The sequence below is a fragment of the Perognathus longimembris genome, chromosome 6, assembly GCF_023159225.1.
Source record: "Perognathus longimembris pacificus isolate PPM17 chromosome 6, ASM2315922v1, whole genome shotgun sequence".
Classification (NCBI taxonomy): domain Eukaryota; kingdom Metazoa; phylum Chordata; class Mammalia; order Rodentia; family Heteromyidae; genus Perognathus; species Perognathus longimembris.
The window spans coordinates 14931798-15073826 of record NC_063166.1 but is presented as its reverse complement, the minus strand read 5'-3'; the positions used below and the strand labels follow the sequence as shown (position 1 = coordinate 15073826).

The following is a 142029-nucleotide window of genomic DNA, read 5'->3' as shown; positions in this document are numbered from 1 at the left end:
TTGGGAAGAGTTGACCCGTAGGGTCCCGTGGTTCGCTGGAGCCAATCCACTCTCGTGGGAAACTTGGGACCAGCTAGGGAGGGAATTGGAGGCAAGGAAGCAGAGTTGGGAGAGGAACTCCCTCTTGTGGCCTTCCAAGCTATTAAGACCCTTAAAGCCTGCTTTCCTTCGGACCCAGGGGAGAATCTCTGGGTTCGGGAGAGGGCAGCAGGGGGGAATTTTGATCTGGAGGGGGGCCCGATGCCCCGCTCCGATGGGCCAAGGGACGAGCTTTAGCCTGATCTCCGGGACCCTGGACTAGGTGCCGCGGTCCCAAGGCACGTGGCGGGAGAGCAATGCGCACTCCGTCTCACTACCCTCCCCCACCAGATGCTCGGCTCAGCTCTATGCAGACCTGAGGAGTCCCACTGAGCGGCCACTTCACAGCGACTGCAGCAGCGCGCATTCACCGAGCGCAGACGAATCAGCAAATCTCAACTTGGTAGCCATCTCAGGCTCATGGCTGCCCCAGGAGGTGAAGGACTTCAGAGAATTTAGACAGATAGTCCTCAAAGGGGGGGGGGGGGGGACCGAATACTCGCTGAGAGGAGAGCCTCCTCCAGGGCGTGGCCCATCCGTTTTCTACCTCTCAGGAGTAGAGAAGCCTGGCCCAGTCATTGCTTGATAGAACAATATATGAGGAGTGGTGTTCCCTTTTCAGACATGAGTGCTATGCTCAGGCAGAGAGAAATCAGGCTGCCGATCCGCCAATCCCCATAACCTTTGGCATGCTGTTTGGATCCACCCGCCCCCAACGGGCTGCCTTCCCTGCCCCCTACCGGGAGCAGATACAGGCTGTGGGACTGGCCACATGGCGTGGCTTGGGAGAGGGGTCCTAGAGTCCCCAGCAGTAAAAGCTACCCAAGGGACCAATGAGAGTCTTGCTGCCTTCGTTGGCCGAGTGAGGGACAATCTCCACCGACAGTTTCCTGGGCCCCAGGCAAATCAATTTCTAAGAACCCTGGTGTGGGAAGGGATGACATCAGAATGCAGATTGGCTTGTGCAGGAGTAAAGGAGAGATCTGTGGACAGCTGGATATACGCTTGTCGGGGCATCAGCGCTGGAGCCTGTCGGGCGCAGCTGCTGGCCGTCCTGATCACTGAGGAGCCGGCCCCTACCCCTACCGGTGAGGTAAGCAAGGAGCGCTGTTACAACTGTGGTGGCCTGGGCCACTTTAAGAGGGAGTGTCCTTCCAGTCTTGTAAGACCTGGCACCTAGAGAGGACAGCCCTCAGGCCGGACCAAGGAGCTACCCACAAAACCTTGCCCCCGCTGCAAAAAGGGATTTCATTGGTGAAAGGATTGTAAGTCCAAATTTGATGCTAAGGGGAAGCCTTTAAACTATTAGTGGGGTGCCCTCCAGCCCTGTCACCCAAAGGAGGTGATCAGTCCAGTGATCAGTCCAGTGACAGGCCTAATGACCAGCCTGAGGCCCACTGGGCAGTCCCAATAGTCCCGGGAATGAGGCCAAAGACAGAAATTATTGTATCTGGAAAGAGGTTCTGATTCTTAATTGATACCGGAGCAGATCGGACTATATTTAAAAAGGAGGAGGTTCCCCCATGGTGGAACTTGATCCCCAGGCCCCAGACCTCAGAGGTGGGGGGTAAAGCTGAGAATGAGACAACCAGGGACTGGCTTACCTGGGATGATATGAGCGATGGTAAGGGAATAGTGCATCCCATGATAATGACAGGCTTACCAGATAATCTGCTAGGATGGGATATCTTGGGAAAAGCTGAGGCCTCGATCATCACAGGCCATGGCCTGTCAGGTGGCCCTAGTGGCTATCAGGGAATGCCTCCTTCCGAGGCCTTGGGGCAAGAGGCTCCCATTTCTTCTATAGGGCCTCACCCCCAATTCTAAGGGCCACTGTTCCTACCGTCCCTGCCATTCGATGGCTCCTGGGTCCCCCGATGTGGGTGGAACAGTGGCCACTCCCCTCAAACAAATTAGAAAGATTAAAGGAAATAATATCAGAACAACTGTCCCTAGGGCATATTAGACCTTCACTGAGCCCTTGGAACAGCCCTGTATTTGTTATACAAAAGGCCTCAGGTAAATGGAGGATGGTACAGGACCTAAGAAAAATTGATGAGCGGATAATCCCCGCCAGCACCCCTTTACAGGGGCTGCCATGGATCCCCTCCATTCCTCGGGATCAGAATTTCATTATAATTGACATCAAGGACTGTTTCTTTTCCATTCCCCTTGACCCCCAGGACTGTGAAAAGTTTGCTTTCTCTGTGCCCTCAGTTAACTACCAGGGGCCAGACCAGAGGTATGAGTGGGTAGTCTTACCTCAGGGCATGGCTAATAGTCCAGCCTTCTGCCAACATTATGTGTCACAAGTTCTTCAACCTCTTCAGAGCCAGTAGGATATTATTTTATATGTCTATATGGATGACATCATTATTGGGGCAGCAGATGCCCAAGTGCTGGACGCTGCCTATGGAAAGCTACGAACACTCCTACAAAGAGGAGGACTGCATATAGCCAGTGACAAGATTCAGAAGGTATACCCCTTTAAGATCTTAGGGGCAGAACTTAAACTAGACTCTGTGTGCCCCCTTAAACCCCAGTAATCCTTCCAGTCATCTTATACTTTGGTGGAGATGCAAAGACTGTTGGGTGAGATTAACTGGTTAAGACCCTGGCTTCACCTGCCTACAGAGGAGCTGCTTCCGCTCCATGACTCTTTAAAGAGCAAAGCACCCACTAATGTTATTGCAATAACTCCATCACTTCAAGCAACATTCCAGAAAATCCAAATGGCCCTAAATATGGCACAGTTGGTGCGCTACAAGCCTGAGTGTCCCCTTTGCCTTTGGATCCTCCCCGGGTCTGAGCTTTCCTCAGCCGTTATTACCCAGTCAGGCGAGCCTCTTCAATGGGTGCACGCATCAGTGGGAGGAGCTCACAGCGTTTATTCCCAGCTAGACCAGCTGTCTGACTTGGTAATTAAGGGCAGGAATACCTCCCTGAGGCATTATGGGCGAGATCCCGATGTGCTAACCATTCCCTACCGGCTGTCAGATTTTGAATGGGTTAGAAGGAATAATGAACAGGTGTCCAGTGCCCTGGAGGGGTTTATGGGGAAGTTAGATTGCCATTATGGCACTTCGAGGTGGGTGACCTCATTTTCCAGACTGCAGTGGACCCCTCCTGTGCTTTTCTCCACCAGGCCCCTTACCAGGGCTGTAAATGTTTTTACAGATTGGGGAAGGGCGGGGTCTGCCGTGGTGATATGCTCCAACTCCCCCCCTGCCAGTGGGAAAGGAAACGCCCATTATTTTGAGGTAGTTACCGGGTCTGAGCAGTTTAAGGAGCTATACGCAGTCGCCCTGGCACTGGACCCATGTCAAACAGCTGATGAACGTGTTTTCTGACAGTTTGTATGTGGTTAATTTGCTACCAAACCTGGTGTCCTCATATATTAAATTAGATGAGAACCCAATCACCCCTCTGATGATCCAAGTCAGGTCTCTGTTAAAAGAGCGGGCTGAGCCTATATTCTTACAGCACCTTCGCGGACACCAAGGACTACCTGGGAACCTGGCACAAGGTAATCATATGGCCTATCAGCTGGCCACTAATGGGACTACTAATAGCTATGGTTATTTTACAACCTCAAAACCTTTAAATGGCCCAATGACTCCATGAGCATACGCATTTAAATTGAAGAGGGCTACATCAGAGATTACCTTCAGTTCCTATAAAGGATTTTAAAAAGATCATTAGAACGTGTAGGTCATGTATGCCGTTTCTGCAGGTCCCACCTCTACAGTCTCCTGGGATCAACCCCAGATGTCTCAAGCCTAATGTTATCTGGCAAACTGATGTAACCCACTACTCTCCTTTTGGAAGGTTGAAATATATATTTATGTCCATAGACACTCACTCACAAGCGTGCTGGGCAACTGCCCATTTGGGTGAAAGGGCCCGGCATGCTGAGAGCCACTTCCTACAATGTTTTGCTATCCTCGGGCTCCCCCTACAGGTGAAGACAGATAATGGACCTTGTTTCACCAGCAAGCCTTTACAGGCCTTTTTCCAAATGTCGAATATTAAACACACCACTGGAATACCATACAACCCAAGGGGTCAGGCCATAATTGAGAGGCATAATAAGACCCTGAAGAACCAATTATTAAAACAAAAAGGGGGGTAAACCCCCATAACCAGTTGAGAACAGCTATGTTCACATTGAATATTTTAAATCTTTCCAAGGACCAACCTCTGTCAGCTTTCCAGAGACATTGGTCAAGCCAAACACCTTACTTAAAGGTGGAAGTCCGTTGGAAGGACACCCGTACAGGAGCATGGCGAGGCCCGGACCCACTTATCAGTGTGGGAAGGGGCTTCACATGTGTTTTCCCAACTGGGGAACCGAATCCAATCTGGATACCAGCTAGAGAATTAAAATATTGTTCATCTGAATGACCACCCAAGGGTACCTGCCCTTGAGGGATGTTTCTCCTTGTTCTCTCTCCAGGAAAACAAAGACCATGGTGGATTTTTTCCATGGAAAAACGGGAAAGCCTGCCTGTACTAGCGATGGACCCAGTGTTGGCCCTGTTTCCTCCCTGGACCTTGCCTGGCACCTTTTGGTGTAATTTTTGCTGTGGCAGCGTTGCCCGCAGCGTTGCACAAGAACTAAAGGGAAATTTTGCACACTGTTATTCCTCCCTTTGCTCTCCCCCTGCTGTTTATCTTAGGGGGCCCCATTGGAGGGAAATAGGAGCTAAAGGATTTGACACCTTAATGTTTCATGATAAATGTTTACAGTAAGCAAGGGATTGGCACCTTGATGCAATGTTTACTATAAAGTGTTTACTAACTTCAATCGTTAAGTTACCAGCACCCTGGCTGCCAAATTGCCAGGACCTGAACCTGCCTCTACCTCACCATCGAGGAAAGGGAGAGCCATCTGCACTACCTTGAGTGACACCGAAATGGACCAGGACTCCTCTATTTCCTCTGGACTGAGCCAGATAAGAGACCCTCCATTGCTTTGTTCCTGTGTTACAATTGCTCATGTGTTATAATTGCTCATGTGTTATAATTGCTCATGTTTGCATCTTCCCTGTGTTACGATTGCTTATGCTCATGTCTGCTTTATGCTCCCATTTGCGTTATATTTACATTGCCCTGAGCTAGACAAAATGGTCTCTTATATTGTAAGCAATGAGCCAGAGCTGTCCAGACAACAAGTGGACTTTGGTCTTTAGCCATTTAGGAACCCCATGAGGTTGGTCACATGCCCATTAGGACCCGCTGCTCACTGAGGTCTGCTGGCATGAGAGAAAAATTAACAGGGCTTTCTTTCAAGTGCCAATCCCACTCTCCCCAAGTCCTCTCATCGGGCTGGCCAGCCCAGCAGGCAGGTTAGCCTGAAGTGCTAGTGTGTTAGCCCAGGACGGGTAAGACCTCCCATGGGGCGGGGGGGGGGGGGGCGGGCAACCTAAGACATGGCGCTCCCTAAAAGGAAAAATAAAAATAAAATGGGCAGATGTTGGGGATTCAGCTTGGCATTGAGGGGGGAAGGGCAATGAGAGCGGTCCCCAGATACTGCCCTTCCCCCTGCCCTGGGGCAGTGTGGAAGTTAGCCACACCTTTCTCCTTCCTGGTCTGGAACCAGAGGGAGTAGCTCTGAAACCAGCCCCCCACATCTCACCAGCGAGCATGTGTGCCACCTTGGCGTGGGCAGTACCCAGAGGGCGGTACTATGGGAAGTGACGTTAGCCCATGAGGGAGGTCCTAGGAAACTACTCTTGGATGGACAAGCTCTCCAGCCTATCGTTAGTTCCTGGTCAATCCCCCCTTTCCTCATCTTCATTGCTATATGACTGTTAGCCCCTCCCCTGAATAAACAGATTGCCCTCTGAGGCTTCTCTGAGACCCGTACGTGCCTGGCTTCCTTGGTGGGTATAGGAGGGAAGAAGGGGTCTCAGATCTCAGATCTCAGTCTCCTGAGTTGTTAAGATTACAGGCATGAGCCACTAGTGCCCAACAAAAGGTCAATTTGGGGGAAGTACTGTAACATTAAAGCTGGATATGGCTCTACCTTTCAGATCATTGGCAGTTTTACCTTGATTTGCTAACCATGAAAAAACAAAGTCTGACTTGAGACATTCCTACTGAAAACATAAATGAAACCACATGGAGCAACTGGAGAAAGACACAAAGACTGCTAGCTAGTCTATGTCCACTTATTGAAATGATCACTGGCCAGTTCTCAGACATTGTGGAGCAAACTCAACACTTCTCTGTAGTGCCTTTCTGACATACTTACCCACAGAAAAAAGCAATATAAGCAGGAGTTTTACTAAATTATCAGGTCCTAGTGAGTTGTGCAGCACTAGATCATATATTCTTTTGAATTTACCGGAAGAAATAAACCAGAGACTGAGAAGTCTTTCAACTGTCAGTCTGATAATCATTCTCCTAAATTAAAAAATTGCAAGATATGAAGCAACGTAGTTTTATTGATCCCGTTATAGCATGTAAACTTAAAGAGACAGACTGATACAATTATACATTTTTTCAACATATGGGTTATATAGGCATAGTTCATAAAAGAATGTATAACAAATTTTATCAACTAACACTCCCCAAGAAAGTTTATCCTTACGAATCTATGGCAGTACCTACCTCATCTTCTCAATTTCCCTTATGTTACCTAAAATGTATTCTTAGTATCATTAGAATACATTTTCCCACATGTTTTCCTTTATTGTGTTCCTGTGTTATATACTCTGAACAATAATAGATGCAAAATAATTTCACAACTCAGACTTATACTTACTTGCCTGCTGTAATATTACTCATTCAAAAGAGTTTTCTAGGGGCTGGGATTACGACCTAGTGGCAAGAGTGCTTGCCTCATATACATGAAGCCCTGGGTTTGATTCCCCAGCACCACACATATAGAAAACAGCCAGAAGTGGTGCTGTGGCACAAGTGGCAGAGTGCTAGCCTCGAACAAAAAGAAGCAAGGGACAGTGCTCAGGCCCTGAAACCAAGGCCCAGGACTGGCAAAAAAAAAAAGTGTTTTCTAGATTTCTACATGTCAAAGCTTCCTTTCGATCAATCTAGTCAAGGCACCTTTCACCTCCTTACTCCTCAAAGTATTTATCAGTGGATTGAGTGCAGGAGTCACCACACTGTACATGATGGCAATGACCCGCTCCTGGTCCAGGGAGCTCCCTGAGGCAGGCCGGAGGTAAATGAAGAAAACAGGAGCATAGAAAAGAAAAACTACTGTGAAATGGGAGGCACACGTGGACAATGCTTTTTGAAGCATGCTGCAAGAGTGGGTCATCAGGAAGAGATGGGCAATGATGTAGAAGTAGGAAAGCAGTGTGAGAAAGAAGGGACCCATAGCTATAGTCCCAGAGACAGTATTGAGCAGCCACTGGTTGAGCTCAATGTTCCCACAGGCCAGCTCCAGCAATGGCTTCACATCACAGAAGAAGTGGTGGATATGGTTGGAACCACAGAAGTTCAAGTGAGATGTCATTAAGGAGTGCATCAGGGCATGGAAAAAGCCAATGGTCCATATAGTGATGGCCATGAGGGCACAGAGCCGAGGATTCATGATGACAGAATAATGAAGGGGTTTGCAGATAGCCACAAAGCGGTCAAATGCCATCACAGCCAGCAACATGGCCTCTGTGCTCCCAAAGAAATGGAAGAAATGGAGCTGGCTTATGCATCCCAAGAAAGAAATGGCTTTGTCTGTAGAGATTAAGTTCTCCAGCATCTTTGGCAGTGTCACTGTGGAGTAGCAGATATCTAGACATGACAGATTTCCCAGGAAGAAATACATAGGTAAGTGAAGTCTTGAATCAGAAATGACGACTGTCAGGATGGCTCCATTCCCAGCCACATTGACAAAGTAGATGGTGAGGAAAATTACAAAGAGAAAAGGCTGTGATTGATGTACATCTGTTACTCCAAGGAGGATAAATTCAGTCACGAAGGTTAGATTCACCATCACTTAAAAATAAAAATAAAAAGACTAACTTAACAGTCTCTAGTGAGGAAAAATTGGCTTTTCTGCATCACAATTTTCAAGATAAACATATTGAGGTTTAATATTTTCTGTTCAATTCCCACCCAAGGTCTTGTATCGTATTTGATCCTTAAACTGTTAAATAGTGAAGGAGAAAACAAGAGAGGGGGTAACAATGTTCAATAAAAATTGTACTCATTTCCTCACTTCTGTAACTAACCCCTCTGTATATCACCTTTACAATTAAAAAATGTTAAATATTAAGGTTACATGTTTTTTGTGCTGTGACTCAATTGTGTGTGTGTGTTTGTGTGTCTGTGTGTGTGTGTGCCAGTACTGGGCCTTGAACTCAGGCCCTGAGCACTGTCCCTTAGCTTTTGTGCTCAAGATTGGCACTCCCCTTAAGACACAGCTCCACTTCCAGCTTTTTCAGTGGTTAATTGGTGATGAAAGCCTTATTTTTCCTGCCTGGGCTTACTTCAAAGTAGGACTCTCAGGTCTTCAACCTCTTAAGTAGCTAGATAACAAGCATGAGCAACCAGTGCCTGACTATAATCATTGTTACATTTTATTATAGATTCCATTAATAATTTAATTTCCCTTAGTGATTCACAATAGATCTTCATCCTTCTCTGAAAATACATGAAAGCCTTCTTCTCTGAAAGACACTTTCAGATAGATAGATAGGTAGATAGATAGATAGATAGATAGATAGATAGATAGATAGATAGATAGATAGATAGATAGATGATAGATAGATAGATAGATAGATAGATAGATAGATAGAATTTTCCTTTTTCCTCTTAAAGTCACCTGTCCCATGGAGTAATCTTCAAATATTCCACATGGCTAATATCTCTGGTATAATTAGAAAGCACTTGAAAGTTTTTAAGAAAAGAGACAGGGGCATACTCATATTTATAATGTCTTGATGAAGAAAATACACTAGTTAGCAAAGAAATAATTGAACTTTCCCATTACAATGGGCACATGAGAATAAAGACTTCATTTGCTAATCTCATTGTAGCAATATCCTTGAGCCTTAATGAAGAAAGAACTACAACTACATACAATGTCACATATGAAACTGACCAGAGTTACACATCAAACTTGGGCAATGGTAGATCAGCTGTCTCTTAAAACACTTGAATTCTACCGGCTTCGTGTCACCTTTCTCTCAAAATTGTGAATTTTCAGTTTTTCTCATTCTCTATCTGCTCTTTTTTCCTACCAATTAAAGTACTGTTCTTTCCTAGAGGAACATACCTTTTTTTCTTTTTACTAGTACTACTGAAATAATAAGGGTGTTGTTTTTTTCAATTTATGCTAAAACTTTTGAGGTATTGTGAATGAATTAATTGCTTTAAGGTTTAATATTTTCCACATGTGGTGGGACATGCTATAATCTCACCACTCAGGTAGCTGAGAGGATGGCAAATCTGAGAAGAACCTGGACAACATTGGTACTTCAAAGCTAACCTGCGTTATAAGATGCTGATTTAAAAAAAAGGGGGGGGTTACCATTGTAATACATATGTGCTACTTACTGAAATATAGAAAAATTGAATTATTTTTCTGCATTCCTGCAAAGGAGTTGAATAATTTTCTAGAAGCACATTGGTCAAAGCACATAGAATTATGTGAATTAGCTTTGTCCCCCCCTGTCCTTGCCATTTAAAGGTACAGAGGATGAGCACCTATGGATCAGAAGCCCATATGGGAAACAGAGAACTAGAAGGCATTGAGAGACCAGTGAGAAGTGTCCGGAAGTTGAACAGAAACGCTGATGTTGAGCCAGGCTCTGGTGGATCATGCCTGTAATCCTAGCTATTTAGGAGGCTGAGATCTGAGGATCACTGTTGAAAGCCAGCCCGGGCAATAAAACCTGTGAGACTCATCTCCAACTAACCACCAGAAAGCCAAGAGTGGAACTGTGGCTCTAGTGGTAGAGGGCTAGCCTTGCACACAAAAGCTCAGAGACAGTGCCCAGACCCTGAGTTCAAGCCCCAGAACTGGCAACAAAAATAATAATAAAGAAATAATGGTGTTGGAGTGTCCCAACAAAAAGTAAACCACTCAAAGTTTGAGGAATCACTAAGGAGAGAAGAGAATAATTTTCTATGACTACAGCAAAACAATGAATGAGCCAGGGGAGACCATCAAGAGACCCCATGGCATTCTGAGCTATGGAGATGGAAGTAATTCTGAGCAGTGATTGAACTCCTACTCTACTTCTAAGTCCTGCCCTCACTACAGAGAGATTCTCTTTGTTAGCCATATATAATGTGAATTTTAATATTAATGTGAATTTTTACAAAGAATATTATGTGCCAAAGCTTATTTAATTCTAAGAAAAAAAAACATTTATCAAAAGTTCATATGGAAAAAATAAGTCTTCCTAGCATTGAAGGAAATCTGATTGGCCTGCACTGACTGTTCACTGAAATCTCAACACTTAGAGATTTCAAATTTGATTCACAGAGTACTCAGAAAAACAGCAACAAGAAGATGAGATTTGGAAAACAATTTTTAAAAGATTATAGTGCCTCCATAGTCCTTAAATACAATGAGTTGTTCATCAGAAGACAGGAAAAGAGCTGTAAGTGCTGAACATTGGAGTTTGATTTAATTGTGGACAAAGCAGTAGGCTATTCACAACAGAAAAAAGGAACTATATGAGCCTTCCCAGTGTGTTTCCCATTCCATTCTCTTATCTTATTAGGTATTCAGTTCAGAATCACAAGAACGCTTTTTAGGTTTGTATTGCCAGTAATTATAAAATATGGAAAACATTTGAAGTCACAGTTTTTGTTGCAATTGCAGGTTAAGGTGTTCCTCTTCACAAACGTCTCCCGGCCTTTCTGAAATTCTGCCGCAGCTTTAATAAGACAAAGATCTCTAGACATAAAAATCCCAAGATAGAATATCCTTTAGGACTGAGCAGAACTGCTAGAAGAATAAATGGGTGATTTTCCTACATCTACAATATGCAGCAGTTACCTTACGCAATTTATATGTGAAGTTTCTTTTTACTTCAGTCTTCCTCTTCTCTTTCCTTGTTTTGCTTACCTCTTTGTTTCAGAGCCATGTACAACATGACTCTTAATGAATGGACTAGTATGATTTCTTTTTTATTAGCATGTATTAATTTTGCAAAGTAATTAGGTTCATTATGACTACATATATGTGTGTGTGTGTATATATATATTACTTTGGTCATATTAATCTCTATTACCTTTCTGATCTACTTTCCTTCTCTTTCTCCACCTTTCCCATGAGCCTTATTGTGTGTGTGTGTGTGTGTGTGTGTGTGTGTGTGTGTGTGTGTGTGTGTGTCTGTGTGTGTATGCAGGCACTGGGGCTTGAACTCAGGGCCTGGAGTACTGTCCTTGAACTCTTTGCTGAATACTAGCTCTCTTTCTGCCACTTGAGCCACAGTTCCAATTCTTGGTTTTGTTTTTGTGGGGATTTTTTTGTTTTGTTATTGTTTTGGGTGTTTAATTGGAGGTAAAGTCTCAAAGATTTTCCAGCTCAGGCTGGCTTTGAATCATGATCCTCAGGTATCATCCTTCTGAGTAGCTAGGATTACAGGTGTGAGCCATCAGTGCCCACACCTCATTACTGTTATTGCCTCCTTTTCTCCACCTGGATTTCACAATGAGAAAAGACATGTTACTTGTCTTTGTGTGACTGACTTATTTCACTTGACATGATGAACTCCAATCCATCCGCTATCCTCCACATATTGTCATTTCATTCTTTTTAGGACAAATAACACTCCACTGAACATATGTGCCACGTATTTTTATCCACTTATGTATTGATGGGTATCTAAGATAGTACTAGCACCTGTTGTCAATAATGCTGCAATAAATATTTTATCCGGTTGATAAAATAAGGAATTATAATTTAGACCACAACAGACATTTGCAACATGTTTGTTAGAATTTCTGCATTCACTAAAATGTTTTAAGGCAAAAAAAAGAATTATAAATTACTACATAGGCATATTCTTCATCCATCGCCACTGTATCTTCTGGTTGTAACTGGCCTCCTCTTCCTAGTAAAAGACTATAGCTCATAAGCAAAATGTCTGTTCTCTTCTACCGCACTAACCACACTAAACCCTACCTGTGCCAACTGTTCTGAGTCCCCACCAACCCTCCAAGTGGTGTCTCACTTGGGGAGTGGGGACAGAGCGGCCTTTGAGCCTGGAGATATAAAAATAGAGAGGATTCTCTTCTCCCTGGGTGAAAAGTGTGACTGTAGGAACTCCTTCAGGATGGCTCACCATGGCACCAGTGCGCAACTAGAGAACTCAGCAGGTCTCTTCTCTACCATCTTCTTACTGTTCAGACTGCAGATTGTCTTGTTTGTTTGTTTTTATTGTCAAATTGATGTACAGAGAGGTTATAGTTTCATACGTTAGGCATTAGATGCATTTCTTGTACTGTTTGTTACCTCCTCCCTCATTCCCTCCTCCCCCTCCACCTTTCCCTTTCCCCCCATGAGTTGTTCAGTTCATTTACACCAAACAGTTTTGCAAGTATTGCTTTTGTAGTCGTTTGTCTTTTTACCCTGTCTCTCTCGATTTTGGTATTCCCTTTCAGTTTCCTAGTTCTAATACCAGTATACACGGTTTCCATTGTACTCAGATAAGATACAGAGGTAGTGCAGGTACAAACAGGAAGAGGATACAAGAGAATCATCAATAATAGAAGCTACAGTTTCACATCACATGTTGAAAGTAATTACAGCAGTGATAAAACAGTTGTTTCCATAACATGGAGTTCATTTCACTTAGCATCATCTTATGTGTTCATAAGGGTATAGCTATTGGGCTCTTGTGATCCTCTGCTGTGACCAGCCTAAACCTGTGCTAAGTATTCCCTATGAAGGAGACCATAGAGTCCATGTTTCTTTGGGTCTGGCTCACTTCACTTAGTATAATTTTTTCCAAGTCCTTCCATATCCTTACAAATGGAGCAATGTCATTCTTTCTGATAGAGGCATAAAATTCCATTGTGTATAAGTACCACATTTTCCTGATCCATTCGACTACTGAGGGGCATCTGGGAATTCTCGTTATGACAAATTGTGCTGTGATGAGCATTGTTGTGCTGGTGGCTTCAGTGTGTTCTTGTTTGTGGTCTTTTGGGTAGATGCCCAAAAGTGGGGCTGTTGGGTCATAGAGGAGTTCTATGTTTAGCCTTCTGAGGAATCTCCATACTGCTTGCCAGAGTGGCTGAACCAGTTTACCACCAACAATGAAGTAGGGTTTCCTTTTGGCCACATCCCCTCCGACATTTGTTATTGTTAGTTTTCTTGATATATGACATTCTTACTGGGGTGAGATGGAATCTCAATGTTGTTTTGATTTGCATTTCTTTTATGGCCAGTGATGTGGAGCACTTTTTCATATTTCTCTTGACCATTCCCATTTCCTCATCAGAGAAGTTCTTTTTAAGTCTTTAGCCCACTTGTTGAGAGGGCTATTGGTTCTTTGCAGTTTTGTTTTGGAGGAATGTAATTTTTTTAGTTCTGCATGTATTTTAGATATGAGGCCTTTGTCCGTTGTATGGCCATGCAGATTGTCTTAAACTGTATTTTGGCAGAATGCTATATTGTGCACCTGTCAAGCTCACTGAGGCTTTCCTTTTGTTTTTTATTTAAATACTCACTGGGGGAAGTGTTCCCCCCAACCCCATGCCTACTGCCTTTAAGTTGGAGCCCATCATTTTTCTAAGACATACAATTCACTATCTCTGGATTTTACCTCATCTAGACCTAGTATGTATTCCAATGCCTTTCCACACTGCTCATCACTCCTTATAACTTCAGACTTGTCAAGATTTAAGAACGTTTAGCATCTCTAATCTGCCACCTTGTCCTTTCATTTGTTGCTTAATTTATTGGCTTTCCTATTTGAAAATAGAACATACTTCATCGTTTTTCATGATTCGTGTTAGAAATTGCTTTCCCAATTAAATGTTCAAAAACCTAATTTAAAGTCATCAAAACATAAATGCATCGTAATGATGGTTTCTATTATAGCGCATTAGCATAGAAGGATCTATGTAAAAAAAAAAACCTAGATACTATCAATTTACTTGATTCTCTTGCCAACATAGGTAATTTGTATAATTGATTTCATACACAAACACATAAGAATGGACACAAGGTAAATTATGCCACTTGACACTCCACAAATTCAGAATCAGTGTTGTATTGCTGCTATCCCATTCATTCCTTAATCCCTTTCATTGGTTAGAACACATGGTTGAATAACACTGGAACATAATTTCCCATTATCTAATCTGCAATACATATATGTTCTAAGCAAATTAATGAGCAATATAATTTCATATCTCAATGTTCCCATTCAATTATTATTCCCATAAATTAACTAAATTTATTAAGTCGGAGGCTTTTTCTGCTTATCCGTTTCAATGCACCTTTCACCTCCTTATTCCTCAAAGTATATATCAGTGGGTTGAGTGCAGGAGTCACCACACTGTACATGATGGCAATGACCCGCTCCTGGTCCAGGGAGCTCCCTGAGGCAGGCCGGAGGTAAATGAAGAAAACAGGAGCATAGAAAAGAAAAACTACTGTGAAATGGGAGGCACATGTGGACAATGCTTTTTGAAGCATGCTGCAAGAGTGAGTCTTCAGGAAGAGATGGGCAATGATGTAGAAGTAGGAAAGCAGTATGAGAAAGAAGGGACCCATAGCTATAGTCCCAGAGACAGTATTGAGCAGCCACTGATTGAGCTCAGTGTTCCCACAGGCCAGCTCCAGCAATGGCTTCACATCACAGAAGAAGTGGTGGATATGGTTGGAACCACAGAAGTTCAAGTGAGATGTCATTAAGGAGTGCATCAGGGCATGGAAAAAGCCAATGGTCCATATAGTGAGGGCCATGAGGGCACAGAGCCGAGGATTCATGATGACAGAATAATGAAGGGGTTTGCAGATAGCCACGAAGCGGTCAAATGCCATCACAGCCAGCAACATGGCCTCTGTGCTCCCAAAGAAATGGAAGAAATGGAGCTGGCTTATGCATCCCAAGAAAGAAATGGCTTTGTCTGTAGAGATTAAGTTCTCCAGCATTTTTGGCAGTGTCACTGTGGAGTAGCAGATATCTAGACATGACAGATTTCCCAGGAAGAAATACATAGGTAAGTGAAGTCTTGAATCAGAAATGACGACTGTCAGGATGGCTCCATTCCCAGCCACATTGACAAAGTAGATGGTGAGGAAAATTACAAAGAGAAAAGGCTGTGATTGATGTACATCTGTTACTCCAAGGAGGATAAATTCTGTCACTGAGGTTAGATTCGCCATCACTTAAAATTTAAAAAAAAAAAAGACTAAGTAACTTTACAGTCTCTAGTGAGGAAAAATTAGTTTTTCTGTATCACAATTTTCTTTTCAAGATAACCATATTAAGGTTTAATATTTTCTGTTCAATTCCCACCCAAGGTCTTGTATCATATTTGATCCTTAAACTGTTAAATAGTGAAGGAGAAAACAAGAGAGGGGGTAACAATGTTCAATAAGAATTGTACTCATTTCCTCACTTCTGTAACTAACCCCTCTGTACATCACCTTTACAATTTAAAAAAAAAGTTAAGTATTAAGGTTACATGTTTTTTGTGCTGTGACTCAATAATTGTGTATGTGTGTGTATGTGTGTGTGTGCCAGTACTGGGCCTTGAACTCAGGCCCTGAGCACTGTCCCTTAGCTTTTGTGCTCAAGATTGGCACTCCCCTTAAGACACAGCTCCACTTCCAGCTTTTTCAGTGGTTAATTGGTGATGAAAGCCTTATTTTTCCTGCCTGGGCTTACTTCAAAGTTGGACTCTCAGACCTTCAACCTCTTGAGTAGCTAGATAACAAGCATGAGCAACCAGTGCCTGACTATAATCATTGTTACATTTTATTATAGTTTCCATTAATAATTTAATTTCCCTTAGTGATTCACAATAGATCTTCATCCTTCTCTGAAAATACATAAAAGCCTTCTTCTCTGAAAGACACCTTCCTTGGTGATAAATAGGTAGGTAGGTAGATAGATAGATAGATAGATAGATAGATAGAATTTTCCTTTTTCCTCTTAAAGTCACCTGTCCCATGGAGTAATCTTCAAATATTCCACATGGCTAATATCTCTGGTATAATTAAGAAAAGAGACAGGGGCATACTCATATTTATAATGTTTTGATGAAGAAAATACACTAGTTAGCAAGGAAGTAATTGAACTTTCCCATTACAAAGGGCACATGAGAATAAAGACTTCATTTGCTAATCTCATTCTAGCAATATCCTTGAGCCTTAATGAGGTAAGAATTACAACTACATACAATATGTCACATATGAAACTGACCAGAGTTACACATCAAACTTGGGCAATGGTAGAGCAGCTGTCTCTTAAAACACTTGAATTCTACCTGCTTCGTGTCACTTTTCTCTCAAAATTGTGAACATTTTCAGTTTTTCTCATTCTCTATCTGCTCTTTTTTCCCACCAATTAAAGTACTGTTCTTTTCTAGAGGAACATGCCTCTTTTTTTCTTTTTACTAGCACTGTTGTAATAAGGGGTTTTTTCAATTAGGGCTCAAACTTTTGAGGTATTGTGAATAAACTAATTGCTTTAAGGTTTAATATTTTCCACATGTGGTGGGACATGATGTAATCCCACCACTCAGTTATCTGAGAGAGAGGATGGCAAATCTGAGAAGAACCTGGACAACATTGGTACTTCAAAGCTAACCTGTGTTATGATAAGATGCTGACTTAAAAATTAAAAAAGAGGTTTACCATTGGAATATATATGTGCTACTTACTGAAATATAGACAAAAATTGAATTATTTTTCTGCATTCCTGCAAAGGAGTTGAATAATTTTCTAGAGGCACATTGGTCAAAGCACACAGAATTATGTGAATTAGCTTTGTCCCCCTCTGTCGTTGCCATTTAAAGGTACAGAGGATGAGCACCTATGGATCAGAAGCCCATATGGGAAACAGAGAACTAGAAGGCATTGAGAGACCAGTGAGAAGTGTCCGGAAGTTGAACAGAAACGCTGATGTTGAGCCAGGTTCTGGTGGATCATGCCTGTAATCCTAGCTACTTAGGAGGCTGAGATCTGAGGATTACTGTTGAAGGCCAGCCCGGGCAATAAAAGTCTGTGAGACTCTTATCTCTAACTAACCACCAAAAAGCCAAAAGTGGAACTGTGGCTCTAGTGGTAGAGTGCTAGCCTTGCACACAAAAGCTCAGAAACAGTGCCCAGACCCTGAGTTCAAGCCCCAGAACTGGCAACAAAAATAATAATAATAATAATAAAGAAATAATGGTGTTGGAGTGTTCCAACGAAAAGTAAGCCACTCAAGGTTTGAGGAATCACTAAGGAGAGAAGAAAATAATTTCCATGACTAGAGCAAAACAATTAATGAATCAGGGGAGATCATCAAGAGACCCCATGGGATTCTGAGCTATAGAGATGGAAGTAATTCTGAGCAGTGATTGAACCCCTACTCTACTTCTAAGTACTGCCCTCACTACAGAGAGGTTCTCTTTGATAGCCATATATAATGTGATTTTAATGTGAATGTGAACTTTTACAAAAGATATTATGTGCCAAAGCTTATTTATGTATTTTTTTCTAAGAAAAAAACATTTATCTAGGAGATAACAGTACAAGAAATGTATCCAATGCCTAACGTATGAAACTGTAACCTCTCTGTACATCAGTTTGACAATAGAAAAAAATTTTTAATAAAATAAAAACATTTATCAAAAGTTCATATGGAAACAATATGTCTTCCTAGCTTCTAAGGAAATCTGATTCGCCTGCACTGACTGTTCACTGAAATCTCAACACTTAGAGATTTCAAATTTGATTCACAGAGCACTCAGAAAAACAGCAACAAGAAGATGAGATTTGGAAAACAATTTTTAAAAGATTATAGTGCCTCCATAGTCCTTAAATACAATGAGTTGTTCATCAGAAGACAGGAAAAGAGCTATAAATGCTGAACATTGGAGTTTGATTTAATTGTGGACAAAGCAGTAGGCTATTCACAACAGAAAAAAAGGAACTGTATGCGCCTTCCCAGTGTGTTTCCCATTCCATTCTCTTACCTCATTAGGTATTCAGTTCAGAATCACAAGAACGCTTTTTAGGTTTGTATTGCCAGTAATTATAAAATATGGAAAACATTTGAAGTCACAGCTTTTGTTGCAATTGCAGGTTAAGGTGTTCCTCTTCACAAACGTCTCCCTGCCTTTCTGAAATTCTGCCGCAGCTTTAATAAGACAAAGATCTCTAGACATAAAAATCCCAAGATAGAATATCCTTTAGGACTGAGCAGAACTGCTAGAAGAATAATTGGGTGATTTTCCTACATCTACAATATGCAGCAGTTACCTTACGCAATTTATATGTGAAGTTTCTTTTTCTTCAGTCTTCCTCTTCTCTTTCCTTGTTTTGCTTACCTCTTTGTTGCAGAACCATGTACAACATGACTCTTAATGAATGGACTAGTATGATTTCTTTTTTATTAGCATGTATTAATTTTGCAAAGTAATTAGGTTCATTATGACTACATATATATGTTTGTGTGTGTATATATATATTACTTTGGTCATATTCAACTCCTCTATTACCTTCCTGATCTACTTTCCTTCCTTCTTCTTTCTCTCTCCACCTTTATGATGAGCCTTATTGTGTGTGTGTGTGTGTGTCTGTGTGTCTGTGTGTGTGTGTGTGTGTGTGTGTGTGTGTGTGTGTGTGTGTGTGTGTATGCAGGCACTGCGGCTTGAACTCAGGGCCTGGAGTACTGTCCTTGAACTCTTTGCTGAATACTAGCTCTCTTTCTGCCACTTGAGCCACAGTTCCAATTCTTGGTTTTGTTTTTGTGGGGATTTTTTTGTTTTGTTGTTGTTTTGGGTGTTTAATTGGAGGTAAAGTCTCAAAGATTTTCCTGCTCAGGCTGGCTTTGAACCATGATCCTCAGATATCATCCTTCTGAGTAGCTAGGATTACAGGTGTGAGCCATCAGTGTCCGAACCTCATTACTGTTATTGCCCCCTTTTCTCCACCTGGATTTCACAATGAGAAAAGACATGTTACTTGTCTTTGTGTGACTGACTTATTTCACTTGACATGATGAACTCCAATCTGTTCGTGATCCTCTATATGTTGTCATTTCATTCTTTTTAATACAAATAACATTCCATTTAAACATACGTGCCAAGTTTTTATCCGCTTATATGTTGATGAATATCTAAATTAGTTCTATCACGTGTTTCAATAATGCTGCAATAAATATTTTATCCCGTGGGTAAAATGATTATAAATTACTACATAGGCAAATTCTTCATCCATCGTCACAGTATCTTCTGGTTGTAACTGGCCTCCTCTTCCTAGTAAAAGACTATAGCTCCTAAGTGGAATGTCTGTTCTCGTCTACCACACTAGCCACACTTAACCCTACCTGTGCCAACTGTTCTCTTTTGAGTCCCCACTGACCCTCCAAGTGGTGTCTCACTTAGGGAGTGGGGACAGAGCGGCCTTTGGGCCTTGGAGATATAAAAATAGAGAGGATTAGGGCTGGGGATTTGGCCTAGTGGTAAGAGTGCTTGCCTCCTATACATGAAGCCCTGGGTTCAATTCCCCAGCTCCACATATACAGAAAATGGCCAGAAGTGGCGCTGTGGCTCAAGTGGCAGAGTGCTAGCCTTGAGCAAAAAAAGGAAGCCAGGGACAGTGCTCAGGCCCTGAGTTCAAGCCCCAGAACTGGCAAAAAAAAAAAAAAACAAAAAACAGAGAATTCTCTTCTCCCTGGGTGAAAAGTGTTTGTAGGAACTCCTTCAGGATGGCTCACCATGGCACCAGTGCGCAACTAGAGAACTAAGCAGGTCCCTTCTCTACCATCTTCTTACTGTTCAGACTGCAGATTGCCTTAAACTGTATTTTGGCAGAATGCTATATTGTGCACCTGTCAAGCTCACTGAGGCTTTCCTTTTATTTTTTACTTAAAGCCTAACTGGGGGAAGGATCCCATCCCCTCCCCAACCCCCCCACCACACCCCACCACACCCCCATATCTACTGCCTTTAAGTTGGAGCCCATCATTTTTCTAAGACATACAATTCACTATTTCTGGATTTTACCTCATCTAGACCTAATATGTATTCCAATGCCTTTCCACACTGCTCATCACTCCTTATAATTTCAGATTTGTCAAGATTTAAGAAGGTTTAGCATCTCTAATCTGCCACCTTGACCTTTCCTTTGTTGCTTTCCTTAATTTATTGGCTTTCCTATTTGAAAAGAAAATAGAACATACTTCATCATTTTTCATGACTCATGTCAGTTAGAAATTACTTTCCCATTGTTGATGATCCTCTTGTATCCCCTTCCTGTGGTTGTACCTGCACTATCACTGTATCTCATCTGAGTACATTGGCAACTGTATATACTGGTATTAGAACTAGGGAAGTGAAAGGGAATATCAAAATCAAGAGATAAAGGATAAAAAGAGAAATGACTCCAAAAGCAACACTTGCAAAACTATTTGGTGTAAACCAACTGAACAACTCATGGGGGAGAGGGAAAAGGGGAGGGGGGAATGAGGGAGGAGGTAACAAAGAGTACAAGAAATGTACCCAAGGCCTAAAATATGAAACTGTAACCTCTCTGTACATCACTTTGACAATAAATAAGAAAAAAAATTTAAAGAACCCATGGTTGAATAACACTGGAAAATAATTTCCCATTATCTAATCTGCAATACATATATGTTCTAAGCAAATTAATGAGCAATATAATTTCATATCTCAATGTTCCCATTCAATTATTATTCCCATGAATTAACTAAATTTATTAAGTCAAAGACTTTTTCTGCTTATCCGTTTCAAGGCACCTTTCACCTCCTTATTCCTCAAAGTGTATATCAGAGGGTTGAGTGCAGGAGTCACCACACTGTACATGATGGCAATGACCCGCTCCTGGTCCAGGGAGCTCCCTGAGGCAGGCCGGAGGTAAATGAAGAAAACAGGAGCATAGAAAAGAAAAACTACTGTGAAATGGGAGGCACATGTGGACAATGCTTTTTGAAGCATGCTGCAAGAGTGGGTCTTCAGGAAGAGATGGGCAATGATGTAGAAGTAGGAAAGCAGTGTGAGAAAGAAGGGACCCATAGCTATAGTCCCAGTGACAGTATTGAGCAGCCACTGATTGAGCTCAGTGTTCCCACAGGCCAGCTCCAGCAATGGCTTCACATCACAGAAGAAGTGGTGGATATGGTTGGAACCACAGAAGTTCAAGTGAGATGTCATTATGGAGTGCATCAGGGCATGGAAAAAGCCAATGGTCCATATAGTGATGGCCATGAGGGCACAGAGCCGAGGATTCATGATGACAGAATAATGAAGGGGTTTGCAGATAGCCACGAAGCGGTCAAATGCCATCACAGCCAGCAACATGGCCTCTGTGCTCCCAAAGAAATGGAAGAAATGGAGCTGGCTTATGCATCCCAAGAAAGAAATGGCTTTGTCTGTAGAGATTAAGTTCTCCAGCATCTTTGGCATTGTTACTGTAGAGAAGGAGATATCTAGACATGACAGATTTCCCAGGAAGAAATACATAGGTAAGTGGAGTCTTGAATCCGAGATGACAACTGTCAAGATGGCTCCATTCCCGGCTACATTAACAAAGTAGATGGCAAGGAAAACAGGAAATAGAAAAGACTCCAATTCTTTGATGTCTGTCACTCCCAAGAGGATAAATTCCATGACTGAGGTTTGATTCACCATCACTGAAAAGACAAGGCAATTTGTGAAATACTATTCCAAGAGTGGGAAGCTTTTCAAGGCAAGTAATTTTGGGCAAGGACAAATACACATTGAGAGTATTGTTTTTGTCATAATCCTACTTCAACCCTGTATAGTATGTGACTGTTGTGTTAGATTACATGTCCTTTATGAATTGTGACTCATACATTTTTTTCTTAAATATCACATGCATCATTAGTATTTTCTTTAATTTAGGAATTTGTAGCAAGGCTCTTCTGTGGTTGTTAGTACTTCCATATAATCCAGCCTTCCTTTTATCTGTTAAGTCAACATTTAGATAATCAGACTGATAGATCTTAACTAGTAAAAGAACAGTTGAAAATGTTAATCTGAGGTGGGGGAAATGGTCAGGTATTAATTCATTACAATAACAGCATCCTTAAATAGGTTTTTAATGTAGTCATACCTACACTGCCTTGTCTTAGAATATAAATGAACTAAAAGTAGCCGCTTACTCATCTCTTTCTTACTCATAACCCTGGAAACATGAAACCCTATCAGGGAGAGAAACATAAACACATTAATCCCATAAAGTGATTAATACTAGATATAATTTTTTTTTTTTTTTTTTTGGCCAGTCCTGGGCCTTGGACTCAGGGCCTGAGCACTGTCCCTGGCTTCTTCCCGCTCAAGGCTAGCACTCTGCCACTTGAGCCACAGCGCCGCTTCTGGCCGTTTTCTGTATATGTGGTGCTGGGGAATCGAACCTAGGGCCTCGTGTATCTGAGGCAGGCACTCTTGCCACTAGGCTATATCCCCAGCCCATAGATATAATTTTTGTCAGTACCAGATGTGATGGTGAGCTTGTTTTACCATAAATTTAGGCATTATATATAAATATGTAATATATATGTGTGTATATATATATATATATATATAGCACATTGTGATTTATTGTGCTTCTATTCTACAGTTTCCCTGAGATATTATTTAAGTCCTTTTCTGGATCCACAAATCCCTGGGTAAGAAATTTACTCCTCGGATTGACTCATCACTCTCCCTTGTTTCACTGTAACTGACCTCTCCTCTAAGATTCTATTTACTTGATGCCTTTGAAATCACATCTCCCCTTTGTGATTTAGCTTCCTATGTCTTACCTTTATTTTCGCTGAAATGAATTCATGTCTTTAATATTAAGAAAGTCTACCTTCCTCTCATTCTGGCTCCATTAAAAAGATACTGCTTGTTGTAATATATATATATTTGGGGGGGGGGGGGTGGGCAGTCCTGGGGCTTGGACTCGGCGCCTAAGCACTGTCCCTGGCTTCTTTTTGCTCAAGGCTAGTGCTCTATCACTGAGCCACAGCGCCACTTCTGGCTTTTTCTATATATATGTGGTGCTGAGGAATCGAACCCAGGGCTTCATGTATACAAGGCGAGCACTTTACCACTAGGCCATATTCCCAGCTTTTTGTATTATAATTGTAGTTACATAATTGTTGTATTATAATTATTATAATTACTATAATTATAATTGTATATTTTATAATTATAAAATTGTCTGCCATTTTCTTTACTCCATTATTTGCGGAGTACCTGAAGTATCTCTTAAAGGTGTGGTGGATTTGCTCCTGTGTATCATAGGGGGAAGAGGCAAGTCTTTGTGGAAAATATAGAACTGGTAGACTCTGACGGAACTGTCAGGAAATTAAGCACAGAATATGACATTGGGGTGTTTTCTACAAAAGAGAATGATTCAGGGTTTAACAAAGTCATTGAGAGAAGAAGAAAATAATTTGTTGTGACTACAGCAAAAATTATGATGATGGTAGTGGTGGTGATGATGTTGATGATGATGATAAACTAGGGGAAAGTTCTAGAGATCTTACAGGATTTAACTGTAGAGCTAGAAGAAATTTTGAAAACATATCAAACCGGTACTCCATGTTTTTGAAGAATTGTCTTCAAATAATTCAGAGTGGTTTTCTTTGATAGCCATGTACGTTTTGTGTATTTTCACACTAGTTGACAGTCCTGTTTAAAATAGAAATCATGTCCCAAATATTATTTAGAATTCATTACCCAGAATGCAGGTATCTTGAAAAATGAAGTGGGAAATAATATTTTTCACTGTAAGGAAAAATAACACGTTAGTCTTTATTCATGATTTTATTCACTGAAATGTTCATGTTTAAAATTTTCAGATTTGAGTTATATTTACGGAGCCAAGCATTTTTTGTTGTGATCACACATAGTATTAAAACATAGAAATGATGTTCTTATGGACTCTATGGTCTCCCTCATAGGGAATAATTAGCACAGGTTTAGACTAGTTTCGGCAGAGGATCACAAAAGCCCAATAGCTATGCCCCTATGAATGCATAAGATAATGCTAAGTGAAATGAACTCCATGTTACGGAAACGAGTGATATATCACTCTTGTAATTACTTTCAACATGCCATGTGAAACTGTCGCTTCTATTGTTGATGATCCTTTTGTATTCCCTGCCTGTGGTTGTACCTGCACTATCACTGTATCTTATCTGAGTACATTGGAAACTGTATATACTGGTATTAGAACTAGGAAAGTGAAAGGGAATACCAAAATCAAGAGACACAGGATAAAAAGACAAATGACTATACAAGCAATACTTGCAAAACTATTTGGTGTAAACCAACTGAACAACTCATGGGGGGAGAAGGAAAGGAGGTGGGGGAGGGAGGAGGTAACAAACAGTACAAGAAATATATCCCATGCTTAACGTATGAAACTGTAACCTCTCTGTACATCACTTTGACAATAAATAAGAAAAAAAAGAATTGATGTTCTTTCATATCTTCAATCTCAATCAGGAGTTCATCATTACACAGTAAAAACAGCCCTAAATCTTGTTGAAATTTAATGATTGTAAACAGACAGATCAGTCACGAGCAAACAAAACTCAATTTCCCAGCCTACTCCTCATTCATTTTCTTACCTGATCGTGTGTTCATCAACAACAGCAATAACGCTTTGTTTATATTCCCAGGAATTATAAACATCATCACTTGAATTGATACTTTATGTTGCCATTGCTGCTGAATTCCATCTTCAGAAATATCACCTTGTTATTATGCAGTTCTTTGTCATCTAATTAGAAACAGATCCCTAGACATAGAAAACCAGAGGGAGATTGCCCCTTGATAATGATTAGGATTTATGTAAAAACAAACAAGATACTTTTTCACACCTGCAATATAAGAAAGAAGACTTGGGAAATTCCTATGTTGTGTTCCTTTTTTTCTTCTTCCTCTTTTATGCATTATGCTGTTTCTTAATGTTAGCTCTGTAGTCAACACAGGTCTCAGAGGACTAATATTAAAATTTCATTTCCTCAGAAGTATTCATCCACTTACCTCTAAGACTTACCTGTAAACAGTGTGTTGTATAAAATGAAAAGAAGGATGTGAATAATAGTTAAGAAATTGTTGGCAGTGACATCCTTTGGGTCAGTTCAGAAATATGATTATATTTCATATGATATTCCTTTACTTCTATAGTTTTGAGAACATTGAAGAAAGTAGAGAAAAGTAATTTGCTTTTGTTTCTTCTCACTGTTTGTGATTAGTAACTACACAAATTAAGTTTCTTAAATTTTATTGTTAAAAAGCCCAGATTTCTCTGGGTAAATAATCTGGTCTTTCAATTGTGTGTGCTCATATCTAATGATCACTCTCAAGTGAAAAATAGTAACAAATGTGTGATTTATTCCAGAAATTTCTGCTGTGATTTGTCATGTCTCCCAGCCATTGTATTAACAGTTATTCATACAATGAAGTTTCTCTTTGGTTTGGGGGGTGGTTTTGTTTTCTGTTGTTGTTTGTTTGGGGGGGGAGATGTCATGGAGCTTGAGCTCAGGATCTGAATATTGAATACTGTACCTGAGCTCTTTTGCTCTTTTTCTAGCTCTCTACCACTTTGAGCCACTGCTCCACATGCAATTTTCTGGTGATTAATTGGAGATGAGAGTCTCACAGAGTTTTCTGCCCAGGCAGACTTTGAACTGTGATTCTCTAATCTCAGCTCCCTGAGTAGCTAGGATTGTACAAGTGAATCACCAGTGCCCAGATTTGAAGTTTATCTTTTTGTTGAGCCCTCATTCTTATTGCTCTGGGGAGTTCAGAGTTCTAAGTCCAAACTCTGTCCATCAATTTTCACATCCTGTCCTTTCCACCTGCTAGGTGGGACCTGGAGATGTTGAAACTAGCAGGCAGATTGCTGGATTTCCTTGCATCTCTGCTTCTAATGAGGAAATTTGTGCTATATTTTCTTCTCTCAACTACGGATATATCCAGAGAAACACTTTTTTGGTTGTGTATTTGCTGTCCCTTTCGGGCACAAACCTGAGGCCTATGGAATAAGTGACAATTGTCTGGGCCACAGGCTACAAAGCTCTCTGAAGCCAGCAGTCTCCCAAATACACAAAAGTGAAACCTCTGAAATGAGTTCATTCCTGAAGTTCATTCCTGATCCTTGATTAGCCCAGCCCTCAGCCTGCATATTGCAATGACCTGAGTTATAGGCACAAGAGATTCTAGCTAGTTTTTTTCTCTTTCTGAATGGTACTTAGTTCAGCCCTGATTCCTCAAATATGTAAGAAAATGTTTGGCAACCAAGCTGTGCCCCACTTCAGTGGGAAGAATTTTGTCATCACCAGCCACTACTCTGTCCTGTCTAAGTACTGAGAATAATTCAAATGAAGGAACATAGGTTGACTGAAACTTCCACCATATGGTATGAGTCCAGATGCATAAATCCAAACATAGAAACAAAATAAAAAAGAAGGTAAAGTAGCATGATGGGTGCTTCAAGTGTTATCAAGCCCACAATAATGGACTCAACAATGAACAGTCAGACAATGTAGTAAAAAGAAAAGTGTACAAACAACAAATGAGATCTTTGGGACACCATTAGAAGAGCAAATATGGAACTCATGGGCATAGCAGAGGGAAAGGAAGTCCTGCCAAAAGACACGGAAATTATAGTCAATAAAATAATGGCACAAAAACAAAAGTCTTCAGAAAGTAGTCCTTCAAGTATAACAAACTATTAGAACACCAATGAAACAAGATCAGAAAAGAAGCTCTCTACAACATTTTATAGCATCAAATAGACAAAAAAGGAAAAGATATGGAAAGAGGTGAAATACAACTTGCAAGTCACATCTTAAGACAAAACATCAGAATAACAGCAAATTTCATGTCAAAAAACCTAAAAGCAAGGAGAACATGGATGAAGTATTTCAAGCCCTGAAAGAAAATAACTGCCAGCCTGAATTGCTAGACCCAACAAAGCTTTCCTTCATAATTCAACAGACATAACATTCAAAGATACATGTTTTTAAAAAAATAGAATGGAATTCATGACCATTGCGCCAGCATGGTAAGTCTTAAGGAATAGTCTTAAGGAATTGTAAAATAAAATTAGCCAGAAAAATATGGGAAAGAAAAATCTGACTACAAGAGTAGGTAAAATAAGGATGAGGAAAGGAGCAAACATTAAAAACCAACAAAATGACAGTCATTATTCCATACCTTTCAATAATAATGAATGTTAGTTGTCCCAATTCTTTTTTTTTGTCATTCATTTCTTTTTTTAATTCTTTATTGTCAAAGTGATATACAGAGGGGTTACAGTTTCATACATAAGGCAGTGCATACATTTCTTAGCCAAGTTGTTACCTCCTCTCTCATTTTCCCCCACCTTCCCCCTCCCCCCCATGAGTTGTACAGTTGGTTTACAGCACATAGTTTGATAAATATTGCTGTTACATTGGTTTGTCCTTTATCCTTTGTCTCTCAAATTCTTTAATCAAAAACATAGAACTGATGATTGGGTTTATAAAAAAAAAAAAGACCCAACTGTTGCCTACAGGAAACGCAACTTATTAGAAAAGAAAAACACAGACTTATACAGAAAGGGTAGGATAAATAATTCCAAGCAAATGGGATGCAAGAATAATGATATTCATATTTCACCAGGCAGAGTTCACACCCAAATTAGTCAGAAAACAAAAAGGTCATTTCGTATTGACAAAGGAAAAACTCAATCAAGAAGATGCAAGAATTGTAAACACACTCACATTGAATATAATAAACACACTCACTATAAAATGAACACCACTAGGCATGAAAGGATAGACAGACACACAATAACAGTGGGGGAATCTCAGTCAACACTCTCACCAACAGACAGGTGTTATAGACCACAAAAAAGTCAAGAAACAATAGAATGAAAGGAGACTGTAAATCAAGTATACATAACAAATATTCACAGAATAATCTACCCAGCAATGAGAAAACAGCCTCTTCCACAAATAATGCTGGAAAACTGAATATCCATATGCTAGAGACTGAATGATACCCATTACTTCACCCTGTACAAAACATCATAGAAAGACTGCTGAACACCCTTAGCTATAATGGAAATGCAAATGAAAGCTACACTAGATTCCATCTCATCCCAAGAGAATAACAGGCATCAAGAAAACAAACAACAAGCACTCGTGAAGATATTTGATAGTGAAATCAGAATGATTACTTAAGATGCACAACCTATATCTAGTCATTGCTTTGCTTCTTTAAGCCAGAAAAGTGTGGATGGTAGACATATGACAATAACATTTCACAAGATTCAATGATGTATATTAATGTATATTAACATTAATGTAATTAATGTATATTTGTGGTTGTGATCTTCTAAACAAATACAAATTTAGGGTGCCCATTTGCAATCTACCCATAGATACATTACGGGATATTTGATTTTGGTGGGGTGGTGGGGGAAGGAGGTATCAGGTTCCAGGCTTGTTTAACACTAGTGCTCTACCACTTGGAGCCACAACTCTATTTCTGGTTTTCTGGTGGTTAATTGGAGATAAGAGTCTCAAATCTTAGAGCTTCTTCTTTATGAGGGAAAAATAAAATTTTAAATATGTAGTACTTTTATCTATCTGACTTCATAAACAATAGTGTATAGAAACTTTCATTAAAATTGACTATTAGAAGAGAAATAAAGTGAATGAAAGGGATTGGAACAATTGCTCATCTGTATAGAATTAAGTTATCTAATCTAGGCACCAGTAGCTCACACCTATAATCCTAACTACTCAGGAGGCTGAGATCTGAGGATTGCAGTTCAAAGAGAATCCTGGCAGTCCTTGAGACTCTTATCTCCAATTAACCACCAGAAAACCAAAAATAGAGCTGTGGCTCAAAATGGTAGAGCCCTCGTCTTGAGCAAGCCCCAAAACTGACCTCCCCCCAAAAAATCAAATTATCTATCCTGTAATGTATCTATGGGTAGATTGCAAATGAGCAGCCTAAATCTGTATTTGTTTAGAAGAACACAACCCAAAATACATCTATATACATTAATTACATTAATATTAATATACATCAATCTTGTGAAATGTTATGACCATATTTCCACCATTCTCACTTTTCTGGCTTAAAGAAGCAAAGCGATGGTGTGTGTGTGTGTGTGTGTGTGTGTGTGTGTGTGTGTGTGTGTGTGTGTGTGTGTGTGTGTGTGTGTGAGATCTTGGTGACCTCAAATAAAAGATGACTACAGCAGCCAGGCCAACCTCTGAACCTGCAAGAGGTGGAAGAGGAAAAGGAGAAGGTGACTTGAGCCAACTTTCAAAGCAGTATTCAAGCAGAGACCTTCCCTCTCACACAAAGATAAAATACATACAAACTACTCAGGATGTTCCTGAAGAGGTTCGCAACCATGACTTCAGGAGAGAGTTGGAAGTGAGAGAGAGAGCTGCTGCCAGAGAAAAAAACAGGGATCATCCAAACTGAGAACATATAACTTCAGTGTCGAAGAAGCCTCCATTAAACCAGATTCCTGCTCCCAACTTTGACGCGGATGATCCTCTAACAGATGAGGAAGAGGAAGATTTTGAAGAGGAGAGTGATGATGATGAGACTGCAGCACTTCTAGCTGAACTGGAAACGATTATAAAAGAAAGAGCTGAGGAGCAGGCCAGAAAGGAACAAGAGCAAAAAGCCGAAGAAGAGAGGATTCGTATGGAAAACATTTGGAGTGGAAACCCTCTTCTTAATCTCACTGGCCCATCTCAGCCTCAGGCCAATTTCAAAGTTAAAAGAAGATGGGATGATGGTGTTGTCTTCAAGAATTGTGCAAAAGGTATAGATGATCAGAAGAAAGACAAACGATTTGTAAATGATACTCTGTGATCTGAATTTCATAAAATGTTCATGGAGAAATACATTAAATGGTACAGTTTTATGTGCTTAAACACTAGAATGTTGCAGATCAGTTTGAATTTTTTGTAGTTTATTTTCTTTCCCCCTGTATAAGTGGTATATAAGCTCCCTAGTTATAACTTCCAAAATATATCTTCCTTTAATGATAGCAAATTTGATGATGGACTTGAAAATTGTTTAGCAGTTCCCATTCTCTGAATGTTTCCAGTCATGTTTTTTTTTTTAATGTAGGGAAAACAAATCTGCTTGTAATAAATATTTTAATCTTAACTTGTATCCTTTTTGTTGTGACTTAGGCTAAAAAATGTGTACTTTCATTTCAAAGGAAAAAAAAGAAGCAAAGCAATGATTGGATATAGGTTGTATACTTTAAGTAATCATTCTGATTTCACTTCCAAATAATTATTAATATTTGTACTTCTGTTTTAGTGATTTCATTCCATAAACACCATTTGCAAGCAATTTTCTCAATGGAAAATTCTTTCCAGTTTGCTTCTAATGAGTAACCCTGGGAACTAGGTCTCAAAGGCCAAGACAGCTTTCTTCTACAGCCAAACTCTTTTCATCTCAAGAGAGATTAAAAAGGATAATGCTCAGATCCAAACGATACCATCTCTACCTTCAGACTGTGTTTCAACTATGTAGGCAGGCAAAAGACCTGGATTCTCCACTCTCTCCTTGTCCGTTGTCTACTAAGAGTATTGGAGAAAGTAGCTATTTCTCTAGTCATCAGTCATGAAGTAGGAATTAAAGAAGGTAATAGGTAAGTGTGGACTTTGGCAGTTGATAAAGTATTGGGTTCAGAACATATTTCAGAACATATAAAAGGAAACAGAGTTCGTACTCTAAAATAACAACATTCAACTGAAAAGAGAAACGGTGTATGTCAGAGAAGGTTGAAACTCCTTCAGACAGTATCTAATTAAGGGTTATGTTATCCTATGTATACTTAAGAAGAGATAAGAAAATAAAGACTAGAACATTCAAAGTCAGTTTAATTGTGAAGAAGAAGGTAAAAATGTAACTGTGACCGGAGGGCTTGGTAATATTTGAGTGAATAAGGAACTTCCTCAGGAGAGAAGAGGACAGTGGATTAAAGTAAACAAGAGTGTGCTGTCAGGAGTTTACATGGAACTAGAAGTGACGAGACAGAGAGGCGAAGCCTGCTGAGGAGGAAATCCTCTCTCCTAGGTGGGTGGATCCACATGTGGAAGTTGGTAATAAGCAGGCACAGGTGACTACCTGTGATCAATAGGAAATAGGACATGTTACAGATACACAAACAGAGGCAAGTCAAGCCAAGAACAGAGAGTTGTATAGTTCTGTGAAATACTTGCAACATGACTCAAATTACATGGAGCCATCTGGGAAGGAAAATAAAGGTGAGAAAGAGACCAAAGTGAAGAAGCCTTATGTAGAATGCTGTAATGCTTACTTAGGACATGAGGAAAATAAAAGAAATCAATGAACCAATATTTCTAACCAATGTTATTAGGACAACACCTGGAAGAAGATTTTGATTGAAATGTTGAAACAGAAGGTAACTATTTCAATGGGACAAACTTTTCCTTCAGTAGATTCTTCAGTCTCAGTTATTTATTCGTTTGGTGGCTGTCTTTTGTACATCAGGCACTAGGGATACAAAAAGCAAGAAAATCTAGGTCCAGTCTTTTTTTTTTTCCAGTCCTGGGCCTTGGACTCTGGGCCTGAGCACTGTCCCTGGCTTCTCTTTGCTCAAGGCTAGCACTCTGCCACTTGAGCCACAGAGCCACTTCTGGCCGTTTTCTATATATGTGGTGCTGGGGAATTGAACCCAGGGCTTCATGTATACAAGGTAAGCACTCTTGCCACTAGGCCATATTCCCAGCCCTAGGTCCAGTCTTGGCTATATTGCCTTAAGAAAGAGACAAATATTAACTTAGAAACCTTAATAAATATTCAAGTTATATATAAGTAATGGCATCATATATACTTATATTACAACTGTGACAATCTATGAAGGCACAGAAACAGGATATAAAAGGTAGATCTAATAACCAAAAGAAGGAACTGAGTTTCCTAAGCCATAGTAGGGACTGTAAATTTTTCATAAAAGAAATGGTTACACAGATACTTGTGTATGTGTGTGTATGAACATGCACAGAGGTGTGTGTGTGTGTGTGTGTGTGTGTGTGTGTGTGTGTGTGTGAATACTGGGGCTTAAACTCAAGGCCTCAAGCTCTTTTTACTTATGGCTGACATTCTACCACTTCAGCTAAGCCTCCATTCCAACTTTTTGCTGGTTAATTAATTGGAGAAGAGAGTCACTAAGATTATTTTTCTTCCTGGCTGGCTTTCTAAGTAGCTAAGATTATAGGCATGAGCCACCAGAATCCAGCTCAGGTATCTACTTCTAAGTAAACAAGGAAAATGGTTATATTTTCTTTTTAGAAAAGATGATTCTGACTACATATTGGGCAATCTATGAGATGGGACAACAGTGACGATGATAAACCACCTAGACTGCTACCAGTAGTCTATGTATAACTTCAACTACAGTAGTTGATACATAGATAAGCAGGAACATTTCTTAAGCTCCTCCTATGTGCTAAGCACTAAAGTAAGTACTAATACATGGCCTCTGTTTCAAAGGAATCCTAAAATCCTAGCAACTCAGAAGGCTGAGATCTGAAGATTCCAGTTCAAAGCCAGCCCAGGCAGGAAAATCCATGAGATTTTTATCTCCAATTAACCACAAAAAAAAAATCCAAATTGGAGCTGTGGCTCAGGTGGTAGAGCACTAACTATCCTTGAGCACAAAAGCTCAGGGACAACACCAGACCCCTGAGTACAAGCCCCAGGACTGGCCACAAAAAAAAAGAGGATCTTGGTCAAAAAGAGATTGCCAAACAAGTTCATATCCCATCTCATAATACATAGACTGACACACACAGATTCTTCACACTTCAAGGGATTCCAGGAAGCCTCTGTTCTTTCACTGTACTGTCTCCTGTCTCCTCGATGAACCATCCTTCGTGAAGTCCAACTCTTATACCTCGCATTGATATTTTAACTTCTTAGCTGATGATATGAAGGACTCTATCACAAAGAAACAGAATCTAGGCTGCTGCCCACCTCAGTGTCCATACTGAGTGAATCCTCTTCACACTAATTGTCTTGAAACCCAGCAAGGGCCACAATGAACTGCAGCCAGACTCCTGACTTTGTCCTCTCAGGGTTTTTCAGCTATCCAGACAAGTGGCAATTGCTCTTTAGTGTCTTCCTGGCTCTCTATGTGCTCGGCCTCCTAGGGAACCTATTGCTTTTGCTGGTTATTGGTGCTGACATCCGCCTCCATACTCCTATGTACTTCTTCCTCAGCCAGCTCTCCCTGGTAGACCTCTGCTTCATCACTAGCACAGTCCCTAAAATGCTAGAGGATTTATGGACCCACAATGGAGCGATCTCATTCTCTGGGTGTCTGACCCAACTGTATTTCTTTGCTGTTTTTGCTGACATGGACAACCTGCTTTTGGCCATCATGGCTATGGACCGCTACGCTGCCATTTGCCACCCACTGCACTATCCACTCCTCATGACTCCTTATAGATGTGGGGTGCTGGTTGGTGGGTCCTGGGGAGTGGCCCACTGCATCTCGCTAGTCCATACCTTGTTGCTATCCCAGCTATCTTTTCATACGAGTCAAGAGATTTCTCACTTTTTCTGTGATTTGGGGCCACTCTTCTTGCTTTCCTGCTCGGATACCCGTCTCAACGAGGACTTGACAATGGCTCTGGCTGGACTTTTAGGCATCGGTGCTCTCCTCTGCATTGTAAGTTCCTACGTCCATATTTTCCGTGCTGTGGCTAGGGTTCCGTCAGCGCAGGGGAAAAGGAAAGCCCTGGCAACCTGCAGCTCCCACCTCTCCATGGTCATCCTCTTCTACACCACAGTCTTTGCCACCTACCTGAAGCCCCCCTCAACTTCACACTCCTCTGGGGAGATGGTGGCTGCTATCATGTACACCATGGTAACTCCCACTCTGAACCCTTTCGTTTACAGTCTGAGAAATAAGGATGTGAAGAATGCATTGAAAAGGACCCTGGCCATGGAAAACTCCTTGGATTAGGAGTCATTCCCAAAACAAGAGCACTGGGAAGGGTGGCTGCACAGTGCTACAGTTACAAAGGAGTCAGTTAGCACCACAGTCTTCACCAAACATTATATGGTCTGATGGGAAGAATGCCGGGCTGGCAATGGTGGTTCGTGCCTGTAACTCAGCTACTCAGGAGGCTAAGGTCTGAAGATCATAGTTCAAAGCCAGCCCAGATAGGAACGTCTAAGAGAGTCTTACCTTCAATTAAGCACCAAAAAGCCAGAAGTGGAGCTGTGTTTCAAGTGGTAGAGTGTTAGCCTTGAGTGAAATAGCTCAGGGGCAGTGCCCAAGCCCTGAGTTCAAGCCCCATGAAGGACAATTTTTTTTTAAGATAGATCCTCATTATTATCTTTATGCCATCTCTGATGTCATGAAAGGAAGTCCCCACCTTCCATACAATCCCAACAGCTTCACTGTGACATAAGAAGAGAAAGAAAACTGGGCCAATGCAATTTCCCACTTTAAATCCTTCACTTTTCAGAGTGTTTTATATGTGTACACTTGTGCTATGAGTTTGATTCTATGGCTAAGAATTGAACAATGGAAAAAGCTAGGATTTTTGGAAAAATATTCTTTCTTTGGTAACAGGATTTTAAAATATTTCTTTCATATGTCTGTGTGTGTTAAGTTTGTTTCAAAGACCTAAAGTGGCTAACTCATCACTCAAAGGATGAATTCTTCTTTCAAATAGACTGGCAAAAGGTGAAACAGACATACTTGTCGCATTGCATTTTAAAGAGAATGTACACTAACTAGTTCAGGAACTATAACATATTCCAACTTGTCTTCGAACATATTTTATGTATTATACCAAAGCACAGACCACATGTTGTAGTACTAACCCTTATATTCCACTTATGTTGTGAATTACAAGATCTGATTACTTGATGATTAATATAACTCAGAAATATAACTTGATGCATACGTTAGATAAACCCAGCCCTACGAAGACTATTCCTCACCTCTTATACTGGATTCTCTTTTCAATTGCTCCATTTAAAAGTTGATTTCTCTTCTTCACTTTTTCCCCTGGTCGTGGAGCTTAAACCCAGCACCTGGGCACTGTCCCCTGAGCTTTTCACTCAAGGCTAGCACTCTACCACTTTAAGCCACAGCTCCACTTCCAGTTTTCTGGTGGTTAATTGGAGATGAGTCTCAAGGACTTTCCTTCCCTGGGCTAGATTTGAACCACAATCTTCAGATCTCAACCTCCTTGGTAGCTAGGATTACAGGTGTGAGCCACCAGTGCCTGGCTAGAAGCTGGTTTCCTTTTAATTCTAACTTCACACTTTTTCACACTATATAGTCAGAAGCTGTCTTATTTAGAACTTCTTAAACAAGATTTTACAAAAGCAACTTTGAAATATATACCACACATTAAGCCAAAATACACTTTAAAAATCTAGGCATCTATCATTACCTTTTATCAACAGGTGATAAAAAAAAATTAGGTTCAATAATATTGGGTTGTAAAAGTTAATTGGAAGATGAGAATAAATAGATCCAGCTAATCTCACCTCACCTCACTGACCAGCAATGTAAATTAAGTCATTAGAACTATAGCAACCAAGAACTCTGTGTTTTATGATGTCATTCAATTCTTTAAAAAAAATCTAACCAAGCATATCTTTGCTTCAAAAAATATTCAATTTTGATTCTGTCTCTATTTCAATAGATGATAGATACATAGAAAGATAGATAGACAGACAGATAGACAGACAGATGACAGATAATAGGTCCCCATTTAAAATGAGGATTCATCCAACTTTCAGGAAACCAAGGCAGAAAAATTGAGGCTGAGGTGGACTGCATAGTGAGTTCCAGGCCAGCCTGGACTACATAGTAAGACCTTGTCTCAAATAAATAAGATTAATTCATTAATGGGAATCTGCTATGCTATTCTCTCTACTTTTGTTTGCATTCGGATTTTTCTGCAATAAAAACTAAAAACAAAATATTCACTTCACATTTTCTACAATAAATTTTTTTAAAATACCTAAGTAAAGTGAATTTACTTCTAAACTTGTTTAAAATGTACCTATCCTTATGCCTAGCAATTTATATCCTAAAAATGTGTTATAGGAAAACATGGATGTACACAATGTTGAAGTTGTTCATAGTCAATCATCAATGGCTTCTGCCTGTAATCCTAGCTACTAAGGAGGCTAATCTGAGGACAGTGGTTTGGACCCAACCCTTGAAGACAAATCCTAATTATCTCCAATTAACCAGCAAAAATCCAGACTGGGTAAAGTGTTAGAGTGTCACCCATGAACAAAAACAAAAGCTAGGCAAGAGTATAAGGCCAAGTTCAAGCCCTGGCACCAGCATACACACACATACACACACACACACACACACACACACACACACACACACACAGAGCTTTGGCAAGGTAGATGAGAGATAGATATATAGATAGGTAGATAGATAGATAGACAGATAGATAGATAATGAAATGTCATACAACAATAAAATAAGCAACACTTGTAGATTTGTTTCAGTATTACTGTTTCATTTATTTTATTATTACTGCATATATTATGGAGCACAGTATAATAATTAAATACATCTATGTAGTATATGATTGTTTCAGGGTAACATTTATAAAATACAGAATATACAATACAGAAATAAAAGAAGTTTAAATAACTTTTTTAACTAGCACTTTAAAATTATCCTGCTTTTCTCAACTTTTCTTGCAATGGCAGAATAGCTCACCTATAGACCAATGGAACAAAGCAAAATAAGACTGGCACCAGAGGCTCATGCCTGTGATCCTCACTACTTAGGAAGCTGAGATCTGAGGATCACAGTTCAAAGCCAGCCCTGGAAGGAAAGTCTATGAGACTGTTATATCCATTCAACCAACAAAAAAGCCATACATGTAGCTCGGATGGTAGAGCACTAGCCATGAGCATAAAAATTTAGTGACAGTGCCCAGGGCTACAGTCCAAGCTGTAGGACTGTCGTGTGTGCACACGTGCACACGCGCACACACGCACACACACACAAAAGAAGTTATTCCTTTTCACCGAATCCCAGGAGACTTCCTAATCAAAATGTCCCAAGTCCACACTAAAATCTTCATGCCCTACCTTTCATCACATTTCAATTGTTTTTAAGGTAGAGGAGTTTCTGTAGAGCTTGATGAACCTCTTTGTTCCTTAACGTGTAGATCACAGGATTAAAGATGGGGGTGACCACTGTGTAGAGCAGAGCAAAGACCTTGGAGAGGAGCTGGGAGTGGACAGCAGAGGGTGCGATGTATAAGACCATGAGGGTTCCATAGAATGTGGTCACTACAGCAAGGTGAGAGGAGCACGTAGAGAAAGCCTTCCTCCTGCTGGCCCCGGTGGGAATTCTCAGCACAGTCACCACAATCTGACCATAAGATGTCAGGATTAGCCCAAAGGGAACTGTGAGGAAGACGACAGAAAGGACAAATGTTGTCACCTGAGCCACTCTGGGATCTGAACAAGCCAGGCCTACCAAAGGCATGAAGTCACAGTAAAAGTGGTCAATGTAGTTGGGGCCACAGAACCTCAGCTGGGTCATCAGAGCCACAATCAGTCCATCTACCATAAAGCCAGACAGCCAGGATGTGATCACCAGCCCCAAGCACCACTTAGGCGCCATCAGAAATGGGTAGCGGAGTGGATAACATATTGCCAGGTAGCGATCATAGGCCATCACAGCCAACAGAAAGCATTCTGCAGTAGCTAGAGAGCCAAAGATAAAGAACTGGAGCAAGCAACCAGCCAAAGAAATAGCTGCCTCCCGCAGGAAGCCCTCCAGCATCTTTGGCACCACGGTGGAGGTGTACAAGATCTCCAGGAAAGACAGATTAACCAGAAAGAAATACATGGGTGTGTGGAGTCTTGAGGAGCTGACCACTACCACAATAATCAGCATATTTCCAATGATGATGGAAGCATAGACACCAGTGAACACAATAAAGAAAAGGAGGTGAAGCTCAGGAATGTTGTGGAAGCCAAGGAGGATAAATCTGGTAATGGTCCGGTTTCCTGTGAAGACACTTTCCATATGAGTCATCCAAGTTTTACTTGCCGGTCATTGAAGAATTTTAACGTGCCTCTATAGCAAGCCTAAAATCAATAGGGATAAAGTGAAGCAGATCAAAGTGAGTCTACAAAATGAGAGTTGCTTATGCAAGTTCTCGTCTGTCTGTCCCCTCTAGGGACTGCCACCCCTGCCCCAGATCTCTCATCCTACTCCTCTATTATGTATATTCTTCTACCCTCAGAAGAGTTTAACCAAATGCACAATTTTCACCTTGGGAATCCTTTAGCCTATTAATCCCATCTACCACTTCTATCATATAATGAATTCTAGCATCCTAAATCCCCATTTTCAACTCCTCTGCCCACTGCTGCTATAAAATCATCAAGAACCGAGTGTATGTTCCACTTCTCCCATGAAGCCTCCTTGACTAATGGAGGCCCTTAGCTCTTGAGCAACCATGTACTGTGTCTCGTATAAAGATGGTATTACATTAATTACAGCTGCTATCAGGTCATAGAGAACCAGGCCATCATTTTAAGAAGCCTATACTATAGTCTTTCATAAGGGATGTGTACACCAATGAGCTGAATGCTGGTTAATTTGATCTGGAGAAAATAATTCATGGAGGAAGCAATGCTAGGATAACAACATTGCTATGGAGAAACGAAAAATCAAAAAGGAGGGGAAGGTATTTCAGATAATTTTTTTAAAAAACATGAGTAGATACTAAGGCAAGAAATAAGAAAATGTAAGAAGGAAAAAGAGGGAGAGAAGAGGGTAAATAGTCTGGGGTAATTTTTTTAACTCCATCTCTGAAGAGGGATTCAAATGTAGGTGAATAATGAGGGAAAGGAAAGTTAGAGAGGTAGCTAGTACGAGCACCTGAGGCCTATTCGTGTCATAAGCAGGCTCTGGGGCTTTATCATGTGCACGCACCTGATGGTTAAACAGTACAGTGGCAGGGTCCACACTGGATCTGATAGCATTGTGGAAGATTGATGCAGATAGCAAGAATAAAATAACGGATGGTCCCACCCAGCTGCTACTGGTATGCACATGCGTGCTCCCTTCAGTGCTTAGCCGTGATTTTATTCTAAGCAGCTTCTCTTGCCCATGAGATTACAAGTTCATTTAGCATGGAAACTAAATTTTTATGACTACAAAACTTAAAGAAAGATGAAGTCTCATGTCAACCTTGAGTGAAAAAGGAAAAACAACAACAAACCAAGACAGCAAGGCCCTGAATTCAAGTTCCAGTACCAGAATGGGGGGAGATAAAGTCACAAATAAATACCAATAACTTCATGTGTAAGACTTTCTCTCCTCTAACTTGAACCCGTGTGAATTGATCAAAGAGAGGTTCTCTACTTTAGAGACCACAAAGTCCAACAGATTCAGTAACCACCGTCCTCTAGAAACTTTTTATTCCCTTACCCTCTTCTCCCATCTACATCTTTTTGTGATGTGAATTTAGTGGTCCTTCTGTAGACTTCCTTTAACACTTATGTAGTTCAAACTCTTTCTATGGTTTTGGACTCTTTCTATAGCACTCATGCCCAGGACGGAGGTGTGTATTGAATCCAGGCTTAATGAGTTCCAGCACTGGACCACTCACTACCACCTCCACTGCGATTCAGTACATCATTAGATCACACTGATCCTGGGGAATTTATTCCTACAGGAAGCCAGGATTGGCCTTCTCATAGCTTCCACTCATTCAGGTTCTGGTTCATAGATTAAAGAAAAGTACTTCTTGTGACAGACCTTTATCTCATTGAAAATGGAGCAAGTGGGAGACAGGATAGGGTCATAAGGGCAAATATAAATGCCATGATTTTGCTGTGCAACTGACATGTTTTCATTCTGGTCATGATCCACTGCATGGATTTATTCAAAGAAATATTTATCATCCTTCTCTTTTCAACCATTCTGGGAAATCACTTTCAAGGAATACAGAATTAATTCAAGCACTAGTCAAGGGAGCAAAAGAAGTTTCATCAACTTCTAAATGTATAAACAAACAAGGACTGCCTCTCTTCTCCCGAATAACAATCTTTAGGACATCAAAAGAGGGCAGTGTTTGCAAATCCCATCTCTCTCCCACAATCAAGAAGAGAAAGAAAGGAGCCAATTACAAATCCCCAGGTACTTACCTTTGGTGTGCTAAACAATGCCAATTTGTCCAGAGAAACTGGAAATATAACTAATAGCTTAGACAGGAACCAAAGCAAAGACTGAAATATAAATATTATGGTAGGCTTAGGATATAAAGCTATTTTTTCAAGTGAGACCAAAGTGGTATAATCTATGTGTCCATGTGTTACTTATAGGGCCTCAAACAAAAGAAAACTTCCTCTCACCAAAATTAGATTTCTGATTTGTGTATATGTTGTGTGGGTGTTCACAGAGGAGTAGAAATATGATTATGTTCATTTCATAATCAGATTCTTTTTGAAGTACTTAAAAGTTCTCCCATGTTCTAGACCTGACTTCCATGTAAGAGAAAATATATATAGGGTTATATGCATACATACACAAACATGTTAATGAAAGTATAATATATGTAAGGGAGGATTCCTATAGTGTAACTCCTTTGAACAACTAACTTAACAGTTTAACAAAATGAATGCCAGGAATCTGGAACATGATCTGTCAGGGGAGGATTAGAAGTCCATGAGAGGGGACAGGCAAATGAAGAGAGGAAGGCTGGGTGAATGTAGTCATGATACTCCATGTAGAAATGTGAAAATGGAGCTCAGTAAAGAGGAAGATTGGATTTGGGAGAGAGGTGGGGGAATGATGAAAGGAGTAACACTGATCAAGATGCACTGTACTCACCAACTGACATGTTGAATTGAAACCCTTTTGTACAACTACTTAAGGATACTAAAAATATAATATAATAATAATAAATATTTTTAAAGTCCTCCTGTCTACACTTAAGAAAGAAAAGTCATCATGAATTTTCAGAACGTCACATTCCCAAATCTATTGTTCAATGAGTGGAGGAAAGAGGAAGTAAAAGAGAATGAGATATAAAGACTATTTTTTAAATAGGGAGCCAGATGCCTGTGGTTCATGCCTGCAATCCTAGCTACCCAGGACTCTGAGATCTGAGGATCATGGTTCAAAGCTAGCCCAGGTAGGAAAGTCTATGAGACTTTGTCTCCAATTAACCAACAGAAACCCGGAAGTGGCACTGTGGCTAAAAGTGGTAGAGCTCTAACCTTGAGCAAAAACAGCTCAGGGAATTCAAGCCCCAGGATTGGCACCAAAAAAGGGGGTGGGAAGGAGGAGAGACACTGTAACTGCAGGTGGATAAGAGAGATTCCTCTCCTAAGAAGAAAGAGGCATCTTGTAACCGTGGAAGTTGCTAAATTTGAAGTTACAAAACTCCAAAGTGATAAGCTGATTTTGAAGTAGGAAAACTAAAGGAAAAAAAGAAGGAAGATTTTGAAAACCAGATGAATTTTGCCATACCAACCTACTATCTGAAGACCACCTAATCATAGGCAATACTAAGTAAAAGCTGCAAATCTTATTCAGCTCAGACTCTTGAAGAGGTATACATCAAACATGTGTCTTTATAAAACACATTATAAAAACAAACAGTAAATAAATTTTAACTTAGCATGATTTTTAATCTGTTAACTCTTAAAAGCTCTGACAATTACAACATAATAAAGCAGCAGATTTATGAAAAACAAAAAGAAATATGAAAAAGTATGATTTTTAAGCATATCCCGACTTTTCTAAGCCATAAGAAAAAAGTACAGAAGTGAAGATGTAAAAGCTTGATACCAGGGGCCGGGGAAGGTGGCTTAGTGGTACAGTGCTTGCCTAGCATGCATGAAGCCCTGGGTTCAATTCCTCAGCACCACATACACAGAAAAATCCAGAAGTGGTGCTGTGGCTCAAGTGGTAGAGTGCTAGCTTTGAGCAAAAGGAAGCCAGGGACAGTGCTCAGGCCCTGACTTCAAGCCCCTGGAAAGGCAAAAAAAAAAAATTTTTTTAATTAAAAGCTGATGTCAGAATGACTTCCTTCTACTTAGGGGTCTAGCTCAGTGGTTAGTGAGTTTGCCCACCATGCACAAGGCCCTGGGTTCATTCCCCAACATCAAAGACATAATCACCAGTCCTGAGAGTATCCATCACATACAACTAAGACTTAGAGAACATGATTATCTATTTCCCCCACCCCCATCTCTAAGAAAGAGAAAGGAAAGGAGATAATCCAGTCTACAGCAAGGATGATTGGAAAGTATCTTTTAAATGCCCAAGTTGAAGGAAATAGAAATGCTATAATTTTTTTTAAGGAAAAAAAAAGTCTTTCTTTAAAAGAGACATTTGGAGTCTCTACATCTACTGAAATCTGTTACTCAGTAGTCAGAGAAGGAATGGCTGTAAAGTTTTAGTTCTTTTGTAAGGCTCTATGAACAATGCTGTTACTATTTATACAAAAGAATCCCGCATACCTAACATCGCAGCCCTGTTCTCTAATGTGTTAAGATTTGCTGCAAGTTCGGAATGGTGGAATTTCCTACCTTCTTCTCTGTCCTTCTTGAGATTCAATCTGAAATAATACAGGATATTAACTAGAAATACTACCCCTCCCACCCTCTGGTCCTGAGCCATTCTGTCCTCCAGCCTCCAACCTCCCCTTTTTTCTAGCTCTCAAACTATTCTATCATTTCATTCTAAGTCCTTCCTTTTATTTCAAGGAACGCCTGACAGTTCCCAAGAAGGAAGAGGCCCTTGAGAACCAATTATGGCTTTACCGTAAAACAGTCTTAAGTGAGCAAGACACAGCTGCACCCTAAGACAGTTGCCTCTATTTTTTGAAGGTTCCTGAACAGTTGGCTTGACCAAAAAGGGAACAGAAACAAAGAGCCTATGAAGGCCGTCCTTTCCATTCCCCCAGAAAACAAATGCTCTCTTCTTCATCTAACATCTCATCCCCCAATTCCAGCTCTATGTTATAGCATAGGAAGAATGAGGAAAGGCCCAAGGATATCCCTCCACAATACATAATGCTCCACCAAAGGCAACTGTGATGCTGCGACATCGAAATCCTACACCACCAGTAGTGGTCCTCGCATAAGCCTGCTCTCCATGCTTATTTCCCCCATCTACAGCCTCCATGCCCTCTCAGGACCTCAGGCACCTGCTTCCATAGGTGTAGCTTTCCATGGGAGTGCTTCATCTGGATCACCAAAGCTGGCCAGGGTGGAGCCTGTTTTAAGAAGGAAACTGGCATAATGGCACAGTCACAAAGTAGATTCAAACCACTATGTGGTGTCTCAACACACACACACACACACACACACACACACACACACACACACGTCCCACTATCTCCTAACTTTATCTCTAATTGCTTCTTTGAATCTTCCACAAAATAAATGGGCTCATCTATTTTCCTGTTATCACCTGAAGAAGTATATTCAAAGCATTTCAGTGTCATCTATCAAACTCAGGCCTTCACTCAGTCCCACTCCTAACCAACAGACCAACAAAACAAAAAAAAAAAACCAAAAATACAATTATTGGGGCTGGGAATATGGCTTAGCGGCAGAGTGCTTGCCTAGCATGCAGAAAGCCCTGGGTTCCATTCCTCAGCATCACATAAACAGAAAAAACACAATTACTGGGAATAATGTAGGTCTACTATCTATATCCCATGATGAATACCTCCCAGCTATATTTTCACCTCCTCTTAGGTCATTTATTTCTTCAATTACAGCATATGATTAAAGGTTGCATAAAACGACATGTGTTTTGAAAACAGAAGTTATGGAAATGATGGTTATTTTTAACTATCTTGGGCAATTATTTCACTGGCAAATAAAAAGTCGTGGGTGTTTGTAGTGCATAACGTAATGTTTGGTATATGTGCACAGTGTGGAATGAGTAGATCAAGCTAATAAAGATATATGTTACGTCACAGGATTCTCCCTGCCACTACCCTGTATGTCATTTTTGGAGAATGCTTAAAATCCACTCATAACAATTTTCAAACACATAATACATTGTTATCAATGATGGTCAACCAGTTCTTCAATAGAGCTCAAGTCTCCTGTCTAACCAAACTTTTATATCCTCCTACCAATATCTCTCCAAACTCACCTTACTCCTTGTCCCTGGATCTGGTGTGTGTTCAAGTTCCTTGTCCCTTTTCCTTGCTACTAATTTATTTTCTTATATTTATTTCTATTATATTTATTTTCTTGCTATTAATTTCAGTTCCTTTTATATTTTGTGTATTAACTTCTCATCATGTGTGGACTTTACAAGTATTTTCCCTCAGTTGTTATTATATATTCACTGTATGAATTAATTCTTTTTTTTTTTGCAAGTCCTGGGGCTTGAACTCAGGGCCTGAGAACTGTCCCTGAGCCTCTTTGTGCTCAAGGCAAGGGCTCTACCATTTGAGCCACAACACCACTTCCAGCTTTGAGTAGTTTATTGGAAATAAGTCTCCCGGAATTTCCTGCCCAGGTTGTCTTCAAACCACCAACAAGCATGAGCCACTGGTGCCTGGCTATTAATTGTTTCTTTTACTCTACTGAAGCTCTTTTAATTTGATTCAGTCACATTTGCTTATGTCTTTTCATCAAAATAGATTCACAATATATGTATATATGTGTGTGGGCATAAATATGATACCATCAAATTTCTTCTTGCATTAAAGATAGATGACAGATAGATTCTTTCTTTGTCTTTTTTTTTTTTTTTTTTTTTTTTGCCAGTCCTGGGCTTGGATTCAGGGCCTGAGCACTGTCCCTGGCTTCCTTTTGCTCAAGGCTAGCACTCTGCCACTTGAGCCACAGTGCCACTGCTGGCCATTTTCTACATATGTGGTGCTGGGGAATCGAACTCAGGGCTTCATATATATGAGGCAAGCACTCTTGCCTCTAGGCCATATTCCCAGCCCCTCTTTGTATGTCTTTTCCTCCCATACATAATTCCTAATCAAGCAGGTTCCCTCCCCTGGCTCCACTACCTCCACTTGGAATCCCAAAGGTGAACGCATGTCCAAGCCTGAGCACGACTGCTGAAGGCATCACAGACACAAACGGTTGCTTGTGATTTCATTCGGAAAACAGAAAAATTAAATTGTTTTGCTCAGATTCTGAATTGTAAAGGTATAAAAGTTTGCTTTGTTATGAGATCTACATGCATGATTTTATTATTTTATTTCATTTTATTATCTCCCAATAGTTGTACAAAAGTTTTTCAAGTTAACACATCCATTGATGTGTAAAATTTATCTTTACCTACCTTTGTTTTTGTCTTTGAGAGTAATCTTTTTGAAGAACCTGTATCAGTTAGTTCACTTTAAAATAGACCATCAACTTGGCTTGTGATTGTTTCCTTATAGTTATACTCAGTTTATATCAAGTTAGATATATTTGACAAGAATACTATATAGCTGACCTGGGGATGTAGCTCAGTGGTAAAGCCTGGAATGTTCAAGACCCTAGGTTTAATCCCTGGAACTAAAGAAAAAAGAAAATGCTGTATAACTTACACTAGTAGCACCTTTACCTGAACATATAATGATACAGAGTATGTTCTCTATAGAACAGAACATGTTCTCTATAGAAGAGATGCCCCCCTATCTTAAGCCACAAGAAGACCACACTGCAGGAACAAGAACTGATAAGTAAATAGGGAGCAAGACTCCTGCGGATTTCTTGGATCATAGCAGCCATAGATGCCTAAGCTCCAGAAGTTCACATGGTGAAATGATAAATTTGCATCCTTTTTGAGCTACAGGCATTCTCATTACTTTCAGCCAAACCTAATAAAAGGGACAGAGACAAAGGAACTCATAGGAAACTATGGGAGATCTTATATAGTTAACACATGAACTTCAACGTACATGAACCAATAAATGAAATGATTGTTCAAACCAGTCTGAGTTTGGAGCTTGTCACTGTAATAATTGTTACATGTATTGAAAACTCCTGTCTAACATGCTTAATTTTCCATTTTATGAAAATAAGTAAGAACACAGACAAAATATAAATCAAATAAATTCAATGCTGAGAGTGTAAATAAAACCCTTCTATAACAAAATTTTAAGTCAAAATAAGAAAAATTAGGAACAATTTCCCAAGAAAATATTATTTTAAACTCACTAGGTCAAAAGTGTTTCTCTCATATTCTTAATTCTCTGTAGAATGACTAAAATACAGAAGAGGCTCTCTGAATGGCAAGAAAGTAAATTGATCGCCAGGTGGCAATGGCTCACACCTGTAATCCTAGCTTCTCAGGAGGCTGAGATCTGAAGATCATGGTTCAAAGCCATCCCAGGCAGGAAAGCCCATGAGACTCTTTTCTCCAGTTAACCATAAAAAGCTGGAATCTGTAGAGCTATAGCTCAAGTGGCAGAGTGCTAGCCTTGAGCACAAAAGGTCAATGACAGTGCCTAGATGCAGAGTTCAAGCCCTAGGACCAAGAAAAAAATAAAAAAGGTAAATTGATTATTGAGTATATCATTAAGGTAGGTAAAATGAATTGTTACATTGTGTAGACATACTAGAATGTATACAGTGATAGAAAAAAATCATAAGAAAGAAAAAATATAGTTGACCAGAGATATTAAGAGAGAGCTAAGAGAAACCAATAGATGAAATAAATGTTCTTGATAGTTCATCCTAAAATTCTTATGATCGAGGGAACAGACCCCAAAATAACAGATTAATTAGATCTGTGAAAAGTTCTCCCTATTGGAAAGTCAAATAGGCTTGGAGATTCAGGTCCTCAGAGACTTGAAGAGACGCCAAATCTACTCTTCTCATGAGGGATCCCTTATGTAGAAAGAAGAGAAAATAAGCGAGTCATCAAATGCTTTATCAGGAGTTCTCTCTCCAAATAAAACAAGTACTGTTCACTTCACATCCCAGAAAACACTGAAAGAAAACCCAAGGTGGAACGAACCAACGACTCTCAACTGAAAAAGTATACATGTGTTGGCTTACATTTCTGATGTATGGTTGTATCTTTGCACAGAATTTGGATTTGTGTGTCTACTTAATCCTGTCTTTTGGTGTTTATATTTTTGTGCTGACTATGTTTTGACATCCATTGTTATTTGCTATGATGTTTGCGTATACAGAAAACGTGATTCATGTTTGGTTATAGATGAACTTAACATCCAAGGATGTTGTTACTCTCCTGTGCTTAGATGTGTAAATGCAGTATGTCCGTGGGTGAGATTGGTGGAGTTTAGGTGTGTAGTTCTGGGGTTTGAGTATACATTATGATACAAAGGGATGACGTTTCTGAAACTGTAAGATGCAAAAGCAAACAATTGAGGAAGGGTCGTGTCCTCTCCCAGAGCATTTCTTTTTAAGAATCTCACTCCTCTGAATAATTGAACTGCTTAGCCACCGACAAGAGAATGAAAGAGACCATCTATTAAATATTTTCCCAACAAATGAAAATTGTAAAATTCTCATCTGGCAGCAACATGATATAAAATGAAGAGAGACTGGTAATTGAAGTAAAAGCCAAAAGGAAGAAAGACAAAGCCAGAGGTAAACACTGAGTCACAAAAGATACCAGAGAGGAAAATAACATCAGAAAAAGAAAAAGAAAAAAAAGGAGGGGGGGGGGAGTTCAAGATTGACAGGGACAAGAACAGAAAAGGAAATCTTGATTTGCAGCAGGGTCTCTCATGCCCTCCACACGGACCCGATGATGGCTTGAAGCAGAAAAACTCCGCTGGGAGGACACATTCAGTCCTTGGTCGGGTGGCAAGGACGGGAAAGGGAGAAAGGCATGAAGGAGGGGCTGGAATGATCCATCTCTCCCTCCACGGAGCACTGCAAAGGATGCAATGCGTCCTGAGAAGCAGGCACATGGAAGAAAGATCCAACGCGTGAGCTGGAGACCCAGGAGTCTCCAGGCCGAGCTGCCTGTGTGCCAGGCCCCTGATGGTCTCCACGAAGGAAGTCCCAATGCTTTGATCGGAGCCACTGCACCAGCCCCGGTGGCGACCCTTCCTCGCACCTCCTTGTCCTCCAGGCCAAAGGGGATGGGCGTAAGATGAGCGCCAACGCCTCCACGGTGACGGAGTTCATCCTGGTGGGCTTCTCCCGCCTGGTCCACCTGCAGGGCTTGCTCTTCTCGCTCTTCCTCGCCGTCTACCTGCTCACGGTGGCCGGCAACCTCCTCATCGTCCTGCTGGTCTCCACCGACGCCGCCCTCCAGGCTCCCATGTACTTCTTCCTGCGGATCCTCTCGGCCCTGGAGGTGGGCTACACCTCCGTCACCGTCCCGCTGCTGCTGCGGCACCTGCTCACGGGGCAGCGGCGCATCCCGCGCGCGGGCTGCGCGCTCCAGATGTTCTTCTTTCTCTTCTTCGGCGCCACCGAATGCTGCCTGCTCGCCGCCATGGCCTACGACCGCTACGCGGCCATCTGCGCGCCCCTGCGCTACCCGCTGCTGCTGAGCCGCCCCGTGTGCCTGCGGCTGGCCGCGGCCGCCTGGGCCTGCGGGGCCATGGTGGGCCTGGGCCACACCACCTTCATCTTCTCCCTGCCCTTCTGCGGCCCCAACGCCATCCCTCACTTCTTCTGTGAGATCCAGCCCGTGCTGCAGCTGGTGTGCGGGGACACGACGCTGAACGAGCTGCAGATCATCCTGGCCGCCGCCCTCATCATCCTCTGCCCCTTTGGCCTCATCCTGAGCTCCTACGGGAGGATCCTGGCCACCATCTTTCGGATCCCATCGGCCGCGGGCCGCCGCAAGGCCTTCTCCACCTGCTCCTCCCACCTGATCGTCGTCTCCCTCTTCTACGGCACCGCCATCTTCATCTACATCCGTCCTAAGGCCAGCTACGACCCAGCCACTGACCCCTTGCTGTCCCTCTTCTACGCGGTGGTCACGCCCATCCTCAACCCCATCATCTACAGCCTGCGCAACGCCGACGTCAAGGCTGCCCTCAAGAGAACCATCCGGAAAATGGGGCCTGCAGAGATCTGATGTGGTAACAGTACGACCCCCGCCCCCCCCCACCCCCCGGTGTGGCGACTGTCTCACCGAACTCGCTTTCAGTCCCCAAGGATCAGAGAGAGAGGAGGCTTGGATCCTCAGGAAAAGTGTTCATTTCCTGGGTAGCACTCCTGATTGATGGGGTAGCACGTTTAATTATACCTAACAAAGTTCTATCATGGCAAAAAAAAAAAATATATATATATATATATATATCTTTAGAAATGAGGTAGGATCCGAAACCTTTCGATGAAGGTAAGTTCTTATGGAAATCAGTGTGACAGAGGTTATGAGAATAGACTTTGGTATCAGACTTACATTCAAACTAATTCTTGCAAACTAATTGTATCATCACAGGCAGATGGTGTAATCTCTGAGTCTTAATCTCCTTATCCAAAAAATAGGGATAACAATAGAGTCCTTTCATTTTTTTGTTCTTTGTGATGCTTCATTAACTCACAAAACTCATGAGGTTTATTACATGGGCAAAAAGATGTCTCAGTATATGTTTTCATTAATGAATCAGATTAGCACAGAAGATAATGTCTAGTTCACACGGTGTGCCTTTGCTGAGGGCAAAGAAGGAAGTTCACAGAATGCCATGGGCATTTGGGAGGCAAGAGACCCGAAGGAAGGTAGAGGAAGATACTGCCACAAAAACAAAGCTATGGGAAACTGCCAACAAGCAGAGGTAAGCCAAAACAACCAGGATCTCAAAGTAAAATAGCAGTAACATTCAAGGGGTAAACAAATACGTGAAATAAGCTAAAGGGGTTCATGATTCTTTTTCAAAAAAGATGTCATAAGAGATATTAAAATGCATATTCATTAATTGACTAAAATATGATCTATAAATTGTTTATTAAGCCTGACACTTCATTTCATTTTACCACCATTTATTCAGTATTTTTTGTGAGTCCATTGCTTGGCTTGCTACTGCAGGGAAAACCAAGTAAATATCAGGTGCAGTTTTTATTTGCCCAGACAACCCTTTCTACTTGGTTGGAGAGAGCACAATGATTTCTAGGAAACTCAGAGAACAAAGTAAAGGAAGGAAATATCCTGGCCTCAAAATATTAAAGTGGCTGGGAATGTGGCTTAGTGGTAGAGAGCTTGCCTAGCATGCATGAAGCACTGGGTTTGATTCCTCAGCACCACATAAACAGAAAAAGCCAGAAGTGGCGCTGTGGCTCAAGTGGTAGAGTGCGAGCCTTGAGCAAAAGCAGCTCAGGGACAGTGCTCAGGCCCTGCGTTCAAGCCCCAGGATGGGAAAAAAAACTAAAGTGAAGAAACATAAAGATGGTTATTCCTTCTGGGTGCAAATGGTTCACGCCTGTAATCTTAGCTGTGCAGGAGACTGAGATCTGAGAATCACTGTTCAAAAGTCAATCCCCCAGAAAGATCCATAAGACTTTTATCTCCAATTATGTAGCCAAAAAAAGCCAGAAATGGATCTGTGGCTCAAGTGATATAGTGCTAGCCTTGTGGGAGAAAAAGCTCAGGCAGGGACAACATCCAGTCTCTGAGTTCAAGCCCCAGGACCAGCACAAAAATCAATCAATTAATTAATTAATAATAAAAATTTAGGTGGTTACTCATTAACTTCCCTCAGGGGCAGCATGGCCTTCTCCACATTCATTTTATCAATGAATTTAAATCTCAACACTATTGCTCCTTAGTAGAGATGAACAGAATGTGGAAAGCACTGTCTAAAAGCTACTCAAAACACTTTGCCTCTAACCACTGAAAATCTTAAAGTTAAATATATTGTCATATGCCTGGAATACCAGCCTTCAAGAGACTAAGACAAGACAGTTGCGGGATTTGAAGCCAGCCTGGAATACATAGGAAAGAAAAGAAGAGGAGGAAAAATAAAAGCAAGAAAATTTATTCCCACGCTAAAGCAAACCAGCACAGCATTGAACATTTAAAATATATTGTTTTCTAACTCTTAATTATCTCTACTTACTCATTCTTCATAGACTTCTGCTCACTAACAAGGCAATTTGGCATTCTTCCATTATTCTCCAGTAGGGAGAGTACAAGAAGAAGCAACGTTATGGAACTTCTTGAGAGAAAAAAATGTAATCAACATCTCCATCGTAGAAATAACTGTATTTTTCCTATCATATAAACAACAACTTTTCCTCTCCATTTTATGGAAATATATATATGCAGACAGAAATTGCATATATGTAGACACGTGTGCACCATGAAACCATCAGCATAACTATGAAAACATTTCTGACCCACTCAAAGCTTTCCTCATGTCCCATTGTAAAAGCTCCCTTCCACATCTCCCTTCATTCCTCATTCTCAGGCACCCTTCAATCTGCTTGCCATCACTTAATTTGCTTTCTCTAGAATTTTATATAAACAACACAATTAAAAATATGTCTTGGAATCTGACTTCTTTTATTCAACATAATTAAGATTCATCGATGCGCTTTTTACTTTCTAAGAGATACCCTTATTGTATAGCTATGCCAAAAGAAAAACCTTCTAGGAATGGAGTTGTAGCTCAAATGGTAGAACATTTGCCCAGCAGGCTGCGGCATTAAGTTCAAAATCCCAGTATCACCAGAAGGAGAGGCCTAGGAATACCACAAGCCACCCATCCACCTGCTAATGAATATTTAGAGTGTTTCCAATTTGGGGTTGTCTATTTAAAGTGCTACACACATTTGTGTTTGCATTTTGGAATGTTTTTGTTTGTCTTGTGTGAATACATAGATGTAAAATGTCTATATTACATGAAAACAAAACTAATCACTTTTTCCTCTTTGCCTGACAACCAAGGAACTTGTTCTTATGTACAGGAAATAGGCAACTCCTTACCATATAGTTTTGAAATGCTCACCTAGTTACTGGCTCCACCTCATTTTAGCTAGTCTGTTTTTTTTTCCTTTGTCCAGTATCCTTCATCCTTATTTTCTGTGCATTTATGTATTTTGGAGTAAAGGTTAGGTCCATCAATAGGCAAAATAAATAGGGCTGGGGATATGGCCTAGTGGCTAGAGTGCCTGCCTCGTATTCATGAGGCCCTGGGTTCAATTCCCCAGCACCACATATACAGAAAATGGCCAGAAGTGGCGCTGTGGCTCAAGTGGCAGAGTGCTAGCCTTGAGCGGGAAGAAGCCAGGGACAGTGCTCAGGCCCTGAGTCCAAGCCCCAGGACTGGCCAAAAAATAAATAAATAAATAAATAAAAGGCACATGAGCAAAGAAACTTGCCCTGGGCTTGTGGGTGGACAGATGGCCCTCTCCTCTTCTTATTCTCCCGGTTTCCTAAACTTTCTCAGGAAGGAGAGACAATTTGAGAGGTTGCCCCCTGGTGGCCACAGAGTTGTAACAGCCTGAGCACTCTGATCTACACACACACTCCAACACTTTTTATCTAGCGTGAAATACCCTGTGGTGATGGTGGAACTGGGAACTTGAAACTATTGAACTGTGATGCCTGACCAGCCGCAACCTATCACCCCAGAGGGTCTGGAAACGCACATTTTCAGACACTACTCTAGACAAGTGAATCAGGAATTCTGTGGATAAGATTCAGTTTAAAAATTTGACAGTGACTTCCTAAGCATAATATTGCTACATTTCAACACTATGGAAGATGCAGTTTCCTTGTATAACCACATGGTGGCACCATGACTCTAATATCCTGACATTGAGCAGTAAGGAGTTTTATGAGAGGAAAGGGCCTTTTCCCAGAAACTGGTACTCTTGTCGGTGTATTTGAAAGGCAAGGTAAAAGTTTTTGTAAACAAAAAAAAAGCTTTAAACCCAGTCTGAGATAGCACAGAAAACTAGACATGATCCAAATAATTCATATAGACGGAGAAATGCTGGCTTCCATCAACCATAAGTCTGATAACAGCCGTCTTCCAGTATAAAGCAAATCACGGCAGGAAATTGGTGGTGCACAAGAAAACAGTGGGGCGGCCCTACACGCTAGAAGGTAAAGCCAGCAGACTATGGGGATACCTTCACTGCAGGAAGTCCAGTTCCGAAGTTAGGGATTGGGCAAAAGATGGCTGGCCAGGCCCTGGGATGATCTCCCTTCTTTCCTGCTCCCCTATTGCTGCATCCTCTCTTCCTGCACATTGTTCCTCTAGCCTATGCTGCTTCCAGTGCAATGATGATAGTTTTCTTCTGGAGGAAGCTCTTGACACGCACTCAGCCACTTTAGGATTCGCAGAGCCCTTGTAGCAGAAACTACAATGGAAGGGTGCCCACCCTTGAGCCTTCTCTACTGGAAAGATCAGATGCAAACTCTGGCTGACACGCTTCCTGTCACTGGAAGCCTCTCACCAGTTGTGGGTGTGGCCAGTGGCTGACAGGGAAGTACTAGAGAGGAAAGCACTTGCTGCCCTCACCGCACCTGTAGGGCAACTCCTAGCATGAAGGAGCTGAAGGCTGAAGGCCTTGCCACACTGCAAGCACAGGTTGAGGCTTAGGAAGAACATGGCAACTGGCAAGGGTTAAGTCCATGGCAGCACAGAAAATGAGCCCTCTGCTCAACTAATTAAAAAAAAAAACTGGCTAGGTGGTTCGTGCCTATCATCCCTGCTATGCAGGAAGCATATACAGGCTCATCCAGGCCACCAAGGCAAAACTGATCCTATCCCAAAAATCAGCCTGGAGCCAGTGGCTCAAGCCTGTAATATTAGCTACTTAGGAGGCTCAGATCTGAGGGTTAAGGTTCAAAGCTAGCCCAGGCAGTTTGCTGAGACTCTCATCTCCAATTAACACCCCCAAAAGCCAGAAATAGAGCTGTGGCTCAAATGATAAGAGTGCAAGCCTTGAGCGAAAAAAGCTCAGAGACAGCACATAGGCCCTGAGTTCGAACACAGGATCTAACATAAAAAGAAAAAAAAAGGAGGACAAGAGCCAAGCAGTGGTGGCTCATGCCTGTATTCCTAGCTACTCAGTCGGCTCAGATCTGAGGATCATGGTTCAAAGCACAATAACTCAGCAGTGGGAGGGGGAGAAGGGGGGGCAGGGAAGAGCTCCAGTGGTAGAGTGCTTAAAGCAGGGCCCTGAGTTCAAACCCCAGTAACTCCTACACTTAGAATATTTCATAAACCTCAGCAAGAATAACAAGATGCTGTAGCATTTTAATCTAGAGATATTCCCATCATCCATCAACTCTGGCCTCCACATTCTTCTAGCAAAGGACAAGCCATGAAGATAAGTAAGGAAAGTAGTGAGAAACAGAAGAGGAAAAAAGTTCCGAGCACAAGCCTAGGGATTATCAAAAGATAATAGTGGGAACCCTGAATCAGTGCACACACTCAAATTGCACTTAGAACATTCCTTTTAAAACGAGTTCACTTCCTATAAATTTTATGTGTGAAGGTCAAGACCAACAAGAAATAATTCTTAGGGAAAGAAGAGGAAAAAAATTTTTTTTGATTATTTGGCTTGGAGGTTAAAAAAAAAATCTTAGCCTGGATTTAAGAGGTTCAGACAAAACATGTGATAAGAAGTTGCAGAAGGGGCTGGGGATATAGCCTAGTGGCAAGAGTGCCTGCCTCGGATACACGAGGCCCTAGGTTCGATTCCCCAGCACCACATATACAGAAAATGGCCAGAAGCGGCGCTGTGGCTCAAGTGGCAGAGTGCTAGCCTTGAGCGGGAAGAAGCCAGGGACAGTACTCAGGCCCTGAGTCCAAGGCCCAGGACTGGCCAAAAAAAAAAAAAAAAAAGAAGTTGCAGAAAAAAAATTGGCATATCTGCAGCAATACTCCCAAATGGAAAATTTGGTAAGCTGCTTTTCTTTTGTTTTTTTAATCAAGAACAAATTTGAGGCCAGGTAGGTACAGTGGCTCCTGCCACTGACCCAGCTACAAAGATTGGTCAATAGAGTCCACTTAGGGAAATCCACAATGCCTTGCTTAACCAAAGCAGCTGGGCACTGGTAAGTCATACCAGTGATCCTGGCTATCAAGAGGCTGAGATCTGAAGACCACGGTTTAAAGCCAGCCCAGGCAGAAAAGTCTGTGAGACTCTTATCTTCATTTCACCAGTGAAAAGCCAAAAGTGGAACTGTGGCTCAAATGATAGTCATTAGCAAAAAAAAAAAAAAAAAGCCAAGTGAGAGTGAAAGGCCCTAAGGCCAAGCCCTACTATTGGCACCAAAATAGTGATAGTCATCGTTGTGGTCGTAATAGCTAAAGCAAAGAAGGTCTGAGATGCAGCTGAAGTGGTAAGCACCTAAGGTTGTACATATCTGGTAATATACATACATGATCTTATACCTTTCATGTGTATAAATGAAAAACCTGAATACATAGTCTTTTTCAGATGAGAATAGCACCTTTTTGCACCTGAAGTCTATTCTTTTTGTTTTGTTTTTGGTGCTGGTCCTGGGGCTTGAACTCAGGGCCTTGAGTTCCTTTGAACTCCTTGCCCTTGAGTTTCCTTTGCTCAAGGTTAGCACTCTGCCACTTGAGCCGCAGCACCACTTCTGGCCTTTTTTGTTGGGTGTTCAGTAAAGATAAGAGTCTCAAACTTTCCTACCAGGACTGGCTTTGCGCCTCAGTCCTCAAATCTCAGCTTCCTGAGTAGCTAGGCTTAGAGGTCAGAGCCATCAGGGCCCAGCTCTTAAGTGAGTTTTTATCACAACAATCTCTCATCAGATAGCACAGGGCCAGGCCCCAGAACTCACTCTCCTCCTTTATACTTCCTTTAAGCATAATATTCCTTTCTCTGGGTCTGTACATAAAGGCATATAAGGTTATTTACAGCAAGACAAAACAATGACCCTCCTGGTTCTATTTGTCTTAGTAAACACCATTTCAGACCTACAGGAGTTTTTAGTGACTTTATTTTTTGACAACTCTGTCCTACCTATATGTTTTCTTTCACCATTCCACTTCTTTAAAACAAAAACAGAAACAGAAACAAAGATGAAGACTCCTGCTACAGGTTTGGAGTTGGCCATTCGACTTTTAAGAAGTTCAAGGCCTCCAGGAGCTGGTGGGCGCTGGGCCTCCGCTGCACCCCAGCCGCCCAGCAACCCCGAATGAGGTTCTCGAGTTCCCGCCCCGCCAGCGAGCTGGTGAAAACGGCCTTGGCCAGGCAGGGGCGCAGATTGGAGGCCACCACCGAGTAGAGCACGTACTGCCGATCACCACCGGAGTAAGGCACGTCCCTGGTGACCATTTGCCAGAGCGTGATGCCAAAAGAATAGATGTCAGCTTTCGGGGTGATGGGGTCTCCGATCAGTAACTCGGGGGCGCGGTGGGTGTAGGTGCCTCCAAGGGGCAAAGGCTGGGCCCGGGACCCGTGCAGTTCTTCCAGCTTCTCAGAACACCCAAAGTCGCCAATTTTGCAGACATCCTGCTCGCTGATTAAAATGTTGGCCGGTTTCAGGTCCAAATGCACGATGCCCTGGGAGTGCAGGAAAAGCAGGCCTTTGGCCACGTCGAGGGAGTACTTGAAACACTTTTGCACGCTCAGCTGCTCTCCCGGGCAGGACACAGGCTCCAGGGCCTTTTCCTCCGTGTGGCTGGGGGCACCATAGATGACTTGGTGTAAAGTGACAGGGCCCCCAAACTCCATGATGATGGTGCCTAGACTGTTGGAATCCGCAGGCGTGCGGGTGCTGGCGGCCACCACCCGCACGATGTTGTCATGGCGCAGCCTGGCCACGTTGAGCTCAGCCCAGAAACTCCGCTGGGAGGCTCGGAGATCCTTGGTGGACTTGCTCACTTGCTTTACGGCCACCGGGACGCCATGGTAAGTCGCCTTGTACACTGAGCCAAACCCTCCAGCTCCTAATTTATGGAGCAAGCGCACCTGTTCCCAGTCGATGAGACACCAGGCCAGCCGGCGAGGCAGCCGGGGAGCGCGCCAAGGGGCACTGCCCGCCAAGAGCTTTCCCGGGAGCACCGAGGGGCTACTGCAGGGCCTGGAGTCCAGCGAGGGAGGCAGCTCGCCTGGGAGGCAGTGGCGGGGAGCCAGCGGGGAAGGCATCGCCCTGAGAAGGGATACACCCCAAGGTTCAAATCTGGGCATCCGAAAAAGAGACCCGGGAAGGCAGTGGGAGTCTCGGAGCCTGGCACTGCCTACCTTCTTTTTCTACTCTTCCTGGCCTTTGCTTTTCTTTCCTTTCCAAATGAGCCCCATCTGTGCTGCTATTCAGCAGGGCGTTAATCAGATGGGAGAAAACCTGAATAAGTCACACCAAACGCTTTCAGGTAAATTCTTATCCAATAATAATAATAATAACTTTTCACGACACAGCTGCCCAGAGACTCGGCCCTCTGCTACAATTTCTTCGGTCATAATGAAATGGGCTTTCTTCTAAGTCCCTTCTGATGAATGTCCTCAGTCCTTCGACTCCAGAGGCCACACAAGGACGATGAAATGGCCACCCTTGGCAAGCATGGTGGGCTACGAGTGTTATTCTCCAAGCTGAATCAAATCATTTCCCCCCAGTGACTGGCAGCAAGAGCTGAAATGCAAAACGTGCAACCTTCAACTAATTGATCTACACAGAATCACTGGTGCAGCTTCAAATAGGCGCAGCCTAAGTCTGTGGGGGGAGGCCCACTCTGACACTATTTAGTTTAGGCAGCAAATTAGTAAGACTTTTTATCAATACAGTGACTTTCTAACCTTTCCTTTTCTTTTCGTGTGTGTGTGTGCACACGCACACGCGCACACCCATATGGAGACTTCAACTAAGGGTTGTATTGACTATTGACATTTTCATACAAGTATTTCTCTACCATTTGAGCCACAGCTCCACTTCTGGCTTTTTGGTGGGTAATTGGAGTTAGTCTCATGGACTGTCCTGCCTGGACTGGCTTTGAACCTCTACCCTCAGATCCTGAGTGGCTAGGATAACAGACGGGGGCACCTGCACCTGTCTCAACAACCTTTCCTTTTCAAGTCAATGCAAACCACTTGATTGCAATTCAAACTCTCCTGCAAATGAGTCACAGAAAATGTGAAACCATTGAGGGAGAGCTAAAGGACAGCAATCATGAAGCGTGCTGATTAGAACTTCAGATAATGAGAAATGTGAGAGAATTGTAGAAAAGGAAAAATCTGAAGAAACAAAAGTGGCAGCGGCACTGGTACCCTATATATATAATCTAGAAAATCAGATGCTGGAATCCAATTAAATGTTGAAATATTCAAATCATAAGCCCCTCCTTTATGATTTTCTATCTGCAATAATTTGTGTGTCATATTTTTGAAATTAAGACCAATAATATTACCTTGCTCATCTTTTTTAAAGCTGTTAAAATCTATACTGTTAGTCAAATGGTAGTTTCCTTCTTGTTCTTTGGTTAACCACATTTTTTCCATTTTGTTTTCATCTTTAAGCAGTTGTATAAAGGAGTTGCCTTTTAACAAAGCAGTTTATGAATACAATGATCTTGATCAGTGTCACTCCTTTCAACATTCTCACCACCACCCCCCGCCCTCACCATCCTTTCCCTCAGTCTTCTTAATTTTGTAGGATATACAAGGATAATGACTGCATTATCCCGCTCTTCTCCCCTTCATTCATCCACCTCTTCCCCCATGTTTGTGTGCTTCTAAAGTATACAAGTTAATAAACCTGAGCCATTTATATAAGCAACTTGAAGTCCGTGTAACCTTAGAAGAGGATTTCTAGTCTATGCTGCCTGGCTTAGTGTATCATCCAGTGTATAATGTTTAACTTGACTGAGCCTTAACCTTTTCATATAAGAAATTAGGATAATAACTGTTACATGTTTTTTGGAATAAAAGTTGTTAACCTATCCAGATTGATAACAATAATAAAAACCTTTTAAAAATATGAAATATTCAACTAAAAATAGAGTTCTAGGCAATGATACCAAACCCCCAACATAAGGGAATGACAAGGAATAAAGTAATAAAAATTACATTGCAAAATTTGCTCAATACGAAACACTCGTTATATTCAATGTATATTATATAAAAACTAACATACATAATTTGAGGGGAGGAATGGGGAAAACAAGAGAAGGGGTATCATTGATCAAGTTGCATTGTACTCATTACCTAACTTATGGAATCATGACTTCCTGGTACAACTACTTAAAACTATTTTTTAATCTGCTCAATAGCTATCACATAGTTATTATTCAAGACTCTGAAATTATTACACCTAAGGAGTGCTATATTGGCCAAATAATAACAATCTGTCCCTAGGTTTTATGTATATTGCATTAGAATGTGTCCCCCACTGAGGGAATATCTCACCTCATGACAATATGACTTATTTTATAATCTTTCAGATTATATTATAAAAAAATTCATGAAGTTGCAATTTTATACCTAGCAAAACAATATAGACTCTACTCCTGTCAGTAAAGTCCATAAAATGCTGCTTAGTTTTTCTGTGGTCAATATACCATGTGAGGGGCAACTCCAGCTGTATTTGAGAGATGGTGCATTGAATGACACATGCTCCTAAATATAATATATGCACAGTACCTGCTTGTCTATTCACACACACCGATTGCATATATCTAGGCTGATTACTTTGGTTTGTAATTTTTACTCTTAAGATACATAAATATATGTTCTTAACTTCTCTAAATACCTTTTAGCTTGTAGGAAGGATATTTAAGTCAAGCTGGTATGGTACCTAGAGAAAAGTAGGATCAAGGAAAGTTGTATTTTTTTAATGAGAGAAATAAAAGCATGTTTATATGTGGTGGAGAGGAACCACGAGATAGAGTGGGAGAAAAGGAGATATATCAGAATACAGTCCTTGGTTGTAAAACGGGACAAGAAGTAATCAACTCGTGGAAGAAATAATGCCTGGCAAAATCACAGGGAAAGATGAGAGTAAAAAGAGCAGAGGTGGGGGCAGGTGGGTTGAGGAGAGGTTGTAAAAGTTCTCTTCTAATGGCTTAAACGTTTTCAGTAAATTATGGAGTAAAAAATCTGTCTGAGGGCTGGGGATATAGCCTAGTGGCAAGAGCGCTTGCCTCGTATACATGAAGCCCTGGGTTCAATTCCCCAGCACCACATATACAGAAAATGGCCAGAAGCGGCGCTGTGGCTCAAGTGGCAGAGTGCTAGCCTTGAGCAAAAAACAAGCCAGGGACAGTGCTCAGGCCCTGAGTCCAAGGCCCAGGACTGGCAAAAAAAAAAAAAAAATCTATCTGAAAAAGAATATATATGAGAAAGAGAGTTAAAGAGACAGAAAGAATTGGGAATTTGAAGACCAAAAAGTATGCAGTACTGGTTATATGGGAACTGGGCAAGTGAATGAGTTAGGGATATATGTGTGATTATGGAAGGCCTTAGTCTTGACATGTCAAGTTAGAGATCATGAATGTAAAGGGAAATCTCTGAACCTGGCTGTGAGCCAGAATCAACAGGAAAAAAAATAGATAAAATTGAAGTCACATTTTTTAAAGCTATTGATTTAACCAAGGAAGTATATATAGCAAAGTGAAAATAGTGTTGGGAAGATGCAAGTAGGTAATTTATGGTTGAAGGGAATCTAAGCTTCATAAAAAGGGGTGAAGGTATAAAGGAGTTGAGCGACAGACCAAAATTTCCAGACCTCGAAGAAAGGCGATAGTATGAAAGTATAATCTATGTGGACAATGAGCTCACTCTCTCAGGAGTGGAGAGCGAGCCAGAAACAAAATATTCAGTATAAGGATGAGAGCGACAGGGATGAGGTTGGGGGTGACAGCCACAAGGAATGGTGGTGGGCATGACTGAGAAATCCACACCCTCTCCAACAGACCAAGGTGGTCTTCCTGGTTTTACAGATGATGGCATTGAAACTGGACCCTGTTCAAGGGTGGCTAGCTTAAGGTCACTTGATCAGAACACAAAACTCTAAGGCAGTTAAGAGGAGAAATGACAATGAGAAGTTCTGCTGCCTCTGGTCTCCTGCATCCTGGTCTAGACACAGTACCCTGAAGGGAATGTCTCTCCAGAATTTCCCCCTTCCTTCCCTTGGGGGGCTCCTCTCTGGACACCTCCATGCAAAATACCAATTATGAGAATGGAATACAGCCTCCCCAGGGCCCCGTCCCCTCGTCCCACGTCCTCTCCAGTGAGAGGACTCATAAACAGCTTTTTTTCTCTCTCCAACTTCTTTCCTTCCTGTGTTCCTTAGACACCAGCAGTCTATTTTTGCACTTCCACCACCTACTACTGATTGGGTGCCATTATAAGGCTCAAGTCCTTACTTTATCTCTACCCCAATATAGGGTTCTCTGGGAGTAGACAACACCATCTTGGCCTTTGTCCCCATGTTGCACAGATTTATTAGACACCTTCTCTCCACACCTCCTGTTCATTCTTCTGCAGACAAGCAAAATGGTACCCACCCTCTGCCTGCTTCCTGTGCCTGCCTCTAATCTCAGGCACCCATTTCAGAAATCAACAGTTAGACAATTGGGCCTTAATCTCTCCACCCTTACTTAGAGCACACAGAATTCAGAGGGGAACAGACCAACCTATCACCTGAAAACTCGAAGCCCCAAATACTGAGACCAGAGGTTAACCATGAAGGTGAGTCTTTACTTTTTTTTGATTTAGCTAAAATTAAAAAATGGTTGTGCAGCTGACAGTCACATTCCAGAATATCACATGACATATTATATTATACAATGTATTACAACAGATTTGCCTTCTGGGTACACAAGGGAAATAATGATGTTGAGGAAATAGAGAAAACGTGTGTGTGTGTGTGTGTGTGTGTGTGTGTGTTGGAGCTGTGCATGTGAGGACTATACATGCATGTGATAAGGATGTTATCTGTGCAATTTTATTGATGTGTGCATGTTTGAAGTGGAATATTGTAGGATTTGAGGGGCTGAACAGGTGTGTGGCTATGTGAAAACAGTACCCCCCCCCCCCAAAAAATAGACATTTTGTCAGGCACTGGTGGCTCACCTGTAATCATAGCTGCTTAGGAGGCTGAGATCTGAAGATCACGGTTCAAAACCAGCCAAGGCAGGAAAGTCTGTGAAACTCTTATCTACCACTAACCACCAGAAAACCAGAAGTGGTGCTGTAGCTCCAAGTGGTAGCGCACTGGTTTTGAGCACAAAAGCTCAGGGACAAGCCCAAGCCCTGAGTTTAAGCCCCATGACCAACAAAAAAATAACATTTTATAATTCAATAGCTATGGTCACCATTGGCCCATAAACCTGAAAGCTATTTCTTGCATTTTATCCATGCCCAGGATGCATTGCTGCAAATTATCTATAAATAAAGGATTTCCATGTCCTTTCTATCCTCTACAATCTCTAGCATAACAAGCCAAGTTTATTTTTTAAGTCAAAGACCTTATAAAATAAAGATGACAGTGTGTGACATTCAGTAAACACCTACTGTCTCTGAAGCTGTTTCAATTGAATTCTCTTCACCTGCTTCTGCTTTCATATGAGAAAACTGTGGCACAGAGAGGTTAAGGTATGTAGTTCAACCTTGCTCAGCTACAAAAGAGCAATGTCATGGCTTAAATACTGATCACCTGGCTCCTGAATCCTTATTCTTATGCCCAACAATAATACTTATTCTGCATAATGAGAATAAAGTGAGAGAAACATATAAGCAGGATATCTCATTGGGGAAAAAGATGGAGCTTTCTTTGGAAAATAATTTTAAGAGGATTATAGTGTTGTTGTTGTTGTTGTTGTTTTCCATTAAAACAATGGATGTGTTATTTAAAACAGGTCATCTATACCTGTCAGGAAACATGCAGTGGAAAGATTTCTATGTAAATATTATCAAACACATCAACTCTGTAGATTCCTGCAACCTCTCTCTCAAGGGTCAAAAGGCCTTTGCAAATTAAGTTCCCTGGGTAGTAAAGCTGGAGGTGGTGGGGATAGGCAGGAATTTAAGAGATTATCCAAACTCTTCAACTTCCACATGAGACAAAACTAAAGCAGAAAAACATGAAGTGACTTCGCCATATCAAACAACCAGGTAGAGGCTGTTAGGCTACCTACAGCCAAGTTCTTCTCATTTCTGGTCTATTTGCATGTAACAGTTCTTAAAAAAATAAATAAATAGGGGCTAGTGGCATGGGTTAAACAGCAGAATGCCTGCTTAGCAAGTAGAAGGCCCTGAGTGCAAATCTTAGTATTGGGGCAGGAAAAGAAAGTCACATAAATAAAGTGAGTATTCCAGCCTGTTGGATGCTAGGTACCAAGCTTGGTTTACTCCCCTAATTGTTAAGTACTGCATGCTGTCAGAAGAGGAGGGATGGAAAAGTAGGACTCAGGGAAGCATCTGTCATTGGATATCTAAAGAGCTGGCATGTGGTAACATTAGGTTTCACCTTTTACCCCTAGGAGTCCAAAAAGAACCCTAAAGACAGCACTCATTGGGAAATCAGATAGGGTTGTCTGTCTTGCGTGGCCACTGACTAGCTATGACCTTATAACAATTTAATGAGCCTTTAACATTCTATCTCCCTCGTGGCTTCTTTTTCTTTTCTTTTGTCCATTGTGGGGCTTGAATCCAGGCCCTGGGCTCTGTCCCTGAGCTCTTTTGCTCAAGGCGAGCAAAAGCGCTCTACCACTTTGAGCCACAGCAGCGCCACTTCTGAAAAGGGAGGGAGGGAGGGAGGGAAGGAAGGGAACCTGTGCTTTTTTCCCCCAATTGTTTATTATTAACTTTTTAAGCACTTTTATTGTTACTATAAAGGTGACCCAAGTCAGGTGGAGGGTAAGTACCCTTCCTTGTGAATGCTGTCGCCCTTCCCTTTTCCCTCCCATCCCCACCCACAAGTTGTGAAGTTCTGGTTTTATTTCCCCCTCATCTACACCCACATCCCTAGGGTTTTCTTGCTTGCAAGAGTAGCGTCTTTCATCGCCTTTTCTTTTTTTAACTCCCACCCTTGGGGCTTTCAACCCTCCTTTAGGCCAACCGCAGCAGCAGCTCCGAGGAGCGCTTCCTCCTGCTGGGCTTCTCCGACTGGCCGGCCCTGCAGCCGGTGCTCTTCGCCTTCGTCCTCCTCTGCTACCTCCTGACCCTGACGGGCAACTCGGCCCTGGTGCTGCTGGCGGCGCGCGACCCGCGCCTGCGCACGCCCATGTACTACTTCCTCAGCCACCTGGCGCTGGTGGACGCCGGCTTCACCACCAGCGTGGCGCCGCCGCTGCTGGCCAGCCTGCGCGGGCCGGCGCTCCGGCTGCCCCGCGGCGGCTGCGTGGCCCAGCTGTGCGCCTCGCTGGCCCTGGGCTCCACCGAGTGCGTCCTCCTGGCGGTGATGGCGCTGGATCGCGCGGCCGCCGTGTGCCGCCCGCTGCGCTACGCCGGCCTGGCCTCGCCGCGCCGCTGCCGCGCGCTGGCCGCCTCCTCCTGGCTCGGCGGCTTCACCAACTCCGCGGCGCAAACGGCGCTGCTGGCCGCGCAGCCGCTGTGCGCGCCCCTCCGGCTGGACCACTTCATCTGCGAGCTGCCCGCGCTGCTGCAGCTGGCCTGCGGCCGCGGCGGCCGCGCCGTCGAGCGCCAGATGTTCGCCGCCCGCGTGGTCATCCTGCTCGTGCCGTCCACCGTCATCCTGGCCTCGTACGGCGCCGTGGGCCGCGCGATCTGGGCCATGCGCTCCGGCGGAGGCCGGAGGAAAGCCGTGGGCACGTGTGGGTCCCACCTGACCGCCGTCTGCCTTTTCTACGGTTCCGCCATCTACACCTACCTGCAACCCACGCACAGCTACCACCAGGGCCGGGGCAAGTTTGTCTCGCTCTTCTACACGGTGGTCACTCCTGCCCTCAACCCGCTCATCTACACCCTCAGGAACAAGGAGGTGAAGGGGGCGGCGAGGAGGCTCCTGGGCTGTGTGAGGAGAGGCCAGGCGGGATAGTGAGAGGGTTGGGAACAGGGGGGGAAAGAGGTTAGAGACCCCACGTGGAGAATCAGTCAGCTTAGTCTTCAAGGCTAGTCGTGGTTGTATAAAATCGGCAACATTTGTGCTCAGGGAATGATGGGGTCCAAAGAGGGAGACCCTTCCCCCTCAGGAAGGGCTCGGATTCTTGAGGGCAAATCACACACACACACACACACACACACACACACACACACACACACACTTATGGAGGAAGAAAAAGGAACTCCCACTTTCTTCTAAGATAATAAGGAAAGGAACCACAATGGAGAGGGGGCTTCCTCCTCCTCAGGAGATATTATAACCATCTCCTCCAAGCCCGGCATTCTGGTAAGGTGATGTGCAACACAAGCTTTCCTCGGTCTGATGGAAGTCCATGGAAAATTCTATAGTCTCTGTCATCAGAGCTCCCTCAAATTAATAAGGAAACCATGGGCCTTACCCTGCACAAGACCCCATCCAAAAAAAAAGGAGTCATGGCCTCTCTTCCCCAAAATCCAGCCCAACCTCAAAGAGATCTAGTCAGGTGACCAGCACCCACCACAGAGCACTTGACCCATGTACTGTTCTGGATAGGGCTAAGAACCTGTAGGAGATGGCTCTTGAACAAGTTTTAAAAAACACAGAAGGAAGGTGCTGGTGTCTCATGCCTGTGATCCTAGCTACTCAGGAGGCTGAGATCTGAGGATCACAGTACGAAGCCAGCCAGGGCAGGAAAGTCTGTGAGACTCTTAGCTCCAATTAACCACCAGAAAACTGGAATGGAGCTGTGGCTCAAAGTATGAGAGAGCTAGCTTTGAGCAAAAGAGCTCAGAGCAACCAGGCTCAGAGTTCAAGCCTCAAGACTGACCAAAAAAAGAGGAGAAGGGGGGAGAGGAAGGAGGAGGAGGAAGACAAAGAAGAAAGTGGTGGGAAGGAAGGTGGATAGATGGGTCCCAGGCTCTGAGAAAGCCCTCCATGTTAACAGTGGTGAGAACTGAGGGACCAGGCACAAAGGAGTCAATGGAGGGAGGAAGTCAAGTCCCTAAGGGATTTCTCAGGATGAAGGAGTCCACCCGAAAGCCAACTCCTTACGGTCTTCACTCAGAGAAATACCAGAAACCTGGAGACAATGCACTAGATGCAAAGGCAGGGCAGAAATGGGTCCATCATAATCCATCTTCCAGAAAGTCTATGTTCTCCTAAAGCACGTCTGTCCCAAAGGAGCCCCCAGGAAACACACAGTACCTCTAGATCCCCATGGAAAATATCCTCCCATGCCAAACCCAAAAAGAATGACCATCTTTGGTGGGTGTGGGACATAGAGACTAGGAGCATGGTGCCAGATTTCATTTCCTACCAGCTTTAAATAAAGGCAGAGGAAATCATTTAGATGAATTTTTTAAATTATTTATTATTTAGACTATGATCCTGGAGTAAAAAAGTTCATAATAAATCATTTCACTATTCTCTATAAGTAGAAATTTGATTTGGTTCAGTAATAATTGAATGGCCTAGATGTAGCCCTGAGCTTAATATAGAAATTAGTAGAACAAAATTAGTAGAACAGGATCCTGAGCCTAAAACTTACTGTCTTAAGTGAAATAAGAAGGGTTTTATTTTTATCCAAAAGTATAAGGAAATGGTTACATTTCAAGCCAATTTTTAATGTGCCTCGATTTTTTATTTTCTGCCAGGAAGGGTGGAACATGTCTATAATCTTAGCACTGGGGAGACTGAGACAAAAAGATCTTATTTTATTGTGTGTGTACCAGTCCTGCAGCTTCAACTCAGGGTCTGGGCACTATCCTTGAGCTTTTGGGATCAAGACTCATGGTCTAACACTTTGATCCACAGTGCCACTTCCAGCTTTTTTTTTTTTTTGGTGATTTAATTGAAGATAAGAGTCTCATCGACTTTCCTGCCTGAGCTAGCTTTGAACTGGGATCCTCAGAATCTCAGCCTGCTAAGTAGCTAGGATTACAGATGTGAGCCACCAGTGCCTGATGAAAGATCTTGATTTGAGGCCAGTCTGGTCTAAACTATGAGTCGAGATTACATTGGTCTCAAACCTCAAGGTTTGTTTGTGTTGGGAATGGAGAAGAGGGTGTTTGTTTTTTCAGTAATATAAACAATCCTGTGACTTTGTCAACTATGTTGGAAACAAGGGCTGGGCACCACAGATGGTTCACATCTGTAATCCTAGCTTCTCAGGAAGCTAAGATCTGAGTGAGGATCATAGTTCAAAGCAAGCCTGGACAGAAAGCCGGTGAGACTCTGATCTACAATTAACCAGCAAAATTCTGGAAGAGGAGGTGTGGCTCAAGTGGTAGAACATTAGCCTTGAGGGGGAAAAAAAATCTAAGAGAAAGTGTGAGGCTCTGAGTTCAAACCCAGTAACCTCAGGAGGGAGGGAAGGAGGGAAAAAGGCTGCAGAATTGAAATTCTTCATGATACCCATACCAAATTTTACCCTATTTCATTCTTATTAATTTTGGTCAGAGCTAAAAGGAAATTAGACCACTCCATCCCCAGGGAAGTCAACCCTCCATGCAATACCTTGCCAGAAAGAGCAATCTGCTGTAGTCTGATGCCAGTCTACCATGATCTTCCCATCTTCCAGCCTCTTTGCATTAAAAGTCACAATCGGGGTGTCAGGGTTCATGCTAATCACAGCTTGCATCATCTTTTCCACTCGGGTTGTACTGGATCTTCACACCCAGAAATGCTCCCTTATCACTAAATTCCACCAGAAACAAGGGCATCTCCTCCCCACTGGGCTTTACCACCTTCAGGGTGAGGTGAACGCCAGTCTCCTTGTCAAAGCCCTGAGATGATGGACTTTTCTAAGACTGCAGGATCTGGGCTTCCAGCCAAAGAATCTGCTCCTGTACCGTAACCCTGTTCTTATTATGACCTTCACACTAACATCTGGACTGGCATCAAAGAGTGTTACTACTTCTCAGAATATACACCCACCTGGGCAAAGGAAGCCAAGACAATTTCCTAGAATGCCTGCCAGCCATGCTTTACCCCTTCTGCCACCACCTCCCCCACCGTCATCATCCCAACTCGCCCTCTGCCTCTGGTTCCCCAGCTCTTCTCCAATAATATGTCCCTCCCTCTCTTGGAAGTTCTTGTTTTTGGAATTCCCAAGTTATAACACAGACAAAACTATTAGTCATTTCTTTGGACCTATCCTCATCCATTTCAAATACAATTGAAAACTTTCCACCTTTCCCTCCCAGGTAAGTTGTGTCAAAAGCAAAGCCATTGACAAACCATCAAAAGATTCAGGCTAGATTCTGAAAATGATGATTAGAGTGAATTTCCACGACCTGGCAGCCATGAAGGATATTCCCATGTCCTCTAAGGCATCGTGGTTCATCCCTGCCCCTCATTACTTGACTACCAGAAACAAGTCTATCTCCTTATTTCTAGCTACTTATTTCTAGCTTCTTGGGAGGCAGAGATAGGAGAATCATGACTCAAGGCAAGCCTGGGTATAAAGCTCCTAAGACCCCATCTCAACAGAAAACAAAACAACAACAAAAAAAAGGTGTCTTCCTAGTGACTCACTTATGGGACTAACTACTCAGGAGGCTGAAATCTGAGGATCACGGTTGAAAGCCATCCCAGACAGAAAGCTCATGAGACACTTATCTCCAGTTTACTACCCCAAAAGCTGGAAGTGGAGCTGTGGCCCATGTAACAGAGCACTAGCCTTGAGCAAAAAGGACAGTGCCCAGACCCTGAGTTCAAGCCTCAGGACTGGCACCAAAAAAGGGGGGGGGGTGGATAAGTGTGTTAGTACACCCTTATTATTACTGCTATGGCAGGAAAGGCAAAGATAAGGATCATAATCTGAGCTACCCAGGGAAGAATACAAGACTTTATCTCAAAAACGAGTAAAGCAAAAAATGTTAGATGAGCCTGGCTCAAGTGTTAGACTGCTCCCCTCACAGGCCCAGGCTTTGAGTGCAAACCCTAGTATCGCTTCCAAAAGTAATATAAATCAAATGCCCTCTGTGAGTAGGCTAGGAGGAAAACCTGGTTAAGACACATAACTTCTGTGCTTTAATTTCCTTTTTTATTATCCCACTGTCTTATACGTTACATGGTAGAGTGATGCTGTGTACCTGCTGCTTTTAGGAGCATTCCCTTGATGACAGGCCTTCCCAAGAGCAGGGGCCCTAGGAGGGTCAGCCAGCATTGCTGTGGAGTGATGTGGTTATGTGCCGCCTGTTCACGCTGTTTGAACAGAATGCATGAAACCCACCTGGAGAAGGCAGCGTGTGGGAGAGACCGCAATGGAAGGGGTGGCATGTACCAACGTGTATTGTCCTCATGAGCTGATATGTCAAACTGAAACCACTTTAGGGAGCTACCTAAAGAGAATATAAAGCAAAATCACCAGCAGAAGATTCTCCTTGGGAATACATGCAGACTAGAAGGACAATTTGGACACATACAAAGAACAAAGAAGTTTCAAGTCTTTGGGGGAGGGGAAAAAAGTATGTAAGTTGTTTTGAAAGAAAGTTCATTACTACCATGGCATTATGTGGGTGATGATAATGGGGAAATTGATCTTAAAGTCACAGAAGCTTCCATAGTGTCCAGGACAGTTCTTGGAGCAGGCATTGGTGGCCGGAGTGTTTTCCCCATGTCATATGAATATGACAAGAAGCACTCTACTTTGCATATTTATTTTTACACTAGCATTAAAGAATACAAAATTGAAATAAAGCAACTCAACTCACAATAGTATAAAATATATAACAATAAATATAGTTTTTAAAAACCTGTGAGATGGTTAATCTGGAGTGTTAAAATGACAGTTGTTTAGACATTATCCAGGAAAATCACAATTTTAAGGCCCTACCCTGGGCTGCATAAGAAGATCTTGCTCTCTAAACATTTTTAAATATTTAATCAATGAAGATTTGAAGACATGTCACTAAAGATTTATAAGTGATTAAGCTCATGAAAAGATATTATTTTGGATATAGAGAATATGCCAACCCAACACAATGTTTAAAATTCCACTAGAGTGGCTATAAAGAAAACAGCTGATGGTAGAAGAGGCTGACAAGAATGTAGAATGCTAGGAAAGGCATTGCCAAGGATTTCTCCGAATTGCTAAAACAAAAAACAACAACAAAAAACCTTAGAGAACAATTTAGTAGAATTTCTTTAAAGTTCCAAATTTACTGCTGGGAGCCAGTGGTTCAAGCCTGTAATCCTAGCTACACAGAAGGCTAAGATCTGAAGCTGAAACCCAGCTCTAGCAGGAAAGTCCATGAGATTCTTATCTCCATTTCTACAATGAGACAGTAAAAAAAAAAAAAAAAAAAAAAAAGCCAGAAGTGGAGCTGTGACTCATTGGTAGAGCACAAGCCTTGAATCTAAAAGCTAAGACATAGCATCTGGGGTCTTAATTCAAGTATCAATCCCAACATGGGCATACACACACACACACACACACACACACACACACACACACACACACTGAGAAGCATATTTTAAAACTAGTGAAACACCCATAAACAGATGAATGGGTGAACAAATGATAATATTTACTCAAACAACAAAATAACCCTCCAATATTAAAAAAAAAAGAACTATGTCATTGCTACACAAAACAACACAAATTCATCTCAGAAATTTGTAGTACATAGCATAAGAAATCAAATGCAGGAGTACTTGTGTACTGGAACAATCTTTACATCGTGTAAGAACAGTAAAACAACCTAAAGTGACAGAAATCAAGTCAGTACCTCCATAGAACAAACATGGAGAGAATCATAGATTGCCATGGAGAACTTTCTGGATAAATGGGAAAGCTCTGGATTTTCACTAGACAGGTGAGGGCCTCACAGTATGCATTTGTCAAATTTCAATAAACTGTACATGAAAACATCTGGATTCATTATGCAATTTATATGTCTAGATACAAAAGGGAAAAGTAAAAGGGGATGGAATAAGCACCTTAGAGGCTTAGCAATAAATAACTGTGAACAGGAGACTCTGGGGAAGGAGATGAGGAGACAAAAGTGTCCTTGTATTCCCCAAGGTCACAGAGCAGCACAGGGTGACCTTTGTCCTTCCCTCTGGGAGCAACAGGCATGTTTCCTCAATCCTCCCATCCTTTCTTAAGCACTCTTAGGGGCAGCATTAATTGTCTGTGGGCCATGGGCTCCTAATCCAGACAAAACTGATGAGCTGTTTCTCCCCATAGAATGGGTATCCTGGGATTCCTTCCTCCATCATTTCATCCTGTCTCCACTTCTGCCTTCAGTGCCATTAAACAAGAAGGCAACAAACTGGAGTGAGGGAAAGAGCTGGGTAGCGCAGCGCTGCCTCTGGGCAGAGTGACAAGGGATGTGGCTGGTGCCTGGCTTCTTCATCAGACCATCTGATTCACACCCCAGCCTTGATGCTCACTGACAAGACCAATCTATCTCTCTCCTGTGTGCTTTCATTTGTGTGATTTGAAAAGGATGCTCATAGGACCCAGCTCTTCAAGTTGGGATAAGAAGCAACAACACACATAAAATGCCCAAGGAAATATACCCTGCCTTACCTGAATGGTAACATCTCATCAATTTGCAAAAGTGAGAATTTCCTAATCATTTGGCTGGGTTTTCCTTGTGGGAATCAAGTGGAGGCTCAGGCTGAGTAGAAGCTCCTGGTCTTGGGGAAGCTGTGGCAACAAGCTGATGGGGGGATTCTGACATTATTCCAAGTAAGTTCCAAGTTTATTCTTCTACCACCACATGTCCTCAATAATGTTTTCAGTCAGCCAGTTGCTGGTGGCTCACACCTGTAATCCTGACTGCTCAGAAAGCTCAGATCTGAGGATCCTGAATAGAGCCAGTCCAGGCACAAAAATCAATGAGACTCTCTCTTGTCTTCAACTAACCATCAAAAGCCAGCAGGAGGGGCTGGGGATATGGCCTAGTGGCAAGAGTGCTTGCCTCCTATACATGAGGCCCTGGGTTCAATTCCCCAGCACCACATATACAGAAAATGGCCAGAAGGGGCGCTGTGGCTCAAGTGGCAGAGTGTTAGCCTTGAGCAAAAAGAAGCTAGGGACAGTGCTCAGGCCCTGAGCCCAGGTCCCAGGGCTGGCCAAAAAAAAAAAAAAAGCCAGAAGGAAAGCTATGGCTCAAGTGATAGAGCACCAGCCTCCAGTGAAAAAGCCAAGAGACAGTGCCCAGGCTCTCTGTTCAAGTGCCAGTATATCACAAAATTAATAATAAGAATAATATTAACAATAACAACTGTATAATAATGTTTGGACTCAAGGTCTGGTGCTGGCACTTACTGACTAGCTAATTTTCAGCAAGTTATTTACCATCTTCTATAAAGAAGGGATTTTATTAACTAGCTTGCAAGGTTGTTGTGAGAATCAGGTATTCCAAGAAATTACTTAGCATAGTGTCTGACATATTGGAGACTTTCAACAGATGTTAACTGTTAAACAAGAGGTGCTTACTATTATGAAAGTACAGAGCAAAATTTATGTCAGAACCTTGCAGCAGCTAGGACATGTCCAGCTTTCTGGTGATCAATAAAGGAATGAATATATGCATGTATGTATTAAACAAGAATAAGGAATATGCTCTGGGAATGTGGCTTAGTGGTAGAGTGATTGCCTAGCATGCATGAAGCTCTGGATTCAATTCCTCAGCACCACATAAACAGTAAAAGACCAGAAGTGGCACTGTAGGTCAAGTGGTAGAGTGCTAGCCTTGAACAAAAAGAAGCCAGGGACAGTGCTCAGACCCTGAGTTCAAGCCCTAGGAATGGAAAAAAAAACTAAGGAATTAGGAAAAGTGATCCTCACCTTTTGCTGGTATGAAAGAAATAGCCATAGTATTAAAGACAGAAAATAAGAGAACAAAGTCCAAGGAAGATACATAAAGTCAGACAAGTAGTCAAAAGAATAAGAATGTGGGAAATTCTATAATTTATGATGAAGAAAACATAATGGGAAATTGTGGAGACAGACAATAGATACAGCATCTGTGAAGTGTAAAAAGAAATGATTAACTTAAAATCATAAGATAGTATTTTATTTTTCAAAGGGAACAGTGCTATTATCAGGGAAGGTACCCAGAAAGCTTCTAGGGTAACAATTGTTTTCCTCTTAAATAGAGAGTTTCTGGAAAATAATGTGTTTATTAAAATAAACAATAGTCTATAGAACCCACACATGCTTTTTATTATCATCTTTTCTTTCAATAATCATTTTGAGAGAGAGAGAGAGAGAATGTGTATGTTTGTGCATGTGTGTGCTATTCCTAGGGTTGGAACTAGGGTCTAGGTGATATCTCTAAGATTTTCTTTGTTCAAGGCTAACATTCTACCACTTGAGCCACAGCCCCATTTCCACCCTTTTTTTGTGATTAATTGGTGATGAGAGTCTCACACAGTTGTCAGCCCTGCCTGTGAACTGTGATTCCCACATCTCAGCCTCCTGAGTAACTAGAATCACAGGTGTGAGCCACAGGTGCCCAACGTTGACAGTGCGTCCTCTAGGGGAGAAGTAATAATAAGGGGAGAAAGGTAGAAAAAGACAAAAAAAAAAAAAAAAAAGAGGGAGTCTGGACAAACAGGAAAATGGTCGATAACTTTTCACACAAGTCAAACATCCTGATGGGAAATTCCATGTGCATCTCATAAGCTCCCCAGGCATTCCTGCCAACAGAACCAACGTGCTTGCCACTTTGTCCTCTCAAGATTCCTAAGAGCTGTCTGTGCTCAAACAACTCTCAGTTCCTACCTCTCCTTGCCAAGATGGCTATCCACCCCACCCTACCTTGGAGCTCACCGTCTGTGTCCCAGCACTGTCTTACACAGCAACCGCTCCATGGCACCTCCTGCAGTTGCTCAACTCACCACCCAGATTCCTCCTTCGCTGCTCACTTTTCTCAGCCACATATCCTCTGTAGTGCATTTGCTCACAGTGCTGGGTGCGTCAGCCGGGTCCCTGCGTTCCCCAGTGTCTGCTGAGTACACAGAGGCCACACTCCCGTAGCCCCTGGCCTTCTCCTGCTGGGGCCAGAAGCCCTGAGCCTGTACCTGAAGGCTGCTTGTCTCAGGGGCTAGGGGAAGGCTACCAGAGACCACAGACCTTCCTGGGGTGGACTGGATCAACAGTTACAATCATATTTCAATCAATGGTGGGTTTGTATAGAGAAGTTTCCATAGAAATGTGATGTGAAATTACCTATGCTAGCCACTCTCCTGGGGCTTTGGGTATTCATAATTTCATATACAAAGAAAAGATGTCATGAAAAAAGTGGCGAATAGTAATAATTTATTAATGTAAGAGGGATACAAGAATTCTTTTGGTTACATTTGGCAATTTTCTGTAGTTTTCAGTCTTTATATTAAAATGTAAATACAATGAAGTAATACAATGAATAAGTAAATACGATGAAGGCAGTACTAAAAACATTCTACTTAAATATTTCAGTCCTAACTTGGTGTTTTTAATTACTGGTAGAATCTTATCATGAAGCAGAATTATTAAAATATTTTTTAATTTTAAGACCCAGAAAAAACAGTTGGCAGCATCATAGTACATATATACATATACATACATATTTTTGAGGTTAATATATAACATTGATGCATTTCCTTTATTGAGCCCTTACACTTGGTTTCTCATTTTTTAATGAAGAAGAGACAAAAGTACTTAATTGATATCCCTTGTGAATGAGGTGACTTCACACAATAGAAACATAAATCTCTTCCTTAACACATATAGTCTACCTCCAGTTGGTTCCCTTACAAAAAGAATAAAACAGATATAACAGGAAAAATAATAGGAAATCTACAGCCCAAAATAGAAAATGATACTATATAATTATGTTTGACAGCAAAAGCCAACCAAAAGCATGTATTTGCCAAATGTTCCTAGATGGACATAATGATATAGTAAGAACTATCACATGTTCAGAATGCTCAGGTTATTGGAGTGGTGAGGAGTTGTTAATAACCTAGTGTTTCATGTCAGTATTCTTTGCCCTCAAGCAGGAAGTTAGAGGCATCGGGGAGACTCCATCATGGCCCCACTGTCCTGCTTTCCTTGCTCTTTCTGCACAGTCTTGAGCAGGAAAGGCAGAGGAGGAGGAGCTGTGGGATGGCGCTGTGCCTGACAGAGCAGAGGCAGCAAAGAAACGTCCACCTGGCTGCACCTGTCAGTCCACCAAGGTGAACCTTGCATTGAGTCACAGTCCACCTGATCAGGACCTGGCCATGGTCAACCAAAGCTCTCCAGCGGGCTTCCTCCTTCTGGGCTTCTCAGAACACCCACGCCTAGAAAAGATTCTCTTCGTGGTTGTCCTGCTTTCCTACCTCCTGACTCTGATGGGCAACACCCTCATCATCCTGCTGTCCTCGCTGGACCTCAGGCTCCGCTCCCCCATGTACTTCTTCCTCTCCAACCTCTCCTTCCTGGACCTCTGCTTCACCACTAGTTTTGTCCCCCAGATGTTGATCAACCTCTGGGGTCCCAAGAAGACCATCAGCTTCCTGGGGTGCTCTGTCCAGCTCTTCATCTTCCTGTCCCTCGGGACCACAGAGTGCATCCTCCTGACGGTGATGGCCTTTGACCGCTATGTGGCTGTGTGCCAACCCCTCCACTATGCCACCATCGTCCACCCGCGCCTGTGCCGGCAGCTGGCGGCTGTGGCCTGGGTTATGGGTCTGGTCCAATCCCTAGTCCAGACACCACCCACCCTCCGCCTACCCTTCTGTCCCCACCATCAGATAGATGACTTTTTATGTGAAGTCCCTTCCCTAATTAGACTCTCTTGTGGGGACACCACCTTTAATGAGATTCAGTTGGCTGTGTCCAGTGTCATCTTTGTGGTTATACCTGTCAGTCTCATCCTTGTCTCTTATGGAGCCATTGCCCGGGCGGTCCTGAGAATTAACTCTGCTATAGCATGGAAAAAAGCTTTAAGGACCTGCTCCTCCCACCTCATGGTCGTTACTATCTTCTACAGCTCAGTCATTGCTGTCTACTTGCAGCCCAAAAATCCCTATGCCCAAGAGAGGGGCAAGTTCTTTGGTCTCTTCTATGCTGTGGGCACTCCGACACTTAACCCTCTCATCTACACCCTGAGGAACAAGGAGGTAAAGAGGGCATTCAGCAGATTGCTGGGGAAAGATGGAGAATCCAGAGAGAGCTAAAGGAGAATCACTTAATGGGCTTCTAATGAAAAAGGGTTCCATCATAATTTGTAAAACTGTTGAGTTCCCCAAGACACACCTGAGAATCATTAGAGTGGATCAGTGTGATGTGTGTGTGTGAGAGAGAGAGAGAGAGACAGAGACAGAGACAGAGACAGAGAGAGAGTAGGTATTATCCTAAAAACCTCTGTGATTCAAATGTTACCCTATCTATCATTTCTAAGTGTTGTCTCTCCCCTCCATCCTGTTTTTACTGCTACTGCCTCTATGAACTCCCTTTCTCTACCATGCCCATTTCTGGTGTCTCTCTCCAGCTGTCATGTCTGCAGGCATCTATTCCACATGCCATTGAAGATCCTGCACATATCTATGTGGGTCATGCTCATCTATGTGAGCAAGAGTTTAAGCCACAGCTAATCTGAGAGGTGGAAGCGTGCCTTTGTGCCCCTGGAATCTGAGAAGATGAGAACATGGTTAGGATCTTCCTCGAGGCCCTCTCTCATTCTCCTCCTCGCAGCCCCTGGGAGGATGCTGTCAGATCACCCTTCCTGGTTCTCATAGGGCATGAGGCTTTCTTCCCCATAACTTAGGAAACAGCTTCCTTATATACTGACTCTTAGCCGCAGTTTAGAATTGCTTCCCCATCGCTGGGTATTCCATAGCATTGTTTCAGTAGCGGGATCCCTTTTAGTTAAGTATCATTCCTTTTCATGTGTGGAACAAGGACTCAGGGAGCTGCATCTTTGTTTTGTTTTTCCTTTTAACTTGTGTAAATAATACACTGTCTGATTTCCTAGATGGTTAATTGCATCCTCACTGGCCAAATCAGCCTGGCTTTAGTCTTGCCTTGCTTTTCATCCATGTGTCTGGCTGTCCCTGGCATTACTCTGTCTTCAGTTTCTGGTTCCTACTGTTGTTGCCTTAGTCCACTTGTACTGCTATAACAAATTATCATAAACTTGGTAGCTTAAAAATAACAGGAACCACCAGGCGCCAGTGGATCACGACTATAATCCTAGCTACTAAGGAAACTGAGATCTGAAGATCGCAGTTCGAAGCCAGCCCAGGCAGAAAAGTCCCCAGGAGACTCTTATCTCCAATAAACCACTCAAAAACCACAAATGGTGCTTTAGCTGAAGTGGTAGAGTACTAGCCTTGATCACAAAGATGCTCAGGAACAGCACCCAGGACCTGAGTTCAAGCCCCACAACTGACAAGAAACATAAATAAATTTAAAAAAAACCTATAGAAACCTATTTCTATCAGTTCTAGAAGCTATGAAGTCCAAGATCAAGCCAAAAGAGCTAGTGCTCTCTCCTTCCCTCTCTTCTATCTGTCTACTCACACTCTCTCTCTCATCTCCCTTCTCAACTAGGGCTCATATGTGGCCCAAGCTACCCTAGCTCATATGATCCTCATGCCTCAGCCTCCCAAGTGCTTGAGATTACAGGAATGCCTTATCATGCCCACCCTATAGTCTCTGTTATAAAGGTACTAATGCCAGTCACAAGATCTGTTCCCTCAGAACCTAATCACCACTCCAAAGCCCCACCTCCAAACACCATCACCTTGAGGGTGAGCATCTCAACACAGGAAATCAGGGAACTGAAGCATTTGAACTATGATAGATCTTCTTTCCTTCTTTCTCAAGGTCCTTTGCACCAATTGCCCTTCCTTACAGTAACCCTCTTTTAGTTTCCCTTTCTCTTTCTATCTTCAAGTAACAGCCAAAGGAAAGAGAAATTTCATTAATCCAAAATTGAAATTAAGAAGAAATTTAGCGGGGCTGGGGATATGGCCTAGTGGCAAGAGAGCTTGCCTCCCATACATGAAGCCCTAGGTTCAATTCCCCAGCACCACGTATACAGAAAACGGCCAGAAGGGGCGCTGTGGCTCAAGTGGCAGAGTGCTAGCCTTGAGCAAAAAAAAGCCAGGGACAGTGCTCAGGCCCTGAGTCCAAGGCCCAGGATTGTCAAAAAAAAAAGAAACTTAGGACTGGGAATGGGGTTTAGTGGTAGAGTGCTTGCCTAGCATGAATGAAGCCCTGGGTTTGATTCCTCAGTACCACATACATAGAAAAAGCCAGAGGTGGTACTGTGGCTCAAGTGTTACAGTGCTAGTCTTGAGCAAAAGAAGCTCAGGGACAATGCCCAGGCCCTGAGTTCAAGCCCCGAGACTGTCGAAAAGGAAGATGGAGGGGGAGGAGGAGGGGGAGGAAAAGGAAGAGGAGAGGAGGAGGAGGAGGAGGAGGAGAAGAAGAAGAAGAAGAAGAAGAAGAAGAAGAAGAAGAAGAAGAAGAAGAAGAAGAAGAAGAAGAAGAAGAAACTTAATTCACATAGTATAAAATATGTAGTAATAAGTGAATATATAATAATAAGGACCTGTGAGATGCTTATTCTGAGGGGTCAAACTGTCAGATAGCTGTTCAGACAGTATCCAGGCAGATGACAAGTTTAAGGCCAGCTTAATCCGCATAACAAGATCTTGTTCTCAAAACATTAAAATGATTTTCCAAAATCAACACAGATTTTAAGACACCTCAACAAAGAAGATTTGTAAGTGATTAAACACATAAAACAACATTATTTTGGATACTGAGAATAGGCCATCCAATACAATGCTACAAATTGCACTAGAGTGACTATAAAGAAAACGGCTGATGGTGGAAGAGGCTGACAATAATTTGTATGTTAGGATGAGCATTAGCAAGAATTTCTCACAGTTGTTAAAAAAAAACATTTTAAAGAACAATGTAATAGGATTGTTTTAAAGGTTCAATTTTACTGCTGGAAGCCAGTGGTTCAAGCCTGTAATCTTAGCTACACAGAAGGCTAAGATCTGAAGGTGAAACCCAGCTCTAACAAGAAAATCCATGAGATTCTTATCTCCATTTCTACAATTAAACAGAAAAAAAGCCAGAAGTGGAGCTGTGACTCATTGGTAGAGCACAAGCCTTGAGTCTAAAAGCTAAGACACAGCATCTGGGGTCTTAATTCAAGTATCAATCCCAACATGGACACACACACAGACACACACAGACACACACAGACACACACACACACACACACACACACACACACACTGAGAAGCATATTTAAAAACCAGTAAAACACACACCCATAAACACATGGTTGGGTGAACAAATGATGATATTTACTCAAACACCAAAATCCTCCAATGTTTAAAAAAGAACTATGTCATTGCTACACAAAACAACACAAATTCATCTCAGAAATTTGTAGTACATAGCATAAGAAATCAAATGCAGGAGTACTTGTGTACTGGAACAATCTTTACATAGTGTTAGAATAGTAAAACAACCTAAAGTGACAGAAATCAAGTCAATGCCTCCATAGAACAAACATGGAGAGAATCATAGATTGCCATGGAGAACTTTCTGGAAAAATGGGAAAGCTCTGGATTTTCACTAGACAGGTGAGGACCTCAAAGCATGCATTTATCAAATTTCAATAAATTGTACATGAAAACATCTGGATTCATTATGCAATTTATATGTCTATATACAAAAGGGAAAAGTAAAAGGGGATGGAATAAGCACCTTAGAGGCTTAGCAATAAATAACTATGAACAGGAGACTCTGGGGAAGGAGATGAGGAGACAAAAGTGTCCTTGTATTCCCCAAGGTCACAGAGCAGCACAGGGTGACCTTTGTCCTTCCCTCTGGGAGCAACAGGCACGTTTCCTCAATCCTCCCATCCTTTCTTAAGCACTCTTAGGGGCAGCATTAATTGTCTGTGGGCCATGGGCTCCTAATCCAGACAAAGCTGATGAGCTGTTTCTCCCCATAGAATGGGTATCCTGGGATTCCTTCCTCCATCATTTCATCCTGTCTCCACTTCTGCCTTCAGTGCCATTAAACAAGAAGGCAACAAACTGGAGTGAGGGAAAGAGCTGGGTAGTGCAGCGCGGCCTCCGGGCAGAGTGACAAGGGATGTGGCTGGTGCCTGGCTTCTTCATCAGACCATCTGATTCACACCCCAGCCTTGATGCTCACCGACAAGACCAAGCTATCTCTCTCCTGTGTGCTTTCATTTGTGTGATTTGAAAAGGATGCTCATAGGACCCAGCTCTTCAAGTTGGGATAAGAAGCAACAACACACATAAAATGCCCAAGGAAATATACCCTGCCTTACCTGAGTGGTAACATCTCATCAATGCAAAAGTGAGAATTTCCTAATCATTTGGTTGGGTTTTCCTTGAGGGAAACAAGTGGAGGCTCAGGCTGAGTAGAAGCTCCTGGTCTTGGGGAAGCTGTGGCAACAAGCTGATGGGGGGATTCTGACATTATTCCAAGTAAGTTCCAAGTTTATTCTTCTACCACCACATGTCCTCAATAATGTTTTCAATCAGCCAGTCGCTGGTCGCTCACACCTGCAATCCTAACTGCTCAGAAAGCTCAGATCTGAGGATCATGAATTGAAGCCAGCCTCGGAGGAAAGTTGACAAGATTCTTATCTTTAACTAGCCACCAAAAAGCTAGAAGAAGAGCTATGGCTCAGCCTTGAGTGAAAAAGCCAACCGACAGTGTCCAGGCCTTCTGTTGAAGTCTAGAGAATTCTCATATCCCTCTTACTCATATTAATAAATTATTGATGTTTGCCACTCATTTTACTACATCTTTCCTTTGTATATGAAATTAGGTTTATGCTATGCTCTTGGAGAATGGATAACTTTCACACAAGCTGGATACCCAGATGGGAGAATGATTTGTGCATCTCTTAAGCTCCCAGGCATTCCTGCCAACAGAACCAACGTGCTTGCCACTTTGTCCTCTCAAGATTCCTAAGAGCTGTCTGTGCTCAAACAACTCTCAGTTCCTACCTCTCCTTGCCAAGATGGCTATCCACCCCACCCTACCTTGGAGCTCACCGTCTGTGTCCCAGCACTGTCTTACACAGCAACCGCTCCATGGCACCTCCTGCAGTTGCTCAACTCACCACCCAGATTCCTCCTTCGCTGCGCACTTTTCTCAGCCACACATCCTCTGTAGTGCATTTGCTCACAGTGCTGGGTGCCTCAGCTGGGTCCCTGCGTTCCCCAGTGTCTGCTGAGTACACAGAGGCCACACTCCCGTAGCCCCTGGCCTTCTCCTGCTGGGGCCAGAAGCCCTGAGCCTGTACCTGAAGGCTGCTTGTCTCAGGGGCTAGGGGAAGGCTACCAGAGACCACAGACCTTCCTGGGGTGGACTGGATCAATGGAGTTATAATCATATTTCAATCAATGGTGGGTTTGTATAGAGGAGTTTCCATAGAAATGTGATGTGGAATTACATATGCTAACCATTTTCCAGGAGCTTAAAATAAACCCACTTTCATATACAAAGAAAAGATGTCATGAAAAAAGTGGCAAATATCAATAATTTGTTAATATAAGTAAGAGGAATACATTCTTCAAACTACTCTTGGGAATTTTCTCTCTTATTTTTTAGTTTTTACATTAAAAATGAAATACAGGGCTGGGGATGTGGCTTAGTGGTACAGTGCTTGCCTAGCATGCATGAGGCCCTGGGTTTAATTCCTTAGAAGTACATAAACAAAAATAAATAAATAAAATTAATAAAAAAAATTTTAAAGGTAAATACAATTAAATAATACAATGAAGAAGTAAAGACAATACAAGCAGTGTTAAACAAATTCTAATTTCTACTTAAACATTACAATTCAAACTCAGTGTTTATAACTGTTGATGGGATTTTAGCACAAAGAAATTATTAAAATATTAGTTTTTCAAATTTTAAGATGTAGAACAAAACAATTGGCAGCATTTTCACCTTATTTGCCAAATCATATATAATATGGAGGTTAGAGCTTTTCCTTTAATGAACCCTTATGTTTAACTTCACATTTTTTAAATGAAGCAGAGACAAAAGTATCTAATTGATTTCCCTTGTGACTGAGGTACCTTCACGCAGCAGGGCTGAGGGGGGGGGGGGGAATTCTTCATTAATACATATAGCCCATGCCTAGTTGGTTCTGTTACAAATAAGAATAAATCAGAGGTGCTGGGAATATGGCCTAGTGGCAAGAGTGTTTACCTTATATACATGAAGCCCTGGGTTCGATTCCTCAGCACCACATATATAGAAAGAGCCAGAAGTGGCGCTGTGGCTCAAGTGGTAGAGTGCTAGCCTTGAGCAAAAAGAAGCCAGGGACAGTGCTCAGGCCCTGCGTTCAAGGCCCAGGACTGGCAAAAAAAAAAAAAAATAGAAGAAAAAGAAGAAAGCAGATAAAATAGCAACATTTATAGAAAATCTGCGTCCCAGAATAGAAAATAACACTGCATAGATATGTTTGACAGCAAAAGCCAACCAAAAGTATGTATTTGCCAAATGTTCTTAGATGGACATAATGATATAGTAAAAACTATCACATATTCAGAATGAATAGATGCTCAAGTTAATGGAGTGGTGAGGAGTTGTTAATAACCTAGTGTTTCATGTCAGTATTCTTTGCCCTCAAGCAGGAAGTTAGAGGCATCAGGGAGACTCCATCATGGCCCCACTGTCCTGCTTTCCTTGCTGTTTCTGCACAGTCTTGAGCAGGAAAGGCAGAGGAGGAGGAGCTGTGGGATGGCGCTGTGCCTGACAGAGCAGAGGCAGCAAAGAAACATCCACCTGGCTACACCTGTCAGTCCACCAAGGTGAACCTTGCATTGAGTCACAGTCTACCTGGACAGGACCTGGCCATGGCCAACCAAAGCTCTCCAGCGGGCTTCCTCCTTCTGGGCTTCTCAGAACACCCACGCCTAGAAAAGATTCTCTTCGTGGTTGTCCTGCTTTCCTACCTCCTGACTCTGATGGGCAACACCCTCATCATCCTGCTGTCCTCGCTGGACCCCAGGCTCCGCTCCCCCATGTACTTCTTCCTCTCCAACCTCTCCTTCCTGGACCTCTGCTTCACCACAAGCTGTGTCCCCCAGATGTTGGTCAACCTCTGGGGTCCCAAGAAGACCATCAGCTTCCTGGGGTGCTCTGTCCAGCTCTTCATCTTCCTGTCCCTTGGGACCACAGAGTGCATCCTCCTGGCGGTGATGGCCTTTGACCGCTATGTGGCTGTGTGCCAACCCCTCCACTATGCCACCATCGTCCACCCGCGCCTGTGCCGGCAGCTGGCGGCTGTGGCCTGGGCCATTGGGCTGGTGGAGTCCGTGGTCCAGACGCCACCCACCCTCCGCCTGCCCTTCTGTCCCCACCATGAGGTGGATGATTTTGTCTGTGAGGTGCCAGCTCTCATTAGGCTCTCCTGCGGGGACACCACCTACAATGAAATCCAGATGGCTGTGGCCAGTGTGTTCATCTTGGTTGTGCCTCTCAGTCTCATCCTTGTCTCTTATGGAGCCATCGCCCGGGCGGTCCTGAGGATTAACTCTGCTATAGCATGGAAAAAAGCTTTAGGGACCTGCTCCTCCCACCTCATTGTGGTCACCCTCTTCTACAGCTCAGTCATTGCCGTCTACCTGCAGCCCAAAAATCCCTATGCCCAAGAGAGGGGCAAGTTCTTCGGTCTCTTCTATGCCGTGGGCACTCCTTGTCTTAACCCTCTCATCTACACCCTGAGGAACAAAGAGGTAAAGAGGGCGTTCAGGAGATTGCTGGGGAAAGATGGAGAATCCAGAGAGAGCTGAAGGAGAATCATTTAGTGGACTTCTAAATGAAGAAAGCTTCCATCATGATTTGTAAAAATGCTGAGCTCCCCAAGACACACTGTGCCTGGTGAATTTGGTTTTGTTTTTTGGTGTGGTTTTTTTGTGGGTTTTTTTGTTGTTGTTGTTTTTTGCCAGTCCTGGGCCTTGGACTCAGGGCCTGAGCACTGTCCCTGGTTTCTTTTTGCTCAAGGCTAGCACTCTGCCACTTGAGCCATAGTGCCACTTCTGGCCGTTTTCTATATATGTAGTGCTAGGGAATTAAACCCAGAGCTTCATGCATACAAGGCAAGCACTCTTGCCACTAGGCCATATCCCCAGCCCCTGCCAGGTGAATTTGGGAGAGCTCGCCCAGGTTTCCTTCTGCATCCACAGCCTGGCCACGCCCCACGGCCCTTCCCAATGCTGCAGCTGCAGTAGCTGCTGGCTGCCACATACATGGCTGGGAGGCCTCCTTTGGGCTCTTCAGAGAGGCAAGGACAAACAACGGGCTGCCCGTTAACCCAGATAAATTATTTGTGCCATCCGCAGCCAGTGTTGACGGGCAGACTGTTTTTGCCAACACCACATTGCCAGTGTGTACCCTGAGAGAGCCGTGCCTCCAGGTTGTTCAAAGCCTGGAGAACTACAGGAGATGGGACACAGTCAGGTCACTCCATGGAGAGCTGCACACCCGCCCTGATGTGCACAAAGACCTGGAGTGAAGGACGCAGTACCACTTCACAGAACAGCAGCTGGAAGAGGAGATGGAAGAATTGAATTGCAATTAGCATTCCTGTGTGTCAGCCTTTGACAGTGCTGACGAGACCTGATCTAGTTACAGTGTTCATAATAGAAAAGGATGGGTCTTTTTGTTTTCTTTTTCTTTTTTTTAAGCTGGTTAATTAGAGCTAAAAGTCTCGTGAAGTTTCTGGCCCCTGCCCCCTTACCCCTTACTGGCTTCAAACCGTAATCATCACCTTCCTGATAGCTAGGATTACAGGTGTGAGCCACAGTTACCTTGCCAAGAAGAGTGGGCAGGGGATGTGTATTTTACTGCACACATTGTGGTTGGTGATGTGTTTACCTCTTATTCTGGAAAGACTGAGACATCTTGAGGTAGAGATGGGTCTTTTCCCTCTGTGAGTCTTCATTTAGTGTTGGTCTGGTCATCAAACCAGTAGAGGCTTTAGTAGAAACATCTGGAAGGTTGGCCTCTATCTTTCTGATGAAGTGGTTTCTACTAAACAAGCATCTTGAAGGGAGTCACTTAAATAGAAAGCACTTTTTCTCATTTTCTAAGTCTCACACTTTTCTTGAGCCACACCCATTGCTGTTTCTAAACCAAGATTGGCTATTCACAGTTCCTGAGAGGTCATTGCATTTTGCTCCCAGGCTGTGTGCTCTCTCTTTTTGCTTTTTGTTTTTTGTTTTTTGGGGTTTTTTTGTTTGTTTTGTTTTGTTTTGTTTTTGCCAGTCCTGGGGCTCGGACTCAGGGCCTGAGCTCTGTCCCTGGCTTCTTTTTGCTCAAAGCTAGCACTCTACCACTTGAGCCACAGCGCCACTTCTGGCCTTTTCTATATATGTGGTGCTGGGGAATTGAACCCAGGGCTTCATGTATACCAGGCAAGCCCTCTTGCCGCTAAGCCATATTCCCAGCTCTTGTGTGTTCTCTTCATACCAGCAAAATCCAATAGAGTTAAATATACTCTGTCATCATAGCTTATCAATGTTCTATATTAAACTTACCCTGTTTTAATCACCCTGTGGTCACTGTCTCCTGATTAGACCTACATCAGTATAATACACAGTATTGCCAAAAGAAGAATTAAGAAACTGGCCACGACTGTTATCCCTGAGAAGAAGAAACAAGTAGCTTGAATAACAAACAAAAAACTCTGCTTGTTAATGTCTATCTTTTCCTGACTTTTTAATGCAACAGCTGCACATGCCCAATAACACTGAGATACAGTGACAAGGTCACCAGTTTCAACCACTAAGATTGATTTTTTTTTTTAACGTGAGAATAGATAACTGGAACACGCCCCATAAGCCACTGGTGTAGAGGTATTGAGGCATAGGAATCTGGGCCATTCCATAGTCCCCTTGTTTCTTCCCTCCCGTTCTGCTATCTGGTCTTGCAATATAGATGGTGCTGTGACGATCTGACTTTATCACTTGATTGATCTGACAGAACCAATGTTTTTCCTGATGGGTATATCTAGCCTACAGTGTCTTTTTTTTTTTTTTTTTTTTTTTTTTTTGCCAGTCCTGGGCCTTGGACTCAGGGCCTGAGCACTGTCCCTGGCTTCCTTTTGCTCAAGGCTAGCACTCTGCCACTTGAGCCACAGGGCCACTTCTGGCCGTTTTCTGTATATGTGGTGCTGGGGAATCGAACCCAGGGCCTCATGTATACGAGGCAAGCTCTCTTGCCACTAGGCCATATCCCCAGCCCTAGCCTACAGTGTCTGACAGTCAGGAGCTCTGTCTCTAATAAGGACTAGGGAAGGGCCAGAAACATTTCCTAATGAAGTATACTTTCTTACAACAGATAGCAACAGCCTTGGCCAAGACATCTAGATATCTTTAGAGGCTTATGAGAAGTGTCACACTACATCTTTTTCCACCTTTGATACTTCCAGTAACCCCAGAGTCTGTTGGATTCAAAGATGTGAGAACCCTGATTTGTTTTTTTTTTTGGTGGGGGGGGGCGGTCTTAGGGCTTGAACTCTGGGCCTGGGCACTATCCCTGAGCTCTTCAGCTCAAGGCTAGCACCACAGTGACACTTCCGGCTTTCTGGTGATTAATTGGAGATAAGAGTCTCATCGACTTTCTTGCCAGGACTGGCTTTGAACTATGGCCCTCAGAGCTCAGCCTCTTGAGTAGCTAGCATTGCAGGCGTGAGTCACCAGCACCTAGCAGGACCCTGAATCTTTCTTTCTTCACAGAGTTTACCTTCCACCCCTGAAGTGCATTCATCTTACCAATGCCCCCGACATCATAGCTCTTCCAGATCATCCTGGTTGATCAATATGGCGTCATTGATGTAGTGGCCCAATGGGATGTTTTGTGGATTGTCCAGTGATGTACCTGGAGCCAGAGCCTATCTCTTTGTGGAGTTTATTGTTCAAGTTGCAGGAATTTTATAAACCAGATATTAAACACTGCCGTTATTTTAAAAGTAAGTCATACAAGTTCCTTTTCAAATGTATGTTATTAAAATGAAGGTAAACTCATCACTTGCTAGTTATTTTACTGAATTTTACTATTAGCTATGCTCTTGTGGTTATTTATACGGCATATCTGTATAACAAAAAAAAATTGTCTGATGTAGTGCATTGCTGTACATCCCCTTCCAACTTGGTGTTTACAGGAAGGACACACTGACAGTTTCAAATTAGCCATGGTAAGCTGGGAACTGACTAGTGGCTGTAATTATAACTCAGATATGCCTACCTTGAAGACTGACAATAGGAGGCTCAAAATTCAAGGCCAGTCTTAGGCAGAAAAAAAATCACAAGACTCTCAACCACAGCCAGGCCCAGTAGCATACACCTGACATGCTAAGCAACATGGGAGGCCGAGAGTGTAGGGGGTAACCATTAATGTCACCAGACCAGGAAGGACAAGTCCACCAAGAGTCCCTTCTCCACAGAATAGAAACTGGACAGAGTGGCCTAGACCAATGACCCCAGCAACAACAGCTCAGAGATAAGTACTCCTGCATCCTTAAAAAGGTGGCATCTATCAATGTTTGGATTGAAATTTCCCTTTAGATTGTACTATCATTCATGATGACGAAGGAAGTATAGATTCGGAGCTCCTGCTTGACTTTGTCCACCCCTATAAATCTTATTCCACAAATGAAACCAACAATACATGGGTTCTCCCAACTACGAAACATGTGCATTCTATACATTCAGAGACTTACACCCGTGAGAAACAGGAGTGAACTGTGAAATAAACCTAGGCTGGGTGACCCCCCCTATGAGCCCCCCCGCAACAAAAGAAACATCTTAATGACTCAACTACATCATACAAGGGTTAGGTTAAAAGTCCCAAGTCCTCTACCAACTCCGGGCTATTATAATTCTGTTACTACAGCACAATGCTTCTCAGAGAAAGCGGAATGAAAAAGGAAGCAGTTGAGAACTTTTAAAATTATGAGCCTGCATGGGTGAATCAGACATGTTCTTCCCAATAGATGACCTTTTTACTTGCCCTAGTGATGACAATCGCTGGCATATTCCTTCTAGAAGCTCTCCTGCTCCATTACAATTAGTGGATAATGAATTATCCCTAGGGCCTTAGAATTAATGAGTTCTTTCTCGGGGATCTCCCTCCCTCCACACCACACTAGGTCAGCCTTTCTACCACCAGGGCCACTAAAATAGAGATTAGCTCCTCTCTCTACCCCAAAGCCTTCCTATCGTAGAGGTATCTCTGACCTACAGAGAGATAAGGTGGTGTGTGGAGAGTGAATAGCTGAGCCCATTTTCCAAGGTCACAGATCAACTTTGGTGCTTGCTATTGCCTTCAGCATGTTATTTAAACTATCTTTTCTTCAACTTCTTCATATTAAGAAGATAATAATACATAGAGTTGTCATGGGTCAGCAGAAGTATGCTAATAAATGTTTGGTTACAGCTAGGCAGGGCCCTAATGTGTAGTGTTTGCCTATTTCTACTCCTATATTCGAGCTACCAATAGTTTAATAGCTATCTCTTAAAATTCCTGAAAATTTAATAGCCAAATGATAGAATGAGCTGACTCTAGCACAGCTCATATTTATGTGCTTAGCACAGTGCCTGACGTGACCTTAACAATCCTTGTAATAGCCAGACATCTAATTGCCCCCCCAAGGATGACCATTCCTCTTCAGTTCTAGTTTTCTTCTTGATGTCCAAGGACAGAATGGAAATGAGTCAAGAGTTTTTACCACAGGTAAGTGATGGTAAAACATCTGCTCTTCTCCTAGAAATACCAATTTCCACAAATCCTAAAGAGTGGAGCCCAGGATTTGGAATTGAGCAGGGTGAGTTTTTAATCAGAAACCTTACATCATTGGTCTGACAATCTCGCCTCTCTAAGCCAGACATTAACAGGCTACCCTCAACCAAAACTCTCATGAGCTTCCTCCTGGGTTTCTCAGAACACCCAGGGCTGAAATCGATGCTCTAGAATTTTAGTGCTAGCATGTATTGACTAAATGACATTAGACATGTTACTTAGCCTGAGACTGTTGATAAATATTGGAGGAATAAGACCCAGATGTTCAGGCTGTGATTAGGACTGTAATTGGCTCATCCATAAGAAGCACTCAGAAAAAATCTACGAATAGCAATACTATCTACTAATTATCATAGACCCCTTCAAGGAAACCACCCCCGCCCCAATCCAGGCCCTGCTTCTAAGCACAATGCTAGCACCTTGTGGCTCCATAAACAAAAATAAATATGTAAGCCAATAAATGACTGTGTCAACAAAAAAAAAACAATAAATGAATGGGATCCAAAGAGAGAAAATAGGCAGTGTTACTAAAGAAACCTAATCTAAAAGCGATCCATCAATAAGGCAGAAAAGGGAAGGGAGTAGAATGCCAAGAGAATGCCCCAGTTAGAAATTCAGGGAATTGGTTACAATAATAGTGGGTGGGTGAATAAGAAATACTGTCCTCTGAGGTTTTATCAAATAATTGTATAGCACAAAGGGGATGTCTTCGGAGAGATGAGATGTTCTGAAGGTAAATGATATTGGCTAAAAAATCGGTGAATATGCTGAAAAGCACCGTAGACATCCAAAGGGTGAATTTTATGGCATGAGAAATAACATCTCAAAAAAAGAAAGAAAGGAGAAATAATAATTAATTTAAAATTCAGAATCGAGCCCACTGGTGGCACACACCTGTATCACTAGCTATTTAGGAGGCTGAGATCTGAGAACCGAGGTTCGTAGTAAGCCTGGGCAGGAAAGTCCATTTGACTTTTATCTCTAATTAACCAGCAAAAAGTTGGAAGTAGACCTGTGACTCAGACTTGAGCACCAGACTTGAGCTAAAAAGCCAAGCGCAGAAGCATGAGGCTCTGAGTTCAAGCCCTAGTACTGGTGCATGCACACACACACACACACACACATACACACACACATACACACACATACACACACACACAAAGTAGAATCACCATTCCATTTTCAAGGACCAGAAATTGAGACGTCAGGGAAGGTACACAGAACCTTCAGAGATGTTGAAATGTTTTTTCACTGTTTGACCCTGTGCCAGGAATGGCCTCCATTATCCTTTATACTGCAGAGATTTGCTTTCCTCACATTGTGTGTGAATATACAATATTTTACATATTAAAGAAAAATATATTTGGGGGGGTTAGCAGGAACAGTAGTAGAAAAGCTGTCCCAGAGCTTTTTCCACTCAAGACTCTACCACTTTAAGCCACAAGCTCCACTTCCAGTTTTCTGGGAGTGAAGTGAAGAGTCTCACAGACCTTCCTGCCCAGGCTGGCTTTGAACCACAATCCTCAGATCTTAGCCTTCTGAGGAGCTAAGGTTACAGGCATGAGTCACTAGCTCCTGGCACTACTTCTCACTTTTACCAAAAAAAAAAAAAAAGAAAGAAAGCAAGAAAGAAAGAAAGAAAGAAAGACAATCTAATCACTTCTCTAGAAAGTTTTCTCACATAAATTCTTCCTCAAATTTGTCCTTCTAGCCTCTTGGGCTTGCGGTGGCTTGAAGGTAGAGTGCTAGCGTAATTAATATCCTGAGTTTATCCTAGGACTTCAAAAAAATGAAAATATCACTGGGTAAGCATTTTCCTCATGCTGGTCTCTAAATCTTTCGCCCAAGGATTTTAACATACATGCGGTCATTCTCATCTCCCACCTATAAGGTTCTGGTACCTGAAGACACCTTGTGGACCAATTTCCCTAACCAGGACAACTGGCTGAGTGACATACATTGGAAATTCCCTGAAGTGATCTTTTTTATTGGGGGTGGGGAGAGGAAGCATTTCTCTGAAAATGGAAAAAATCTCTGCCATAGATAAACATTCTGTCTCTGGTAAACTAAATGAAGAATTGCCAAATAAAGACTTTTATTGCCATTTATTCCATTCTACTCCACCAGCTAATAAATAATTAAGCCTACAGGGATAATACATAATTATAAAACTCATTCAAAATTTATTCATTTGCATTTTTCCAATGCTAAGGATCCAACCTAGAGCACATGCTAGATAAACATTCTACCACTGGAGCTAAATTTAGCCCCCAAATATATCACTTGGCTAATTCCTCCAACAAATAAATGAGGAATAAGACAACATAAAAGTACTCAGAAGGGCTGGGAATGTTTCTCAGTGAGAGGGCACTGGGTTCAGTCCCCAGCACCACAAAATAATAATAAACAGAATGGCACACCCAATAAATTTCTGCTGAATGATGAGTTAATAAATCCATGTTTGTCATTAGCTTTTCTTTGTTAACCTCAAATAGGAAATCAGCGGGACCAGGGCAAGGTGCCATCTACTGTCTGTCACATTCTTGATGTCCTCACTCTTACTGGACTTCTAGCCAGAAGGAGTAGGGGGAGAGAAGAGGCTTGCGGATTATGTGCCTGGGAAAGAGTCTGGGACACGAGGTAAAGGAGATACATTCCTGGCATCACCTGACAAGTATGAACTTTCTATAAGACACATTGAGCCGGGCACCTGTGGCTCTTGCCTGCAGTCCTAGCTTCCCAGGAGACTGAGATCTGAAGATTCCTGTTGAAAGCTAGCCCAGGGCTGGGAATATGGCCTAGTGGCAAGAGTGCTTGCCTCAAAGCTAGCCCAGGAGGGAAAGTCTTGGAGACTCTCATTTTCCACTAGCCACCAAAAAGCCAGAGAGCAGAGCTGTGGCTGAGGGGTAGAGTGCAAGCCTTGAGTAAAAAGAAAAAACAGCTAAGAGATAGTGTCCCGGCCCAGTTTAAGACCCAGTATCAGAACACACACACACACACACACACACACACACACACACACACACACACACACACACACACACATACTCACACATACAACATTGAAACAATAGTAGTCTGATAGCCTCATTTTCTAGCTAGACAGGACCTGGCCATGGCCAACCAAAGCTCTCCAGCGGGCTTCCTCCTTCTGGGCTTCTCAGAACACCCGCGCCTAGAAAAGATTCTCTTCGTGGTTGTCCTGCTTTCCTACCTCCTGACTCTGATGGGCAACACCCTCATCATCCTGCTGTCCTCGCTGGACCCCAGGCTCCGCTCCCCCATGTACTTCTTCCTCTCCAACCTCTCCTTCCTGGACCTCTGCTTCACCACTAGTTTTGTCCCCCAGATGCTGGTCAACCTCTGGGGTCCCAAGAAGACCATCAGCTTCCTGGGGTGCTCTGTCCAGCTCTTCGTCTTCCTGTCCCTCGGGACCTCCGAGTGCATCCTCCTGGCGGTGATGGCCTTTGACCGCTATGTGGCTGTGTGCCAACCCCTCCACTATGCCACCATCGTCCACCCGCGCCTGTGCCGGCAGCTGGCGGCTGTGGCCTGGGCCATTGGGCTGGTGGAATCCGTGGTCCAGACGCCACCCACCCTCCGCCTGCCCTTCTGTCCCCACCATGAGGTGGACGATTTTGTCTGTGAGGTGCCAGCTCTCATTAGGCTCTCCTGCGGGGACACCACCTACAATGAAATCCAGATGGCTGTGGCCAGTGTCCTCCTCTTGGTTGTGCCTCTCAGTCTCATCCTTGTCTCTTATGGGGCCATCGCCCGGGCGGTCCTGAGGATTAACTCTGCAGAAGGTCGGAGGAAAGCCTTCGGGACCTGCTCCTCCCACCTCATTGTGGTCACCCTCTTCTACAGCTCAGCCATTGCTGGCTACCTGCAGCCCAAAAACCCCTATGCCCAAGAGAGGGGCAAGTTCTTCGGTCTCTTCTATGCCGTGGGCACTCCTTGTCTTAACCCTCTCATCTACACCCTGAGGAACAAAGAGGTAAAGAAAGCATTCAGGAGATTGCTGGGGAAGGAAGTGGAGCCCAGACAGAACCGGTAGCCACTTTGTAGGCTTATAACTTAGGGATATTCTGCATGCCTTATCAGGAAGGCCGAGATCTGGACTTCTCTGCTTCACACCTATTATGCCACAGCAACAGATGACGTGTGTGTGTGTGTGTGTGTGTCTGTGTGTGTGTTGGAAACTGGAAATGTAAGAGGGAGATCAGTATTGTATGTGAAATATTACCACCAGAATCACATGGAATATTCTCTTTTCTCTATTTTATTTATCAATCCACCTCTACAATCATCTTCCTAATTTTATCATTTCCAGTTCTAATTCTTTGTCGTGTTCAATTGTCAATTCCAATTTTGATTCCTCCCTTATTTTGAGCTTCTTTCCACTTATCTGTGTGTCTGTTTTGCATTCTCATTCTATTTTATCCACCAAATGTCAACCAAAAAAAAAGAGGGGAAGCTAAAGCTCAAATAAATTTAAAAACCTGAACACGCAGCATTGGAAAGTGTGTCTAAATCTATGTCTCATGAATTCTTGGTCAGACAATTCCCAAACATATCATGCTACTTTCATGCCATAATCAAGTATCTCAGAACCCTTCAGCTTTAAGCTAGAGTGTTGCAGATTAACGTTGGTCCTTGTATTCTCTCTTTAAAATGCCAGCTCAGAAAGGAAACTATTTTCATATTTAGAAGAGATGTACTATAGAGGGCAGGCTTTTGTGCCATCTGCTGGCCAAATATGAAATTGCACTATCATGCCAAGCTCTTGATGGAAGCTCGGGGAGGTATTGTGACTACTATTATAAAGTCTCTATAGAGTGATTATGTTATGCTAGGTATTACTCAAAGTAAAGTAGGCCAGGTGCTGGTAGCTCACACCTGTAATCCTAGCTATTCAGGAGGCTGAGATCTTAGGATTGCAGTTTGAAGCTAGACTGGTCAGAAAAGTCCAGGGGACTCTTATCTAGAACCACCAAACACGAGGACGTGGAGCTGTGGCTTAAGTGATAGTGCTAGCATAAAAGCATCAGGCCCTCAGTTCAAGCCCCAAGACTGGAACAAAAAAAAAGGAATGATAATAATTATTAAAATAATGAACAAATTGATTGGATCTGGGAATGTGGCTTAGTGGTAGAATGCTTGCCTAGCATGCACGAAGCCCTGGGTTCGATTCCTCAGCACCACATAAACAGAAAAGGCCAGAAGTGGCACTGTGGCTCAAAAGATAGAGTGCAAGCCTTGAGCAAAAAGAAGCCAGTGACAGTGCTCAGGCCACAAGTCCAAGCCCCAGGACTAATAAATAAAGAATTGAGCCAAGCACTGGTGGCTCACGCCTATAATTCTAGATACTCAGGAGGCTGAGATCTGAGAATTGTAGTTCAAAGCCAGCCTGGGAAGGAAAGTCCATGAGACTCTTTACCTCCAACTAACCACCAGAAAACCAGAATCGGAGCTATGGCTCAAAGGGATAGAGCGTAACCTTGAGCAAAAGAGCTCAAAGACAGCACGCAGGCCCTGAATTCAAGCCCCATGACCAAATAATAATAATATAATTTACACCCATCAACACATATTATGTAATCCCTGTGAGAGTCCTACAGAAAAGATATTCTTTTTTCATGCTAATTAAACATTAGCATTCAAGTACCATCTTTCAAATGTCTGAACCAAAATTCACATCCAGGAGTACTGGATCCATATGCCAAGTTCTTAGCCCCATCTCTTAGTATACATAGCGCCCTCCCAGCCCAGGTGAGAAATCATACAAACACATCTCCCTTGGCGACTCATCTAAGAGTTTTCTGTCTCTAGGATAAATTTTCCAAATACTTCAAAGCATCCCATGGGAACAAGAAACAACAGAACTAAAAACTCCACATTTAAAAAAAAAATTGTTGCACTGGGAATGTGGCTTAGCAGGAGAGTGCTTGCCTAGCACTACATGAAGCCCTGGGTTCGATTCCTCAGCACCACATACACAGAAAAAGGCAGAAGTGGCGCTGTTGCTCAAGTGGTAGAGTGCTAGCCTTGAGCAAAAAGAAGCCAGGGACAGTGCTCAGGCCCTGAGTTCAAGCTCCATGACTGGCCTCACACACACACACACACACACACACACACATTGTTACAACTTATGTGTTCTTACACTGATCCCAAAAGACAGGGCCCAGAAGTTAGCAGGCCATGAGTACTCAATCCTATGAATGAATGAATGAACCTTAGTCCCTAAAGAATGTTCAAGTGCTCCAAAGTCCTAATCCCATGGATGCTTTTCTTTTTCTTTCTTTTTTTTTTCCTTTTTTTTTTTTTTTTTTTTTTTGTTGTTGTTGGTGGTGGTGGTCAGTTGTAGGGCTTGAACCCTGGGCCTGGGCACTGTCCTGAAGAGCTGAGCTCTTCAGCTCAAGGTTAGTGCTCTACTACTTGAGCCATAGCACCACATCCAGCTTTCTGGTGGTTAATTGGAGGTAAGAGTTTCATGGACTTTCCTGCCTAGGCTGGCTTTGAACCTCGATCCTCAAACCTCAGCCTCTTGAATAGCTAGGATTACAGGCGTGAGCCACCAGCACCTGGCTCCAGTTGTTTTTTGGGTGGGTTGTTTTGTTTTTTTTTGTTGTTTTGTTTTGTTTTGTGTGTGTGTGTGTGTGTGTGTGTGTGTGTGTTTGCCAGTCCTGGGGCTTGAACTCAGGACCTGAGCACTGTCCCTAGCTTCTTTTTGCTGGAGGCTAGCACTCTACCACTTGATCCACAACACCACTTCTGGGTTTTCCTATATATGGTGATGAGGAATCAAACCCAGGGCTTTTTGATGGCTAACTGGAGATGTGTCTCACAGACATTCCTGCCTGGACTAGCTAGGAACCATTCTCAGATCTCAGCCTTCCCTAGTAGCTAGGATTATAAGGATGTGCCTTCAGTGTCTGGCTACTAGTCTCTTCCTTAGGGCTCACTGAATCTGGAATACAGACTGAAGCGCAGAGTTCAGCTCCCTCTAGCCCCCTACAAAGCCAGGCTTCCAGGTATCCCAGATGTCCCTCGCGGCCCTCTTGAAGAGGGCCAGAATTACTAGCTCAAAATATGCCTCTTTAACATAAGGATTATTTTGAGCTGAATGTCCCTGGCAACCAACACACCTGGAAGAAGGCTCTCAAAACAGGGAACAAGATTTCCTCTAGCAAAGGAAATTTACATTTGTAAAGGTATAATTTTTTTACCAATGAAGAAGGTACCAGTTTATGTTCAAATAACAAACATTGCAGACTGTGTACCCCTCTTTTCCTGTTTACCTTCCCATAATCTCCCCTCCCCTCACCCATCCAGACATATAAAACCCTCTCCTTTGTGCAGCCCAAGGTGTTTTTAATGGTTGCTGGTGATGGTGGTTTTGTTTGAATGTGTGTGTGTGTGTGTGTGTGTGCCAGTACTAGGATTTGAACCCAGGACCTGGGTGCTCTCTCTTAGCTTTCTCCCTCAAGGCTGATGCTCTTCCATTTGAGACACACCTCCACTTCTGGCTCTTTGGTTGTTCACTGAAGAGTCTCATGGACTTTCCTGTGTGGGCTGGCTTCAAACCTTGACCCTCAGATCTCAGCCCAGTGAGGAGCTAGGATTACAGGCGTGAGCCACTGGTACCTAGCCCAGATGGTGTAAGCTCCAATCCTAACCACCCTTTGGGCACTCATCACCAGGTAGTCCAGTGTACATGTTAACGAACATGCTTGTGTTTATATTTCTCATTAAGCTGCCATTTACCTATCTAATTTACAAGACTTCTCATCTGGAGGAAAAGGCATTTTCCCTCTCCCGCACGTGTATGGTGCATGGGTGGTGCTCCCATGTCTCTCTTGCTTTGCTGAACCAAGATGCCTGCCAATGTCTGGCCCACACAGGCCCCCATCTGTGCCCCAGCACAGCTGCCCTGACGTGGGGCCACATTCCATGAGGCACTTGCCCCACAGGTTCCATCATAGTAGACGCCATGTTGGAAGCTAATAGTTTCAACATCACTCCTGATGGGCAGCCTTGCATGCCATGAAGCACATTTTATGATTTCCCTGGAGCTAAGAAACCATAAAGGGGAAAAAAATCTACATGAAGCACCGAGTAAACAATTCGCTGTTCCTACCAGGTGCAGTGGCTCAAGCCTGTAATCCTGAGTAGGACTGCAAGTGCCCTTAATAGCTTTCAGGAGGTAAAAGGTGGGGAGGATGATGGTTCAAGGCCAGCCCTGGCAAAATAAAAATTGAAAAATTCACAAGTCTCCATCTAAATTAATAGAAAGCCAGGTGCAACTGTTCATCTCTATAATGCCAACTCCATGGGAAGAAGCATAAGTAGTATTGCTGGCCAGGCCAGCCAGGCAAAAGGCAAGATCCTCCTTAAAAAGCAGTGCAAGCAAACGGGGCTGGCTGCCATGGCTCACGTAGAATGCCCGCCTAGCAAGCCCAATGCCTTAAGTTCAAACGTCAATTTAAACGGCCAATGTGTATAAAGTAAGAATTCCCTGCTCCAAAAGTTTGAGTGAATAAGCAAAACAGCTGTTCTGGGTGACCTAAAGCTACTGATGATTCTAAGAGGAGCCACAATTAAGCTATCGGCAACACCACAGGCAGAAAAGACCAGGTGTGGGATGACACACACAGCCCGGGCAGTTCCTCCAAGAGGAGCCCTAGTGAGTGGCTGAAAGCCAGCAAATACACCAAAATGAGACCATGGGCATGGGAGAGGGACGAAGAGTGAGGTGAGGGAGGTAGAGTGGATGGTGGGCAGGGCAGCCTCATTGAATCCTTGTTCCAAGGTTGCAGCAACGCAGCTAACCCATCCCAATGCATTTGCGACAGCATGACCGGCTTTTCCACTCCTGGAATCTGGCACAAGGTAACAGAGCAGAGCCATGCTATGTGACTGCCAAGACTTTGTCCGGAAGAAACAAAAAGCATATCTAGCTGGCTCTCCCAGACTCCGCTCAGGCCACTCACCTTGGAATCCAATCAGATGAAGAATCTCAGGCCACATGGAAAAACATGTGGCGTTCGGGCCCACATCCCAGCTGGTGTCCACCCAGCCCACACCCACCTAGTCACTGAGGAAAGGAGTCTTCTCGTGACTCCAGCCCCAGCCTTCGAAGTTGGGGCCCTTCAACTGTTGTGAAAAAAGGGGTAAACTCCTACCCTGTAGCTTGTCTGAAATCCTGACACATAAGCCAGGATTCAGGGCTCACGCCTACAATCCTAGCTACTCAGGAGGCTGAGATCTGAGGATCTCAATTCAAAACCAGCCCAGGCAGAAAAGTCCCCCATGAGACTCTTATCTCCAATTAACCACTCAAAAATGGGAAGTGCTACCGTGGCTCAAGTGGTGGAATGGTAGCCTTGAGCACAAAGTGGCTCAGAAACAGTGCCCAGGCCCTGAGTTCAAGCCCTACAACTGACAAAAGAAGAAGAAAAAAAGTCCTGACATGGAAATATATATATGCATATGTGGGGGAAGGGAGTTGCCAGTTCCTGGAATTTGAACTTGGGGCCTTTAGTTGGGCCTTAAGTTCTTGGCTTTTTCACTCGTGGCTAGTGCTCTACCACTTGAACCATGCATCAACTTCTGGCTTTTTGCTAATCAGAGATATGAGTCTATTGCTGTATCCACCCTGGCTAGCTCCAAATGTCAATTCTCAGTTCTCGGCCTCCTGACTGGTAGCCACAACCCCGAGCAATAAATTATTCTTGTTTAAACTCTTTCAGCGCAGCAGGCTGCACAGTAGTCAGTAACTGCATATGGTTTGAATGCTGGATCTAAGCTGTATTATTAGTTGCTAACACTGGACAGATTCTTTGTCTCCTGAAGCCAGTCTTCTGGCCAAACAGTGACCCTACAACCTCCATTCTGCCAGGGGTTGTCCTCATCACACCATTTTATTTACCTGTTTGGTGGTATTAAGACTGGAACTTGGGGCCTTACACTTGCTAGGCCAGCACTCTATCACTTGAGCCATACCACCAACCCATAAAAACTATATTTATTCATCAGGTAGCTATTCATTGAGTATATGGGTCCCCTACAAGCCATCTTACTCTGTTCTGTCCCCAGAACCTAGAAGTGCACCTGCCCAATCAACACCAAGTGATAGAGTTGGGAACGGCAGTACATCCCTATAACCCCACCACTCAAGAGGCTGAGGCAGGAGGATCTCAAATTCAAGACCCTGTCTCCAACAAAAACGAAAGCAAAAACTACCTGCCGATGGTCCACAAAGATACTAAGTTACATGGCAGCAAAGTTCTCATGAGAACATTGCTCCTGGAGATAGGAGAAAGGTAGGGAAGCAAAAGAGCAAGGCAGGGCAAGGAAGAGCAGGGGGACCAATGCTTAGCAGGTAGTCTAGACTCCGGGGCATTCCGAGGTCAGAAAGAGACCTCAAGTCCAAGGCAGGGAGTGGCACCCTGACTAAAGCAAGGCCACCACCCCATGGATGAAGACCAACCCCGGCCTGAACTGCTGAGCAACAGTTTATCCCCTCACCAATCCATTTGCCCAGTCCCTACCCTACTGCTAGCAGACAGTGTCTGCTTTCGCTTGGCTGCCACAGAGCGCCGGACCTTTTATTTATCATTTACACCCCAGCTAAGTGCAAGGCAAGTCTAAGGTGGTAATTTGGATCTTTTAGGTTCTCCCCAGGCCTGGTATGGAACTTCTGCTACTGTGGCATTTTCCACACCACAGGCTGCTCTGCTCCATAGATGCCTTACCCTTTCCTCCAGAATATTCCACTGAGGGAAGGCAGGAAACTCAAATTAAGTCCAATGGATCCAAGGTAGATAATCACAGTGGAATGTTTTTCAAGTACTGCCCTAAGATTTCTCCTATCAACAGGACAATGAAAAGACAGAGCTTATCCAACCCTTGTCGTTCATGTGCAAAAAGTACAAATATCAATGCCACAGCAATGTTTTCTCTATGTGAAAACTAGATCCAAAATACAACTGGACATGGTAAGCTATACAAGACTAAGCATTCACATGCCATGAGACTAAAGGATGGTATTCTAAGGGGAGGAACCTAAAGGCCTAATGCCTCCAAACACTTAAAATACCATTTATCCAAATGAATTCCAGGAAATGAAAACATAGATGTGTGTGTGAGTGTGTGGTGTATGTGTGTGTGATGTTGGTGGCAGTGTTTTTGATTTGGAGTTTGTTATTGGGGGTTGCATTTTTATGGGGGACAAAGTAGGGTGCAGAAATGGAGGAAGGGTGAACAAATTCAGTGATGCCACTTTGACAATAAATAAGAAAAAAACACACACACACAAAAAAAAAAACAAATTCGGTAATGCGATTCAATATAAACTATGTAGAAGGCAGGAAGATGGCGCCGCCACAGTAGGGAGGCACCCTGACTCGCTCCAACTGAATAGCGAGCTGGGAACTCCAGCACCCAACACCCCATCAAGAACCCAGCAAAACCAGCAGCCAGAAGCAGGAGAAACGCAGGAAACAAAAAGGAGCAAAAAAAAAGAAAAGCCTATAACCTGCATGGAGCCAGAGAATCTCCAGGGTACCCTCCCCCCACCGGCCGGCCCTGGCCCGAAAAGGGCCAGGCTGGGAAAGGGGACCCAGTGAACGGCAGACCAAGTGCCGAAAACTCACACCAGGAGTGCAGAGTCCAGACAGCAGGACTCCACGGACCCCAGTGAGAGCGCGGACCAAGACACACGGCGGCGACGGGAAGTTCAGGTCCACACGGCCAGGAACGGACGTGAGCGGCAGGGGAACCAAGCGGTGCAGAAGGGGAGAGCCAAGGACGCCACCACGACCTTTCACCACACCCCAGCACTCCACCCCCGAAGGACCAACGGTGGCGCGGGACACACACACAATCCAGGACCAGTGAGTCCCCCATTGTCCCCTCCCCCAATGGGAGACCAGCTATCAGAGACCCAAACCCTACAAAGAAGCTAGATCTCCCTCCCTCCCCTTCCCCACCGCAAGGAAACAAAGAACCCCCAAATCAGGCGGGAAGCTCCCATCAGGCTCTGGGAAGTCACAGGAGTTAGCAGGGGAAGGGCGGAGCAGCCCCAAGGCCGCCCAGGAGCCTGAACTGGCCACACCGGCCCTGCCCCCTTCCCAACAGGGGCCGGGGTATGGCCGGCAGTGCAAGCCCCACCCGAGGCACCTGGGCCTCGCGGACTTTTTCAACTAAAATCACAGGCGCTGGTGGGCAATACCAGCACAGCAGGGACACCTGGGCCTGATCAAACGCCCCCCTCCCAGCAGAGGCGCAGTCTGAGGGCACTAACCCACGCACGGACAGTTGATCCCACTGGGCCCCACACATACCGCCCCCCACAGCGGGAGGGCACAAGCACAACCCAACAACCCGGGGCTCGCTCTGGTAGGTGTACCTCACTCAGGTGGGCGGGGCCACAGCAGCAGCGCCCGCTCTGGTAGGTGCACCTGCACAGGAGGGCAGAGCTCTCCACCCGCCATGCCCACTCAGTTTGGCACATTTCACACAAGTGGGTGGGCCGCCCCTAAACAACACTGGCCCCGGAGCGGTCCACACAGGAGGGCGAACCACCTGAGAGGTGAGCTCCTCTGACCAAGATACAGAGTGGAAAAAAGAACCAAAGAAGAGATAAGCCTCCACGCCATGCTGAATTATCGACCAGCAAACCCCCACCAGGGGCACGCTAGGGTCAGCACAACACAGCGGCAGGACACTGTCCTGCAGAGAAAGACACAGAACCTACCGACCCCCAAGTGCAGGGAGAGTGACCACCTCAGCAACAACCGAGAAGGTCACGCTCACCCACTGGAAAGCAAGGTTCAACAGCCAAACCCAAACCCAGAGCCAGGACACCAGGACACAAGGCTCCCACTGATGGACCAGCGGGAAACAGCACAAAGCCAAACCAGGGAAGCCACCCACAGATCTCCAGATGCGCAAATCACGAAGAAATATAACACAGTTCATCAAAGGGCAAGCCAACTCGCCAGCTCCAAAAAGCAGCACGACTGGAGATGGAGAATAAAAAATCAACTGAGGCCATGTTAGCAGAAATGATGGAAAGCTTCAGAAACGAAATAAGAAAACAATTCCAGGAGTTTAGAGTGGAAGTCTTGAAGGACATTCAGGAAGCCAAGAAAGAAATGGAAGCAAAAATGGATACAATGCAAACCTCCGTTAAAGAAGACCTTAACATCCTGAGAAGTGAAATGCATGAAAAAATAGATTTAAAATACAACTCTTTAAAGGAAGAAATTTCCACGATCAGAGCTGATATGACAACCATAAATAGTTCTCTGACATCCATAAACTCCGCAATTGAATCCACAGCACGAAGAATTGACTATATGGAATCCAGAATCCCTCTCTTGGACCATGATGCAGCCAATAAGAACCAGAAAATTACCACACTCGCAGAAACGGTGAAGCTTCAGGGCAGACTAATCCAGGAGCTAGTGGACAAAGACAAGAGATATAATCTGCGCATAATTGGAATAGAAGAAGGAGCCGAATACCAGAGCAGAGGGCTTCATCATATTTTCAATAAAGTTATTGCAGAAAACTTCCCCAATCTCACAAGGGACCCCATCCAGGTAACCGAAGCCTATAGGACACCTGGCAGGCCAGACACCAGAAAAGCCACGCCAAGGCACATAATATTCAAGACTTCAGATCTCAAGAATAAAGAGCAAATTTTGAATGCAGCCAAAGCGAAGAAAGAAATTTACTACAATGGGAAGAGGATCCGAATAACAGCAGACCTCTCCACACAAACCTACCACGTGCGAAGAGAGTGGAAGAACACCATCCAAGTTCCACAGGCCAACAACTGCCAACCTAAAATAAAATATCCAGCGAAATTGGAGTTCATATTTGAGGGGAAAACCAGATCTTTCCATAGCAAAGAGGATCTAAAGGAGCATGTGAATAAAAAGCCAGCCCTACAGTGAATTCTAAGAGGGGAATCCCACCCAGCAGAAATCATACAGGACACATAGACAGAAACAGAAAGAAACTACAGTAGCCAGAGCCCAACAGAAAGAGCAGCTCACTAAAGACAAGAAGAAAAAAAAAAAAAAAGAGGAAAAACAGCCCAACAAGAAGATGGAAGGAGAAAAAACACTCTTATCCTTGATCTCTTTGAATATAAAAGGTATAAACTCTCCGATAAAGAGGAAAAGACTGGCAGAATGGATCCACAAACAAAAAGTTGACATCTTTTGTCTACAAGAGACCCACCTTACAGCAAGGGACAGAAACAGGCTCCGAATGAAAGGATGGAGCAAGATCTTCCAAGCAAACACACCTACCAAAATGGCAGGTGTAGCCATCCTGATCTCAGACAAGCTGGACTTTTCATTAAAATCAACTCAAAAAGAAAAGAAGGACACTACATTTTAATATAAAGAAAAATCCAGAATCAAGACATCACGGTGATAAATGTATACTCACCGAACAAAAGAGGCCCTACCTATGTCAAGCAAATTCTCACAGAACTACAGAACAAGATAGACCCAAACACAATCATAGTGGGAGACTTTAATACCCCACTCTCTCCAAGAGACAGATCCAACACCCAAAGGATCAGCAAGGGAGCTGAGGACCTAAGTAACACCATATCCCAAATGGATCTGACAGATCTATACAGAATCTTCCACCCTACAGAGACCCAATACACCTTCTTCTCAGCAGCCCATGGATCATACTCCAAAATAGACCATGTCATAGCCCACACAAAGAACCTCAGCAAATACAAAAGTATTGATGTCATCCCATGTATTATATCTGACCACAGTGGATTAAAGGTAACCCTCAATAACAACGGTTACGGGCTGGGGATATGGCCTAGTGGCAAGAGTGCTTGCCTCATATACATGAGGCCCTGGGTTCAATTCCCCAGCACCACATATACAGAAAATGGCCAGAAGTGGTGCTGTGGCTCAAGTGGCAGAGTGCTAGCCTTGAGCAAAAAGAAGCCAGGGACAGTGCTCAGGCCCTGAGTCTAAGCCCCAGGACTGGCCAAAATAAATAAAAAATAACAACGGTTACCACAGAGGCTATACACATTCTTGGAGGCTAAACCCCACACTGTTATCCAACACTTGGGCCACAGACCAAATTAAAGATGAAATCAACAAATTCATAAGCCACAATGACAATGAAAACACATCACAAAGAAACCTATGGGACACAGCTAAGGCAGTACTAAGGGGCAAGATCATTGCCCTCAGCACTCACATTAAAAGAATGGAAGCAGAGCAGGTGAATAACCTCACGATGAAACTAAAACAACTGGAGAAACAAGAAATGATCGAATCTAAAATGACTAGGAGGAGAGAGATCACAAAGATTAAAGAAGAGATAAATCTGATTGAAAATAGAAAGACCATTCAACAAATAAATAAGACTAAAAGCTGGTTCTTTGAGAAAATAAACAAAATTGACAGACCCCTCGCAAGACTTACAAAAAAAAAAAAAAAGACTCATATACGTAAAATCAGGGACTCCACCGGAAAAATTACAACAAGTACACACGATATTCAAACAATCATAAGGAGCTATTTCCAGAACCTCTACTCAGTAAAAAACAATAATTTTACAGAAATGGATCAATCCTTAGAGAAGTATAAATTGCCCAAACTGAACCAAGAAGAAATAAATCAACTAAATAAGCCAATAACTTACAGCGAGATACAGGGGGTAATCAAGAACCTCCCAACAAAGAAAAGCCCAGGCCCAGATGGATTCACCAACAAATTCTATAAAACCTTTAGTGAGGAGCTAATACCAATACTCCTCAAACTCTTCCGCGAGAAATCCCAAACTCATTCTACAAAGCTAATATCATACTAATTCCCAAACCAGGCAAAGACCCAACAAAAAAAGAGAACTACAGACCAATATCACTAAAGAACAAAGACGCAAAGCTCCTCAATAAAATATTAGCTAACAGAATCCAGAAACTGATTTAGAATATTATACATCATGACCAAGTAGGCTTCATCCCACAGTCACAAGGATGGTTCAACATCCGTAAATCAATGTAATTCACCACATAAACAGAACTAAAATCAAGAATCTCATTGTTATCTCAGTCGATGCCCAAAAAGCCTTTGCACATTCTTCACTGAAATAGAGAAAGCAATCCATAAATTCATATGGAACAGCAAAAGACCTAGAATAGCCAAAGCAATTCTAGGCAAAAAAAAAAAAAAAAAGCAGTGCAGAAGGTATCACAATACCAGACTTCAAGCTCTACTACAGGGCCATCATAACAAAAACAGCCTGGTATTGGTATAAAAACAGATCAAAAGACCAATGGATTAGAATTGAAGATCCAGAAATAAAACTGCACTCTTACAGTCAGCTGATATTCGACAAAGGAGCTAAAGACATACAATGGAATAAACATAGCCTCTTCAACTACTGGTGCTGGGAGAACTGGGCAGCCATATGCAGAAAACTCAAAGTAGACCCAAGCCTATCACCATGCACCAAGATCAACTCAAAATGGATCAAGGACCTCAATATCAGACCTGAATCCTTGAAACTACTGAAGGACAGAGTAGGAAAGATGCTAGAACTTATAGGCACAGGAAGGAACTTCCTGAATAGAGTCCCAGGGGCACAACAAATAGGGGAGAGTCTCAACAAATGGGACTACTACAAATTAAAAAGTTTCTGCACAGATAAGGACATAGCCACCAAAACAGAAAGACAGCCAACCATATGGGAAAGGATCTTTACCAGCACAGCAACAGACAAAGGCCTAATATCTGTCATCTACAAAGAACTCAAAAAACTAAGCCCCTCCAAGCCCAATAAACCAATTAGGAAATGGGTAAAGGAGCTAAAGAGAGACTTCACAAGAGATAAAAATGACAAAGAAACATATGAGAAAATGTTCAACATCCCTGGTAGTAAAGGAAATGCAAATAAAAACAACCCTGAGATACCACCTCACTCCAGTTAGAATGGCCTATACTCTGAACTCAGGCAACAACAAATGCTGGAGGGGGTGCGGGGAAAGAGGAACCCTTCTCCATTGTTGGTGGGAATACAAATTAGTACAACCACTTTGGAGAACAGTATGGAGGTTTCTCAAAAAGCTTAATATAGACCTACCCTATGACCCAGCCATACCACTCCTAGGCATCTATCCTGAACAGCAGGTCCCAAGATATCAAAAAGACATTTGTACTTCCATGTTTATCTCAGCACAATTCACAATAGCCAAAATATGGAAACAACCCAGATGCCCCTCCACAGATGAATGGATCCAAAAAATATAGTACCTATACACAATGGAATACATAGTGATTAGGAATGGTGAAATATTGTTATTCGCAGGGAAATGGTCAGAACTTGAACAAATAATGTTGAGCGAGACAAGCCTAGAACACAGAAAACAAAGGGGCATGATCTCCCTGATATATGACTGTTAAGAAAGGGTGACGGGGGCTGGGGATATGGCCTAGTGGCAAGAGAGCATGCCTCGTATACATGAGGCCCTGGGTTCGATTCCCCAGCACCACATATACAGAAAACGGCCAGAAGTGGCACTGTGGCTCAAGTGGCAGAGTGCTAGCCTTGAGCAAAAGGAAGCCAGGGACAGTGCTCAGGCCCTGAGTCCAAGGCCCAGGACTGGCAAAAAAAAAAAAAAAAGACGGAGAGACAGTAGAGACCAGGTCTGTGAAACCAAAAACTGCTTATCAAATGGTATTTCCCACAAGATTGGGGCAGCGACCCAACAGTATGTAACTAAAACCAAACTACTACTCAACATATAAAGGTCAAAAATTGACCTCTCAGTGGAATACAATAGCTCAAAAGCTATGTATGTACGTTCATATAAGACTACTGTTGACATATTGTCTAATATCAACATTACATTTAAAGCCCTAGGCGAATTTTCTTGGGCTTGGCCACGTGGCTACTGTATATGTTCTTGGTACATTGGGTATTGTATATATGTCTACCTGACCTAGGGAAGGGAAAGAAAAACAGGGTGTAAGATATCACAAGAAATGTACACACTGCCCTACTATGTAACTGTACCCTTTTTGCACAACACCTTGTCAAAAAATTTGTGTTCAATTAATAAATAAATTTAAATATATATATATAAATGATGTAGAAAATAAACTATGCAATTTGTGGGCAGGAGGCATGGGTAGCAGAAACTTTGGGAAAAGTGAGGGAAGGGGTCACATTGTCCAAAAAGGAAATATACTCATTACCTGATTATGGAATGATAACCTCTCTGTACAATGCTTTAGTAATAACAATAAAATTATATTTCAAAAACCCAGTGCCAAAGTGAAAAGCTGAGCAAAAGCACATTTCCAAAAGGACACACAATAGTAAAAATCCCAGGCAGTTGAGTTTGTTGTTGTTGTTGTTGTCATTGTTGTTGGTGTTCTTTTTCGTATCCCTTGGCCATTCAAAACTGTTTCCCCTCCTGGAAGTACTGGGGTTTGAACTCAGGATCTTGGACTTACTGGGCAGGTGATCTACTTACTTGATCCATTCCGGCCTGTTTCTGCATTGGTTCAAGATACGGGGCTGTTATATAACCATGCCAGCCTAGATGGCAATCCTATTTGTCACTGGGGTGACAAGGGCATGCACTACTTTGCCTAGCCACTGGATGAGATGGAGTCTTGTGAACTTCTTCATAAGGAAATCTGTCTGTGGTCCAGACCAGTCTCAAACCAGGATTCCCAATCCCCACTTGCTAAGTAGCTAGGATTGCAGCCTTTTTAAAGCTCCCAGCCCAGCTGCTTTCTTTCATTTGGGTCAAAAGTTCTTCCTCAAATGTTCAAGGTTCCTTAGAGGAAGATTTTTGAGGTAGGGAGCGCTCAGTGGGCTTTTATTCAACACCTCCATCAGTCATCGTTCTTCTTTTGTTCTGATTTGCTGGGACCTGTGTCCTCACATTTGTTCAGCTGCTGGCCCCAGGCTCCCAATGCATGCTGACTGCTGTCATGTAACCTGCTAATCAATAGTGACAGTGCTAACATTACCTGGTCTATACCAAGCTTGTCCTAGGTACTGAATGTGTGATTCATGGAGTCCCCTCATTCACCCAGTGCTGCAATGTATGGGTAATGTCATCGTTCATACTCTCATCTTCACAAACATGGAAATAGAGAGTAGACATTAGGGAACTTTTCTGCATTCTGATGTTCCAGCAGTCTGACTTCAGAGCCCATACTTTTAATCACCAATGGCATCACTTACTAATCTCGGCCTGAATCGTGTCCTACTTTGCCCTGCTAAGTCCTTAACAGATCGATAAAACACCTTTTTCTACACCTCAGTTCCAAAGCCTTTTCATTAACTTGGCGCCCGCTGAGCCTCCTTCCTTGGCCTGGGACCCACTCTGTTCACAGAGTGAAGGGTGAGATGCTGTGTCACACTGTTCACTGGTTTATTGAGAGTTGGGGGGGAGAGTCTTCTCCAAGAGACAGCACAGTGTGAAAGGGACGCCACCTCCCGCCCCATCGGTCCATCTGTCCATCCCAGCAGTCAGAGATGCCTTCCTTTAAAGGATTCTCACCCACTCCCCACTAGAAGCAGCTCCCAAGCCTGCCCCCTAGTTCTTTACCCTTAATTCTAGAAAGAGAGGAGAGAGAGAAAGGAAGAGAAGGAGAAGGAGGGAAGGGACGAAGGAAGGAAAACAAGGAAAGAAAGAGCACATTGGTGTTGGGAGAGGATAATGGTGAGAATAGACTGGGGGTGGGATGTAAGCACAGAAGAGGAAGAGGGAGAGGGAAAGTTTGAGCAGAAACTGCCCATGATTAAGGAAAATGGATGACGATAAAGAGGGTGAATGGATGATAAGGAGAGCGGGTGATGAAAGGAGAGTGGATGGATGGCCCCAGCAAACATGACTTGGTTGGGAGAAAGTGCCTAATAATGTGCAGGGTGATGCATATGGCTCTGTTGGAGAATACAATAATCTTAAGGTACAAAGGGACAAAGTGTGCACTGACACACAAGGAACCTACGCAGCTACACATGACTGTGTGCAAGTAGGGAAGATACAGCTCAACACACTAGACAAATCACACACACCTACCTAAACACACAAGGACACCCGTGACTGTGAGAACTCGTGTCGCTCTGGGTGCCCACAGGGAGCACACTGCACACTGGGAAAGCTCAGGGCGGGAGAACAAAGCAGGCATGTGCAGGAGAGGAGACGCGTGTGCTGCAAAGTTCTCCGTGTGAGTACACATGGGGCAGAGACGAGAAGTGGGCGAGCCTTGGTCTTCAGAAGCAGCAAAATTGAAGAGGAGGAAAACATGGGGACGTGTGGAAGGTCAAGCAGGATGGAGGAAGATTACGGACGATGATGGGGACAGACGTGGAGAGGCCCCTGCTGGGGTGGAAAGAGCACTTGTGGGGAGACCCCTGCTGACTGGAGCAGAGCACAAAGGCAGTGGGGAGCTTAGGGGTTGCCGTGGTAACTAGACAGAGGTGTATTGTGGGAGAGGAAGATGCAGTCAGGCTGCTGAGGAGTCATGAGGAGCTTCCAGCAAGGTACAAACTAAATTAGAAGTAGTGACACAAAACTGTATGAATGAGTAAGAGAAAAAGTCACTTTCCTGGAGTATTGGAGAACCAAATAACCCCAGGACTCACAGAAAGATGCGTATTTACATGAGATGGGATTGGACAGCGCAGTGCTTTCCAGCTGGGGATGGGGTCCCCTGCCTCCTCCCAGCTTCCCGTCCTCTCTCTACTCCCTTTCCTTCTCCTACTGGCTCCACACCCCCTCACTTATAAAGCAAATGGACTCGACTCCCATCACAGCTAAGACGGTCAGGGGGTTCTGAGGGACCCCTGGGTAGGCCCCCAGAAGGATCTGGGGGAGTCTGGGGGTGGCGCCTGGAGCGGAGCTGCTGCCGAGACTGGAGCTGATGGCGCAGTTCAGAGACACGCTCTTCTTTCTGGAGGAAGAAACACAATTGGGAGAGCAGGAGACAGGGAGGAAGGGATGGGAAGAAATGGCATAGAAACAGAGAGTAGAGGGCAAATGGAACAGAAGAAATTAAATGGAGAATCAGGAAAAGAACAAGGAAAAAAATCACAGAATATAACAGGGTACCAACAGAAGAAAAGATCAGGGCAAGAAGAGAGAATTCGGAAACAAAAGGAGAAAATGGGGAAGGGCAGGGAAGTCAGTACACCCACCATCACAGAGTTTTACGTCAACCTAGTTTAAACATCTCCCTCTTTGGCATTGTACTGACTCCTAACAACAGCCTGGGGCATAGTAAACACAAGTGGACATCTGCCCAGACACCTTTAGCTTTGGGGCCCACTCAACATCCAGCTGCTTGAGTGTTGGTAGCTAATGGCTCACAGTTACCTCCCCCAAATTGCTACCATGGCCAGTAGCCACCCTCTTGCCTCAGGAGGGTTGAATCAATAGCCTCCTCCACCTCATCAGGCCAACGCTCAATTTTAGCTGAGCCACTCTAATGCTCAACATTTCCCCCCTTTCCCTATCCTCTACTCACTCCTTTGAAGGTTTTATAAGCCCTTTCAGAAGTCATGAACACTGGAACTTGTATCTCAGACACAACCCACCCTCCATGAGAGTGCCTCCTGGAACCCCCATCATCACCCACAACCCGTAACTACCCACACACCTCAGCAATGATCTTCTCCAGTTCACGATTCTCCTTCTCCAGTAGCCGGGATTTCTCTTCCTCGTTGTTATTGGTGGATGAGCCTGTCTTCATGGTGTCCTGAGCTTCTGACTGCCATTCTCCTCGGGTGATCAGCCTGCGCATCTGGGGGAAAATATTTGGGCATAGGATGGCGGATAAGGGTGTGTCAGATCAGCTTGTGGAAGACTAGAGAAGGATGAGATGGGGGAAAAAATGGACAAATAGACGACACAAGGGCAAGAAGTGGAAGTAGGGACAGATGGGCAAGGTTCAGAGTCGACGGGCGAGAACCTCACCTTGGGCACAAAGAGCACAACCAGGGTGATATAGGAGGAGAACACGATGGCAAGGGAGGCGAAGGCAAAGGCTGCATCCTGCTGGCTGGACAGAATCATGGTGACAGGGGCAGTGATGAGGCACAGGACCTAGAGCGAAGGAAGATATTGGGAGACATATGGATCTTCAGGCTCAAACAGAATATGGGGTTTTATTTCTCCAGGTAAGAACTGATAAGGACAGGGTCCTGGTGAACTTTTCACGGAAATTCAGGATTGTCCTCATCTCTACACTGAGAAAGGCCCTAAATAAATTGCTCCCAACAAGTTTCCAGCTCTAGCTCAACCCCTCCCCTCAAAGCAGGAAGTCCTAGAATTCTCTGCACACATTCAAGTCAGTCCTTGGAGATGCCTGGCAGAAAATCTGTATGCAGATTCTAGCCCATGAACCACTGATAGGAGATGTAAAACCCCCTGGGTTTATTCTTTCACCTGTAAGTGGAGATACTAATTCCACTGGGTATTTGGGGGTTGGGGGTGGAATACAACAGTGTGTACTTTATAAACTATGAAATGATTAAGAATGCAGATATTAACTTTTTATGACAGCCACACAAATTGATCCCAGCTCCTAATGCTTCCTAATCCACTATCTCTAGACTACCTATTAGGTTAATGCCATGTGTCCAGGGTGCTTACCGCCACATTGTAGATGGCCATGCCTACAGCCCTGTGGTCATTGATCTTCTCAGTAGACACGCTCTTGGTCTCATAAGCAAGAAAGATTCCCAGCAGTAGCAGCAGCCCCTTGTAACCATAGAAAATGCCTAGGATGGCAGAAGAGGGTCACGTGGGGGCAACAAAGCCCTCCACACTCCCTCCTCCAGCCTTTATCCTTCACCTATTTTGTCCTTCACCTACTGCTGCTTCTTGTTGCTTCGCCATGGAAAGAGAGCTCTCCACACCAAGCAGCCCTAAGAACCTAGCACACCCCTCCCTATGACCTCATCTCTACCTAGGTGGCCCAGACCCTCATTGCTTCTTCCTGAGAAGAAAAGCCATAGCTCACAGTGGTAGATGGTGCTCATTTGAAGCTGTCTGTCAGGCAACGGCCTGTTGAACAGCTCAAATTGGCCCATCATCGGACATGTACAATGTCTCATCTCTTCCAGACTGAGGAACATTCATCATTTGTGGTTATAGATCAGAGCAATGTGGACAATGCTAAAGAGAGTCTAAACTCATGACCTCACAATCCCAGTCTTTCTCTAGGAGCTGCCAAACAAACAGCATCACTCATACTGATCTCTCTGAGCTCCACTTTGGATCCTAAACACCTCACAGTAGAAGGAAGAAAAAAAAAAAACAGACCAACTTTCCTCTCTCAGAGATGATGACTCCAATGACACAGAAGGGGACACTGAAACAGGTGGACAAACTCTGACACTGCTCTCGAAAATTCTTTTTCCTTCTAAACCTACTGTCCTAGACAGTCCCTCCTACCTCATCCCTTCCTCGCCCACACACACCCCACGCACCAAGCCATGTATTCATCTTCCTGGAGCTGCAGTGTTCCAGTTGCGGCAGGATAGAGACATCAATGTCTTCCTTTGGTTCTTCCTTGGCAAAAGTCTAAGGAACAAAAAGGATCACAAGAAAGATAACTGTGCTCCCCTTCCAACCCTCCCAACTCCACCCAGCTCCTGACCACCAACCCTGCTGCCTCTCTCCTAGGAGACCCCCAATACTGATGCCAATCCCACCCTGGGCCTAGGAACATCACCCCTGATGCCTGGAAGTTCTACAGATCCTTCCCAGAATCCCACCACTTTCTTTCCTCAGACAAATCGACAGATCTCTTGCTATGAGGCTCTTTCCAAGAAGGGCAAAGAGGAGCCCACTAGCAGGCAGAAATGACTCTCTTTTCCCTTCAAAATCACACTCAGCTCCAGGCACGCTGGCAGCCAGTGAGCTCTGCTTGGCTTCCTGCTCCCCATCATCTCCCCTTCAAGTAATACCTCAATGGTCCGGTGCAAGGGGTCCACAATTTGCCAGATGGCGAGAGTTAGGATGTCCATGCTCACCAGCAGGCCCACTGTGGCATACAGCTTCCAGGGCTCTAAGGTCTGAGTAAACATTTAGAGAAGGCAGGTCAGGAGAAAGCCCTGGAAGCCCCAGGGGTCAAGCAACAAGGGCTGGATTCAGAAGCAGCAGTTCACCTTCCTCCATTCCTTCTTTTCTTCCTTCTTGGTGAAGACTGTGTGGACCCACCAGATCTTGGTAAACATGGAGCCATAGCCTAGACTGAAGCCCAAACCCAAGAGCCAGAGGCGGGCCTGCAAGAGGAGAAAGAATATGGGTAGGATAGGGTGGGGTAGTGGGAGGGGCTTGCAGCCAGGATGGGCAGGCGGGTAGGAGGGAGTGTGGGTGGAGGACAGATGACAAAGTAGGCAGAACACAGCTAGCAGGGGATACGGTATAAGGGGAGGATGGGGTAGGGCTGGGGACAAGCTCTCTTCTGCCTTCAGTAATTCCTCTCATCCCTCATATCAAGGTGATCTAGCTAATCATCCAGTAAGGTTAGAGCCTGAATTCCTCCAGGTGTGACATGCCCATCTGTCCACACTCAACTCCCAGGCCCTCACCCACCCCAGACTCCAGCTCTACTCAACTACTTGCTTTTCCTAGTCTTCTGTGTCTCTGCTAGCCACAGGGTATGCCCTCTGCCCCTGCCTCTCTTTTCCCAGTTGACAAAAATCTCACACATCCTTCACTATGCTAATACCACCTTCTTCCTGAGGGCCACCCAGACACTCCAACTACCAGCTGCTTCCCTTTCTTGCTCTCCCAGCACTTTGTACAGATCCCTACTCACGTGCCTCTTCTAGAGCACTATAGGATGTCGCTACTGCACTGTTACTCCACTGGGAAGAGATAATTCCTCACAAGCCGAGTGTGTGCATGCATGTGTGTGTGCATGTGTGCATGCATGTGTACTACTATATGCATGATCAGGACAGGAACGGGGCAGAAGAATGAGTACAAATGGACAGAAGAGTGTCTCCTACAGCATAATAGGGAACCACTCAAATAGCACTGTTGAAGCCAAACTTTCCTGAGTCCCAGAAACTTCCAGCATCTAGTCACAAAAGGGCCTCATCCCTGTAGGATGGTGGTCCTTCCTCCCAGTTCGCTCTGCTGTTGGCTTGATTCCTTCTTCATCCTTCCAATCCCCAGTGAAGGCTCCCACGGGAAGCCCACGGCTCTGGTTCTCAAGCCCTACACCACAGACAAGCCCCCATTGTTCTGGGGTTCTTTGTGCAGACCCCCTTCCTTCATCTTCTCTTTCTTTTCAAGGCATGCCATGCCATGGCAACCTTGGAAATGGCAAGGGAGCTGCAGAATGAAAAAGGTCTGGAGACCTAGAAAAGAGAGACAGAGACACAGAGAGACCAGAGGGGTGGTGCAGGAAGGGAGGACTTGGGATACCATGAGAAGGAAAGGCAAGAGAAATACAAATGATGGCAAATACTCCTCAGAAGGGCAGGGGGGGAGGGGAGAGAAGAGAGAGAGAGAGAGAGAGAGAGAGAGAGAGAGAGAACGCGAGCGCACGGGCCACATTCTGCAAGTATGTGCCCACAACCTCCTCACCTGGCAGACGAAAGGGAATTGGTTTATCCCGATGTGGTAACCATCCAGACCCAGAGGGAAGACAGCCGCTAACGCCAGCGAGCAGCCTACAGCAGTCAGATTGTTCAGGTTGGGCTGAGAATTCTGGATATAACTAGGGCAGAGGCGGAGAAGGTGGGTGAGGGAGAGAATTACCCTTCTTCTCCTGGAAGCCTCAGCTCTCCACATGCCATACAACAGCAAGACCCCCCAACACTTAGAAAGCAGGCTTGGAGCAGGCAGCACAGCCATGAAAGACAGTCAGCTCAAGGCAGAGAGCTGGAAATGGAGCAGAGAGGGCTTCCCCCAGCACAGGGCCCCCCCTAGAACACAGGTTGTTCTAGAGCCCAAGACTGTGTTGCTGTGCTTTTTCCAGTTTGTTTTGGAGCAAGGGTAGTTTTGCCCTTGTATTCTCAGTAAGTCAGAATGGAAGCCTCTAGGTTTTATTCTCAGTCCCTCCAGGAAACCTGATCAATACCTTAGAGAGGCAGACAGAGCAGGGATCCATCATGTCAGAAGAGAAACTTACCGGACATGGGAGTTGTAGATGTTAAAGGACAGACAGACAACAGCAAGGACAATGCCCAGGCTGGAGAGAACTGAGACGGAGATAAAGAGTTTCTGTGACAGGAAGCGGAATGTCTTGATGACCAGGGTTTGGTCAGCTGGGGGGGCCCCTCCTGCATGGCACAGGGGAGGAAGAGGGAAAAAGAAAAAGGCAGGAGGACAGAAGAATGAAGATGGGCTAGGAGACAGGGCAGAAGGGGGTGAGGGGCAATGGTGCCAATGGACGTCCAGGGTTTGGCTGAGGATATGAGACTCTCCCTGCACTGGGTGGAGTTGTGGGAGCTGGAAGCTACAAGCCTGGGGCCCTTGGAAAGCAACCAGCAGTGAGATGAGAAGATGGTGGGCGTGCTAAGAATTTCACCTCAGTTGTAGTCTGGTTTTGTTACTGTTTGTTCCTTCTGTTTTGCTGTCATTCTCGCAGCAAAGGAAAATGGGAGAGGAAAGAAGGGGATAGCTGAGAAATAAATCTTCAGAGGCCTCTTATCACCAGACCAAAAGCTGTAAAAAGCCACTTGTAGAACCAGGAAGCTAAAGGGGACTGGCCTCTAAGCACTGCATGTGGTCTTCTTACCTTAGGGGAAGCAAACTCACAAACAAAACTAATCTGAAACTTTTAACTTTGGCAGGGTACTAATTCTCAAAAGGGTTTTACAGATTCTTAAGGGGAAATTCAAATTTGTCACAGTTCACCCAAAAAGAAAAAAATCAATTTGCTAGTTTGGGAAAAAAAAAAAAAAAAACGAATTTAGGCCACAGCATTAATAGTAGCACAGAATACTGTCCTAAATTCAAATTATAAAAATTAGGTGGCTCACATCTACAGTACTAACTTCTCAGGAGATCTAAGAATGGCAGTTCAAAGCCAGTCCAGGGGCTAGGAATATGGCCTAGTGGTAGAGTGCTTGCCTCCTATACAAGAAAGTTCAATTCCTCAGCACCACATATATAGAAAAAGCCAGAAGTGGTGCTGTGGCTCAAGTGATGGAGAGCTAGCCTTAAGCCAAAGAAGCCAGGGACAGTTCTCAGGCCTTGAGTTCAAGCTCCACAACTGGCAAAAGAAAAAAGAAAAAAAAAAAAAAAAAACAGCCAGTCCAGGCAGAAAAGTCTGTAAGACTCCAATAAACCAACCAAAAAAATAAGAGCTGGTAGTGGAGGTATAGCTCTAACAAGTGCCAACCTTGAGTGAAAAAGTCAAGTAAGAGTGCAAGGCCCTGGGTTCAAGCCTCAATATGAGCATAAAAAAAAATTTAAGTTAGATTAAAAAAAACAACCCTCTAGCCAGAGGGAATGGACTGGGTTTTGTTGAGCAGAGCAGATGGCAGCTGCCTCCAATGCCTCCAGGTACTGAGCTTTTCTTCCTCAGTAGGTCCTTCCTTTTGTCTACTTTCAATACTTTCCCATTTCCCATCATACATCCCTCTAAGTACACCAAGAAAAAACACTTGCTTTCCCTCTTTAAGAAGCACATGGTAGCAGATGACAATGAGAGGAGGTTTCACATTCTCTCCTACAGTTAGGCAACCATTTTTCTGTCAGAGGCAGGCAGCGCAAGGCTTGAAGTAGCAGGTTCAGATATATCAAGGCACCGGGACATCTGGAAAGCCAAATGGAGCTTCCATTTCCCGCCCTCTGCCCACTCCCTGACTTTAATCCCTAGTTACCCCAGCAGTGTACTATTAAAAATAGTACACCCCACTGCCTAGTCCCTCTCCAAATACACAGCTCACCCCGCCCCCCTTGGAGGATGTATTTGCTCTTATTTAACCTCTGTTCCTGGCCCATCTCCCTGTCACATTTCAATCCAACGATACCCAGTACCTCACCCTCATTCAAGTGTGTGCCCATTTTCCTTAATCATTCAACAAGGATTGAAGGGAAATACAAAAGGAAGCACTTACCAATCCACTTGTCTGTTTTGGACCAGGAAAGATCATCCTTGGTGCTGTCATAGTAGCCAATCTTCTTGTAGCTGCCACCTAAGCAGATGACAACAGGAGTGGCCAAGTATCAGTGAAAATCCATTCTAACTAAGCATCTTCATCTACTTCCCATTTCCCCAAAAGTGCTTTCCATGATTGCATCTACCATTACCTTCATCTGAGCAACTCAAAAGACCCGTGGAAGGACCCACAGGTCACTGGAATCCACAGCTTGACTTAAAAGCAATAGAAGGTGGTTCCCTAGGCAACTTGAATAAATAAGCATAGCTAATGTGTTTAAAGCTCTTCATTGAGGAAGGCGCCACAGTACGTCTGCCACCTATTCCGCTGCCTCACACCTCTCCCAGCAAGGATCTCAATTTAGGATTCTGATTTCAAAAGCTTTAACCATATTTCTCTCACACACTCATGATGGACAGAATCACAGGATCTATTTTCCAGTGGCTTTTATTTTAATTGCAGCAATCTGTCGCCCATAGGCTTGGGTTCTAATTCCTTGGATAAGTAATATTTGCCTCTTAAAGAGCCACTGAGTAAAATTCAAATCACTCTGAAGAGTTAACATAATTTCTTCCAAATGCCAACTCACATGGTTCTCACCATAACTGAAATCCATTCTCACTTGTCCTGTATACAAAGAAGAGCTGAGGGGATGTGGAAAGTGGGGAGATGGGGAAAAAGAAGCTTTTCACAGGAGGCCAGGAAATGGGTCTCTTGGCCAAGCCAAGAGCTTTGAGCATGGGATGCTTTGCAAACACCTAATTGTGCAAAATTATAAGAAAAATACAACCTAGCAAAGCTAAGCTACACATACTACAGATAAATTAGGAATGTTAGTTTACATAGTAAGATAATTGGATGGATATATCCTTTAAAAACAAAAAAACAGTATGTTTCCAGCCAAGTGTTGGTGGTACATGCCTGTAATCCTAGTAGCTATTCAGGAGGCTGAGCTCTGAGGATCGCAGTTCAAAGCCAACCCAGGCAACCAAAGTCCAAGAGACTCTTATCTCCAATTAACTACAAAAAGGAGGTAGTGGAGCTCTGGCTCAAGTAGCTGAGCACTAGCTTTGAGCACAAAAGTTCAGGGACAGCACCCAAGCCCTGAGGTACAAGGTAAAGAAAAGAAAAGAAAAATTAAATTACCTATAATCCTATAACCCAAGCTACTCGGGAGGCTGAGATTTAAAGATCAAAGCTAGAAGCCATCCTGGGCAGGAAAAGCCAGGAGATTCTTATCTCCGATTAACCACCAACAAAAAGCCACAAGTAAAGCTTTGGCTCAAATGGTACAGTGCCAGCCTTGAGTGAAAAAGCTAAGGGACAACACTCAAGCCCTGAGTTGGAACCCCAGTACCAACACACCAATAGAAAAACAAAAGTTTCCTAGGTGTAGCTTTCCTTGCATTTTTAAGGATACACCAGCAGCTCTGAACCCTTTCACCCAGCTCCAGGAAGGGAATTTCTGAAACTAAAATGGCAACCACAGATGATTTTTAATATGCATGTTCCTTTTAAAGAAAGCAACCACTGCAAACAATCCACCTGGATCTCAGCCTTTTGGTTCTTTTTATTAAAAGCTTGATGAATACAATTAAAAGGAAAGGGCAGCAAGGGTAGTTTGGCTATGACTAGTTGTTCTCCTTCCAAGCCAGGACCTCGTCTAGCTCTAGCCAGCACACACCACCCCCTCTCCCTGCCCTGCACTCACCCTGGAGCTGCTCAATCAGCGTCCACGCCATCCGAGAGCCGCTGGCATCAAACACCACATGGCCCTGAGAGGGGGGAACATGGGGAGGGAGGCAGGGGGATAAAAGCAGGAATGAAAGAGAACATCAGGGAATCTGAATCCTTCTCTTTTTGATGTAATTGAGCTTCTGAATGAATGCTATTTATGGCATTTGCCTGCATATAGGACATACCCCAGATGCCCATACCCTAGATTCCAGGAACATTATTCTTTTGAGAAGCAGCTTCACTCATGAGATTTGAATTGGAAAGAAAAAAAAAAATCCCCAAAGCACCAAGAGATGTGGCTTCCAGCTGTGTGGCCAGAGCAAAGTTACCAAATCCCTCTGGGCATTCATTTTCTTGCTTTAAAAGGTTGTTTCCTCTCTGAAAATCCTACAGTTCACATATGACCTATAAACACTTGGACTCGTTTGAAAAGGAATGAGGGGAAATGTTGAAAGAAATAAATACTTTTTTTTTTTTTTTGTCCATAGTCTTTTGTGGAATTGTCTGGTTTGGAGATCCCTACTCTCCTGATCTCAGAATGACTTGCACAGAATGGGCTGCAGAGAAAACGAGTCTCCAAGGCTGATTCTGTGGGTAGAAGACAGGGGAGCGTGAAGAGAGTTGCTGTAACTCACAGAAACACCTTCGAAGGATGAGGAGTTCATTGCCCGGTAGATCTGGTCAGTAATGGTCTGGTTGTTGTAATTGAAGTCTTCCAGGCGCACGCCGGAACGACCCCCTCCTCCAGATGTCTTGTTCAGGGCCAAGGCCAAGGCCCAGATGGCATCATAGGCCAGAGGTGCCTCCTGGAAGCCTCCTGTTTCCTCAGGGTGTCTTTTGAGTCGTTTGGTTAGTTTCTCCACAAACTCCTGGGATGTCTGGGGAGGGAAGAACAAGAGGAAAGCTTTGGAACGTGTGTGGGTGCAGGGGGTGGGAATCCTCCAATGCTGGCTCAGATCGCTTCAATTCCAACCGATGGTTTGTGTTCTGTTGTCAGCTGGAACATATGTACATTCAAAAATCTCTTAACTAGAAGCATGTGTCTGTCTTAGGTTGAAAGCTACTAGACTAGAGCAGGGATTAGCTGGGTCCAATGGTCTTAATGTGTACAGCTGCTAGCTCAGAACTACAAATAGAGAAGTGTGATGAATAAACATTCTCCATAATGAATGGCAAAGGAGAGTAGAGACAAAGCAAAGGAAGAGAGACAGTTAATGCACAAGGAGTTGTGATGTTGATGTTCTCCTAACCTTCAGACTTTCTCAGCAGTGTTGCCCCAGGATCTAACAGCTCCTCCAAATCTGAAAGATCCTAGAAAAGGTGACACCACAGCCTTTCTCACTCTCCTGGCCTGTCAACAGGAAGACCTTTCTTTAGGCTAACTTCTTACAGTCCTAGTGTGAGTGACTTCAGTTCTCTGCCTCTTAGGGAGTTTTCAGAAAACTGGAGACTACAGAAATATCCTTCACACTTTAGAGGTTCATTCATTATTCAATCCTACCACACCCCCCTCAACACTCAACCTTCTTTCTTCTAGGAAAGCTAAGAAAGAATGATAGTTCTTTTAACTCAGGAGATAGGTCAAAACACTTGACTTTGTATACTGGACAATAACAAAGTAATAACCATGAGTGAATCACTTAACCTCTTGGAACTGCCTTCCATCCAATGGACAAAAACATCACATCTTTCTTTCCTTACTTCCCAGTAACCATACAAGGAAATGCTCAGGGACTTCTTAGCACGGTTCACGGTTCAGGAGACACTCTAATAAATAACTGTTTCGATTTAGAATGAATTAACACATACTCTTAAAAAATGAATGAATACATGAGTAAAGAGTGAAAGAATGAATCTTTGCTCCTCATTCTCTGACCACATTTACTCCCATGCAACAGAAATAGCCTGGAGGGCTGAGAATATGGCCTACTGGCAAGAGTACTTGCCTTGTATACATGAAGCCCTGGGTTCAAGTCCTCAGCACCACATATATAGAAAAGGCCAGAAGTGGTGCTGTGGCTCAGGTGGCAGAGTGCTAGCCTTGAGCAAAAAGAAGTCAGAGACAGTGCTCAGGCCCTGAGTCCAAGGCCCAGGACTAGGGAAGGGAAGGGAAGGGAAGGGAAGGAAAGGGAGAGAGAGAAAGAGAAAGAAAGGAAGGAAGGAAGGAAGGAAGGAAGGAAGGAAGGAAGGAAGGAAGGAAGGAAGGAAGGAAGGAAGGAATAGCCTGGACCAGCCAGGCTCCAGTAGCTCATGCCTGTAATCCTAGCTACTCAGGAGACTGAGATCTGAAGATTGTGGTTCAAAGCCAGCTGGTGCAGGGAAGTCCATAAGACTCTTATTTCCAATTAACCACAAAAAACCAGAGTGACTCTTGGCTCAAAGTGTTAGAGTGCTAGCTTTGAGCCAAAAAGCTCAGGACAGTGCACAGGCCCTGAGTTTAAGGCCCACAACTGACAAAAGAAAAAGAAAAGAAAAAAATAGCCTGGATCTTGAAAGCATACAGGCCTAGGTTCAACTACCCCTAGACAGAACCAAATTCCATTCCTCTTTTAATCATTAGCACCTAGTACTGCACAAACCCATACTGGAAATACAATAAATATCTATTGGAGTAGGATGGAGAATACTGTATAAAGGTAGATCCAAGTCATTATACATCTGTCCAAACCCAGAGCATGCACAACACGGGGAGTAGACTCTAAAGTTTACTCACCCTAGTCTAATAATGGACTTTAGGTGAGTACAGTGTGTCAAGGCAAGTTCATCAATTGTACTGAATGTACCAGTGCCATGAGGGCTGCTTAATAATGGAAGAAGTTACTGAGGAAGGCAGGAACTCTCTGTACTTCCCTCTCAATCTTGCTGTAAATCTAAAATCACTCTAAAAAAATCTTAAACAAAAAAGTCCACTGGGTGAGTAAGTAGATGAATGGATTCTAACTCTAATTCATCCATTTACCTACTATGAAATCTCAAACAAGTTATTACATCTCACTAATTGGCCATTCAGCTTTAAAATGGGAATAATACTGCCTAAAGAGCTCATATAAAGATAAAATAAGAATGTCTGTAAAATGCTGGGTATAAAACAAATTACATTTTCTCTGTGAATTCCTCTGTGTCACACTCATCTTTTTGTACCAGTACTGGGGCTTGAACTCAGGATCTTACACTCACGCTTGTCTTTTCTGCTCAAGGCTGGTGCTCTATACCACTTGAGCCACACTCCACTTCCAGGTTTTTGCTGGTTAATTGGAGATAAGAGTCTCACAGATTTGTCCTGGCTGGCTTTGAACTGTGACTTTCAGATCTCAGCCTCCTGAGTAGCTAGGATTATGTGTGTGTGCCATATGCTATACGCTCATCTTTTATGCTGATACTCAAATCAAAGCTCCAACCCAGTGTCTTAAATCCTATACCGCCTAGAGACTCTAATGCATTTGTAAGTCTATGATGGATCACAAATTTGAATTGGATAGTGGCACCTATAGTTCAAGACACTTGAAAGGCTAAGGTGGGGGTGGGGGTCGCAAGGGTGTCAAAAAGTCAAGACCAATCTGGATAACTAGCAAGAGTCCTGTTTCAAAAACAAAATCTCAAACTCAAAATATGCAAGACTAAGTAAGCTCAGTTATTCCTCACATACCCATCCTGCCCAGTATCTGAGACTGAAACCTTGGAATCACATTAGACTCTTTCACGTCACCAAATCCTCTTAATAATTTGTTGAGCTGTCCCATTAATATCATCCTTTCCTTACAGGATAAGGCTATGACGATGATGAGTAACATTTATATTGTCCTTACTATATACCAGGCACTTTTTTTTTTTGCGGGTGCTAGTCCTGGGGATTGAACAAAATTTAGGCACTGTCCTTGAGTTTTCATTTTGGTTTTTTTCCTCAAGTCTAGCACTCTACCTCTGAGACACAGCTGGACTTCCAGGGTTTGGGGGTAGTTAATTGGAGGTAAGTCTTACAGACTTTCTTGCCTGGGCTGGCTTCGAACTACAATCCTTAGCTTTCAGCCTCCTGAGTAGCTAGGAGTACAGGTGTGAGCTAACAGCACCCAGCACCAGATACTTTTATCAGGCACGCATGGTACTATTTAATTGTCAGAAGCCCAGGTACTATTATTATCTTTATTTAGAGTTAAGAAAACTAAGGTACAGAAGTCATGCAACTTGCCTAAAGTTCTACTGCTAGAGAGTATCAGTGCTGGGATTCAAATCCAGAGTCTGGAATCAAAATTCATATTCTTACTGATTAACCTATAGTGCTTCTTTTCTGAAATGCCTCTCTTCAAAAGCACCTGCTCACAGACAGTAGCTAAGCTGAGCCTTCTGAGTAGCCCTTCAGCTTCCAGATCTATCCAATCCTCAGTTCAAAGTGAAGATTGCATCAGAAAATCACCCAGATGGGAAGGGATTAATCCAGTCAGCATGATGTTATCCTCTGCTGGGATTCTCACACTCTAGCTCACTCCAGGTCACTACCTCTAACATGCCAGGAGTATCACCGAGGCCCCCACCCACCCCCATGACTAAAATTATGAAAACACAATGCTTCCCCTTGAATCACCAAAGATAAATGATACATTCTCTTTTCTCTTTTTGTTCTTTTTTTGTGGATCGTGAAGTCCAGGCTTGGGCACTATCCTTGAGCTCTTTCACTTAAGGCTAGCATTTTACCACTTTGAGCCTCAGCCCCACTTCCGATTTTCAGATGGCTAACCAGAGATAAGAGTTTCATGGACTTTCCTGCCTGGGCTTGGCTTTGAACCACAATCCTCCTGAGTTGCTAGAATTACAGGCATGAGCCACCAGTGTCCAGTTTAATTGATACATTTTCAAAGATAAATTTTATTGTGCTGTCAAGGAACAATGAGCAGCAAAGACTCCACAATCTATAGAAATTAGTGAATTAACCAACTGTAAAATTATGGTCCTCTTTTTTTTTTTTTCCAGTATCCCAGCCTGGCTTGCCCCTATATGTGAGAATGGATGCTATATAGCAATGTAACATGTATCCTGAGATAAACTTTCTAGTTTGTCCTAGACTCAAATCTAGAATCTCCACCCCAGTCAAGATGTACTTACAGGGGCTGGGAATATGGCCTAGTGGCAAGAGTGCTTGCCTCGTATACATGAGGCCCTGGGTTCGATTCCTCAGCACCACATATACAGAAAATGGCCAAAAGTGGTGCTGTGGCTCAAGTGGCAGAGTGCTAGCCATGAGCAAAAAAAGAAGCCAGGGACAGTGCTCAGGCCCTGAGTTCACAGCCTAGGACTGGCCAAAAAAAAAAAAAAAAGATGTACTTACAATCTCATCATCCTAGGTATACCACCTCCCACTGTAAAACATAGTTGTATTAACATCTGTAAACCATGGCTATATTTCTCCAAACCCATTCTAATCCACTCTTCATTCCATATATATGGTTCCTAAGGATTCCCTAAGCCAAGTTTCCTCAATCTCTGTACTCTTTCAACATTGTAGGCAGGAAAACTTCATCTTCAGGGACTGAACTGTACAGAGTAGAATATTTAGAAGCATCCTCAGCCTCTCCACATCAGACAATAAAACTCACCCCTAGTTGTGTTCATCAGAATCATGCACTGGTAGTGCATGCTTGAATCCTAGATACTTGAGAGATGAAGAAAGGGGGGATCTTGGTTTGAAGAAAAGCTTGTGAGACTCCTTCTCAACCTGGGCTCAGTGGCACATGCCTGTCATCCAAATGACATGGGAGGCCAAGATCAGAGGATTGGGGTACCAGGCCAGCCTGGCTAGAAAAAGTCTACCAGACTCTGTCTCCATGGAGGAAAGCTAGATACAGTGGCACATGTTTGTGAACCCAGCAATGAGGAGAAGCCTGAAAGCAGGCAATTGAGTCTCAGGTACATGCCTAGTTAGAAAGCCAGACCTTACCCAAAACATAACCAGTGAATGTCAGAGAGAGCTGGAGGCATGGCTCAGTAGTATTATACCAGCCCAGAAAGCAACCTGAGTTTAAACCCCAATAACACTAAAATAATAATAGAAACACAGTCACCAGATATGGCAACCTCTGGTTGAAAACTACTAACCTAATAGTTCTCATAGCATAATCCTTAGACCAGTAGCATCAGAATCCACAGGGACTTGCTGTTCTCGAGTCCTAACCCCAACTCTACTGAACCAGAACTTCAAAGGAAAGGACTCAAGTAATACATGTGTTAACTGCCTTCCCAAGTCATCTGATAGGAACTAAAGATTGAGAATTAGTAATGCAAACACACCGGAAGCTGCCCTACCAAGAGAAAGCAACTCTGCTTCTTTTCTAAGACACCTCGCTAGGTCCAACCCTTGCTCCTGATCTACTTCTCTTGGTGCTGTCTAATTCACTTATATAATCTTCCTTGGTCATTTGTTAAGGACTTCTCCCATCTATTAAAAAATATTGGATTCTACCAGTAGAGAGCGAGAGAAAGAGTGACATTGTCCAAAAAAGAAATGTACTCCTTCTTAGTAGAGGAACAAAGGCACAATGCCTATGTGTATCTGTTCATTTAAAATACTATTTATCAGCCAGTACCAGTGGCTCACACCTATAATCCTAACTACTTAGGAGGCTAAGCTCTAAGGATCATGGTTCAAAGCCAGCCGAAGCCAGCCAGGGCAGAAAAGTCCAGGAAATTCTTATCTCCAATTAACCACCAGAAAATTGGAAGTGCACTGTGGCTCAAAGTGGTAGAGTGCTAGCCTTGAGCAGAAAGAGCTCAGGGACAATGCCTAGGCCCCAAGTTCAAGCCCTATGACAACAACAAAATTGAAATGAAAAGAAAAAAGAACTCTTTACCTAACTTATATAATTGTAATCCCTCTGTGCATAACACCTTTGTAACAACAAAAAGAAATTTGAAAAAAATCTTGGCTTCTCCACCTGGCATTTTAGGCTAGTGTCACTAGAAGCTCTATAGCCTGAAGACTGGCATCATCTTTATGTAGAGACTAAATGCCAGTAAAAGACCTCCTGATATCCTCCTCCAAAGCGCATGTGTTCCTCTATATTCTCAACCAATTCTTGGCTTTCTATCAGGCTCCACAGCTACCTGCTATGGGGCAAAGGCCACAGTGGCAGGTCCTGGGCTCAAGGCACTAATACACCTTTCTGACATCAGTAACCTGCTCTACTACTTTTCCAGATTCTAGAAGGTAACTCGTCTGTCATGTAACCTACAGAGAAATAGCTGTCCAGAATTTTTTTTCGGTACACACACACACACACACACACACACACACACACACACACATTTTTCCCCCAGTCCTGCAGCTTGAACTCAGTGGGCCTGGACACTGTCCCTGAGCTTCTTTGTGTTCAAGGCTAGTGCTTTAGCCACAGCACCATTTCTGGCTTTTTCTGAGTAGTTTATTAAAGATAAGAGTCTCACGGACTTTCCTGCCTGGGCTGTCTTTGAACCACGATCCTCAGATCTCAGACCCGAGTAGCTTGGATTATAGGCATGAACCACCAGCGCCTGGCTTCAGTATATTTTTCAACTTGCATATAGTAAACCTAGAGTTCCCTTAGAATGTCCCAAACAGAATCTATGATCAGAATCCATATAGCAGCTCACTCTTCATTACAATCTACTGCCAGAACCCATTTTCTGATTCTTATTTCTCCTTTGCTCAAAGACTGCCATCATAGAAACTATTTATTTGCAGGTGAAAGTACATACTTTTGTGTGTGTATGCCAGCCCTAGAGCTTGAACTCAGGGCCTGGGTGCTGTTCCTGAACTTCTTTTTCTCAGAGCTAACACTCTAACACTTGATCCACAGCACTACTTCCAGCTTTTTGGGTGGTTAACTAGAGATAAGAGTCTCACAGCTTTTTCTTTGTAGGCTGTCTTCAAACTGCAATCCTCATATTTCACCCTCCTAAGCAGCTAGGATTATAGACATGGCAAATGTGCACACTTTTTAGTCAGGCTTCACACTTTCACACTGATTGGTGGGGTCAGAGCGTCTTAGAATTCGATTCAAGCAGAATTCTGTTCTAGCAAGACCACTCAGACAGGTCACTGAACAATTCTAAGTCCCAAACTTCTGATCTACATGATGTAAGTGATACCAGGTATTGGTGGCTTGTGCCTATAATTCTTACTCAGGAGGCAGAGATCTCAGAGTCATGATTGAAAGCCAGCCCTGGCATACAAATTCATGAGACTCTTATCTCCAATTAACCAGCAAGAAGCCAGAGGTGGAAGCATGGCTTAAGAGGTAGAATGCCAGCTGTGATTGAAAATGCTGAACAAGAACATGAGACTCAGAGTTAAGCCTCCACTCAAAAAAAAAAAAAGGGCACCAAAAAAAGGCGTAAATGATAAATCTGTATCAGAGTCTTGCTGATAAGATTACTGAAATCAGGTATCTAATGTCCTGATTTACTACATAAAATAAATTGTCATTAGAATGTTTTAAAATAAGCTGTTTGGGGGCTTTACCCTCATTAGCTCACTCCTGGCATGCATGCACGCTCTCCAAAGCAGGCATTTCATATCTTGGGCTACATAATATGTAATAAGCCGACAAACAGGTTGTCCTCTCGAGCTTGCTGAGATTTCCTGCAGCCTCAGATGTAGTGCTGATGAACAATGGCGTCTCTTTCCCCCGCACCCACTCCCACACTCGTTCCCCTCAACCTGCAAGGCTCTCTCAGCCCTCCCGAATGTACCTCCCAGTCTGCCACTAGCCAGCTATCTGGAGGCTAAATAATTTCAAAAGTCTCCTTTACATCTAAAATTCTAAAAGAAGAATCATTAAAAAGAAAAAAAAAGCAGCAAGATCCAAGCTAATTTTGTATCCGTCATAAATGAAGATGAAGCAATTCTGAGGTACGCGTGTAAGTCACCAAGAAAAGAAAAAGGCATTTCTACCAGAAGCAGCACTCTGGTAAAGGTGTGCTTGCGTATACAAGTGTCTATATTATCATTAACGCCTCTCCCTCATTTGACTTCTCACCAACGGCTCCTTGTTTCCATGGTAACAGCCCTTCCACTCATCAGGGGCCTACTGAACATACCATCCCATCCTTTCCCTCTCTCCTGCCCAAGGAAGTCACAGCAGAAGTAGAATCCACAGGAGACATGACGCAAACAAGCACAGAATGGGCACAGGCCCCTTCCCTATCTAGACATCCAAGCTGCACCCCCTCTTTCTGCCCCTTTCCTAAGAGACTCCCTCTGTCCCCTCCACCCCCACCCCAGGGGCCAGCTTCTGAGTCCCCACATTCTTACCATGTTGGAAATGCTTCTGGTGTTGGCAGGATTCAGCATGACAATCTCAGTGGTGATGTGGCCCTCTACTGCCTCGGTCATCTCATCCACAGTGCAGTTGATAGACGGGTCATAAATCTTGAACCAGTTGTCAGCGTACCATCCAATGAGGAACCAGACATACTTCTTCCCAAAGAGACGCTCCTTGTATACCTGCATTCAGAGGAGGAGGGCTAGGGTGCAGTGGGGGGGTTTAGGGTACTCCCTACTGGATACTCTTTAGCCTCTTACGTACCAAAGAAGAATAGCAGTATTTTTTTTTAATCTACAAGTCTTAGAGTGCTAGGAGAAGCTCAACAACCTTCCCCCAAAGTTTCACCACAGCCTCACTGGGTTTCTTTGTTTGTTTATTTGTTCGTTGCCAGTCCTGAGGCTTAAACTCAGGGCCTGGGCCCTGTTCATGAGCTTCTTTTGCTCAAGGCTAGCACTCTACTGCTTGAGTCACAGTGCCGTTTCCAGCTTTTTCTATTTATGTGGTACTGAGGAATAGAACCCAGGGCTTCGTGCATGCTAGGCAAGCACTCTACCCCTAAGTCACATTCCCAGCCTCCTCACTGGTTCTGAATAGCCTTTTCAGCCAGTCAGGAAATAAGGGAACTCAGAAAACACAATGAAAGAAAATGAGAAAGGGGTGTGTGTGTGTGTGTGTGTGTGTGTGTGTGTGTAGACAAGGGATGGAGGTAGAGCGAACAGAGGCATCATATTAATCACTAGCTAAGATCATTTGCTATCAATTTGAACAGAGAGCCAGTGAGTAAACCTCAGAAGGGAAAACAAAGACAAAGAGCCCACCCAGTCTCCCTCCCTCTTCAGAGTCCAACCCCACCTCACAAAAAACTTTCCGGGCTTCTGTTTCATAGAAAAGTCCCACGATGATTCGGGCATCCTGGCGCTACAGAATGGAGACAGAAAGAGAGGTCCTGAGGGATGCCTGGGAAAGTCCGAGGAGCTAAGCCAGCTGCTTTTGCAGCTAGGATTTCCCATCCCAAAGTGCTTACCGACAAGTAATGGTCAATGGGCAGTGGATAAATGTCAGCTTCCCCCAGGAGAGGCCACTGCCTCAGGTATGGGAAGTCTGTCCAAACCTGACTCTCCTTGTCCAGCCCACCACAGTCCCCCACCCAGCGAACCCCACTCTAATGGGCTACGCCCACCACTCAGGACTATCCCACCTTAAGGTTTTTGACAGGCACGGCTGGATCTGAGAAGAAACTCTGGCGAAAAGTTATCTCAATTCCAGCCTCCTTCACTCGCTCTTCCAGATCATCCAGGGTCTTGAGTAGAAAGGTAAGAAAAACATAGGGTGTGCAATGAAACAGAGCCAAGATGTTAACTAAGGATTGATTACACACTCTGAACAAAGGAACAGCATTCTGGGTGTTGCCCCAACAGCTTCTGTCACCCAGGTGAGGAAATTTCAAAGAAAAGCTCCTATTGCTTTAAGAGATGGCTTCCAAGCAGGAAAATGCAATAGTGAGCCACACAACTCCAGGGTCTATGCCTGGGGAAGCCATCCCACCCTCCCCACTTCAACAACTAGGAGAAAAACATAGAGGGAGCAGAATAAGACAGGGCAGGGGCTGGAACAGACAGGATGATGGCAACCTGAAGAGACAAGTGGGCAGACAACAAAATGATTAGAGCGGACTGAGTCACTGAAAAAAGTAGGGAGGGAGAATTAAAGGGCCACTGAACATAGGAGTGGGTGGAAGACCCAAAGAATAGAATAAAAGGGAGAGAACAGGCTGTTTTCTTCAGATGTACGCCATGAATTTCTTCTTTACTTCCACAAACCTTGCCATCCCCCTTTACCCTCTTTCTCCACTGGTATCTGTCCACCACCACCATGCACCTCTCTTCTTTTGCTCCCTGTCTCTGTCTCTCTCTATGTGTCTCTTTCTCTCTCTGTGTGTCTGTCTCTCTATCTCTCTGTCTCTCTCTCTGTCTCTCTCTGTCTCTCTCTCATGTGTCTGTGGAATCTACCTCTCTCCTCAGTTCCCATTTTGCATTCCCTTTCTCCTCTTGACTCAACTTCAGATTGAACCTGCTTTAATAGAACTGAGTCATTTTGGGTCTATCTGTCTGGGGAACAGCACATCAAAAGAAAAAAAAAAGAGAGATCATTTAAAAAAAAAAAAAAAAGCTAAGAGAAGATGGCAAATCTTCAATGCACCCATTCCCTCTGGCTACCAAAAGAACATGCGCTTAAACCTACTTGGAATCGTGTTCTCTTTAGGTAAAGAATTAAGATCCCACCCCCCCCCGCCCCCAATGAATTCTATGACTACATAGCTGTCCAAACAGGACTCTTGAGTGGCTGCTCCTTGTCCTCCCCCTCCTCCCAGCCCCTCCTCACCGAAGTGAAGACCTCTGTGGTTTGCTGGATGGTGGCGATCTTCTTCCAGCCCCACTTTTCGAAGAGTTTCACTCGGGTAGGGTTGTGGAGTGTGGCAGATGGGTGTGTTCGGAAGAAGGTGGGGAAGCGCTGCCGGTTTGACAGGGCTGGTGAACTGGAGCCATAGGAAAGCTGAGGGGCAAGGAGAGGGTGAGGGGGTATGTCCACAGTGGAATCTGTAACCTTTTCCTTGCCTCCAAGGAAAAGGGACACTCAAAGGCCCCCCACACCCTCCACTGACTGATATGTCTCCAGTTCCTTCTGAGGAAGAACCAGGTCAGTGGCGGCACAGACAAGTCACTGTTGCTAGGAGGCCGGCCAGCTCAGGTCTGCAGAGGGCTCTGAATCCCCCAAGTGGATCCCTCCTCCTTCCCCTCCCACCCCCAACTAGTCCTCTTAAATACAAAGCAACAAATCCCTTGACTTAGTCCAGCCCAAAAGGAAATGACCCCACCTTCTGACACACATCCCACCACCAGGCCTACTTACCACAATGAGGTTCCACATCCTGGCAGCCTCAGCCACAAGTGTAGACACAGAGCTGCAGCCCGGCATGAGAATGATCTTGATGGGGTCATTGTAGAGCAGCTCATACAAGTACTTGGTGGCTTGGCCTGGGTCACACTGAGTGAAGAGGGAGGGGATAAGGGCAGGCTGCCCTAGCGACCCGCCTCCCACCCTCCTGGAATGCCTACTGTCTTATCTTTCTTAGACAACTTGGTTTCTTCCCCCTTTTATTCACTTTCATCATGACTACTGCATTTTCCTCCTTCCTAGCATCCCTTCCTGCTCATTCTTTCTCTTCTTTCATTATCTCCCTCCTCAAGTCTCCCATCTCTATGGGCTGCTGCAGATTCATCCCTTGGTATTAATGCCTAGGTTTCCTTCTCTTCTTTCAACTCGCCCGCCCTCAGACATCTCTAAGTCCATTCCCCTCGGTCATCCTTACTCCCCACCCCATAGTTTTGTGCTCAAAATATCCCGAGGAAGACAGTCTGTAAGAATAAGCTTTCTCAAAGTCTAATTATGAAATTTGCTCCTTCACCTCTGCAAAATGCCCTCTCCCCACCTTCCTTCTTCAGGGCTAGTGATAAGTAAACAAGACAGTATAGGAATAAGATCAGGAGGAGGTCTAAAAGTACCCCCATTCCCTCCTGCTGGCTTCTGACATTTGACAAGTCAGTCCATTATTTAAAAAAAAAAAAAAAAGACTCGGGGATAGAAGAATCCAATACATGGAAAGAACGGGAGAATAAATAGAATGGAACTCTCTAGAAACCAGATGATTTTAGGGGTGCCTGAAAGAGAGGTACAGAGCTGGGAAAACTAAGAGCTAAAGAAAAAGAGAAATGTGGGGAGGAGAGGAAGTAGGGGGAGGAAGAGGCAGCCATGGGTCTCCCCCTGCCTGCTCCCCTCCTGCTGAAACATGACATTTCAGAAGCTGCTGGAGCCCCAAAGGAAGTGGAAAAGAAATGGCAGCCAGTGGGGAGCCAGGGCAAAGGGGACACAGACGAGAGGCACAGGGAACCGGGAGGGTGCATTGAGGAAAAGGAGAGATAGAAAGGAAATAAAGAAGCCCCCCTAGAGCCCGCTCACTCCCTGCTGAGGCCTGACATTTGGGACACGGTAGGGAGTTGGGACAGGGGAAGCCAGTGAGTCTAAAGAACCAACAGTCTCTCTGAACTCTTCCATACACCTCTCCCTCACCCTTGGCCAAGACAGGGCTCAATCACATCCTGAAGACTTTCTCCTCTGGCCTCCCTCCTGGGCATCTTTATACCTCTTCATCATTCTAGGGTCTCACCTTCTTACACTTTCCCAGAATCTGTTACTCCAGATTCTGCCCTCAGTTTCTCCCAAAGCCCCTCAGTATCCCCCTCATACACTTCTTATTTGGGAAAAAAAAAAATGGTTAACAGGAACAAGGAGAACATACAAGAACATACAAGAATCTATAGATGCCTGGGCACTAGTGGCTCACACCTATAATCGTAGCTACTCAGGAGGCTGAGATCTGAGGATTGTGATTCAAAGCCAGCCCATATCTCCAATTAACCACAAAAGACCAGAAGTGGAGGTGTGGCTCAAGCAGTACGTATAATGCTAGCCTTGATGAAGAAAAGCTGAGGGACAGGGCCCAAGCCCTGAACTCAAGCCCCAATACTGGCATCAAAGAGAATCTATAGTTACATATAAACAGACAAGTACTGGGCCCAAGGTATGCTGTATGCTGTTTCGTCCTTTCTTCTCTAACTTTAACATCCTACCCACACCCTGTTCATCAGTATTGATCCCCTCCCCCACAGAGTTCACCCTTCCCCAATAGGCTTCCTCTTCTCTGCTTCTCCTTTGCAGGTGCTAGGATCTGGGTTTTCAGTCAGGAAAGGGGCACATGCCAGTTCCTCTGTCTTACCTCCTCCCCTTTTGCTATCCCTCCGACCTTCTCCTAGGTCCTCCATCTGCTCCCTAGCACCTCTAGGGAATCTCCTGTCATGGTAGATGAGCTTGAACTCACAGCAAGGTTTCCTCTATTTCCCTGTGATGCCCCATTATAAAGCCTGCACTCAGCTCTCTTTCCCCACCACCCCATAGCAATTCTCTCTCTTGCTCTCCCAAGCTTGGCCCCTCCAACAGATCTAACTGACCCTCTATTTCCCTTCCTGCCTCCCCTAATACCTGATTTCTTTTTTTTTTCCTGGACCCTGATTCTTTTCCTGGGGTTAGCTACAACTCACGTATCTACCCGACAGGATTTCTGCTGGTAAAAATGCAGATACTACTTGAAATTCCTTCCTGACCGCGTTTGAATCTGTATCTTCAACAAACTCCTCGGGTGATTCTTATGTACACTGACATTTGCGAACCACAGAGAAAGTAATAATCCGAGAAGATTTGAAGTTCTGTCTCTAAGCTCCTAACAGTCTTCCTGTTCTTTCCCCAAGCACCCTACCTGTAACCGCACCATTTCTCCCTAGCACATACCTATGTCTACTGATATTCTAAAGGAGGAGTATAAATCGTGGGCACACGTGTAAAATAGCCAAATCCCCTTTAATACTCCACCACTCAAACCCTCACATTTCTAAAGCTGAGAAGATAAAATCAAGGAGGTCCTAAACCTCCTTCCTGCCCTGTGAATTATCCTTTCCACTCTGTTAATTATTTCTCTTTCTCCAGGGAGAGGAGGGGGGGGGTGGAAATCTTATTATAGACTATCCCCTAATACCCTGAGACCAATTTTTTCTTAAGATCCCCCTCTCCCTCCCCTCCCCTCTCTATCCCTACACCCCCTACCTCTTCCTAGAGGCCACAATGTGAAAAGATAAAAACAGGACCCCAAGCCCCAAAAGATGCCCCTGGGACTCCTCCCTATCCCTATCTCTCTTCCCTGCACCCTCCCCCTCTCCATTATTATTTATTCTCTTTCTTCTCCCTGTATCCTGACTCCTCTCCACCCCCAAGCTATTGTGGGGCTCCCGTCGCTATTTGCCCAGTACTGTCTGCCCACCTCTTGACCATTATTCGTCTTTTTTTTTTTTTTTTTAATGCCAGACGCTCTCACAGCCCAGGAATCCTCCAGAGCTGAGGGCCGGGGGATGAGGAGTCAGGTAGAGCTCACAGTTGACATGCTGTTTGTTTGGATAAATAAACTACATCTCTCAAGTCCCTCTAAATTCCCCTCATTCTCTCCCATTCCAGCCCCAACCTACGCCCAGATTTACCTTGTTGCCATGGTAAATGTAAACCCCCTGATCCAGCTCCCCACCTCTGACAGTCTCTCCAGCCCCCAATCCAGTTCGGGGTTAGTTTGCTCCCCCGGACAATCAGCACGGGCTGGGACCCCTCCATCCACCGCCACTTTCCTCAAGCCGGGGCACTTGCCTGACTCTCGGGCTGCAGCGTGACTAACCATCTTCTACCCCTAGGACCCCCCCCCCCAAACTCCTGCACCCCCATCCCATCTCCTGCCAGCCGCACAAGGGAAGGGGCTGCCTCAAAACCCCAGAGGCCCTGGGCGTGGGGCTCGCGCACCGGGCCCCCTGCCCTCGAAGCCCCCCCCCCCGCCCCACACCTCCCACCCACTCCCACGTCCGGGGCTACCTTGCTGTCGTGGTGGATGAGCTTGAGCTCATAGTCCGGCAGGATGTCCCTGCGGCTGTTCACGTCCTCCAGCGCCATCTCCACCGCGGGCTGGCAGGCCTGGCCCCCCGGCCAGCCCCCGCTCATGGGGAACAGCGCCCCGATGTACACTGCGCGCCGTTCTGAAGAGGGGTGCGGGGGGACCCTCGGGTGAGGCCGCGGGAGATGGGGCGAGTGGGAGGCCCACGCCGGGGCCACTCCAGCCGCCATCACCACCAGAAGCGGCAGGGGCCACCCCACCGGGGGAGAGGGGGCCCCGGGACCCATGGCGGGGAGGGGGCGGGGGCGGCTGCGGGGGGAGGAGCTCAGGGGGGACACTTTTCCTGGGGAGGGCTGCGGAGGGGAGGTCGGGGAGGCGCCTCCATCCCCGCTCGCGTGGGGAGGAGGGGGCTAGGGCCCCGGGGAAGCAGGGAAGGTTGGCTGCCTCCGGGCCCCGGGAGGGAGGCTCGGGCTCCCGCCAGCCAGCGCCACCTCCGCCGCGGACTCTCCTCGCGGACTGACTGACCGACGGAGGGGAGGAGGAGGAGGAGGAGGAGGAGGAGGACGGCGAGAGGGAGCGGTGGGGCTGGGAGGGGGCTCTGACGTCACGGGCGGCGCGGCAGGGGGCGGGGAGGGGAGGGAGGAGGGGCGGGGAGGGGAGCACGCGGCGGGCGGAGGGTGGGGAGGCGAGAGGGGCGCAGCCCGGCGGGGCGAGGGGCGTGGGGAGGGACCCCCACCACACACCCAAGTAAACACGAGGGGAGGGGGGAAGAGGGGACGGGGCGTGCCGGGAGGGCGGGGGAGCGAGCACCCGGGGGAGCGAGCACGGAGAGCGAGCACCCGGAGCAGCGAGCTGGGGATGGGGAAGGAGAGCGGGACGGGCGAGGAGAGGGGCGGAAAGGAGGGTGTGAGGAGACGGGGTGGGGGGGTGGGGATGGGGATGGGAACGGCTTCGGAGAGCGACGCGGATGGGGGGGAGGGGGGAGGGGGGTGGGAGAAGGGACTATGGAGAAAAGAAGGGGTGCAGAGGAAAAGTGAGCGGCGAGGCCCTGGGTGGGGCGGGTGGGGCGGGCTGCCGGAGCTCGGCAGGTGACCTCGGGAAAGGGGGGCCGGCTGGCGAAGGCTCGGCGGACGTTGGGAAGGGACCCGCACCCGGGTGGGCTAGGTGGAGGCGCAGGGTCCCCCACACCCCCACGGCACGCGGCCGCCCCCTGCTGGGGCTTTGCGGCTAAGCAGCGTAGCGCAGCCGGGGAGGAGGTGGAACCCGGGCGGGGGGGGCGGGGGAAAGAAGCCAAGCGGGGAGACGGGAGGGCCCGCAGCCCGGAGGAGGAGGCAGGAAAGAGGTAGGGCGAGAAGGGGAGCCTGGCAAACTGGGGGGTGTGGGGGAAGGCAAGTGAGGACCCTGCCCAGAGCCTAGGGCCACAGTTCCCGTGGGTGGAGGGTGAAGAGGGACAGGTCAGGGGATTGCGAGTGCAGCGCGGTTAGGGTTTCTCATCTCACCTGAGTGTGGCGTTCGGTTCACTGGCAGCAGGAAAGACGGGGATCAGAGAAGAATTACCACTGGCGCCCCGCTTCCCAGGCCTGAGCCCCAGCCCCCTCCCACACACCTGACCATGCCAAAGACTGGGTAGAGCGGAAGCCTGCGTTTCTGAGGGGAGGGTGCCTGGGGATAAGAGCAAGGTGGGTCAGGATTTGCCGGGCATTTTGTTTTTTTCATAGGACAACAGAATTTGAGCCAGGAATGCCAGCATCCTAGGCAAAGGCAAACCCTGGTGTGTGTAGAGCCTGAATGTTATTATCTTTTTTTAATTAAGGGGTCTCTTTAAGAAAAATTAAAGCACAACTGAGTTTTAAATGATTGCAGTTATGTTATCTTACGTTTGCAATTTGACAAAAGTTGATTCCCACATAAACACCTCTTAGAGCTCTCTACCTATTGAAGCACAGGGAGAGGGGCTAGGTATTTAAGAAACCCTGAAGTTTAAGTTTGGCATCACTTCACAGTAAATACACCCAATTTCCAGATCGGAATGGTAAATTCTAAGCTGAATACTGACATTCCTTGAGAAATGCCAGGACCAAGAATCTTGAGGGGTCTACAAGGATAGAGGAAGCAAGCATGAGGCTTAGAGGTATGCCTGCCACCTACCAGAGAAGACTACAGAGGGAAGTTTTGGGTGTCCAGAAAAAGGAAAAGTGTGCAGGACTAAATGGCAATAAAAGTGGTAGACACAAACACGAAGATTCCTCAGAGAGTGATAGAGGTAGGTTGTCTAGAAGGTATAGAAAAGGAACATAGTCTTCCCATCCCCTCTGAGTTCCCCTGCTCATTCTGCCCCCAAATTTCTAAAGTCTTTTTGCCCTGATATGTTTCCACTCACAGATCTCCTCTTGTTCATTTTTCTAAGTGCAATGCTTATTTAAATTCTAAATATTTACAACTGTTCTATTATAGAGTGATGGATTCTAGAAGAGAGTGTGAGGTACAGAAAAATCCAAAGTTTAAAGAAGGAGGGCAAGTCTAGAAAAAAATGAAATATTTAAACCTTAAAAGGAGAAAAAAGGTAAGACTCATAAAGGAAAATATAAAACATAAGGCCCAAGACTTGGGAGCTAGGCAGAAGATAGGAAAAGAGAAAGAAAGGTAGGGTTGCTGGGTGCTGTTGGCTCAAACCTTTAATCCTAGCTACTTAGAAGGCTGAGGATTGAGAATTGCAGTTCAAAGCCAGCCTGGGCAGGAAAGCCTGTGAGTTTCTTATCTCTAGTTAGCCACCAAAAAGCTGGAAGTGGAGTTGTGGCTCAAGTGGTAGAGTACCATCCTTAATGAAAAACGTAAGGCACCATGCCCAGGCTCTGAGTTAAAGCCCCAGGACTGGGTAAGAGGGAGGGTGAAGAGAGACCCAGTGAGAGAGAGGGAGAAACAGAGAGAGGGAGAGAAAGGGAGAGAGGAGGGAAAAGGTGAAGTGGATAAGGGAAATCTGCAAGGAAGTCTGAGGCAGGTAGACAGGTGGGAAGAGCTGGGCTTGGTTGCACCTTTGTCTTTCCTAGGCCCTCCCCCACATTCTTCAGAGCACTCATCCTTTCCCAGTCCCCATCCCCCCGCAGCCCCATCCTCTCACAAGCGTCCTCATCAGCTGCATGCAGGCAACTATTCCCCTCACCCTGGCAGTGGGGCTTGGGGGTGCTCCACTGGCCCTGACTACAGATGCTCCGGGAGCTGCCCACCAGATGGAAGTCGGGGTCACACCGGAAATCCACCCGGGCTCCGTCCAGAACTGGGAGGTCCCCACCCGTCAGGAAAACTTTCCCATTTTCCAGGGTCAAATAAGACTTGGAGCAGATTCGGACTGTGAAAACAGGAAAATAAGAAGAGAGGCAAGTTGAAGAAGGCTCCTTCCCCTTAGAGAGCAGGGGCTTGGGTTTGGGTTTGAGTCTGAGTCTGCAAGCATCCTACTCTACAGATAATCAGGTGTAACAAAAAAAAAAAAAAAAAAGGATGTGCCTCTTCCTTCCACTCACTCCTCCCTTAACCCTAACAGCCACACATTCCCAAATGGGAAGAAAAAAATAAAAAAGCAGCACTTCCATTGTAAGAACCCAAGATGGAGCTATAAGCACACAAAATGGGATCTCTTCCCAGTCCACTACAGTGGGCGGTTCTCCTCCGCCTTTGAAATGTGTAGATAGAACTTTGGATTCACAATCAAATTTGCTTGTCTTATTATTGTTGCTTTATATTAGTATTAAACTGGCTATTTTGTTTCCCGGGTGTATATGGTGATGGAGTTGGAGACAGAAGTGCTGAAAGAATCGTCTTCCATAATCTGCCACTATCGATCCTCAAAGAGAAGAATTCTAAGATGAACAACCAAAAGTTACTTCGTGCAATGATGAGTGCCCTAATGATGGCGCGCGCGGGGATGAAGTGAGATGTGCAGACCGCGAGCTCGGCCCCCTCCAGCTGCGCACGGCAACATCTGGCTCACTACACCGGGGTCGTTCGTCAGATGTGTGCGTGAATGCAGTCACATTGACTCAAAAGTGCTGACTTGGGAGCGGGGAACGCTAAGTTCGATGGAGACTGGTAAAGGAATGGTCCTGAAGAGGGGAGGGGCTCCCCAAGCTACTCACCACAGCGGCTGGGTGTGTCCATGTCGGTCCAGGAACCGTTGGCCAAGCACTTGCGTACCTTGGGCCCCACCACCTCGCGCTCCCCCCGGCACACATACTCAATCTCATAGTCCACGGGAAGGAAGTTGATAGCCTTCACTTGGTCCCGAGTCAGGCCCCGGTACCTGATGCCGCCTTCCCAGGGCGGGTGTATGATCTGGCAACCTGAAGGGTGAGTGGGGGAGGCACACAGAGAGGAATGGTGGGAAACCGGAGAAGGCCGGAGGCAGGGGACGGTGAGCAGGGCGTGGTCAGTGGTCAGACGGGGGGCGGGGAAGGAGGAGGGAGGAGGGCGGATCAGAAGGATGCCAGTCCCTTAACCCAGGGCCACAGGGCTGAGAGTAAAGGGCTGGGGTTAATGCCGACACCAGAGTCCACTCACCAGTGGGGAGGGAAGGGAGCTATTGAGGCAATGGAGAAAAGTAATTGAGAAACCGTGAAGGGTGTAATGTGTGGATGGAGCTTGGTTCAAAGGGGAAAGGAAGGGGTTAAGCGAGGATGTTTAAGGTGAATTGGGAGAAAGGGGTGGGGGTGGGGGGGTTACAAGACCCTCTGAGCCCCAGGGTGGGATCAAGGAAAGAACTGAAGTAATGTGAGTCCGGGCACGGGAAGCGAAACTGACGGACTACCTTGGGGTCACAGAACGGTGGTGTGGTGTAGTAATGTGGGGCGGAGAAAAGGGGGTGCTGGATAGTAATGTAGGGTGACAGAAAGGAGGTCAGGAGTAGTAACGTGGCGTGGCCCGGGAGGGATGCGGTGTGGAGCTGACCCGAGAGCGACGGGGACCGGAGAGGAGGTGCGGGGAAAGGGCGAGCGGGGTGGGAGAGAGCCCGAGCCGCCGGGGAAGGGGGCACCTTCGGAGGTGGTGTTGGGGGTCTGCGCCCCGCCCGCGCCCAGGGGGCGGAGGAAGAGAGGCGCCAGCAGCAGCAAGAGCAGCATCTGAGCGAGAGAGAGGGAGATGGCCGTGAGGACCGGCCCCGGCCGCCGGCCCCGCCCGACCCGAACCCCCTCTGTCGGCTTGGCCGGCTCCCACCCGGCTCGCCCCGGGCTGGGGGGCAGGAGCGCAGCGCCCCGCGGAGGAGGCGGGGGCGGAGCCCCGCGCGCGAGGTGCGGGGGGAGAGGAGGAGAGAACGCCGGTCCCCACCCTCCTCCTGCCTCCCTCGGCCCCCCACCCTCCCGGGACTCCACCTCTCACCGCCTCCTCTCCCCCCGGCCCCCGCGGATCGCGGGAGCCCGGCTTACCCACGCTCCGGGGTTCGGCCGCCTCAGCGCTCCCCGCTTCCATCCCCGCGGTCTCTCCTCTCCCCCAGTCCCCCCGATCCCCGGCCTGGCCCGGCCCGGCTCCCGCAGCCCCCCCGACCCCGCACGCCCCGCTCCGCGCCCGGCTCCCCCGGGGCCCTGGCTCTTACCTCGGCGCGCCGGCCCCGGCTCCCCGGCTCTCCCCGGGCCTCAAGGCCCCAGGCCCGGCCTCTCCTCCCCGCTCCCCCCGCCTTTCTCCGCCACGTTCCCCCTCCTCCCGGCCCTCCTCCCCTCGAGCCCAAGCTCCAGCCCGGCCCGGGTCTCTCCCCTCCGCTCTCGCTTCCCCCAAACCCCACCCCCGTCTCTCCTTCCCCGGGGCGGCGGCGGCCGCGGGAGCGCGGAGCCGGGAGGGAAGGAGGCGGCGCCGGGGACCGGGGAAAGCTCACGGGCGGAGGGAAGGAGGATGCAGGGGAAGACAGGGCGGGGGAGCGGGAGGGGGAGACCGGGGAGAGGGCGCCTCCCACAACCCGAGCCCCGGGAGCCGCCCCGGATCCCGGCCCCGCCCTGGACCGCCCACAGCGCCGGGGGTCTGGGGTGGGGACCACGGGCTGGCGCGGGGCTGCGCGGTGGGAGAGAGGGGGACACTGGCGCGCACACGCGCGCGCGGGGACCCAGCATCCGGGAGGGACCTGCGGGAGAGACCACCGCACACGGGGAGGGGTGGGGCGAGGAGACCCGAGCCAAAAGGCAGGGGAGCTGGCGCGGGGACGGCCGGCAAGCCTGGGGATGAAGATGGAGGAGGACCGGGCCACCGGGAAAGCAGCCTGGCTCCCGGAGGGAAAGCAAAGGGCAGAGGCCCAGGGCCAGGAGCGGAGAAGCCGGGGTCAGAATGGGGGCTGGGGGGTGGGGGGAGGTGTCACCCTGAGTTATCTCAGCACGGGAAGAGCCTGGTGGACAAGGCAGACCTGGGAGACTACAGATGCCTCTTGGTCCAGCAGCCTTGCCTACTCGGTGAGGGAAGCAGAAGAACGGGAGGGGGCATCAAGGGGGAAATTGGGGTCCGTGGAGGTAGATCAGGTGGGGGGCTGGTGAGAAAGAAGAGAGCTGGGACCCGTGTCATCTTCTCTGATCCGGTGGGGCCTAGCCATCGTTCCTGACTGAAGACCTGCGGGAAGGGCAGGCCTTGGGACAGCTCCAGCAGCGCCCGGCTATTTTCTGACAGCAGAGGCGCCTGGGTTGTAGTTGCTTTTGTTTTTGAGGTTGATACTGGGCCTGAGTTTGAGCGAAGAAGAGAAGGAGAATGGGGTGGGGGAGGAACTCCCCTTTCTGGCTGCCACCCCTCCCCACAAAGGTGAGAAGCAAACTGAGGTGACCCACCTTCAACCCTTGTTTACGATGTTTTGTAATGACCCCTTTACTAACTATTCTGAATTCAAACTCGTAGATCATATCACCGCCCTACACACCTAACTTAAAAAAAAAAAAATCCCAAAGCGTACCCATCTGTAGTACTCAGGGAACATGCAAGAGCCGTAACTTGTGATGAAATAACATAAACACTATGAAATGTGTGAGTGCCTCGGGCCCAGCTTCTCCGGAGGCAGGCAGATGCTCGCACCTATCCATAGTATCACAGACACGGAAATGCTTCCGCCATAAGCTGATACAGGTGCGAGAGCTGGTGACTCAACTACCTCCAGCGTGTTGCCATCAGTGATGTGACTTAATGAAATGTTGAACCATTCTTGGTAGCAAAGTCAACCCTCTCTAAACTTACACGGAATGATAATTGCATTCCTAGAAAGTTCATTGTATATTTAGACCATTTTATTTTTTAAAAAAAAACTATTAAGTTCGAGGCTCAGATAATTAAACATAAGTATTCACCTACATGAGTATCCTAGGGGACT

The 142029-nt window shown here is 44.4% G+C and overlaps 13 protein-coding genes and 1 pseudogene across 17 annotated transcripts; 7 read left to right on the top strand and 7 right to left on the bottom strand.

Annotated features, from left to right (window-relative positions):
* Positions 1-7111: 7111 nt before the first annotated feature.
* LOC125352199 (olfactory receptor 12D2-like) lies at positions 7112-8038 on the bottom strand. The gene has a single exon (XM_048347327.1). The coding sequence runs from the start codon at positions 8036-8038 to the stop codon at positions 7112-7114; it is 927 nt and encodes a 308-aa protein (XP_048203284.1).
* Positions 8039-14458: 6420 nt separating this feature from the next.
* LOC125353537 (olfactory receptor 12D2-like) lies at positions 14459-15403 on the bottom strand. Its single transcript, XM_048349235.1, has one exon. It carries the CDS (start codon positions 15401-15403, stop codon positions 14459-14461), a length of 945 nt encoding a protein of 314 aa, XP_048205192.1.
* A 5552-nt stretch (positions 15404-20955) lies between these two features.
* LOC125352197 (olfactory receptor 12D2-like) lies at positions 20956-21882 on the bottom strand. Its single transcript, XM_048347326.1, has one exon. It carries the CDS (start codon positions 21880-21882, stop codon positions 20956-20958), a length of 927 nt encoding a protein of 308 aa, XP_048203283.1.
* A 7571-nt stretch (positions 21883-29453) lies between these two features.
* Positions 29454-30427, top strand: LOC125352198 (annotated as a pseudogene).
* A 2886-nt stretch (positions 30428-33313) lies between these two features.
* Positions 33314-34243, top strand: LOC125352195 (olfactory receptor 1361-like). The gene has a single exon (XM_048347325.1). The coding sequence runs from the start codon at positions 33314-33316 to the stop codon at positions 34241-34243; it is 930 nt and encodes a 309-aa protein (XP_048203282.1).
* A 3138-nt stretch (positions 34244-37381) lies between these two features.
* On the bottom strand, positions 37382-38317 carry LOC125353536 (olfactory receptor 11A1). The gene has a single exon (XM_048349233.1). It carries the CDS (start codon positions 38315-38317, stop codon positions 37382-37384), a length of 936 nt encoding a protein of 311 aa, XP_048205190.1.
* Positions 38318-48352: 10035 nt separating this feature from the next.
* On the top strand, positions 48353-49291 carry LOC125352194 (olfactory receptor 10C1). The gene has a single exon (XM_048347324.1). The coding sequence runs from the start codon at positions 48353-48355 to the stop codon at positions 49289-49291; it is 939 nt and encodes a 312-aa protein (XP_048203281.1).
* Positions 49292-56229: 6938 nt separating this feature from the next.
* Mos (MOS proto-oncogene, serine/threonine kinase) lies at positions 56230-57285 on the bottom strand. The gene has a single exon (XM_048349232.1). The coding sequence runs from the start codon at positions 57283-57285 to the stop codon at positions 56230-56232; it is 1056 nt and encodes a 351-aa protein (XP_048205189.1).
* Positions 57286-61812: 4527 nt separating this feature from the next.
* On the top strand, positions 61813-65128 carry LOC125353534 (putative olfactory receptor 2I1). Its single transcript, XM_048349231.1, has 2 exons — positions 61813-61818; positions 64184-65128. The coding sequence occupies exons 1-2, from the start codon at positions 61813-61815 to the stop codon at positions 65126-65128; spliced, it is 951 nt and encodes a 316-aa protein (XP_048205188.1).
* Positions 65129-67668: 2540 nt separating this feature from the next.
* Ubd (ubiquitin D) lies at positions 67669-68191 on the bottom strand. The gene is given in 4 exon segments (XM_048349230.1): positions 67669-67706; positions 67709-67839; positions 67841-68052; positions 68162-68191. Coding segments are annotated over 4 exon segments (411 nt in total).
* Positions 68192-75397: 7206 nt separating this feature from the next.
* LOC125352193 (olfactory receptor 2H1) lies at positions 75398-76336 on the top strand. The gene has a single exon (XM_048347323.1). The coding sequence runs from the start codon at positions 75398-75400 to the stop codon at positions 76334-76336; it is 939 nt and encodes a 312-aa protein (XP_048203280.1).
* Positions 76337-83041: 6705 nt separating this feature from the next.
* Positions 83042-84056, top strand: LOC125352192 (olfactory receptor 2H1-like). The gene has a single exon (XM_048347322.1). It carries the CDS (start codon positions 83042-83044, stop codon positions 83978-83980), a length of 939 nt encoding a protein of 312 aa, XP_048203279.1. The 3' UTR covers positions 83981-84056.
* An 8047-nt stretch (positions 84057-92103) lies between these two features.
* On the top strand, positions 92104-93045 carry LOC125353531 (olfactory receptor 2H2-like). Its single transcript, XM_048349229.1, has one exon. It carries the CDS (start codon positions 92104-92106, stop codon positions 93043-93045), a length of 942 nt encoding a protein of 313 aa, XP_048205186.1.
* Positions 93046-107272: 14227 nt separating this feature from the next.
* Positions 107273-140616, bottom strand: Gabbr1 (gamma-aminobutyric acid type B receptor subunit 1). 5 transcript variants are annotated; one of them, XM_048348227.1, is made up of 23 exons: positions 140290-140616; positions 139735-139819; positions 138842-139045; positions 137872-138057; positions 136211-136231; positions 134693-134853; positions 131081-131215; positions 130553-130723; positions 129369-129470; positions 129023-129088; positions 128158-128349; positions 119513-119755; positions 118852-118915; positions 117099-117176; positions 115163-115313; positions 114616-114748; positions 113184-113300; positions 112983-113090; positions 112503-112596; positions 111664-111791; positions 110986-111114; positions 110669-110812; positions 107273-109963 (listed from the first exon to the last, which is right to left on the bottom strand). In XM_048348227.1, the coding sequence occupies exons 2-23, from the start codon at positions 139817-139819 to the stop codon at positions 109790-109792; spliced, it is 2886 nt and encodes a 961-aa protein (XP_048204184.1). In that variant the 5' UTR covers positions 140290-140616; the 3' UTR covers positions 107273-109789. The 5 variants fall into 5 exon arrangements, with proteins under 5 accessions (XP_048204184.1, XP_048204185.1, XP_048204186.1 ...); XM_048348228.1 differs by lacking the exon at positions 140290-140616 and adding an exon at positions 140123-140173; XM_048348229.1 differs by lacking the exon at positions 137872-138057 and having other exon boundaries at positions 140290-140423.
* Positions 140617-142029: the final 1413 nt, after the last annotated feature.

What these genes read in the sequence shown, in the direction of transcription:
- LOC125353537 (XM_048349235.1), bottom strand. Translation starts at nt 15,403, where the DNA reads ATGGCGAATCTAACCTCAGTGACAGAATTTATCCTCCTTGGAGTAACA.
- LOC125352194 (XM_048347324.1), top strand. Translation starts at nt 48,353, where the DNA reads ATGAGCGCCAACGCCTCCACGGTGACGGAGTTCATCCTGGTGGGCTTC.
- LOC125352192 (XM_048347322.1), top strand. Translation starts at nt 83,042, where the DNA reads ATGGCCAACCAAAGCTCTCCAGCGGGCTTCCTCCTTCTGGGCTTCTCA.
- LOC125352199 (XM_048347327.1), bottom strand. Translation starts at nt 8,038, where the DNA reads ATGGTGAATCTAACCTTCGTGACTGAATTTATCCTCCTTGGAGTAACA.
- Gabbr1 (XM_048348227.1), bottom strand. Translation starts at nt 139,819, where the DNA reads ATGCTGCTCTTGCTGCTGCTGGCGCCTCTCTTCCTCCGCCCCCTGGGC. An exon ending in GGACACACCCAGCCGCTGTG is followed by an intron (nt 138,058 to 138,841) that starts GTGAGTAGCTTG and finishes CTGTTTTCACAG; the next exon opens with TCCGAATCTGCTCCAAGTCT. An exon ending in ATCTACAACTCCCATGTCCG is followed by an intron (nt 114,749 to 115,162) that starts GTAAGTTTCTCT and finishes CCTCTGCCCTAG; the next exon opens with TTATATCCAGAATTCTCAGC.
- LOC125352193 (XM_048347323.1), top strand. Translation starts at nt 75,398, where the DNA reads ATGGTCAACCAAAGCTCTCCAGCGGGCTTCCTCCTTCTGGGCTTCTCA.
- LOC125352197 (XM_048347326.1), bottom strand. Translation starts at nt 21,882, where the DNA reads ATGGTGAATCAAACCTCAGTCATGGAATTTATCCTCTTGGGAGTGACA.
- LOC125353536 (XM_048349233.1), bottom strand. Translation starts at nt 38,317, where the DNA reads ATGGAAAGTGTCTTCACAGGAAACCGGACCATTACCAGATTTATCCTC.
- LOC125353531 (XM_048349229.1), top strand. Translation starts at nt 92,104, where the DNA reads ATGGCCAACCAAAGCTCTCCAGCGGGCTTCCTCCTTCTGGGCTTCTCA.
- Mos (XM_048349232.1), bottom strand. Translation starts at nt 57,285, where the DNA reads ATGCCTTCCCCGCTGGCTCCCCGCCACTGCCTCCCAGGCGAGCTGCCT.
- LOC125352195 (XM_048347325.1), top strand. Translation starts at nt 33,314, where the DNA reads ATGAACTGCAGCCAGACTCCTGACTTTGTCCTCTCAGGGTTTTTCAGC.